A 127107-nucleotide genomic window follows, 5' to 3' on the forward strand; every position below is an offset into this window, starting at 1 on the left:
TCCGTTACTTGATGAAGCCTAGCTGGCATTTCAGATCGACGATTGACTCTACGAGGCCTTCGAGTGTTCACTCCGCTATACGAATACATTTACTTCTAGCACGGCATTTATAGCGGTGCTTGTAGCTGGCAGCTTGAAAATTCGTCACCGTTGACTCGTTCCTCTTTTTTTCGTATTGCTTGTTACCTGCACGCTATAGTTTTGGTACCATTACATGGAGTTTTCCGGATATTAGTAGCTCTGGCTTATTCTTTACGTGCTCAGGTATTTAGGGTCTCGACGGGTAATGCCATCCGCCGCGAAATAAAAGAAAATAAAGCAGTTCCCTGAGAACTGCTATCACTTTCAAAATATGGGTCTGTTACCAAAATCATTAGGAATGAGTAAAATTCGTGCACTCCTTTGAGTAATACGAAATGATAGTTCTTTTTACTGGCATCAGTATGTGTAGAGTAAGGGAAGAGCGTTACGATTGCAGTGTTCTCACATATATAGAAGTGCTGTTTTTAGAGAAAATGTAACCTCCTGGACGGTCGGTGTGCTGAAACAGTTCAGATAAAGGCGCGTATTGATACACCGGAACCTGTTTAACCGGACGCTCTACACACTCCGACAATGTCTTGAAATGGAACAGGGCTGCAAATAAAGGTAGGACATTTAAGTCTGAGTGTGTGCAGGCTAAGCGCACGGCGGTCACAGCCGCAGGTTCTGCGCGGCGCAAATTTCAGAAGTAAATTTTCTTGATGCGAACATTAAGCGGCAGTAATATTAGTTTGAAAAGCATCCTCTTTTAACACACCTCCGAAAAGAAAAGCTATGGGATATCTGTTACGTCATCCTAATACTGTGCATTGAAGAAAATTTGAAGAGCGGGGTGACTGATCTGCCTCCGGGACTTGTCTTAGCACGAATCTGCAAAATTCGTAAAGCTGCATAACCACTCAATATCTGGTTAGTGTAGAAATCGCGTGCGGAGAATTCCGGCTGCCATCCTAGCTGCACATCTCCAAGACAGTGTGCAGCTCCTGAGCGAAGTAGATAAACGCTGAGTGGAGAACGCCCTCCATTGCAATTGCGGTTTCCCAGCGAAGTCAGTTGAGCCACGCAGCATTAGACCAAATGGGCGTATTCACGCACGGCCGAACAAGTGCCGTTCACTGGATGTGAGGGAGCGAGCGGTCCTTCGTTTATTCGCAAAAGCGTTATAGATCTCTTCACCGGTGTTAGTTGAGCGCGCTTCCAAACTACTAGTCCTTTCAGCAATGGAGTGTTGTCAGGACAGTCTAGAGTTTTTCAAAATGATTCATAGCTTATACACGACCTCGCCAATTCGAGCGCAGTGCGCGGACGAGAACGCAGTTTCGCAGTTTAGGCTCTAACGTCTAGCTGGCACAGGAAGTCTTTAACAGGAGAGTCAGTGCACTAGGTGTGTATTTGGGTGATGATGACAATGATGATGAAACTGAAAGATCCGTATTCTATAACCAATACATTCTCCATTGTGCATTTCGTGTCCATTTCGTCCTCTGTAATGGTGCCTCAGATACACCCGCGGCTTTCAAGCGTGTGTGAAAAGTGACCCGACCATTGGGTTGTTGGCGAACGGACCTCTCCATTGGCTGCGATGTGCAGACATCTAGCCGAAATGGAGAAGAAATGGGCATGTAATACAAATGCAAGATAACCCCTGGTTCTTAAGGGTAATGGAGTGGATTGCAAGCGAAGGCAAGTGTAGCAGGGGGTGGCAGAAAGTTAGGTGGGCGGATAAGATTAACAAGTTTGCGGGGATAGGGTGAAAAACGACACTGACAAAGGACAGGGTTAATAGTAGAGACATGGGAGAGACCTTTGCCCTGCAGAGGACGTATTTACGCTGATGATGATTACAAGGGCGTGCGCATTACTGGTTGGCCATCGGTGGTGACCACATAGTCGGCGAAACGCCATACCATGTTAGGCACGCTAACCAGCTTCGCAGCAGTCATGGTTGGCGGCTGAAGCCCGGTTGAGTAGGTCCTCCGTATAACAGCTCCCGATAAAATAAGTTCATCTGCTTTAAAGATGAAAAGAAATAGTATTAATATCCAGCGGAAAGGACGATCCGGAATAAGAGGGAGAAATTGCGGAACTATTGTAAGCACCTTGGATCGATATATGCGGCTGCATTGATTACGCTCAAGCGAGTATGGCCAGTTTAAGCTACGTAATGCCCAGAACCAGCGCTTGCCACACTCTCAGGAGAGATCGCGAGCGTAAACACGACCTATCCGCCGCACGTGCCGAGCTAGACACATCCATCCCTCTGGTAACATGAACAAAGAGGTAACGTGCTTATGACGGCTGCCGCGAGCGAATATAAAAAGCAGCATATTAAGCTGGCGTTTATCAAGCAGACATGCCTGAAATTTATGTTTTAGGCACGTGCTTAAAAGAGGAATGCGGCACGGAAGAAAGGAACGGGAATAACAGAAATCCTAAAATGTCTGCCCTCAGCTGTGGAGCTTATACTTTGAGCACATGGTTCTCTATTTAGACTCAGGTACTAAATCGTATATCATTAGGCGCGTGATGGCCGTCTTCCCTGGATGAAAACTAATGCATGGAACGTGGATCAATGTTCCAATTTTCTGAAAATATGACTGAGTTGTTACAACTGTTTTACATTATGGCCATCTGAAATAGTGAGCAAACACAGCCTCTTCATTAGCTGAAGGCATTTATGTAGTGTCCTTCAAGATTATAATCACAAGTCGACAATTTCAAAGGTTAACGGTAATCATGCGTTTGAATAATTGTTGCGGGCAACCACAAGATGCCTGTTGCTGTCGTTTAGCAGGGGATGACAACAATTATTCTTGTACACAGCAAATCCGCAGAAAACGAAGAACTTTGTTTTAGCACTTCATCAAAAAAAAATTGGTTGTGGCTTAGCTAAAGTTAAGCCTGGATATCTCGAAGTGAAAAGCTCTCGCTACTTTTCAGCCAACTCCCAAGCTACCACTTCTGGATCGGGGTTTCTGCGCCGTCCGACTGTTGCTTCTTCTCCTTCCATGGCGAGTGTCTGCGCCTGTTCTATGGGCAAGCGGGCCTTTTTACCTCTACTTTCAAAAGCGCACTCCGCACGGCTTCGGTGAAAAGGTCAAACGGTCAACAGAGGGTCTTTCTCTTTGACTAAAAATGCCCTACATGAAGCACACACCCTAGCCACGGTTTCCCTCAACTGAACATATGCTAAGTTCAATGTCTGCCGCATGGTATCACTTAACGGCTTAAGATCCCGCTAATGCCCCAGTCTTTCACAAACGTCACACACGTGTGCCGTGAAGACCTTGGTCGCACTGGCACTTCTACCTGTTTCTGCGCCGTCCGACTGTTCCTTCTTCTTCTGCTTCCATGGCGAGCGTCTGCGCCGTGCGTGACGTCACTCGGTTTCGCGCATGCGCAGAAGTGTCAAATTTGTAGTGTGGCTCAAGCGAAGCGCGGTGTTGACTAGCCTAGTGAAGTTTTTCGCTTCAAAATACGCTTAGGCACCACCCATTTTGGCTGAGGATGCTTACCTAACACTGGAATATCTGGAAACTGAGACAGGTGTGCGTGGGAGCCCAATAACTGTCACTGAGAAATTTGCTACTGCCTCGAACTGCACCACTCGATGTTTGTCGGTTTCTTCAAGGTGAATAATGAATGGGGGCTTAAAAAATGGCCACAAGAACGAAATTCAGTCTGCCTTCCAACAATTATGATTGATAATAAAAAGTCCACAAACATCTAATCCCCCTCCGAAATGTTCTCTAAACATAAAGTGAAGAGAAATCAGGTATCGCTCGCAAGAGCGAGCTAAATTGGGCTTCCTGTCTACTAAATCTAAATGTAAAAACTTCTAAATTATCGCTTCAGGATGCTGGCGCAGCGTAACGTAGTAAATACTATCATGGGGAGAAATAACAGACCCATATTTTGAAAGTCGCAGTACTGGTTAAACAGTTGTTTTATTTTCTTTCATTTCGTGGTGGATGACATTACCCGTCGAGACCCCAAATACCTGAGCACGTAAAGAATGAGCCAGAGCTACTAATAGCCGGAAAGCTGCATGTAGTGGTACCAAAACTATAGCGTGCAGGTAACAAGCAATACGAAAAAAAGAGGAGCGAGTCAACAGTGACGAATTTTCCAGCTGCCAGCTACAAGCACCGCTATAAATGCCGTGCTAGAAGTAAATGTATTCGTATAGCGGAGTGAACACTCGAAGGCCACGTAGAGTTAATCGTCGATCTGAATCAGCCAGCTAGGCTTCATCAAGTAACGGACACCTGCCCGATTTTCACGAATTTAGCAGTAACATTCGCTTCTGGCAGTTTAGAGGATAAATACTTTAAAGGGCGGCTGTGAAGAGCTTTTTTCTAAGAGCGGTGAAAATGTTTTCTTTCAGTAAGACCCCTTTCTTAGCTCTGGGTGCCTTACATCTGTGCCTTGCTGCTCATTCGGCATTCGACTCTCGGAGCGATGACGAGCAGGAGTTGGCGGCCCTTGTAAGTGGCTGTCGGTCTTTCTAATGCTTCTCGTACAGGTCGCAGGTAGAATTGTACGAAAGCAACGAATTGGGAAGAAGACATTAGGTTGAGCGGCTTAAGCCATGATGCTTGAATAACTGAGAGCCGTGGCACCCCTCACGGTGAACAACAACGCAAATTTGGGTGGTGTCCGAGAAAAAAAAAACAATTCGGGTGCTTCTCTGTGTCAACACTGGAGGAGTGCGTAATTACTGTTGAAAGTGCAGCGCAGCGCAAACATGGTTTATGAGGGTTTAACGTCCCAAAGCAAGTGAAGCTACCAAGGACGCTGTAGTTCAAGGCCCCCGAAATTTCGACCACCTAGAGTTGTTTAACGTGCACTGACATCGCACAGTACACGGCCCTCTAGAATTTCGCCTCCATCTAAATTCTGCTGCCGCGACTGGGATCGAATCCGCGTCTTTCGGGTCAGCCGCCGAGCGCCGTAAACACTGAGCGACCGTGGAGGCCTGGAGCGCAGCTATTTATACAGTATTATTACACGGTCATATAATATATTCAATTTAATCAGTAATAATTAGGAAAGTGACGCCTTCATTGAATTAATATGATGCTCACTTTGGAAACACTGGACATTAAAGGTACCTGGAGTCGAGAATAATGCAGCTTTTCTGCTCGGATTTCTAAATGCAGGCTCTGTTGAATTGTTATGGAATTTGGGGGCCTTTTGCAGTTGGCCGCTGTGTTCAAGGACACTGTGGCTGTGCGGGACATCAACCCCGATCCCAAATTCAAGTGCTTAACAGCGAAGCGCATTGCATTCTATGCGGAGAATTCGTCATTCACATACCGGTGGTCGCTCAGTGTCAATGGCGACGAAGAGACGTAAGTTTTACCACAGAAAACTGCACACCTCCTCATTATGCCTTCCATCGATGCAGGAAGCACCCTGTTTTTCAGTACAGCCCAGGCGAGGCCTTTGGTACATTTAACGCAGTTGTAAACTCAGGTAAGGTGGAACTCATTTTCTTCTCTTTCTTGCAAGGTCGACTCAAGTTTGTAGCAGCCTGCGGCGGCTGAATTTCGATGGAGTCGAAATTCTAGAGGCCCGTGTACTGTGCGATGTCGATGCACGTTAAGGAACCGCAGGTGGTCGAAATTTCTGGAGCCCTTCACTACGGCGTTCCTCATAGCCTGAGTCGCTTTGGGATGTTAAACCCCATAAATCAAATCAAATCGAACCTAGTTTGCCGCGAACGCGAGGTATTCAGAAAACCCCGTGTCGGGGTGTTGCCTTCTGAACGCCACGCACATTAAACTGTACCGATAACTTGTGAACAGACCGCATGGTTAGGGAGGCGTTTATGCCAACAGGCTCACTATATGAGAGAGACAACCCCACGCAGTTTACGAAGCACTCGCAGCACTTACGTGGTAGAGATTCGTCTCCAGCCTTTCTTTTTATTTTCCCTAGCGTTGTATCGAAATGTGACAATAACACATCTTTTTCCGCGTCCCCTTAACAGCTACTGCGAATGTTGGATGTTGTACGCCGGTTATGTGTTGCTATTGTCACAGCCTCCCGGCCCCTCTCTGCTGCGAGCAATGATGGGTCTTTCATTCTTCCGTACACCGTCGACTGAATTACGATTGCTGTCAATGTGCGTCGTCACCGGCATGAGCAGATGAGCAGATTGAAGTGAAAATGAAACGAACCATTCATTCTGCTGATTTCAGCACACAAAGAATTGAGCAACTTGGTAATGCCCCTAGCAACGAGTGTGCCCGGCGGTCGTCAAATAAGACATTCTCCGTGGCTCTCGGTCACGCTCAGTTTAGAGCTGCAAGGAACTTTGAAGACAAGGTGAAGAAAAAAAACTACGATAATTTCGAACAACGATAACAGCTGCGCGTAACTCGGATCCTCCGAGATAAACCTGCTCACATTTCGCGCCTCAACAAACTGATAAAGCAATATGTGCTTTTAGTATAAGGATGGGTTATGGATTATGCGGGATTAACACCTTAAAGCGACTCAGGCTATGAGGGACGCCGTAATGAAGGGCTCTGGGAATTTCGATCAGCTGGGCTTCTTGAACGTGTGTTGACATCGCACAGTGCACGGGCCTCTACCGTTTCGTCTCCTTCGAAATGCGACCGCTGCGGCCACGATAGAACCCGCGTCTTTCGGGTCAACAGCCGAGCACCATAACCAATGAGCCACCACGGCGGCTCTTTAAGCACAAAGGAACGTTACAAAGCTTTGCTGCATTACCATCTCTTAAGGAAAAATCGCCCCCACGGTGTATACTGAAAACGACCTAGGTAAAGCAATATACTGCGTCTGTTAGCGTCTGTTATTGCATATAACAAATCTGTAGGCGGACAATATACATTTCTCGTGTCTAGCGCCGCTGGGAAGCGGTTGCTCCGTCGAGGACCGCTTAGCTGTCAGTTTCTCCGAGGTGACCAATGATATTGTACGGTCTGAAGTAGCCGCGCAAACATTTTTCACTCAGTTTGAAGAAAAGGCGTCCATCGCCGACTCTGTTACCAAATTTGTATTTTGCGTCGCGTCTTTGTAGGTTCTACAGCCTGGCGTCTGTGCGCTATTGGTATTTATTTCGTATGAGGAAGCTGTAGAGTACCATCAGTCGTAGGTACGTAGGTAAGCGGTGACGACTGCGTTCATCTTCTGTGACATTCGGTAGCACTGCGTCGAGCGTGGTTGAAACATGCTCATCCTTGGCGTATCCAGGATTGAACGGTGTTGCTTCCTGCGCCGCGGTGTTGTAAGCGAACACCATGTAGGGCAGGATGACTTCCCAAATCTCGGGCTCTGCGTCGATGCAATACATGGGAAGTATGTGGGCAGCAGTCTTGTTCAGCCGTTCCGTGAGGCTATCGATGTGCGAGTGTGCGCTGTCACTACGGACGGCTTGTCTGGCTGTAGTGGAAAGTAGTTTGCGCCAGATCAGCATTCAACGTTGTTCACTGTCGGTGATGAGCCCATCAAGGTCGCCATACCGCAGGAGGATTTGTTTGACAAAATATTTTGGAACTTCACCTGCAGTACCGCTGGGCAGGGCTGTTACTTCAGCGTAACAAGTCAGGTAGACAACAGTCGCTATTATTAACTTGTTTCCGAACATCGGCATCGGTAAGGGGTCGATGAGGTATCGGCTGGATTGTTCTTGCTGGACGTAGAAGTGACTTCAGAAGTACTGCTAGCTGGATCATTAGTGTCTTTCGTGAATGACTATCTCCGCAGGATTTTCCATCAGAGGGAGCTTCGTGTTAACCTTTACGATTGTGGCGCGAAGACATACCGAAACCAGTAAGTTTGACGGCTTGTTCAGCGGACACTGCAGATGTGAAAAAGTTGCAACCGCGAGAGGGAGATTAAAAATTTACTTAACATCGCGGTTACAAAGAGCGGTCCCAAGGATACGATAAGGGCAAACGGGATGGAGGAATGGGTGAAAGGTAGGGATTAGAGGCCGTACGCTAAAAGATACACAAAGAAAAACGTTACGGTGAAATAGGTGAAAGGAAGGGATTAGATGCCGTACGCTAGGCTCCGGTAAAATATTCACCACTGCGGCTCTTTAATGTGTAGTCTCCTTGCACAGCTTCAGGCGCTTTTTAATTTCAAGCACTACTTAAATGAGATGATCGCGGCTGTTAGCTCCACCGCGATCATGTGTTCGGCAGCCAAACGTCACAACCACTCAGCTACAGCAGTGTGCTGCGATAACGTTTCAGATAGGAAGAGGTCTACCATACGCGACCAAGGACGAGAGAAAATATTTCGAGCCAGTTCGTTAAAAAATCAAATAAATTAAAACGCGCTACTCATTTTAAAGAGAATTACAGCACAGGATGCGTTCGTGAGCCTCCGACGAATGTCGGGAAAACAGGCGCCCCACAAAGGTCGGCCGGTGGCGAGTATACATACATACCAATGACATGAATAAGATTGCAGGAAATGGCAGTGCTGGGCTGGCTGTGTGCACCATGGGTCGGCTTGATGACGGCAACCTGTTTTTCTTGCCACTTAGCTACCGCGGCCTGCAGCGATGACAGCACATATTGCCAGAGATCAAAGACGCGCACATACATTTTGCTTCAGCGTGAAATATATCAAGTTAAACAAAACCCGGTACCCATTCTTAATGAAATTGGCATGGAAGATGATTCCGGTAGAGCGTGTTCGTCTACTCAATAATGAACTTGGGCGTATTTGCAGAGCTAGATGGCGATTTAAAACAACTTGCGTCGCCTTCTTTCTACTTTGACTGTCCTCGTTGGCGCTCCCTTCTGAAGAAATTTTATGTGTAGGCATGCCCACTGAGAAATTGTAACATTAGTCTCTCAAAATTCTCTCTTAGTGAGTTATTCGTAACATATATAACCAAAGAAAATATACATTTAGATAATGCATCAATACAGCTTATCCCGGCTGTTGTCAGTACATTCCGTCAAAAATATGAGGAGAATCACCTACAGTTGTCTCAAAATCTTAAGAGTGTTTGCTCCTTACATTCTTCAACGGAATTTGAAAAGGTATTCCCATGTTTAAAGGAATGCATCGTGAAATTCAGCGACAGCCTGAACACATCTGAATGGCAGTGAGATCCTGATTCAGAAACGCCTCTTGCAGCGTAGAGGGGAGAGCGTATCGGAATGCCGCAAAATCGTTGCGGAGCTGCCTACTATCACACACAGAGCAACCGTAAGCGAACGGGTTGTACCTGAATATCCTGTTAAACGCCTTCGTCGCGCCCACGACTTTCCCTTGCCTTTGATGCCTCCTTGCTTCGGATTGCGTGACACGTACTACTGGGTCTTGACGCTGACGCCGCTTTGCCTCCCCTTACAAAGAAGGTTTTGAACAGTCTATAGAGTGTCTTTAGACTTCTGTCTATAAGGTCTATAGGCTCTCTATAGACAAATCCGAGAGAAGAGTCTATAGGCAATACAACAAATGTCATAGACAGTCTATAGACGATCTATAGATTTAGGGTTATACACTCTTAGCAGACTTTTGACTATAGATAGTCTGTAGGCTATGAATAGGCAGAAAGCAATATCTATAGGAAGTCAATAGAGTCAATCAGAGGTCTATTGACTGTCTATAGACCATTTTTATAAGGGGTCAGGTTCGGCGGCAGGCACCGTAAGGTCTCAACGCCGCATCCTTTTTGCAGCGATAGCGGCAGCACGCATCGCGAGGTCGAGCCGCCCGCATTATTTGGCCCCGCAATTCACAGCATGCAGCGCAGGGTTTTGAGAGCATCGCTGCGTTCTTTCTCATTTTTCAGCATGTCGTAACGCTTCGTGTAGCAGCAGGCTGTGTTATCGCCTCCTTTCCATCTCATCTGTGAGGTTCAACGCTACGGAGTCGGCCAGCCAAATAGTTCGCATATGCTAGCACTAGCCTCAAAGCCCCACGCCGAAGCAGGCGGGTGCACGGAGACCATCTTATGAATGTGCTTCCTCTCTCAACTGCACTTGATGCGAATATCACTGAGATCGAGATCTCGAAGTTTAAAGTCCTTACAGCAGAGGCTGGTAGCGCCTGATATAATTATAACATTAGACACCTGTAGCACACCTTGTACCGTGCTACCGTTACCGGTACCGGAGTACCGAGAGCTCGCGCGCCGCCAATGCGCATGCGCGGGCGCCTGCAGCATCGGGACCAATCAGCGCGTGTTCACCGGTGGTGGGCGCGCTCCCGGCACTGCGGTAACGGTAGCACAGTACACGGTATGCTAAAGGTCTCTATTGTGTGTCAATACACATAATATTTCTGATGAATTTTCACATAATATTGCGGATGAATTTTCACATAATATTGCCATTTAGATCAGATCGTACAGCAAGCGATGCTAGGCATCTCTTCTGGAAATGACGTCGCAGCTTCAGGGGTTTTAGTGCGAAAGTACTACTTCACGAGGTCTAACCGGCTTACCGACTCTGTGAAGCTTAACCTTAAAGGTCACCTTGGCAAAACCTAGCATAGCAACAACACCATACAGAAATAAAATAAACATTGCCGCGACTGGGTTTCGAACCCATGGCAGAACGAACACATTATATTCGCAGGCCACTGGCTGCCACGAGGGTATTATGGTATCGCCACAGTCGATCACGCCTCGTAAACTGCAACATAATTGATGATGATGATGATGCGGTCCTCAGGCAACACGTGCTGTGCATTGCACATTGTCGTCTTCATCAACTTCTTTCTGCTGCGCCAACAGATCAGATTAGCTTAACCTCAATCAGAGCTTAACATGGGTTTAATATAGTTGCCGTGCCGACGACGCAGCCAAGCAAAACCATGAGCAAACCAGGCTGAACACAAGCTTTCGCACGTCTTCTCAATTTAGCTAGGTTAAAGCACACTTTTTTTCTTCAGAGGTTTCAACCACCTGGGTGCCACCACCCAATCCTCATCAGGGGCGTTCCTGTAGTACAGAGCTTAGAAGATACCGCCAGGAAAGAAAACTGACAAGCTATTGGTAGACCAATCTGAAGGAAATGCATAGCATTAGACTTTCATTCCGCTTCGCATGAAAGGGCTCATCACACGCATTTCAAGATTCAGGATTTTATTTTCCTTCATCACTGATGCACGAGGAGAGGCTAGGACTAAAGGCATTTGAGTGCCTGACTGAAGTCCCATCCCCTTCGTGTACAGGATCGAGAGAAAATGAAGAAAACTACAGATGACCGCAAAGTTAAACAGCCCATTGCAGAAAATATGCACTTAGGTAGCACTCACACATAATGAGTAACCAGCTATACAAAGCAGAAATCTTATACAGAATAAACGGATACCACTAAAATTGCAAACGTCGCTCTGAGCATATGCAAAGCAGCTAGCATATTTGCGCTAAAATAAAACAAAGAAAACAACTGTCAGTCTGCAAAGCGCAAGGAAACAAAGGAGAGCAAGCACTAAGAAAACCAACTTCACAAGGAGGTGGAAGGTCTATTCCAGCGGGAGTGATTGCATCAACTTTCATCTTTATTGCACACTTAGTCATCTGGCCCCAGTATTCATCGACACTCGGTTCTGGAGTTGGCTTGCACATCCACTTCAACGGAAGATTGACGTCTTGCGCGCATAGACCGTTCTATCTCCACTGCTCTTTCCAGCTCACATTCCTTCGCACCCTGCACCTTCCAAGGTAGTCACAGTGGACTGGGTTGTTCCCATGGCAGCCACTATCAGGTTGCGCATTCCTGGGCACCCGTCAGACGCTCCTCTGTCCAAGGACACCACCCTCTGTAATGGGTTTGCCTCTGTCTACTTTGCCACCTGCTAACCGAGGCTGGTGGCAGGTTGGTTTTCAGAACCATCTTCCAGTTGGCAAGTGGAGGCTTCAGGGAACGATGTACACTTTTTTCCAACATGAGGTCTAGTGTTAACGCATTAAAAAATAAAAAAAACAGCAGACGGTTTAGCATGGCTAAGCGCGGAATATCGTGTGGTAGTACTAGTTAGGGTGGGCACTTAAGGTCCTAACGTTCTAAAGGCTTTTGTCCTACAGGCCTTCAACCAAAAGGCCTTTATCCTAAAGGAAATTTACCATGAAGTCATTCACCCTAAAGGGCATTACCATGAAGCTTTTACCGCAAAAATGACCTGAAGACCTGGGTAAAGGCCTAAACGCCTTCACGCAAGTGTGCACACCTGCCAAATTACCCGCAACCCGGTGGTCAGGGGGGGCCGCCTGCCACAAACCAGGGTTCAGGGACATTCATACGTACAGTCTTTGTCAAAAGTAACCAGTCTCCATGGCTTGCTTCTCATTCGTATAACAGAGCCCGCACGGCTTCACTAAAGACCAAAAAGTTATTTGAAGGTGAGAACAGGGGTTCTTCTTACCATACAGAGATTTAGAGCTTGAGGGCTGGCATAATAGCTTTAATATACGACTGAGAAGAAGAACGTGCGGCCTGGTTACTTTTGACAAACACTGTACGTACGCACGGACGTACGTCTGCCCAAATAATGAAAAGGGGACCAGCAGTGCTAGTGCACTAAATTGTCAGAACCAAAACAATTTTCAGCGACTCAGGCAACACCGGAAGTGTTCTGTTTGAATAAATTGGTGTTCTGCGGAGCGGGTCAACTGTGTTCCATCTCAGACGTCATAGAAACTCATTAGGGTTTAACTATTTTGATTATGAAACGAGAGAATGTTGAATTAATCGGTGATAGCTCACGGCTTGAAAGTGGGGTGAATAAGAACAACAGCTTAAGTCACCCTTGGCTTTGTGTGGCTTTCGGTCTTTTGTGTTGTGCCTAGTTTGTAATTAAGAGCCTCTTTCATGCCAACTTTCAACAGTTTGGAGCAATCATGCCTTCAGAAATTTATCTGCGAAAAATATTTTTTCAAAAAGCTCTGAGAGAAACCGGCTAAACATGAAATCTTAAAACAAACCTAAGATTCTCGTTGAAACGTTTAGGGCATTCAACTTGAAATGACCTGACTATGCTATCGCATAGCGTCTATTATTTTTTTTTCGTTTTTTTCGGCAATCAGCGAACTACAGCTTTTTAAATAGAATCTTGGGAGAATTCGCTTCGACATTTTATGATTTTGAATGCACATGAAGATAACGAACCACTTTCGTTTTTTTGCAGACATCCTTCATCCTGATATCGCTGTTTCCCTGTACAGCAACTACAAGGCTTGTATTGTGTGGGAAATACACTATTTCGGATACCGTAAGGATAATTTAATTTACATTCACTAAAAAAAAATCTCTGTATGGCCCATGATTTAATTCGGCCTACACGGATGATACATGACTCAAGCCGATTTGATGTTTTGATGTATGTCCTCTAGACTGCAAACTTTGGTAAGGAAAGTTTAGTCACGGTTTCCATGGTGTTCTCTAACTTCCCTGGCTCAGACAAGTTAATACTCAGGAAGCTAGAATTAAGAAGTGACATTGAAGATTTGCGAGACAGTATATTTATTTTTGAAGCCGTCGCATTTCCGTCAGCACGCGCCAAGAACAACGATTAGCTGTTTTGTCGGCGAGAATCAGCTAAAATGTCTTTACGAGCAAATTTGAGCGGCTGGGCTGACTGCCGTCTTTTGAAGCCCGGATGGGCTCGCGTAAGTGTGCGGCGATTAAGAAAAAAAAAATTGCAGGGAACAGTTAAGCTCCGCCTGAAGGGTATTCCGCGATAGCATTAATGTTTTAATGCTCGTATATGCAGAATTGGTCATGCTCTATTATCATGGTAAATAAAAGGGAGTACTGGGCACAAAAAGACACAGACAAGAAGGTAGAACAACAAGCGCTTGTTGTGTTACTTTATTGTGTTACCTGCGCTTGTTGTGTTACCTTCTTGTCCTTTTTGTCCGTGTCTTTTTGTGCGCAGTACCCCCTTTTATTTACCATGAGTGACCGACTCGGCCAACAACTCACGCTCTTAAACTCTATTAACATTCATAGATCCTTGACAGTCATCATACCAAAGCTGACGAGATGGCGCAATGGTTAAGTGATGCGCCACTGCCCTGCGATGACGTAGTAAAACGTTATTTCGGGCTAGTTGGTTCATTGCAGAAAAGATTAGTACTGCGCGAATAGGACAGGACAGGAGAACGAGGAACACAGCCGTATCACATCCTAAAAAATGGTGAAAAATGTGTTAGCACTCCGTCTATTTCGCTTTCACTGAGCAAAATCATGTTTTTAGAAGGCCACCAATAATTGTTTCACTTGTGTCCCTAAGATGTACTTCAAGGCCGGAAATACAGTTTTCTCTGGTTTTATGTTCACATTTACACTTGTTCTTTTTTGCCTTCTATGTCATGGTTGTTTTTCCATACCCCATTGTTTTACCTGTTTCCAATTTTGACCTTTACTCTAGTTGTTTGTTCCTTCCATGCTCTCTTGCCGGTTTTCCTATATGTCACACCATGTATATATCGCGTTTTCATACTTTTTTACTCTTGTTGTTTGTAGGGACAACTGCATTGTCACTTCGAGTATTTCTCATGCTCTTTACTCTGGATTATTGTTAGGTTTCTTACTAGTTTCTATTCGTTTTCTTGACAAAGAGTTTCTGGACACATGCTGACTGAATGCTCTCTGATTTATCGGCCTTTCTGCAATGCAAATTTTGATCAATGTGGTCTAGATTTTAATTAGGCCTTGTGTGAATGACAGTGATGGTTATGCGCATAGGTTCACCCCATATATAGCGTTTGCTTTTCGGTCTCGAGTAAACAGTTGGAAACTGCGCCTGTGTTGTCGTCTGTGTTCCTCGTACTCCAGTCCTGTCCCATTCGCGCAGTACTAATATCTTTCCTGCGATGACAGCTGCGGCCATTGGTTTGATTTGTGCGACCCGGAATACTCTCTCCGGGCAATCTCTCGCGGCCAATAATTAATTTGACTGTCACTTGCTACTGTGAGCAAGGTGGCCCACCTTCTTCCTAGGTAGCTTCTCTGGGAGATTTTTCGTGGATCTTTTGCTCACGGTTTTCACTCACGACGCCGGATTTTCTGCGACAGCAACTCTTAAACGCTGTCGCGTTAAAAAGGCATAGGAGGACAAACAAACGAAATAAAATCCACCGCTTGTGCCTCGGAAAAAATAGTGCACAGATTGCTTTAGTAAAGCGCGTTCGCTCACAAATTGTGTAACGTAAGCTTAAACACACACAAGTCGTGGCCCATGGTACGTACCCTAGACCTTTATACGAGGGCAAAGTACGGGAAATTTTTACCTTAAGCGTTAGCAACGAGCCTCATTTATGTACTGCTTTGTCTTATACGGAATGACAGTTTTCTGTAACGGCAGCAACATACACACAGTACGGGGACAGCACTTGGTGTTTAGTGTTGTTCTATCTAGAAGCGACGTCTTTATCAAAGCTGCAAACTTTTGGGCGGTCGGTGCGTTGAAACAGCTTTGATAAAACGGTGTGTTTGTGCAACAGAGCCTCTTTAGTCGCAACCACACGCACCCCGAAGAATGTCTCCAAATTGAGCAGTACTTACAGTAATGCCCGTAAATTCAAGATTCGGAGTTGTACTCGCTTACGGCACACCGGTGCGGCCGCAGGTTTCCCACGACACGAATTTTATAACTAGGTATTGTCCATGTGACCGTCCAGCGGGAGCCATACCTGTTTAGAAAACGGCTTTTTTAACATGTGTAAGAAAAAAAAAGTGTATGCGAACACGGTTGCGTGAACATAATACTGTTCTTCGTAGAAAATTTGAGAAATGATCGCTGGTCGGCCTCCGGCATTTTTGTTCGCACGGCTCTGCGAACTTCGCACAGCTGCATATGCAATCAAATTTTGATTACAGTTCAAATCGCATGCGGAGTGTTCCGGCTGTCTTCGTAGCCGCATGTCATTTAGGCACTGCATAAAGCCGCCGCGAAAGTACGTGCACGCCTGGCGAGACACGCCCACTATCGCACGTGCAGTCCCCCAGAGCGAACCGATTAACCGAGCGTGCACTTTACATAAATATAGACTTGCTTGCGACACATCGGATGAGATGGGCATATTCACGCACTAGTCGGCGTTCCTTCGCAAGAGCGTCACGGGGCTCTTCGTCGGTGTTAACTGACCATGCTTCCAAATTACAGGAGCTCGGGAACTAAGTGTTGCCAAGACAGCTTGTGGCTTTTTGAATAACCCCCCCCCCCTCCCCCTTATGCCTGATCCCACCAGGTGGAGCTCAGTCCAAGGACGAGGAGGCATCCTCGCAGTCCTGGGTCTCTGTTAGGACATTTACGACTATCGGGTCCAACCTGGTTTCGTACCACTATGCGATAAATAAATACCGCTGCGCGCACCGAAAAACGCCGTTCAGGTGGCAGTCAGCGAAAACATGCTCCGTGGTCTTCCGCTTTCGCTTAGGATGAATTGTTGTTGTTGTTGTTGTTGTTGTTGTTGTTGGTGTTGTTGTTGTTGTTGTTGTTGTTGTTGTTGTTGTTGTTGTTGTTGTTGTTGTTGTTGTTGTTGTTGTTGTTGTTGTTGTTGTTGTTGTTGTTGTTGTTGTTGTTGTTGCCTTGGTGGCATGGCACATACCCACGACGGGAGATTGGCCAGGGTTCAGTGAGGAGAGCCCAAAGCCCATGTATGCGGCCGCAGCCTACCGCGTTGCGTGCTTCAAATCGTCGTCTTCGCCATATTTAATACGCTGATACGACGTTCGTAGTAGCTTGGAGCCAATAGAACAGCCCTTGCCGGGAAGTTGAGGAACCGCGCCACTGAATAAATACAGGCCCGCTCGTCTACGTCGCCAACGTCAGCTTTGTGTTAGCATCGCCGTATGGTAATAAGGTGGCCGAATTCGTATCTAAGGGCTGTGAATAGCGATTCAGGGGTATTGAAAGCAACTAAAGCACAGAGGTACGCTGAGCGCACCGCCCAAAAAAAAAGGGAAGCTCAATAACGGAGCGAGCGCAGCCGATTGTGCTGTCCAGTTAAGAAAAGCGGCTCGTAGCAATGGCTCCTCACTCCACGAAACCAGCCATGGAGACCATGAGCGCAGTGATAGGATGTAAGGAGGGAAGTAGAAAAAAAAAGGGGAGAGGGGGGGCGCGCTCAACAGCAATAGGCCTTGAGCAATATTCTTGTGCGGTCTAAGGTCCAAACAAAGTCGAGCAGGGCGTTTCCTGCAATAGCTCCAATGGTTGTACCCACTCTCGATGACGAATAGGCTGAAAATATCTTATGTAGCGATCGCAGTGCGGCCTTAAGATATCCGATGCTACGGTTTGGTAATGGAGGAGATTCTAAGGGAAGGTAAACATAGCAATGGGCGGTAGACAATAAGGGAGGCAAACGAGATTAGGGAGTGCGCGGGGTGCACGATGACTGCATCTGTCAAAGGACATGCTTAATAGGTCCTCAATGGGAGAGTTCTTTGTACCGCAGTGGCTGATGGGGCTAACCATGATATAAGGAAAATATTCTCAACCGGTGGTGTTCCCTCTTGTTGTTTTGATGACAGTAATCAGGAGGAGATATGCACCTCTATTATCACTGCAGTCTATCACATTGCCGTTCAATGTATGCACTTTTTCAGTGAATTGAGTAGGATCAACGCTGCACATAACGAAGCTTTGTGATCATAGGCACCGGCTTTAGTTTAGGGTGGAAGGAAATGCCACAAAATGTGTGTGTGCGAAGGAAAAATGTAGCCTATCAGTAATAGAAGGCGCCGGTGAGTTGAATAATTTCTATTGATTTTGTTTCCCCCTGTGGGTGATATCGGAAAAGAAGGACTCGGTTCCGCAGGAGTGCTTGGATAAACATGCTGAACTCTGCGGAAAAGGCGTTGCACTGTACGACAAAGACGTCTGCAAGGAAATACAAGCGTGATTCTCTAGACCCAACATCAGCGAGAAAATATATCACGCGGAAAAGCGTAAACAGTCTGCAGAAATAAACTCAGCCTAATCGAAACTACATGTCGGGATCTGGTGAAAAAGTGAAGTTGCATCCCTTTTGCAAAGGAAATCCCCCTTTCTCTACAGCTGCTCAACATACATTTACCACTCCAGAGTTCTTCCGAAAATGATAGCATTCTGCACGTACTCTTCAGGTCCACTGTTTCAGTGGATAGGTACATGACGTAGTGAGGGGGATTGGTGAGGTGTAGAATGTGTTGTAAAGCGAGAATTTTTATGTTGTGGTTGACCCTTATCGGAGAGGCAGGGATGTCGGGCAGGATCTTTAGTAAGTATAGGCCTAGATTTCAGAATAAGTTTTGAGGGATAAGTCTTGAGGAGTAGGAAACCATTTTTCATAAAAGTGACTAATCAGTAAGTCCACATTTAACTCTCGCTTTTTTTTCTAACAGAACGAGTACATATTTTATGTTGTAAACATCTCTAAACACTGTGAAATATGTTAAAAATTATATCCGTGCCTCACTTCATTTAGAAGTTGCAGCCAGTGTTAGAACCCTTACGCCTGTATTTTGAATACAAAACTAAGCTCTTTTTTGTCTGTAATGTTTAGAGTTTATTGTTGCTATGTTAAATACTGCTCCTAATATTGCATTTTAACGTTTTTTTATGTTATATGCTATCCTTACGCTTGGCGAAAAACATGTATTACCTAATAACAGCCACAAAAGGAATGCGTGAAGTCGGAAGACGGCATGTGAAGTCAGCTGGAAAGAAAAGTCGAGTGATGCCATGGTTGGTCAGCTACAGATATGCTGCTGGATCGCCATACGAGCCAGCGTGGGAGACTCTTGAAGAAATAAATCAGTTAAACCAACCGGTCGCATCCATTCTACCTCTACATACGTGCACCAAATGCGCTTCTTGCACCGTCTGGTCCAAGCGGCCCATGTGAACTAGAGACATCTGAAACATTGGTTTAAGGGAGCTATCCGCAGAAAAGAGGCCTTCTAAAACGAGATGAATAACAACGCTAAAGCTCTAGTCAGTGTCCCGAGCGCAGATGAACTCCTAAGTGTTTGTACCCTGCTCGTAACATTGCTTGTTGGCATACTACTGAAGACCTCCTCTCAAGCAGTATCGCGGAAGTTGGTCTTCCTTCTCTCTTTCTGCTCACCTGCCTCATCTATAGACATTGCGCTGTACGCTCAGTGGGGACACATCTTTTATGTGCGTGGGAGCTGCACGCCAGTTTTCTCATTGCAAAACAATCCTCTTTGTTGTCCTCACTGAAGTGCGCTGTTTCACGTTTGGCAATTTTTGCTGGCGACCAGGTAGCATTCTCGGCATCGAAATGGGTTAGTATAGTTTTATTCTGGTGACTGTGACGAACCCCGTATTGTCGACTAGTACTGAATTTCGAATAATTGCACAACCTTCTAAATTACAACAGTTTTGGTTCTTTATTAGTGAATTTTGGAATAGGGTTACGATATCGATTAGCGGGATAGGTGAATAGCGGGGCGGCAACGCGCATGCGGAGGACAATTACCCTAAAGGCTTAAATTTCCTGCGCCTCTCTGCGCACTGGGGCGATGCTGTTCTCTTATCTCCCTAATCGATAGTGCACCGCTATTATAAAAGCCCCTGTTATTGACCGACATTGCCAAACGCCAATACGCCTCCACTCGATGGTAGATAACCGTATGGGAATAGCTCCAACATTGTATGCCATCCTTGAGCAGCTGGAATACTATAACTTTAGAGTGCTTTTCAAGGACTACGACTTGTAACAGCTATCCATCGTTCTCACCACCTGGTAAGTCCGCGTCAGCATCCCGCAAGGCTTTCTTGGAATGGCAACAACTAGGAGCAAATGACGAAAATCGGAAGTGCCCCATACCTCTCGTACAAAACTAATATTTTCAGTAGGAGATTTTTGTTCTTGTCGCTAATCTTTACTGAGGTTTTCATTTATTCCTAAGGCGCTCGTAATAGAGCTATTGCAGTGATTACAGAAAAAAAAATTTGCCTTTTCAAATCCACACTAATTGCAGAGATTGAGATAGAAAAGTAACAGTTCTGAGCAGAAAGTTACCTACCATCATTGAGACAAGAGAGAGTGCTCAGGATCCACTCGACAGCCTGGAACAAATTCACGAATATTAATAACTTTTCATTCTGTTGCTTCTTACGCTAGCAATGCTTTTATTTTTTTGTGCAATTGTTAATCATTCACTAAAGCCTTTTACGCTACCGCTAGGATTGTGCCCCTATAAATGGAACACTTTGCTTGGATACAGTGCCCACAAGGCCCGAACACAAACACAACAGCTCCAAAATGCAATTGAATTTCAGTACGTAAGCAAGCTGCTTCGATGCTACTGAGCAGTTTTTCCTATAGCGCACGCTCTACAACAAGAACACCGGCAGTGACGATAGGCCAACTGCGCGGCGATGCTTGCTTTCTTCCAAGCATGCTACACCATTTTTAGGACAAACGGTGACGTCAGTGGTTTAAAACCTCCTGGGTACTTCAAAAGAAACTAGAAATTTACACACAGGTATATGTTGCCAGCTGGGATGAAAGAAAGCCCAATAGGCCTGTCCATGACATTTGTATCTTTTTTTCCAGAACAGGAGGAAGCAGAAGTGGAATTCTTGTGTAGTCGAAAACTTGGAGAGTGACTGCAGCTGAAAGTGATTACATGCCCTGCCCAAGCCAACTTCTTCCTCTTGATTTCAAAAAGGATGTCATTAACCCGCGTTTGTTCTCTCACCCACTAACAGATCATAGTCCTCCCGAAGACCTAAGGAGAAAATATGAAAGAGGTCCAGGAAATGAATTGATCCAGGTGACTTGTGGTTGCCAAAATGTAACCCTCTGCGACACCAGAAGCAGGTAGCTCACCCAAGAAGCAGGTAGCTTGAAAACCGTACCACAACACGCACTCCAACGCAAAACCACAAACTCACAATGGACAAAGCCACAGCGGATTTCCAAGTTCCTACATTTTTCAAGAAACCTTACACTGTGTGTCTGGCTCGTTCCTATAAGCGATGACAGTGAATCTGATGTGTTGCTGGGAGGCTGTCAGGAAGCTTCTGATGATTAGAAGCTGCATACCAGTTTATCCGGTGACCTCTCTGAGTTATTAGTTTAAACAAAGTTAAAAAGCTGAGAAACACGGTTGTACAATGCAAGTTTCAATGAAGTGTTAGGCGAATGGAACCTACTGCAAGAGCACACGTGCTGGCTCTGTACAACTGGAGAAATGTAAGGAAACGATACGGCCGCCATTAATGCAATGACAGGAAACAGCGCCGTACTACCTACATACTTCTCTGTGCGATAGAAACTGGCCTTGCAGGAGGATTATGTACCTAGAGTGTACAAAAATGTCACGCAGCTGAAGTCACTCTCCAAGTTTTCCATTTTACAGGAATACCGCTTTTGCTTCCCCCTGTTCTGAAAAAAAAAAAAGAACATTTCAGCATGTCATGGACACGCCTATTTTGTGTCCTCTTCCATCCCAGCTGGCAACACTCATCTGTGTGTAAATTTCGAGTTTATTTTGAAGTACCTAGGGGGTTTGAAAGCACTTGCGCCACCGGTTGTCTTAAAGATGGTATAGCACGCTCGACAGACAGTGAGCATCACCACGCAGTTTCTGTATCATGAGTGCCTGTGTTCTTGATATAGGGCGTGCGTTATAGGAAAAAGTATTCAGTAGCATCGAAGCAGCTTGCTTTCACAGTAAAATAAAATTGCATGCTGGAGCTGCAGTACTTGTGTTCGGGCCTTCTGCGCATTCTGTCCAATTAGACTGTTCCATTTATAAAGGAAGCATTAATCATTGCACAAAAAAGTTAAAGAATTGCGAGCGTAATGAGCAGGAGACTTAAAAGTTCTTAATATTTGAGTATTTGTTGGTGTCGTTCGTGTTGATCCGGAGCCCTCTCTCTTTTCTCAATGTTGGTAGGTAAACTTGGTGCTCAGAACGGTGACTGTTGCACCTCAATTTCTGCAATTATTGTGGATTTAAAACAGCGAATTTTTTTCCTGTAATCACTGCAATAACGCAATTGCGAGCGGCTTGCGGATAAGTGAAAACCCCAGTAATGATTAGTGACAAGAAGATAAAAATACCCGCCTTAAACTGCACATTTTATACCAAGGTCATAGAGCAGTCCTGCATCCGACTCCTGATTAGCTTTATTGACTCGTAGATATTCCCACTCCGTGAAAGCCTCGCCGGATGCTGCCGCGTGCTCATCGGATGGTAATAGCGATGGCTAGCTGCTACAAGCCGCAGTCCTTCAAAGGCACAAGTACTGTGAAGTTATAGTATCCCACCTGTTGAACAATGGCGCACGTTGTTCAAGTTATTCCCACTGGGTTACCTCTCACAGAGTACAGCCATTTTCGCGTTTGGCAGTAGTCGGTCAGTAATGAAGCCCCATATCTGTGATAATCTAGAAAGCTGCATAACTCACTCAACTGAGTACTAATTAAGAGCAAGGGGTTCATAACAGTCAGCCCACTAAACAATTTGAACTCATTTCGATACACTGGTTTCCTCTTTTGTTGCCCCACTACCTGACTGTTTAGTCTCGAGTAGAACCGAACCGAACTTAAATATAGCAGGGAATGAACCTTGGTTCGCAGCAAAATTTATCAAATGGGAAAAAGCGCACTCCAACGACGACATCAAGATGGCTTATTTTGCCAGTTGAAAACTGGTGCGTATCTCCCACATATCTAAAAAGTTTGAAGTGACAATGTGCAGAGCGAACTACCTTTAGATGAGGCAGCTGTGCCGAAGCAAACAAAGGAGAGACTAGCATCGGTGATTCTGCTAGGAGAAGGTGGCTGGAGTAGTAAGCCAATAATCAAAGATACGAGGAGACTTCGATTTGGCAGGAGAGGCTTATAACCTCCTGCTCATTTGCCCTGGTCTGCAGTATGCACAGCGTCCTTGGGATTAAAATTTGGCGCTGCCAGCAGCAGTGCACCTTCTTGTGCTCCAAACGACGAATGTTCTACTTTATGTTCATACAACGAGGAAGAAAGCACTCAGATTCCCGAAGTTAATACCACGAGGAATATCCTCTTGTTCTGCTGAAAATGCGAGCCTTTCATCAGTCCGAATAGGTGTGGGTAAGGCAAATGTTAATCCTTTGTCTGACATGCTGCTTCAGCTTGCGCAGATAAAATGCTTACGGTGTACTTGTAGTCGTCAGGCCAAAATGAAAGCATGATAACCATAAATTACCTCAGCTGGACTTTATTTCTTCGATAATTAAGTGTATCTATATAGAGAGAGAAAGATGAACGGCAAGGCAGGGATGTTAACCAGGTGACGCCAAGAATGCTACTCTACAGGCTGGAAGGGGAACAGAAGGAGAGGTAGAAAGGGGAGAGAGGAAAGGGAAATTGCTTTTCACATGTCCGTAAGCCATTGCCAGCAGGGTACACAAAGCACAGACTGAAAGTTCATAACCTTGAACTCAATCCTGTGTGCTTCAAGAACTTGAGAAGCACATTCACAGCTGTCGTCTGCGATGAGGGTTTAGCCAAAGAACCCGGAATTTTGGCGTCTGTGCGCGTACGAGGATCTAACCGCGAGCAGTCAAAAAGTAGGTGCTGCATTTCTTCGTATCCGCAGTTCTCACAAGCAAGAGAGTCTGCCATTTTAATTAAGTGGCAGTAGGTATTTGTGAATGCTACTCCCAACTACAGGCAGCTCAACAGAATAGCATCGCAGCGGGAGAGGCCGGACGGACGATTGAGTTCAAGTAAGGGGTTGAGGCGCTGAAAACGGCATGTTGGGATTCCTGGTGATGACCAATACGCTAAAATCACATTTCGACCAAGCACTTTCGGATGTCTTGGTGTCGGCTTTTGTCAGTGGTATCCGCACAATGCTGGTACTGCCGGAGGCCGATCGAGCTGCTGCACGAGTCGCGTCGTTTCCGACAATGCCACAACGTCCTGGTAGCCACTAGAAGATAACGGCACGACCCTTTTCATGTGCCTGGTGTTGTAGATGTCTAATTTCAGCTACGAGTTGCTCGTGATCGCCGTCAGTAAACAAGAATTGACGTTGTCGGACAGCTTTTGAATCGGAGAACACAGCTCATTTGTGGGGTGCTTCTATAATGGCTGCGTTTGGGCGAGTTGGTTAGACATGTTAAACCTGGAAAGCGCAATAAAAACAACGGACAACAGAAAGAGACAGACACACGAGCGCTTACTTCCAACTGATTTTTTGGAACAGTTGGAAGTAAGCGCTCGTGTGTCTGTCTCTTTCTGTTGTCCGTTGTTTTTATTGCGCTTTCCAGGTTTAACAGGGGTGCTTCTGCACCGATGTACTGCGCAGCCGCACGAAGAGCGGCCAATTCTGACCATGTGGAGGTTCTCCGATGCGACATTTGCTATCTAATACTGGCCTGTCTAGCAGGAATGACTACGGCGCAAGCTGGACTTGTAGATGTGACCAAGCCATCTGTATATACGTGAGTGCGGTCACTGTATTTGGCGTGGAGAAGGCGAGGACAAAAGAGGCGAGGAGTAGTTTGAATCACCAGCACTAAGCAACTGGGTACCCTCTCCCGTTCTTTCTAACTTCGGGTTTCTGCTCCTTATTATCAATGATGCGCGTTTGTTCTTCCCCGCTGTTGGCTCTCACTGTGACCTCCTTTTGGGGATTCACCTTGTTCCCCTCCTCTCCATCGCCTCCAGACTTTTAGCTGTCACTTGTAAATAGCTATCTCTGTCCAAACCTGCTTGATCTAATACTACTTTCTGTTCGCTTTCAACAAAAAGATTTTCATCATAACAGAAGTGCACTTTGCATTGCAAACTCTTTCGACGATTGCACGCTGCAATCTCAACGTTTAGCACTGTGTTGAGGCTCTTTCACTCGAATGTGGTTCACACAAACCTACCTTCTTGCATCGCGAATGTTCAGCGCTCTGTTGGGCTCAGTAGTGACGGAAATTCACCTTACCTCTTCTCCATCATCTGCAGCGTTTTCTCCCCTCATGAGACCAAGGATGACCGGTAGCTTATACTCCGTAAGCTGATTTCCGTGCCCTTCGCTAATTAACCACTTTCCAATGTGGGATAGAGCAGTAATCTCACAGCCCTCACGGTGACGCACGTGGCCACCCTGATAACTACTCCCCTAAGTAAACTTTCGCTACAGATGATGCAAAAAAGTGAGAGCATCTATTGATTTTGTTAAAAAAGAGAAAAAAATTAACGAATCGACAACAGAGTAGCAAACATTCCCTAAAAATGTACGCACTACCTCTGGAGACAAATTCTGGAAAACTGTATTTTTATGCCGTTTTCGCAGTTGTCGTAGCATATCCTTAAACATAAGGCGACTTCTATTGGAAGTCCGCGTGGTGCTACTGTTTGATTGTGGCTTGGGGCTTTCAGTGAGACACAAGATTTGGTAACTCGCATTACATTTTGGCCTCATGTATGGCCGCTGGGATACGAAGAGTTAAGAGCAACAAAAGTAAGAGGCCGAATATAAGGTCATGAAATTCGAGCTGGCACAGGAAATAGGCAATGCCCACTTCTCTAGGAAGCCTGTTGTGATCTACTTTGCGCAGTAATCCGCACCTTATGTGGCTGCCGGTTTTCTGGGTAGCTGTGAGGCCTGTGAGAGCACCGCGCCCTGTGACGTGCAATGGCCATACGAAGCCGTTGAAGTGGTATTGTATAAGAAGCAGCAGTAGTAGTACACTCTCTCCGCGCCACTCATAACTCTGCTCAAAACTGCGCTCATATACAAACGCACAACCATTCACAGCCTGGTTGTGAAAGCTGAGTTTCAGGTCTAATGCAAGGAAAGTATGAGCTGTACTTATTTTAACATCAGGTCATTGCCAGAGGACCTAACGTAGCATCGTGGTCATATTCACATCGTTTATATCACATCGTAGAGATGCGGCTGTGATTGACGTGATCAGCACTTGTCTGTACCCCATATCACCAGTCATACCCCTTCTCCTTTTCCACGCCTCTTCAACCTGCGTACTGATTACATGGCCTCCTAAGCAGCAGGCCACTTTACCACTTCCAAAAATGAGGCCCCTTCCTTTATTTACACATAAAACCCTCTCGCTGTTCATTCAACATCATTGCACTGCAATTGACCTTCACGGCTTTTTCACTCTATTATTTCCTGTTCAAGGTTTTCATAGAAACTTTCAACCACCTTCATCAGAATAGGATCTTGGTGGGTATAGCCGGTACTATTTTGGGTTTCATATCAAAATGACTCCGCTTCGCTAAACCTTTTTTGTATATTGCAGAAATTCATTACTGCTGCCATCTCGCCTTCACTAATCAGAGATCCTCCGGGACATTCCCGACTTTCCGATAAGCGTCAACCACAACATAGACCACCGCCCTGTCACACCTTCTTCGCCTTGCACACACCCCTCACTGCGTTTTCTACCTATCCGCTGCTACAGTGCACTGAAGAGTACGTTCAAGACCTTATCTTGTTCTGCACAACTCTCGTAGTGTCAATGTAGATGTTGAGCAGTTGACGACGAAGGCGAGATTTTCCCTTCGCGAAACGAATGCAACTTTTCATTTTTACCAGACCGTGACAAGTACTTTACCGTTGGCTGAATTTATTTCGGCTGCCGGTTAACGCTTTGCTGCGATATTTCTTTTTCTTGCAGTTAGTGGATCTATTGATTTATACGTGTAGTTCCCTGCAATGCTCTTTGTTGTACAGTGCAACACCTTTTCCGCAGATTTCGGCATGTTCATCCAGGCACTTCTGCGGAACCGAATCCTTCTTTTCCGCCAGCACCCACAGCGTGCACTCTGCAGAGAAAAAAAAAAGATAAAAATTATAGATCTCACCGGCGCGTTAACACTGATCGCTAACCTTCGCCCTTCACAAAACATATTCTCTGAAACTTCTTGTAAACCTAAACTAAAGCGGGCGTTCCTGCTCACAGAGCTTCCTTATCCATGCATCGCGTTAAACCTACCTCATTTTCTCATACGCGTACCCATCAAACGGCAATGTGTTTACCTCTAATAAGACGAGTGAATGTCTGGTCCTATCTAATCCCATCGAAGAAGAAAGGTTTGAACAGAGCAACACTCCTTGGCGATGAGTCAGTTTCATGTTATTTAGTACCGTCAGCCCACCTATGCGCAGTGTAGGGCAAAGGCATCCCCCACTCAGGTCCTAATAAGAACGCTCTGTGGCATCTGCACCAATCCTCTCCCCGCAAACTGCCTAATATTTTTTTCCTCCCTCTTTGCCACCCCGTGCTATGCCTACACCTTCGTTAGGAAACAGTAACATCAGATATCCTGTGTCCGCGTTACGATTCGTTACATGAAATACCTTCAGCCTATATCTTCGTCGAGAGTGGGTACAACCATTAGCCCTAATGTAGGAAAACAACCACGCGAGTATTGGCCGAGGGCTTTTGATGTTAACCGTGCCCCCTCCCCCCCCCCCTCTTCTTTGTCCGCTTCTGTCCTTAAACGCTATTACTGCGCTCATGGTCTCCGCGGCTGATTTCGTAGATTGAGATGCTATTGCCCTCAGCCGCTTCTCTTCATTAGACAGGACTCTCGATTTCTTTCGCCCCGTTATTGTGCTTCTCTTTCGTTCTGGTCATTGCGCTCAGCGTACCTAACTGCTTCAGCAGCATTCCATGCCCATTAATCGCTACTCACAGCCCTTAGATACGGGTTCGGCCGCCTTATTACCATAGGGCGTGGCACAGTCGACCGGGTCTGTATCTTCACTCACGCGTTTCGGCGGCTTCGCCACAAAGGCTGCACTATTGGCTCCAATCTATCGGAAGTGGGAGAGCCGAACAAACGGATCAAATATGGCAAAGACAGCGAATGATAACGTGCAACGCGATAGGCTGCGACGACGCCTGCATCCTATGCGAAAGCGGAAGTCCGTCCAGCAGGCCTTCATAGACTACTACCCGCCAGGCGTTTTCAAGCCCGCGCCAAGGAGTTTCTTTAGCACATGATGGCACAAAACCAAATTGGACCTTTAATTAAAAACGTCCCGGCAGAGAGCCTCAATTGTGAGGCAGCTTCCTAGTCTTCTCACTGCGCTCCACATGATGGGCGCAGGGCCAAGCGCATTTTGTTAGTGAATGTGGATGAAATGATCCTTACGGTATCCAAAATAGTGCATTTCCCACACGTTACATGTATTGTTATCGCTGTACAGCACAACAGTGTAATCAGGATGCAGGACGTCTGCAAAGAAACGAAAGTATTTCGTTATCTCCATGCATGCTCAAAATCACTGAATGTCGGAACAAGGCCTCCCTTATTTTTTATTTTTTTTTTTGAAATAGTTATAATCCTTTGATTATACCTTCATATGCCGCCTGGTCTGCGTCTGCCAAGTCTACCAGAAGCCGTACCTTTAATTTTAGGAGAGACAGCCAGCATTCTGTAGAGTCAGAGCCGAAATAATCGCAAATTTGTTCTCTTGTAGAAAGCCTTGAATGAGCCTTGAGATAACTTGAATGAGAAGCCCGAATATATATTTTGCATTTTTTCTAGCCAAATAAATGAAACATTGTAATGACGGCCTATATTACTCCGTGCTTTAGTTCAATGCGCTGACCATTCCTTATTTACAATTATAACATAGTAGTCATTCTCGATGGGCAAAGGCTTGTTAGGTACGCAACGGCAGTCAGGTGGCTAGTAAACGCTGACGTCATTCGCCCTGTATTGGTTTGCCATCAGAAAAGTTTCGCGGAAGTTTTAGCTGCTAATAAAGGCGTACCTTGATTTAAAATAATGTTACTGTAACTATCACATTTTATAATTATTTTTTTCAATTTACGTCACAGACGCAAGTAGGGGCTGCAGGCCTGAGCTCACTTGAGCAACTGACCAAAATATTCGGTGTGCCTTCGCATTATGCATTTTTGCACTCAGCTTAAACGAACTCTTTCTCAGCTAGGCAGGCTGCATTCCTCCATATCTTTCTTGTCGCCACTTCTTGCGCCAAAATAGAATAAAGGGTAACTACATTTAAGTTAATGATCACAATTAATCCACGGAGCACCTAGTTACCTTTGTTTTCGCCCCTACTTCACCCAACAGAGAAATGCAACATAGAAGGATATTGTCTCGCTGCACCTCAGATAGGAACGTGAGGTTGGGCTGCTTCTAAAAAAATTCTAGAAAAAAACATTTTTTTTACTAGGAAACCTTTCCTGAACACAATTTTTTTTTTCAAATATATGATTTAAGTGTAGCAATAAGTATATCTGCAGATCACCCACCGGCAGCCTTGAAGCGTTTTTTTTTAATGTTTTTGCTATCGTATAAAGAGTCCCCATTGGTTTTCCATGGCATTCTTAACTATTCGATGCGATCGATGGGAACACACTAAAGGAAAGATATTGATACATATCTGAAAAACGGACCATTACCTTCAATATATCAATAACAGTATCCAACAATTTTTCAGTTTTAAAAATTTTTGTCCGAGAATGTTCGACAAGTAACAGTATTTAGTGTCATATTTGTGGTACAGCCGTTTTTCACGTAGAATAGCTAGGGCGTCCATCCTGGCAGCATAAACCCATCCTTCCTAGCAGCATAAACCGGCCGCAAGGCTGCAATGACAGGCAGAGATGATCCACCTGAGACAGCTAGGAGTTGTCTTAGCAGTTGAGGTGGCGCGGAGAAACATACGTGTTCTTCTTACAGTTCACTAGAGCACAAGGAGGAAACTGTAAGGGCTGCAAGTGCTCTGTTAACAATGTGGTGTTTCGTTCTTCTTAACTGAACAGGGGGAGAATGAACAGAACTGTGCAAATGTATCCCAAACAAGCTGTTCGGTTCTAAGCTTTTCATTACTTTCTTCCGTCACCGGCAATCGGGCAACAACACATAAAAAGGCGCTCGCTGTATTTCCCGTATTTTCAAGAAACCTCCGTCTTCAATTCCCGAGAAAAGAGGAAAAGAATGCGTTCCACCTTACCTGAGTTTACAATCGCGGTAAATGTGTCAGGGGTGGCGCCTTGACTCCAGTACACCACAGGGTTTTTCCTGCGGGGAAAGAATGAAGTGAACGCAGAAGTTCTGTGCTGTCTCCAGAATGAAGAACTTACGTTTTCTCGTCTCCGTCGATATTCAGTGACCAGCGGTATGCGGCCGATAAATTCTTTGGATCAAATTGGACGCGTGTCGCCGAAAGGCACTTGAACATCGGATCAGGGTTGACATCCCGCACGGCCACAGCGTCCGTAAAACGATCGAATATCTGGAAAGCGCCCAAAATTCATAATTACTCACTAGAGGTCGCAGTTAAAAATCTGCACTGCAAAATTGAATTTGTTTTTTTTTTTACTCTAAGCACCATACACGTGAGTGTTTCAGCGAGCAAAACGCCCCATCTCAAGTGGTTTTAATGTACTTCTCATATTGAGGTTGCTAAATCAGCAATAGCTGTATCACGTTTATGATGAAACCTGCAAAAAAGTTGTAGCAACAAGATTACATGTGTAAAGCTCTCTTTCTTAAATCATGTATCCTTTAAGAGAAGCCAAATACTAATTAAATGCATTCGGTATAATTATTTTAAACTTATTTTGAGTGGGCATGGTGCAACGTTCAACGGCTTTCATTTCTTTAATGCCCAAATTTCCAATCCTAGCATCAGCTAAACTATACCCATTGTGTTTCGTTCTTACAGATCTCTCAGTGCCATACATAAGAAGAATTACGAAAATAGAGGGGCCACTTACATCATTGGCGAACGATGGCTCCGACTCTGGCTGGTTGTCAGTTCGGGATCCCAATTCCAGGCCAGCAGAAAAGCACAGCTGCAATGCACCCAGTGCTAGGAGAGGAAGCCCATGGAAAAAAATCATTTTCGCTACTCCTCGAAAATGACCACGAGAGTTATTTATCCTGTTCGCCAGCACCGGCGAATGTTAACCCTGAATTTGTGAAGATCCGATAGTTGTCCGTTACTTCAGAATGACTAGCTGGCAGACTGCGGCTACCGAACACCGTGTGCGAAATCTTCACCCCTCAATACTGCTCTCTGAAAACGTACACTACTAACACGGCCCACATATGCCTGTAGATGGCTGCATAGAACTTCTACTGAGTTTCCCTGCTTTTAATTTCACATTATTTTTGCGTTAATTTAGAAAGGTTTTTGCCACTACATACCTCTGTCCGGCTATCAGTGGCTTCGCTTGATACTTGACAAGCTGACATATGGCAATCTCATCTCGTCAGGCATTCCACCATAAAAAAAATGAAAGAGAAAAAACACCTGTCTGATATTAGTTTGACGTTCAAAACGGGGTCTGCTTTTCGGCCTGGCGAAACAAATTACTTTGCGCTCATAAATGTTATCTCCAATTTGACTCGATCCGTAGACCGATTTAGTTCACACTCGCGAGCTTTAGAAATTTCGTCTTACTTTAAACTTGAGAAGCATTTAAGAATCAGTATAGAATTCATGAACGCGCTTTAAAGTGCATTTCTTCTTTGAGATAAGATTAAATTTACTTTTTCCTACCAATATCGTAGGGGTCTCTAAGATCGTAGCCGTCTTTAAGATTAATGTTGAATCTTGGGCTATATCTATGAGACATATGTATTGTGGGGGCGTAAATTGGGGAAGATAAACACGTTCTCACCGTTTTACCGCGGCTGACACAGTTCACAGCCGCGCAGACCCCACCCCGTGGTCGCGAGCGCTACGAGCGCACGCCGACCACGGCGGGCCTCGCTCTACGGGGACAAAGGAACGACACACTGGCTGACACAAACAAGGCATTTATTGCTGCAACAACAATAACGCCAGCTAGCAACAAAATACACTGAGGAATCGAGGATGTCCGAATCACCAGCACGGTTACGAGCGAATGTTCGCCCACGGTAGGGCAGAGAGAATATCTCCGAGGCCGGACGGGATGAGCTGAGGGGAACATGTTTCCACACGAGGTCGCCGCCGGCGAAGAGCGGAGCGGCTCGCGAAACTTCCGCGAGCTATCCCGGTGCCGAGCAGAAGAGAGCCCATCGGTCCCCGCGAGCGCGCAGCAAAACGCCATCCGTGGCGCTGGTGTCGCTGCGACACGAGCGCCCTCCCCTGTTAGTTAATGTAACCAAACTGAGAAGAGCGCGTTTCGGGGGAGCTAACTACAGGGAACTAGCAGGGAACTACAGGGAACTAACAGGGAAAGCGTTCGCTTTCCCTCAACGAACTGCTAACTACAGGGAACTAACAGCTAGCAGGGAACTAGTTCGTTGAGGGAAAGCGAACGCAGGGGACGAAGGCGTCCCCACAGTATACAACCACGTTTCAAAATTCAAATAGAGCAGTTGGGTTCATATCATCTGCTAGTTACCATGATCATACGTCGCCTCTCTTCAAATCCTTAAGAGACTTCCCCTTCATCTAATAATTCAACATTAAACTGCGATAATGGTGCGTCGTTCGATCACCAGCCACTATCCTTTAGCCTCATCACACTTTGCCTCCTCATAATATAGATCACGAAGCGTTGCGATAAATAACTTTCTGGCTCCAATTAGCAAAAATGTGCATTGCAAAAGAACTCTTCTGTTTGTAGGGACTATAATCTGAAATGAAATCAAAATATAAATAAAGCAAAATACTAACTTCTGTGCACGGCTAATGTCGCACTATTGCAACAGGTTGTGACTGCTTTGCCTCTTTGAAAGTGTGTCCCTTGTCTGTGCTGTCTGCTGATTTAGTTTTCTGAGCATTATGTTCAAGGATCCCAACAAGCCCGCGAGCTAAGAATCCAGATGCTTGTAGCAATGTTGCTTGTGTAAATTTTTGTTGTGACTAAAAAAAAGTGAAATGAAATTATTCATCTTGGAGCACCGGACGAACCTCGCATGCCGCCAATTCAGTACACCACTAAATATCTCGCTAGCAGTTATTGATTTAGGGGCAATCTCTAAGGCTATCGCATAAAGGTTTTTTTTATTGATGAAATGTCAAAAATGAAGTTCTGAAATCGCACCAGATTTTTTTACAAGATAATTATTGCAGCCGTCTTCATATCCGGATTATTTTGGGACAGAAGTTTAGCAAAGATGTCAAACGCGAGACGCATACTCAGTTATCAAATCCGTGAATTGTGTTTACGTGTCAGTCGAGGTTATCTGATTATAATCCCATACAAAACGCTGAAAACTCCGCCAACTGTAAAAAGCCTGAGTATGTCCACACTTTCGAATGGAGAAAAATAAAACGCTACTGAAAAATCTTCATTTTTTTTAACTTACAGCATTGGGTCAGGGTTGCATGGATTAAGTTTACTTCAGAAAAAGTCATCTTCCTTTATCAATTATCTCGGTTTTAGCCTGTTTTTTGTGTCTCAGGTATGAACTTGGGCTTTAGAAATTTCTATTTTTGCTATATTTTTTTTCATATGCCATTCCGGCATGATACATTCCTCTGCAACTTGTATTTCAGACGTGCCTACTTGACAACTGCCAGCTCAGAAATTCTGCTTTTTTTGTCCAATCGCGACTGGTGTCATGAGGACAATAGCGAAGGCTGTCCTAGCACGTGTGCCAGATAGGACCGCTGTTCAAGATGGTGCCCTCATTACAGCGTTATTTTTGAAGCTACATTTATGCTTTCAAGGCGCATAACTTTGTTCGGCTATTTCGCCACTCATTTCAAAGCACGCTGGTCCCTTGGAATTCCATTTCTCACCTTTAAACACAATTTTTTTTCGCACTGGGAAAGAATTCCAGTATAGTCCTCGCCAAAACGATTCCTTGCAGCGGTGCTTTTTCGTGTAGACCAAATCGCAGTTTTTCGCGTCGCGAAAACAACTTTCTACTTCAGAGCAAAGGTCTCATGCTGTCTTTAAAGTTGCATTTACAGAGGTCACAACGTTAAGTTGACTGTACATTACAGAAAAAAAAATTGTGTGTTCAGCTTTGACATTGCATGGTTCGTTTATTCAAAGGTCCACACTAGATAATGACACTTCGCCAAGAATGTCTGAGAAATTTATTTTGGCATTTTGTTTTTTCAATTACCTTTTGAGTAGAAACATCCTTGGTAGCGGAGCCTGCTGTAGGGTCGGTAGCTCCAAATCGGCTGCGTAAACACTGCACTGGAGATGGAAATTTCAGCATTCATTATGCAGCCTCACCTAAGACAGTGCATGGTTATCTCCGCTTATCGGGAGCTAAGTCTGACGAAAGCAAGCTCTTCTCTCAAGCGACCTCGCAGCCGCACCTCGAAGATAAATGGTTGCTGTTTTAAAAGTACAATATGCTTAGTGGATGATCCGCTTTGCCTACAAAGCAACAGCAGCCTCAAGACCATCCTGGTGGTATGCTAATGTGAACTGGAGGTCATCTACCAAATCTGCACTGTGAACTTTGCCTGGCAAACTTGTCAATTGCGTTGATCGCGCTTTCCAACTCACTTGAAGAAAATTAAAAATGGATTCGGAAATCATACTCAAGTGCTCAGCCTGCATGCTGCTTTTGAATGATTGGGCTGAAAGAAAGAAATTCGCGGAATAATGAGCATACTCATAATAGAGAACAATGAAGCGAAAACCATAACGCGCGCTTCTGACGCGAAACCATAAGGAAACTAAAAATGGGCAAAGGCACAGCGGCTCTCCAATTTCCCACATTTTTCAAGAAACCTTACACTGTGTGTCTGGCTCGTTCCTATAAGTGATGACAGTGCATCTCATGTATTGCCGGGAGGCTGTCAGGAAGCTTCTGACGATTAGGAGGTGCATAAAAGTTCATTTAGTGACCTCTCGGAGTTCTTAGTTTAAACAAAGTTAAAAGCCGAGAAACAGCTGTATAAATGGAAAGAAATTTCAGTGCAGTGTTTGCCGATTGAAACCTACTGCTAGAGCACATCTGCTCGCTCTGTCCAACTTACGTTAGGGAACGATACGGCTGCCGCTATTGCAACGACAGGAAACAACGACGTACTACCCTCATTCTTCTCTGTGCAATAGAAACTGCCCTTGCTGGAAAGTTATGTATCTAGAGCGTGCGAAAACGTCACTCCCAGCTGCAGTCACTCTCTAAGTTTTCGACTATTCAAGGATTCCGCTTTTCCTTCCTCCTGTTCTGGAAAAAAATACAGATATCATGGGCACGCCTATTTTGTGCCCTCTTTCATCATAGCTGGCATCATACATCTGCGTGTAAATTTCGAGTTTATTTTGAAGTACCCAGGAGGTTTGAAACAACTTACGCCGCCGGTTGTCTTAAAGACTGTATAGCATGCTTGGAAGACAGCGAGCATCATCGGGCAGTTAGCGTATCATCAGTGCCGGTGTTCTTGTTGTAGAGCGTACGCTATGGCACAAACTGCTCAGTAGCATCGAAGCAGCTTGCTTACGTACTAAAATAAAATTGCATCTTAGGGCTGTAGTAAACTGTTCCATTTATAGGGACACAATTCTCGCGGTAGCACAAAAGACGTTAGCGAATTATTATTCATTGCACAAAAATAACTGCGTTGCAAGCAGGAGACTTGAAAGTTCTTAATATTCGAGGACTTTTTCATGGCTTTCGAGTTGATCCTGAGCACTCTCTCTTTTCTCAGTGACGGTAGGTAAACTTGGTGCGCCGAACGGTGACTTTTGCACCTCAATCTCTGCAATTAGTGCGGATTTCAAAGAGCAAATTTCCTTGCTGTAATCACTGCAATAGCTCAATTACGAGCGGTTTAGGGATAAATGAGGCCCGTGTACTGTGCGATGTCAGTGCAGGTGAAAGAACCCCAGGTGGTCGAAATTTCCGGAGCCCTCCACTACGGCGTCCCTCATAGCCTTAGACGCTTTGGGAAGTTAAACCCCATAAACCAAACCAAACCAAACCGAAATCCTCAGTAAAGATTAGCGACAAGAACATAAGAATCTCCACCTGAAAATATTAGTTTTGTCCGAGAGGTATGGGGCACTTCCGATTAACTTCATTTGCTCCTTGTTGTTGAAATTCAGAGAAAGCCTTGCGGTATGCTGACGCGTACTTACCAGATGGTGCGAGCGATGGCTAGCTGTTACAAGTCCTAGCCCTTGATAAGCACTCTGAAGTCATAGTATCCCATCTGCTCAAGGGTGGCATACATTGTTGTTGTTGAAGTTTGAAGTTTGAAGTTTGAAGTTTGTTTATTTTACATCATAGATGTGGGTAGGTCCGGGTAAAAAGTGATCGCAGATCACTTGAGGGACCCCCGGACCCCCCTTTACATGGCATACAGCAACAAACATCGGAAGATGGTCAAACGCTAGAGACAAACTTTTTACACAGACACAGTTATACATACAACACATTTTATACATCATAAAAAAAAGAATATACTTAACAACGTTTTGTAGCTTATTTAAAGGCAGCTTTAATTTCGCGCAAGCTGCTTTTCGAAATATCGATATTCATGGACTGTAATTTGTTTAATAAGTGTGGCATATTGTAACGTAGCATCTGATTGCCGTAGTTGGTGCGACAAAACTCTCATGTGGTTACCTACCATCGAGTGGAGACGTTTTGGCCTTTGGTTTTGTTTGGTTTTATGGGGTTTAACGTCCCCAAGCAACTCAGGCTATGAGGGACGACGTAGTGAAGGGCTCCGGAAATTTCGACCACCTGGGGTTCTTTAACGTGCACTGACATCGCACAGTACACGGGCTTCTGCAATTGTCGGTCAGTAACAGGGGCTTTTATAATAGGAGGACACTACCGATTAGGGAGATAGAAGAATAGCGGCGCCCCCGTGCGCATAAAGGAGCAAAACAATTACGCTCTTCGGGTAACTGCTGTCCGCATGAGCTTTGCCGCCCCGCTATTCCCCTACCCCGCAAATCGGTAGGGTCACCTTATTCCAAAAGTCTCTAATATAGATCCAAAACTGCTGTAATCTTGAAGGCTGTGTAATTAGCGCAAGTCAGTACTAATCGACAATACGAGGCCCGTCACAGTCAACAGAATAAAACTAGTTTAGCCCATTTCGATGTACAGGCTGCCCCCTTTGGTGTACCACTACACGAGTGTTGTGTCTGGAATAGAATGGAATGGAATTTGAAAATAGCCGAGAATGCTACCTGGTCCGCTGCGAACATTAGCAACCGTGAAATAAAGCAGTTCAGTGATGACAACAAAAAGGATTGCTTTGAGATTGGAAAACTTGCACGCAGCTCCCATGTACGTAAAACGTAAGAACCCACTAAGCGCACAGCGCAATGTCTATAGATGAGGCAGGTGAGCAGCAAGAGAGAAGGAAGACCAACTTGAGCGATACTGCTCGAGAGGAGGTCTTCTGTAGTATGCCGACAAGCAATGATACGAGCAGGGTACAAACACTTAGGAGTTCATCTGAGTTCGCAGCATTGACTAGGGCTTTAACGTTGTTATTCATCTCGTTTTGGAAGGCCATCTTTTCTGCGCATAGCTCCCTTAAACCAGTGTTTCAGATGTCTGTAATTCGCATGGGCCGCTTGGACCAGGCGGTTCAAGAAGCGCATTTGGTGCACGTATATAGAGGTAGAATGGAAGCGACCGGTTGGTTTGACTTGTTTATTTCTTTATGGGCCTCCCACGCTAGTTCGTATGGCGATCCAGCAGCATATCTGTAGCTGACCAACCATGGCATCACTCGACTTTTCTTTCCAACTAACTTCACATGCCGTCTTCCGGCTTCACACATTCCTTTTGTGTCTGTTATTAGGTGATATATGTTTTTAACCAAGCGTAAGGATAGCATATAAAATAAAAAATTTTAATATGTAATATGAGGAGCAATAGTTAACATAGCAAAAATAAACTGCAAACATTACAGAAAAAAACAACTCGGCTTTGTATTCAAAGTACAGGCGTAAGGGTTCTACAGCTGGCTGCAACTTATAAGTGAAGCGAGGTATGGATAGAATATTTAACATATTTCCCAGTTTTTAGAGATGTTTACAACATAAAAAATCGACTCGTTCTGTTGGAAAAAAAAAATCGCGATGTAAATGTGGACTCCTAGCTCAGTCACTTTTGCTACAAATTGTTTTCTACCTCTCAAGATTTACCCCTCAATACTTATTCTGAAATTTATGGCTATACTTATCAAAGATCTTTCTGGGATCCTCCGATAAGCGTCAACTACAACATAAACATTCTCGCTTTACAACGCCTTCTACGCCTCACTAATCCTCCTCCCTCACTACCTATCCACACAAACAGCCGACCTCAAGAGTACGTGCGGAATGTTATTTTCGACACAACTCTCAAGTGGTAAATGTGGATGTTAAGCAGCTGTAGTGGACAGGGGGACTTTCTTTGCAAAACATATGCAACTTTAATTTTTCACCAGATCCCGACATGTAGTTTCGATTAAGCTCTTTATTTCTGCAGACTGTTTACACTTTCCCCGGTGATATATTTTTCTCGCTCATGTTGGGTCTAGAGAATCAGACTTGTATTTCCTTGCAGACATCTTTGTCGTACAGCGCAACGCCTTTTCCGCAGAGTTCAGCATGTTTATCCAGGCACTCCTGCGGAACCGAGTTCTTCTTTTCCGACAGCACCCACAGCGTGCACTCTGACGGAAAAAAATAAATAGAAATCATTCAACTCAACGGCGCTTTCCAACACTCATAGCCAACATTTGTCCTTTGCACACACACATTTTATGGCATTTCCTTTCAGCCTAAACTAAAGCAGGTGCCTATGATCACAAAGCTTCCTTATGCGCAGCGTGGATCCTAGGCAATTCTCTGAAAAGCGCATACATTGACCGGCAAGGTGACAGAGCAGTGATATCACAAGTGCATATCTTGACCTGGCTACTATCATAACAAAACAAGAGGGAGCAACACCGGGTGAGAATGTTTTGTGATTAGCACCATCAGCCTGTGCAGTACGAAGAACTCTCCCATTGAGGTCCTATTAAGCATGTTCTTTGGCAGCTGCAGTCGTCGTGTACCCGCAAACTCCCTGATGTCGTTTGCCTCCCTCACTGTCTGCCATCCTTTTCTATGTTTATCTTTCCTTAGAATCTCCTCCATTACCAAACCATAGCATCGGATGTATTCAGTCCTATTGCGATCCCTACATAAGATATTTTCAGCCTGTTCTGTCGTCGAGAGTGGGTACAACCATAGAAGCCATTGCCATATTGGATGGATCGTAGATGGCGGTGGCCGCACAAGACTATTGATCAAGGTATTTTTGCTGTTTAGCATTCTCCCTTACCGTCCACTTCTCTTCTTGTAGCCTATCAGTGCGCTGATGGTCTCCATGGCTGGTTTCGCAGATTGAAGAGCCATTGCTATCAGTCACTTTTGTTTACAGGACAGCACAGTCGGTTTCCCTCGCACCTTGTTTGAGCTTCTCTTTCGTTCTGGGCAGTGCGCTCAGCGTACGTCGCTGCTTTATCGGCTTTCAATAGCCCTGAATCGCTATCCACAGGCCTCACCGAAGAGTTCAGCCGCTTCACTACTTTCGTGTGCGGCTACACAAAGCTGTCGTTGGCGACGTAGACAAGCGAGTCTGGTTTTTTTTCCCTCACGCGATTACGCAACTTCCCCACGAGGGTTGCGCTATTGGCGCCAAGCTACTCGGAACGCCGAATCAGCGGATCAAGTATGGCGAAGACGACTATTTGAAACACGCAGCGCGATAGGCTGCGGCGACGTATTCATCCTAAGCGAAAACGGAAGACACGGAGCAAGTCTTGCTGCCAGATGTTTTCTGGTACTATCTGAGGAGTTTATCGCAACTAAATATAAAATAAAGTTTATACAAAACCAGCTCGGACCCGATAGTCCTAAATGTCCTGACAGAGACCCAGGACTGCGAGGATGCCTCCTCGTTCTCGGACTGAGCTCTGCCTGGTGGGATCGGGTATAAGCGGGGGGAATATTGAAAAAGCCCCAAGCTGTCTTGGCAGCAATTGGTTCCCGAGCTCCTGTAATTGGGAAGCACGGTCAGCTAACACCGACCCAGAGCCCCGTGACGCTCTTGCGAAAGAACGCCGACCCGTGCGTGAATATGTCCATCTCATCCGATGTGTCGCAAGAAAGTCTGATTTATGTGAAGTGCGAGCTCGGCTAATCGCTTCGCGCTGGGGGACTGCACGCGCGATAGTGGGCGTGTCTCGCCAGGCGTACTTTCGCTCTGGCTTTATGCAGTTCCTAAATTTTATGCTGCTATGAAGACAGCCGGAATTCTCCGCATGCGATTTGTGCTGTACTCAAAATTTGATTGCATATGCAGCTGTGGAAAAGTTCGCAGAGCCGTGCGAACAAAAGTGCCGGAAGCAGACCAGCGACCATGGTACTCAAATTTCCTACGAACAACACTATTATTTTGACGCAACTGTGTTGACATACACTTTCTTTTCTTAGGCATGTTAAAAGAGCCGTTTTCTAAACAGATATGGCTGCCGCTGGACAGCCACATGGACAAACCCTAATTATGCGATTCGTGTCATAGGGAACCTGCGCCAGCACAGGTGTACCACAAGCCAGCATACAATCTCTGAAACTTTAATTTGCTATCTTTACTTAAGTCCTGCACAATTTGGAGACATTCTCGGGGTGGGTGGAGCGTGCGACTAAAGAGGCTGTGTTGTACAAGCACGCCGTTTTATTAAAGCTATTTAGTTGCACCGACCATTCAAAAGTTTGAAGTTTCGATAAAAACGTCACATCTAGATAGAACAACACTAAACACCGAGTGCTGTCCCCGCACTGTGCGTATGTTGCTACCTTTACAGAAAACTGTGATTCCGTATAAGACAAAGCAGTACATAAATGGGACTCGTTGCTAACGCTTACGGTAACTATTGCCCGTACGTTGCTCTCGTATAAAGGTCTAGGACACACACCGACGGGCCACGGCTCGTGTGTGTTTAAGCTTACGTTACTCAATTTGTGAGCGAATGCACTTTACTAAGGCAATTCGTGCACCATTTTTCTCAGGCACTAGCGGTTGATTTTATTTCATTTGTTGGTCCTTCTATGTCTTTTTAACGCGACAGCGTTTAGGAGCTCCTGTCGCAGAAAATTCGGCGTCGTGAATGAAAAGTGAGAGAAAACATTCCACGAAAAATCCCCCAGAGAAGCAGCCTAGGAGGAAAGTAGGCCACCTTAGTCAGGTAACCTTGTGACGTCATCACAACCTGCCCGGTGGATTGCGAGCAAACTGCGCACCATGGCAAGTGGCAGTTAACTTGATTATTGGCCGCGAGAGGTTGCCCAGGAAGAATGATTTTGGTCGCACAAGCCCCTCCGATGGCAGCACCTTCCACCCCAGGGCAGTGGCGCATCGCTTAACCCTCGGCACCACCTCGCTACGTGTGGTATGAGGACTCCCAGGGATCTATGAATGTTAGGTAAAGAATGACCAATTCTGCATATATGGGCATTAATCCTTTAATGCTATCGCGGCATACTCTTAAGGCGGCGCTTAACTGTTACCGACAATTTTGTTACTTATTCGCCGCACCCTTACACGAGCCCATCCAGGCTTCAAAAAGCAACAATAAGTGCATCCGTTCAATTGACTAGTAAAGGCATTTCTGACTCTCGCGGGCAAAACAGCTAATCGTTGTTCTTTTTACGTGCTGACGGAAATGCGACAGTTAAAAAATCAGTGTACTGTCTCGGAAATCTTCAATGTCACTTCGTAAACCTAGCTTCGTGAGCATTAACATGTCTGAGCCAAGGAAGTTAAGAGCACTATGAAATCCATGACTAAATTTTCCTGACAAAGTTGGCAGGATATACCTCAAAAGATTAAAACGGCTCGAGTATTTTACCAGCCGTGCAGGACGAATCGAATCATGGGCTATACAGAGATATTTTTTCACTGAATGTAAATGAAAAGATCCTTACGGTATCCGAAATAGTGTATTTCCCACACAATACATGTCTTGTAGTCACTGTACAGGGAAACAGAGTAATCAGGATGAAGGATATCTGCAATGAAACGAAAGCGGTTCGTTATCTCCATGTGCATTCAAGATTGCGAAATGTCGAAACAAGTTCTCCCAAGATTCTATTTAAAAAGTTGTAGTTCGCTGATTGCCGAAAAAAATGATAGACGCTATGCGACAGCAAACCCAAGCCACTTCAAGTGAAATTTCTTAAGCGTTTCAACGAATATCCTAGTTTTGATTTAATAATTTGTAGTTAGCCTGTTTCTCTCAGAACTTTTTGAAAAAATATTTTGCGCAGGAAAATTTTTGAAGGCATGATGGCTCCAAACTTTTCGAAGCTAGCATAAAAGAGGCTCTTACTTGCAAACTAGGCACAAAAGAAAAATCCGAAAGGCACACAAAGCCATGGATGACCGAAGCTGTTGCTGTATTCACGTGTGTACGTACGTGCGTACGTACGCACGTATGTATGCCTGAAATAGAAAAAGGCGACGTACGTACGTACGTCTGTCCCTGAAGCCTGGTTTGTGGGAGGCGGCTGCCTGCCCACCACGTTGGGGGTAATTTTCCAGGTGTGTACAGTTGAGTGAAGGCGTTTAGCCCTTTACCCAGGTCTTTTGGCCTTTACGCTAAAAGCTTCATGGTAAAGGCCTTTAGGGTGAAGAACTTCTTGGTAAATTGCATTTCGGATAAAGGCCTTTTGGTTGAAGACCTTTTGCCCGAAAGCCGTTAGAACGTAAAGACCTTACTAGTGCTACTGCCCGATATTCCGCGCTTAACCATGCTAAACTATCTGCTATATTTTTTTTTCTAATGCAATGGCATTAAACCTCATGTCCGAAAAAAGTGTACGCCGTTCTCTGACGCCTCCATTTGCCAGCTGACACCTGGTTCTGAAAACCAACCTGCCACCAGCCACGGTTAGCACGTGGCAAAGTAGACTGAAGCAAAACCATTACAAGAGAAGAACCTAAAGGGTGGTGACCTTGGACAGACGAGGGTATGAAGCGAGCCCAGGAATGCGCAACCTGATAGTGGTCGCCATGGGAACAACTCGGTCCACTGTGACTACCTTGGAAAGTGCAGGGTGAGAAGGAATGTGAGCTGGAAAGAGCAATGGATATGGCAGTACGGCGAACACGCGAAGGATGTCACTCTTCCGTTGAAGTGGATGGATGCCAGCCACCTCCAGAACCGAGCGAGGGTCGGCGAATACTGGAGGCAGGCTACTAAGTGAACAATAAAGTTTGTTTTCTTAGCGCTTGTTCTTCGTTGTTTCATTGTGCTTTACCCACGGACAATTATTTTCTTTGTTCTATTTTATTATAACTGGTTAAGTTTGGTTCATTGGGGTTTAACATCCCAAAGCGACTCAGACTAAGAGAGACGCCGTAGTGAAGGGCTCCGGAAATTTCGACCACCTGAGGTTCTTTAACGTGCACTGACGCGGGCCTCTAGAATTGCGCCTCCATCGAAATTCGGCCGCTGCTGCAGGGATCGAACTCGCGTCTTTGGCGCCAACAGCCGAGCGGCGGGTCCTATTTTATTATAACTGCTTCGCATACACCAAGAGTACACTTTTCCAGCTTTAGTTATGTCCACTTATTCTGTATAATATTTCTGGTTTGTATAGATGATTACTCGTTACGTCAGAGTGCTAGCTCAGTGCATTTCTTGAAAAATAGATTCTCTTACTTTGAATGTGATCATTTTTCTACTTTGCTTTGTTTGCTTTCGATCCTGTACACGAGGGGGCTGGGACCTCAGTCAGACACTCAAATGCCTTTAGTCCTAGCCTCTCCTCGCCCATCAGTGATAAAGGAAAATAAAATCCTGAATCCTGAAATGTGTGTGATTTACCCTTTCATGCAAACCGGAACGAAAAAAAGTCTAATGCTATGCATTTCCTTCAGATTGGTCCACCAATCGCTTGTAAGTTTTCTTTCCTGTCGGCATCTTTTGATCTCTGTCCTACAAGAACGCCCCTGATGATGATTGCGCGGCGGGGCCCGGGTGGTTGAAATCTCTGATGAAAAAAAAGTAGATTTTAACGCAGGCAAATTGGGCAGACGTGCGAAAGCATGTGTTTTGCCTGGTTAGCTCACGGTTTTGCTTTGCTACGTCGTCTGCACGGCGACGATATTAAAGTCAGATTAAGCTCCTATTGAGGTTAAGCTACACTGATCTGTCGACGCCGCCGAAAGAAGTTGATGAAGACGACGATGTGCAGTGCACAGATCGCGAGTGCGTTGCTGTTAACACGAGGCGTAATTGGCTGCGGCGATAGCATAGTGAGTGTGTGTATACACAAACACATCTGTATATATATATCCTTTCTGTACAAAATCATGCAAATAAATACCATGAAAGAAAAAAAAAAGCTTCGATAGCATAGTGCCCTCGTGCCAGCCAGTGGCCAGCTGAGATAATGTGTTCGCGCTACCGCGCGTTCGAAACCCAGTCACAGCTATATTTATTTTCTTTCTGCACGGTTTTGTTGCTACGCTAGGTTTTGCCAAGGTGACCTTCAAGGTAAAGCTTTATACGTATCTTCCAGTATTTTCACATAATACTCTTCTACACCCTGATTCCGCAATTCCTTTATGACTACTGAGGTTTCCACTGAGTGAAATGCTTTCTCGCAGTCATTATTTCGCCCTTTATCTTTTAGGGTTGCGAACGTTGGCGTCATTAGTGACAGCGGACGACGGCATCAAACTCGGTGGCTTCAGTATGCCTTGCGCGTACCACCATTCGAAGGTTTCATACACCGCCTGGCCTGAATGTGCCGCGTCTGTCAGAAACCACAGTCCCTATTTTAGGATGGACTATCGTCATTCTATGCACCTATAGCCGTAATAATCGCCAATTTCGTCTCGGGTAGAGCGCACGCTGAAGTGCGAATAGTGTACAAAACTTGGGTCTTAATGTTGTCCCTTTTACGTGGAAATTATGAAACACTGTAATGCCTACCTACGTTACTCCGCGCTTAACTGTATGAAACAGGCGATTCTATCAAGACAATGTTAACACTTCAGTCCCTCTGCAAGTTGTGGTACTGCGCTCTGGTGCCTTTGCTTTGCTTGCCTGGTGCCTTGCTGGTGCCTTGCTGACGTACCTTATTGTGGAATCGTCTGTCCTCAAAAGAAGCTTCGCGGGAGCTTTAATGGCCAGAAAAGCCGTAACGGGATCCTGAATATAAATATAACGATACTATTTTGATTGCCCTTTATTTTGACTTCTCTCGTCGCTGGCTCAATCCACGTCCGGCCCTGAGGTGTCGCCGGCGGAGCTGCCTTTGAGCAATTATCTAAAACTGCGAAAAAGGAAATATGCAGTATGGGTTCTTCGCAGTTTCTCTGTTTTCAGAGTGCTCTCTTGCGTGCGTCGTCGAACTGGGCATAAATGCGACGCTTCGGCGGTTATTGGTTTGGGAACCTCATTTTATGTAAAACCAGGTATTTCTCCAGATTTGGCATCGTAATTTTATACTTTGGACCCAAACCCTAACGTCGTCTTTTTCATATCAGCTTGCTGCATGCCTCGGCGTCCTCGTGGTCGCCGCTGTTTTTATCACCATCGAAGTATTGATTGGTAACCATATTTGATTTCGTTAGACCTAACAGGGAATAGGGATACCGATCACGTTTGCCTTTTTCCACCTCAGATGTGGATGTCACTTTGGCCTGCTAAATATTTTTATTCAAATGAGTGCTTTATATTTGAATACTAACGCAGAATGCCAGCAAATTATCACAGTTGTGTTTCAGCCATTCTTGCATGACGAACAAGTAAGGTTTCAAGCACCATCATGCCAGACCATATAAACCGGCCGCAAGGCTGGCATGACATCCATAGATAACCAACGTACGGCAAAAAAAAAAGGGTCATAATAGCTGTTGAGGAGACGCTAAAAAAAACAAAACTGTTTTTCTTATATTTCAGTGCAGCACCGCTTAAAAGGATAAGAGCTCGAAAGTAAGGTGCAGACAGTAATGTCTGCGAGTGCTGCGTAAACTACGTGATGTCTGGTTTCTCTTTTAAGCACCTGCGGGCAATGAATATCTTGGCGCAAACATTTTCAGAATCAGCTTTTGGGTTCTGCTTTTTCTTTTTTTCGTAGCGTTTCCCGACCACGGCACTCAGGGGGCAATACCTCAATATGGGATTTCCTGCATTTCCTGTGATTTCAAGAAAGTGTTGTTGCCGCTTCCCGAGAAAAGATGAAAAGAGTGCGTTCCACCTTACCTGAGTTTACAATCGCGGTAAATGTACCAGGTCTGGTGCCTGGACCGAAGAGCACCACAGGGTGTTTCCTGCATTGTAAGACAGCGTGAAAGAAGAAGTTCGGCGATCTTTGTCTGTGCCAGCCGCACATCAAGCACGGAGTCCTGCTGTTCCCTCTCCTCCCCGTTGGAGCTGCTTCTACCACGGACTGCCTCTGCGTCTTCTGGCCGTCTTCAAATTTTGGTGAGGCCGTTCCGCGAGTGGGGGATTTGGCCAGGTCTTTCCCCCTTTGGATGTAGGTTTTCCGCCATGGCTATGTCTTCCCCGGGCTCAGGTCCGGTAACCTGGTTCGCCAGTTTACCGGCTGAAAATCTGCCGTTACCATCTTTTAGTCGAAACGGTGTAAAGCTAATCCCTGTGGCGCTGGTCCCTGTAGGAGATGGAGTAATTAAAATAAAAAACTCTCGATTGATCCAGGAGCAGCTGAAGGCAGCCACCAGCCACTATCTTGAGATTTCGGAGGTGCGACCATTTGGCAACAGAGGAATTCTATGCAAATCGGTTCACTTGGATTGCGTTGCTGATTTGCTGCAGTGCACCTCTTTCGCCTCACTACCGGTGAAGGTATTCATTCCAGAGCAGCTAGCCTGCGTAAAAGGAATTATACGCGGTGTGGATCCTTCCGCTACACCAGGGGAAATTCTTGCAGACTTTCATGACGCCGGTGTTGGCATCCTTTCAGTTTACCGCTGCAGCAGAGAGGCTGGAGGCTCTCGAACACCAACGGAGTCGGTTATTGCAACATTCGCAGGGTACTCTTGTCCGTCCGAGATCAAAGTTTGGCCTATTGTGTACCGTGTAGACCCACTGCAGCCCCGTCCTTTACAATGTAAGAATTGCTGGCGTTTCGGTCACAGTGCCAAATCTTGCAAGTCCGCAACGCGCTGTCGCGTTTGTGGCGGTGATCATGCACACGATATTTGCACTTCTGAGTCGCTTAGCTGCTGTCTTTGCCACTCTGATCACACAGCTGACGACCCCACCTGCCCCAAGCGTGCCGATGAGCAGAACGTCTTGGACATTATTCAGCGTGACAGGTGCTCGCGCGCTGATGCATACGCCCGCCTTGACAGACGGCAGTGCTCATACGCAAGTATTGCCCGCACGTCCACTGCTGATGTGGAGGCAGCCTTAACTAAGTCCGTTGTTGCTGCGGTGGAGAAGGCTGTTGCTGGCGTACTTGACCGCATGATCAGTACGTTCAGCGACGCCTTGTCCCAGGTCATTTCCGCGCAGGCTGCTTCATCGGCTTTAAGTAACCTCAACTCGTCTACCTGTCCTTCCTCCTCTGCCACTGCTGCTATTCAGCCCACCACCCCTTCTACCTCCACGTCCGTGGATGTAAATGACTCTGACCAAGTCCCCCTCTCTAACGCTTGTGAGTCAGATGTTGAAATGACTACTCCATCTCAGAAGCGTCGTGCTTCCTCTTCTCCATCGAAATCTGACCATCATCATGGTAAGACTAAGAAAAGTTCGCCTGGAATTTCAAAGAAAACAGATGTGTTGAAAGAGGCTGTTGCGGCTACGTTTTTAAAGCAATAATCATGGCGGGAATATCTGTTCTACAGTGGAATTGTCGCTCTATATCATCTTCTTTCCCCGATTTACAGCAGCTTATACTAAAACATAGTCCAGACATTATTTTAATACAGGAGTCGTGGCTCAATCCTAATCGCCCATTTGCAATTAAAAATTTCTCCGTTTTTAGAAATGATCGCCCAAACGGCAGGGGTTGGGGCTTACTAACATTGATTTCAACGAAACTGTATCATCGTGCTAAAGTGTCTCACAAAATTATGAGACCTGATTGTGAGATACTTGCCGTTGAAATCATTATTCCGCAGTGCGCCCCTGTTACGGTGGCAAATATCTACTTCCCCGCAGGAGTCCGTAGGACGGATGAGCTCGATGCGTTACTGCGCATCAGCAGACGAGTAGTTCTAGCTGGGGACTTCAATTCTCATCATGTAATTTGGGGTTTCAGATCAGACTTTAGCGGGAAATTACTTTGGTCTTGGATGTCAGCAAACGGCGTGTGCTGTTACAATAGTCGCGCCATAACTTACATGAGGGCTAATTCTCGATCAGCAATTGATTTAACGCTAACAGTTAATGGTACAGCGGTATCTTCGTGGTGTACAGTTGACTGCGGTACGTCCAGTGACCACTCCCCAATCACTTTCACTATTGCGTGCAGTCCAGTCAGGGCGACTGGTTCGCCACAAAAATTTATAAATACTACACTGTTCAAGAACCTCCTAGGTGAGGCCCTCTCGTCTGTTTCCCCCTCCGATAAATCTGACGGGGGCCCTCTGGTATTAAATTCAGTGTTAGACGCCTCTCGGCGAGCAGTCTTTACAGTCCGGTCAGGCGTTGTAAATAAGACTCATTCCAGTTGGTGGAATGACGACTGCGAAAAAGCCTATCGTCGAAGGAAAGCTGCATGGAAGAGTCTAACGCACAACCAGTGCCCAAAGAACTGGATAAATTACAAATTCTTTGCAGCCTCTTTTAAAAGAACAATATCTAAGGCTAAGGATGATTACAATGCCAGCCTGAACACCTATCTGTCTAATCCTGTCAACCGGAAGTCTCTTTATAGATTCATGGAACATACTCATGTGCTGCCCTCTTCTCACATCTCTCAGTCCACAGTATTGCCACCTCGGGACGAAAAAGATATACTAGAGTCCATAGCTCAAGGCCTTGCTGTGCGTTTTCAAGCTCGCACTACCTTTCCATCAACCCCGTTTCATTTGGGTGGAGACTTCACTAAGGTATCTGCCTCTGATTTAGCGTCCGTAGTTAATTGCCTGCAATCTGCTGCCCCTGGGATTGACGGAGTAACAGTTGGCATGCTTAAAATCCTAATGCAAGATTTTTCCCCGTACCTCTTGCAGATTGTGAACTGGTCTTTGGAAAAAGCCTGGATTCCACAAAATTGGAAAACAGCGAAAATTATTTTACTGCTGAAAGAGCAGGGGAAGGGTTTTGATCTCGACAATATTCGGCCGATTGCTCTCACATCAAATTTGGTTAAGCTTGTAGAGCGGGTAGTCTTCAGCCGCCTCACGAGTCATATTCTGAGTATTCAAGGTTTTAGCGAGGCTCAGATTGGCTTTCGCCGGGGGTGTTCGATTTGGACCGCGCACATAGACTTGGAGAGCCGTATTAAGGTTGCTATGAGGCAAAATGAGGTATCAGCTCTGGTTACTTTAGATATTGCAAAGGCTTACGACAGCGTTGAACACAGCATTTTGCTTCATAAACTGGCTAATGTACAACCTCCTTTGTACCTATTTGCGTAGATAGGAGAGTTCTTGAAGAATAGAGCGTTCTTTTGTTCTAAGGGTACGTTAACTTCTACAACATACGCCCAGTCTAGAGGTGTCCCACAAGGCTCCGTTCTTTCACCGTTATTGTTTAACATACTAATGCGTGATATCCCTATTCACCCTGCCGTCAAAGTTTATGTGTATGCGGATGATATTGCTTTTTTCGCTTCTGCCAAAGACATTCATATCCTGTACCAATTACTGCAAGAGTATTTAAATGCTCTGGAAGTTTGGCTAGACAGCATAAAGTTAACTTTAAATGTGAACAAGTGTGCCGTCCTTGTTTTCCCACAAGCAACCCCTCTTTACATCTCTCTGTCGTATCACTCTATCCTCATCCCGCAAGTTGATTCAACAAAATACTTGGGTATAATATATGACCCGCATTTAGACTGGCGGCCACACATTAGAAGCATTGCGCTTAAGGGTGAGCGTGCCCTCGGCCGGTTGGTGAGGATCAGCAACAAAAAATTCGGTATGCGACGAGACACTCTACTACTTCTTTATAAGACCTATGTACGGCCAATCCTTGAATTCGGCTCCGTTCTCTTTTCTGGGTGCCCAAAGTACAAGCGTGAACCCCTGTTTGTTATGGAGCGACGCGCTCTGCGCCTTTGCTTAGGTCTGCCTAAATCAGTAGCTAATGCTGTGCTGTACTTGGAGGCGCGGATACCTGATCTCAATTCCCGGTTTGAGCTTATCACTGTGCGGACATTTTTAAGGTCTTTGGAGCCTGTTCCTGGATTGGCTAACCCTATATTTACAACGAACCCAACTCTCTTCTTTGGTACTCCCTGGCCTCGGTATAAGCTCCCTCAGGTGGTGTTCACTAACTCCCTGCTGTCAAATATTTCTGTATCAGTGAGATCTTTAGTACTGGTCAACCACAGGCGGGCTGACACGGCGGTCTTCTTTGACAACACCCTCCCAAGGAATGCTAAGAACCTGCCCGCCAATATGTTAAATGGGCTCATAGAGGAGTACCTAGACAATTTTCCTAACCATATTGCCGTCTATACAGATGCCTCCCAGCAAAATGAAAAGGCCGCTATTGGTATTTACTCAAGGGCTCTTGATTGGAGTTACTCATTTCGGGCCCCTGACTATACCCCTATTTTTGTAGCTGAGTTCCTGGCCATTGAGTTGGCCTTAATAAGGATTCCCTGCAGTGTCACTCGGGTTATTATACTCTCAGACAACCTTTCTGTTTTGGCAGCGCTCGAAACCTCGAGTGATACTCCTATGAGCCGTTCCCTTCAATTTTTTATTCCTCCACATGTTTCAGAAGTTCGCTTTCACTGGGTCCCTGGGCACTGTGGCATTGTTTCTAATGAGAGGGCTGATTTTTTAGCGAAGTCTGCCCTTGATGGTCCTATTGTCCCTTTCGTCCCAAATACTATTTACTTGACTTTAGCACGCTTTCAGCGATTCCAGCGTTTCCACACCTTGAGCCATGAGCCTCTCCTCGCTGCAGCGGATTTTCAACACCTGGCATTTCCTTGGAGTGTGCGGATGTGCAGTTCGAGGCAATGTGAGGTGTCCATGACCCTTTTGCGCTGCAGGATACCGCGGCTAAATCTTTATTTATGCCGATCGGGGCTTTCGATATCCAACCTTTGTGAGTCTTGTGGCGAAATTGAGTCTATAGAAAATTTTTTCCTCTCCTGCAGGCGGCTCGCTGCTCTCCGTAGAATTTGCTTGGAGATCCCCCTCGCTCGGCTTGGGCTTCCTCTATCTATTCCAATTCTCTTATCCTTCGGGGCAAGCGCCAAGGGATATGCCCTGAAACCAGTGTTCGATTCTATTCACAATTATATAATTTCATCTGGTAGATTCCTCTGCTAGAATGTGAATTCACAACTTTTCTTTCTCCGTATTTTTTGTATTGTACAAATTCTAGCTCTGTGTCCCAAATTTTAAATTTAATTATACTCCATTCCCTGTACTTGAGTGCGTTTGTATCCGCTATGCACCCTGGCCAATCCCCCGCCGTGGGTATGTGCCATTCAGCCCGAGGACATCATCATCATCATCATTTGGGAGAACTTACGTTTCCTCATCTCCGTCGATATTCAGCGACCAGCGGTATGCGGCAGATGAATTCTTGGGATCAAAAAGGATGCGTGTCCCGGACAGGCATTTGAACTTGGGATCAGGGTTGACATCTCGCACAGCAACGGTGTCCTTAAACAGATTGAACACCTGCGAGGAACCCGCAAATTCCATAATGGGTAATGACTGGCCAGATATGAGAACCCGCGCTGCCATTCTGGGAATGTTTTACTGCACGGACTAAAAACATGAGTGCCTCAGCGATCAAATGTCTAATGTCCAGCGTTTTCTTCATGTAATCCCCATTTGGGCTAACTAGGTCCGCTAAATGTCATGACATTTATAAGAACTGGGCAAAAAGGAAACAACAACCAGGTAAAAAATGTGTGCAGCGTACTTTTTTGCAATTATGTCCTTCAACAGAAGCCCAATATTCCTTAAACGAATTTAATATAATATTTCTAAAAGATACGCGGTGCAGTTATACAGTTCTCGTGCAGCGCTCAGTAAAGCGCCTTAATTGTATTTTGCTGGGACATTACCAAAAGAATGCGCGACCATAGCGGAAGGGGCAATGGCTTTCACTTATCTGAACTCAAATTTCCTATTCCTCCTTTATAGCCATTGTGTCGGTTTCTAACGTATTTCCCTGCTACTTGCTTGGGAAGCATTACGAAGACAGACGCATGCTTACATCAGAGGCAGCCGATGTCTCCGATTCAGGCTGGTTATCACTTCCAGAGCCGACTGCCTGGTCAAGAACAAGGCACAGCTGCAATGCACCCAGAGCTAGGAAAAGAGGTACATAGAAAGAAAACATTTTCGCTACTCTTCGGAAAAAAGCCCTTCACTGCCACGCCTTTTACTTGACAGAGCTCAGGCTACGTTCAGGGGCAGTGAATATTACTCCCGAGTTCAATGTGGTGGTGGCGAACGAATCTTTTGGCGTAGGTCTAACTGGCAGATTCTGGCCGGTTAAGTAGGAACGGCTCACGGGGTCTTCACCCGTCGATCCCTCTCTGTAGAAACGACCTACTCCAACACAGCATACAGAATGTCGCTTACGGCAGGCAGCCTCGGCCTTCGGCATCACTGTCTTCCTCTTTTTTTTTCTGTATTGCTTGTTGCCTTCATATCTTGAGTATTCCATCACTGCATACCCCTGTCTAGCTATCACTGGCTCTGGCTCATTCGTTAGATGCTCACGTATTTGCAATCTCGACTGGCGAAGCGTTCAACCGAGAAATGAAAGAAAAGAAACAGAGCAGTCTGACCAGTGATAGGAGTTTCAAAACATTGTCCTTCATTTGTCGGGTTGATAAAATAATTACGTTGCGCTCTGTAATTACCTTCATGCCAGAATATAGAGCAAAGTTTCTATATTCGAGATTAGTAGAGCGGCAGCCAGATTCAGCTCGCGCTTGCCAGCAGTAACAAACCGGTTCTCACTTTACATTTGAGAAACATTTCGGAATGCGATTCTAGTTCCTGTACTCGCTTTAATATAAATCACATTATTTTCCAAAGAAGATAGAATCTACATTTACACGCTCCAGCCACTTTCTAAGTGACGTTTCATTATTCACCTCTGAGCAATTTGCAAACCTAGCGGGGCTACTAACTAGACGGAGCACTAATATCTCACTGGCACTTATAGACTACCTGCGAACAATTTTATCAGTTCCAAGATTTTCCACTGCAGGGTGGAGTATGCTTTCTTTAGCCGTGACACGAAAAGATATTTCTTCAAGAAATGCATAAACAAACAGCTGCAATCTCGGCGCTTTCACTGTAGAAAAAAATCAGTGCTGGCGTCTCCTTACTCATATCATCTGAAGTGACGGTAACAAAGATACCATAGAACTAATTTTCCAATGCGTTGTTAGTGTTTATGTGTAATTCGCTGGCCACATATCTCTCTTTCCGGCCGACCTGTTGGCCTTTCTAATATTAAATTTATCTCTCTTTTGTATGCCTTTTCACGTCCACCGTTTAAGACGGCAATGATCTTAAGCACGTGAAGACAACTTTGAGAAATTTTACTGCATCGGCTTGGCCGAGAACAAGGCACAGCCGCAGTGCACCTAGAGCTAGGAGAGGACAGTGCATAGAAAGAAAACGTTTTTGCGACTCTTCGGAAAAAGCCGTTAACTGCCACGCCTTTTAACTTGACGGCGCTCAGATTGAGTGTCAGCGGCAGCGAATATTACTCCCGAGTTCAATGTGGTGGTGGCGAACGAATCTTTCGGCGTAGGTGTAACTGGCAGATTCTCGCCGGTTAAGTAGGAACGGCTTACGAGGTCTTCACACGTCGATCCCTCTGTGCAGAAACGACCTACTCCAGCACAGCATGCAGAACGTCGCTTACGGAAGGCCGCTTCAGCCTTCGGCATCACGGTCTTCCTGTTTTTTTTTTCTGTATTGCTTGTTGCCTTCATGTTTTTGAGTATTCCATCACTGCATACCCCTGTCTAGCTATCAATGGCTCTGGTTCATTCGTTAGATGCTCATGTATTTGCAGTCTCGACCGGCAAAGCGTTCAACCGAGAAATGAAAGAAAAGCAACAGAGCGGTCTGAACACTGAAATGAGTTTTAAAACATTGTCCTTCATATGTCGGGTTGATAGAATAATTACTTCGCGCTCGGTAATGACCCTGATGCCAGAACGCACAGAAAAGTTTTTATATTCGAGTTTAGTAGAGTGGCAGCCACATTTATCTCGTGCTTTCCAGCAATAACAAATCGATTCTCACTTTATATTTGAGAAACATTTCGGAATGTGATTCAAGTTCATGAACGCGCTTTAATGCAAATCACCACTGCAGGGTGAAGTATCCTTTCTTCACCCGTGGCATGAAAACATATTTCTTGAAGAAATGCAAAATCAAAGAGCTGAAATATCTGTGCTTTTGTTGTAGAAAATAATGATTACTGCCGTCTCCTTATCCGTATTATCTGGTAAAGCGACGTTAAAAAAAGATACCATGGAAGGTGCGCAGCTAATTTTCCAATTAGTTGTTAATGTTTACGTGTAAGTCGCAGGCCAGATATCCCTTTTTCCGGCCTACCTCCTCGCCCTTCAAATCATTAAATTCATCTCTCCTTTGCATGCCTTTGTAGGTACACCGTTTAAGACGGCCGTTCTCTTAAACACATGAACACAACTTTGAGACATTTTTCTGCAATTTAGTGCATCTGCTTGACTTTCCACGGATTACGTTTCAGTTCAGAAGTCTTCTTAATTTACTGATAATGTACGTTTTACAGTGTTTCTATGTCTGAAATGTGAATCATAGTGTGAGGAATTTCTATTCTTTCCGTGCGTTGCGTTCATATGTCACTCTATCTTCATGCATGATTCTGTAACAAATATTTCAGGCGTGTTTACTTTGCTCACGAACTGCCAGCCTAAATTTCTGCTTTTTTTTTCGTTCGTAACAGACGCCATGAGGACGTCATCGTTAAGGGATGGCGACGTCTGGCTCGGCACGAGCTGTAGATAGGTCTGGTTCACGCTGTCCTGTTTGGAGATTTCACAGAAAACAAAGGCTGGGGCGCACGCTGGTCAAGCGGTTTCTGTTTTTTAAACTGGCGACGCTGTCATCTGTTCAGCTACATTTACAAATGAAGGTGGTTACATTTTTTTGGTGATTTTCCACTGATTCCGGACTGCTTTATTCTGTTTGAAGTACATTATCAAAGATAATGTGTTTTTATTCTCCTTAGGAACTAAATTTTCTTGGTGTCCTGATCAATAGGATTCTTTGTAGCTATGCTTTTTCGTGTAAAATTAATCATAACTTCTACGTCTCGATGACAAATTCCTATTTTACAGCCAGCATTTCATGCTAACTTTAGCGCTGCAGTTACAGAGACCATTAACAGGCTTTTGTCCGAACCCATTACAGTTGACTGACATTGCAAAAAAAAAAAAGTCTACTCAGCTCTGACCATGGTACCCTTTGAAGAAGCACCTATTCTCGCCGTATTGACGTCACCAAAAATTTCCACGAAATTTTTTTGCGCATTTCGGTTTTCAGTAACCTTTCTGGAGGAAGCTCTCTTGCAGAGCGAAGCCTAAACTTGTGTGGGTCTTTCCAAATGGCCTGCGTAAACACTAAAGCCGAAGTGGGAATAGCAGCATTCATTATTGGGCCTCAAGCACGACTTCTGACAGAGAACGTTTCTTTCTGCCGACCTCAAGCAACACTACGTGAATCTCCCCTAATCGTGTGGCGAACGTTGCAGTCTCCCAGCGCTCTCTAGCGTTCTGCGAGATAACCGGCTACTGTTAACGCTTACAGGTGCTCTCTTGATTATCCGCTTCGTTGCGAAAGCAACCCGCGTTGTCGCATTTGTCTATCGCTTACGGCAGCGGCGGGTACATGCCACTTCTTCGTGATAGTGGGTGGTATTGAAATAATTGTGCCCGCTGATATGAACTCCTGATCCTCTACCAACTCTGCATTAACAACTTAATCAAACCCGCAAGCTGCACTGGTTGAGTTTGACAACACTTCTGAAGAAAATCTAAAAATTCTCTTGGAAATTATCAGCAAATACTCTGCCTGCTGCCTTTCTCCGAAAGGTTAGGCTGAAAGAAACCAATTTAGGGGATAACTAAAATGCACTTCGTAGGGAGAAGATTGAGATAACATTAATATGTTTCATCTTCTACACAGTAACCAGCTTATACCACGACCGCTGAAAAAATGTCCTCAGAAGGGCTATATCTTTCTGCTACACCTGCAGTGCCAAATAAACGGCTAAGAAACTGATATACAAGGCATTTTGCCAGTTTTGGAGAGCTTCACGGTTGTTTAGTGCCTTCCACCTAAATGAGTTGGTCACCAGATTTTCATTTAATGCTGGTCAGCGACTTGACGGCCTCATGGTTGATCACTGGAAGAAAAGACATGCTTATGCTCTTTGAAGCAGCCTTACCTTACCAAGTAGTGACTGCAGCCTGCAGCATTTACGAAAAAGGTTTAGGCCTTGCTGCTTAACTCTACTACTGTGAACGTGAGCCGTGAGAAAGCGATATGTCGGTGCTGTAGAATTCTCCACTTGAAAGAAAATCATCTTTTCTATGTTTCAGCAAGTCGCAAAAAAAAAATGCATTCCCTTCGCTGCTCAATTTATTCCAACATGTACGTTTCGTATTCTTGCATGATTCCTTCGTTTTCTGCATCCCGATTATTCAGGCCTGTCTTGCATTGCAAAGTTTTTGTGAATTAGTAGAAACGCCTCCATCAGAGACTTCGGCGTGCTTTTTCAAGTATTTTTGGAGGGTGGATTTGTTAAACGACGACAGTACCCTAAGTGAGCAATCTGCAGACGAAAAGCCAAATCGGCCATGGTAAAAAAACAGCGCGAGCTGCATGGGACAAACAACAGATGAAAACACCACATGCACTGACTGGCAGCTGCAGGCTTAATGAGGCGCAGGATTATGCTCAGAAAAACTACCGCAATACTGCGCACGTCATAAACGCGTGGACACAGAAAAACCACTTACAGCGCTCCGTATAACGCTGCATATTGATAAAACTGTCGCACTCATCTCACACCAAGTTTAGTGCATTTCTAACAACCGCAAACTTGATCCCGGTGTGGTTGTTAAAGGTGTTGGGCAATATTAAGCGACGATCTGTTCCTGCCATTTATGAAGTGCATAATTTGAATAGTAATGGGATAAGCTTTTGATAAGAAATATACATGTGTTCAGGCTGTAACTAAAACTTTCATGTTGTTCCTGTATTTGGGAGATGTGAAGTTGAAGCATAATTGGAGAAATCGGGTGCAGTTACAATGTCCCATCAACGACCGGAGATTTCTTCACGAAAAAACGTGTCTCAGAATATCAATGCAGCTGAAACTTTTGTATTCAATTCATCAGTCTTACTGCCGTCATTAGCCACTCGCATTGTACGTGTATCGGTGTGAGCAGGTATACATAGAGGAGTCCAGAGGCCTTTTCTTTCTAGGAAGCCATGGTTGAGTGCGGCCCGTCGGCCACTCACGAAACATCAAAAATGTAGTCGTTCGCTCAGAAATAGCCGGAATGATGAATGTCTACTTCGGTAATTAAAATTATGACAGTCTCGTACTTTCTCAATATCCCCATATTTTTATTAGGTATCCCTTTAAAGTATCCTTTATTGCCGCTGGTGTGATTGGAACGAAATTACTGCTAAGCACTTTTACTGACTTGCAGCTTCTACAGATGCTGAAATGTGTGGATACACTGCTGTTTGTGGGTGAGTGGAACGCGTGAGCCACGCTCGGCAGAATTCATTGTTCATTTAACGATGCACAGAGGTGAGAGACCCGTTTTCTGTGCGATGTGAGTGAAGGTAAAAGATCTCCAGGTGATAGAAATTATTATCGTGCCCTCCACTACAGCACCTATTTATCTCTTTCTACTTTCTCTCGCAACTTCTACCTCACGCTGCGATTCAGGTTTCCACTGAGAAGTGAGACTTACTGCGCCTTTCATTTTCTCAGACTCAGCTATTATTGTTATCATGTTGCGCGTCGCCACCTGCCTTTTACCTGGCACAGTCAGCGCTGTGTGTGTCTTGTCTCCTTCTTGGTCTGTGTGTGTTTGCGCTGTTGAACCATCACTATGAATCTACACCAACTAGCCCAATCTGCAGTTCTTCTACAGTCATGAACCCGTAGGACAACTCATCGGCCGTCCAGATCGCGTCAGCCTCTATATCCAGCTTACGCTTCCTGCAAAGGTGTCACCTTTTATGCCGTAACATATCGCCATATGTTCAACAATACGTAAAGTAAAATATTAGCTAGAGTCCATGTTTGTTGCTGAACTGTTGTATAATAAATATGAGTGCCGAGAAGTTGAGGACAGTACGAGAAATTTTCGACCGGGAAACCAAAGTACATTTTATTTCTTGATTACAGGCGGCAAGACTCTTTCATTGTTGCTCGAGTTACCTCCGTGCATATACTACGTTTTGTTGCGTGTTTTCCCGCTGCTCCTTTTTTTTTTCATTGCATTCACTCAGTCTGTGTTCCGCTGCAAAGATCCTTGTCGTACAAATTGACGCCTTCTCCGCACAGTTTAGCGTGTGTTTCCAGGCAACTGGAGGGGACGGAGTCCTTGCTTTCAGGCACCACGAAAAGCGTGCACTCTGATGACAAAGATAAAGAAAACTTATTAGCCTCACATGCAGCCACATAAACTCATAATCCAACTTCAATCGTCTAATGCATATTTTGTTAATGTTTATTGGATCCGTAAACTGTATTTCGTCCCTAAAATAAATGCACTCGGTCATGCGCAAGCGTTGACCTCAATTAAATTACATGGTAGACGCAAGTAAAAACCGAATGTTATCAGTCATCGATGAAGCAAGCTCATATGTAGCCCAAAGCGCTGATGTGAAACATGCTCCGATTCCATAAATACTGCGTTCACATTTATTTATTTATTTATTTATTTATTTATTTATTTATTTATTTATTTATTTATTTATTTATTTGTTTATTTATTTATTTATTTATTTATTTATTTATTTATTTATTTATTTATTTATTTATTTATTTATTTATTTATTTATTGAACCCTCAGTGCCACAGGCATTAAAGAGAGGAGTGGTTGCAAACAGTATATACATAAACATGAGCAATGAGTGTTACAATAATTTTTTGTAATTTATACAATTTTAGCTAATGCGTTGCGAAAATGCTGGTTATCACTAATGTCGACGATTTCAGCGGGAAAGTGTTTCCATTCACGTGAAGCACGAGGCAAGATGAACTGAAATGCTGGCAAGGTGTTAAATGATGAAATTCCAATCATGTGGCGATGATCGATGCTGTTTGAAACGTAGAGGGTTGGAACAATGAGTGCGTACCGTACGGTAGAATGACGATACAATTTACGAAAAAGACTGAGACTAATTGTTTTTCTGCGGCATGCGTCTTTTCCTGTAAAAAGAGGCAAGTTTTCATTCTGGTTCCTCTTGCGCCGCGATTAAAGTTAGATACAATAAATGCGCGGCATTATTTTGGACTATCTCCAGTGAAGTAATCAGTTTTTCATCAGTAGTTCGCAAACAGCAGCTGCATATTCTAGTTTTCAACGGATTGGTGTTTTGTACAGCAATAATTTAAGTACCGGAAGGAAAACATAAAGGAATACGCGATTACTACATTAGTCAGAAAAGTTCATGTTGCTCGGGAAGGCGAAACGAAGAAGAGATTAAGTGAGCAAGTCAGATGCAACTAAAACGGGGCGCCATTATCTTGGGGACAACAACAACAACGACGGGGGCGCGCCTAAGTTGGTCCAGCTCGTGTCCGCTGGGGCACCTCCTACCGTACCACGTCAACCTCCGCGCACTGCAGACAATCTCAACTTCTTTTTGCTTTGAGGCACGGTCCCATCAGCTGAAGCAAACGCATGCCAAATCCGTAGCGCTATGCCCTCCAGACCCTGAGAGAATCTTTTCACCGAATCCTCAAAAACATACTGCTTTTAAGACGTTTTCCCATGACTAGGTTTCTGCGTGCTCATATTAAGAATGCAAGGACATTTTTTTTTTCCACAAGCTTCCTTGGTAGCCGTGAGACTGAGCCCAATTACCCCTTTGGCTGCTGTGCTATGATATTTGCTCACTCGTCCTGAGTTTTCTCGTCGCAGAGCATGTGATGCGGTGTTTTAGTTCATCTCCTGGTATTTTATTCGATTTTATATTTATTTTTGTACATTTTCTATTTTCTGAGGATACCCAGCGGCGAGGGTGCTTATAAAGGTCTATGAACAGAAGCATCTCCCTCTACACATAGTTGAGAATCTTTGCCTTTAGGCGGGCATTCAGAATAAAAGCAGTAAATCGAATTCATCTATAAATCGCAGTTACGCTTATTCTTACGTTACCTTGCCCCACACCAGAGCGGCTGGAACGCGTTATACATACTCTAACACAATTGGCCTGCATTAGCTTTACAATGCATGAGTACCCAAAACGAGCCTTACGATATCCGAAAAAGTGCGTTTCCAGGATACCACATGTTGCGTAGTCGCTGTAGAGGAAGCGAGATATTTCTGGGTGGCTGTAGTCTGCGAAGAAAGTAGAGGCCATTAGACATCTCACTTCAAAGAAGATTAAATAAATGCACGCAAATGTACCCAGAACCTCACTTAAAGTAGCATGAAAACAGTACGCTGCTTTCAGATGAAATCCCAGCATTAAACCATATAGCCAATAGAGCTGGCTTATACCATGCTAAATGCCCCAGACGTGTGAAAAAGCGTCTGCTATCTCCTGCTATCCTGCTATCTTCCTGTTATGCCTGCTATCTCTTTTGCGGTACTTCAGAAGAAAAATTAACAAACCAACACCTTTAAAGACATCACCGACTCCGAATTTTTCCGGCATTTTTTTTTCTTTGTATAGAAGAAGGCCGCCGAGACAAAAGGCTGAAAAGCCTGAAGTGGCCTCGGCACCCTAACAGTTTGACAGAGAAGACGACTGAAATGCTTGTAGGAAAACGTACATCACAGCATTATTAGTGCATGCATGTGTAGAAATGTACACACGCAAGAGCGGCCGGCACACAAACTATACAGCGAGAGTCAAATGACCAACATAATTCCAACATAATTGCATGCATGCAATAATAAACTGCATACGTGTGTGGATCGGTGCCCTACTGTCACTCACGAACAAAGTCGTGCGAAGGAAGTTCTACAGTGAACAAAATTCAATATTGTTGGCAATTAGGTATTTTTTAATTTTTCGTTTATATATAACCTTGCTGGCAGAAAAGTCAAAGTTCCGATTGAACCTATTGAGAACAGAGGGAGCTTGGTAAATCAGTATTTGTTTGCCATAGTTCGTTCGAACTTTAGGAATAAACTTTCTGTAGATTCGAAGGTCGTATCCTGAGGAGTTGTTATCAGGAATTTCTAGATGTAATTTCTGCTCCTGGATGTACTGTAACAAACGAAAGTGATAAGTCTGATTGGCTTTAAGCATACTGTGGTTTTGGAATAGCGGTGCATTATGCAGATATTGTGGGTTTCTGTAGTATCCTTCCATTGCTCTTAGCGCCCTTTTTTGTACCACAATGAGCCGGTTGAGGTTTTTGTGTGTTGTTGTACCCCAATTAAGAATGAAGTATGGGAGTCGCGAATATAAGTGCGCAGCATAATAATGCGTAGTATAATAGACGCTTGACAGATACAGGTACTAAACCAGCGACTTTATACACGCATCCGGCTACTTTACTTAGATCATTAACTACATTGGCAATATGAGTGTTCCAAGAAAGAGTTTCATTAAACCAAACACTGAGAAATTTTTGGTCAGCCACTTGTTTTAGTTGTGTATTTTCATTTCTGACATTTAAAACGTACCGTTCAAGAGTATCATTTAGTCGGAATATAATGTAATTTGTTTTAGAAAGATTTAAAGTGAGCTTCTAAATCTGTAGCCAAATATGCAACTTTCCAAGATAACAATTTACCAATTGTTCTACAGCTTGGAGCGAACGGTCGGTGAATAATACATTGGTGTCAACTGCATGCATTATGAGGTCAGGGGATTCTGGTATCAGAGAGATAGCATTAACATATATAGTAAACAAGAGGGATCCTAATATCGATCCGTGAGGAACACCCAGCATGAGAACTGATTCGTCAGGACAGATACTATTCATCGCGACATACTGTAATCTATTACTTAAATAACTCATCAGCAGATAGAAACTATTCCTTTCACACCATAGGCAGATAGCTTTCGCAGGAGGATGTCATGTTGAACGCAGTCTGTTGAACGCTTTCCGAAAGTCTAAAAATCGTCCCAATGTGTATCGATGGTGTTCGATATTTTCAATTATTCTGTCTTTCACGGTTAATAATGCTTGTTCTGCAGATTTGCCTTTCATGAATCCATACTGAGACGTACTTATGACATTATAGTTTGAATAAAATGCTTTTAGCCTAGATTTTATAACACTTTCAAATACTTTAGATACTACCGGCTAAACAGAGATTGGGCGGTAAATGAAAATTTCATTTCTATCTCCATTTATAAACAGGGCGTACACGGGCTATCTTCAGGTCATTTGGGAATACACCACTTTCAAACATTATATTGATGATACACGCCAAAATTTCACACACTGCGCTTGACACATATTTTTATGAAATATCTTTTATATCGTCATATTCTGCGAATACGTTGTTCTTTATGCTCTTAAGGTGTCAATTTCATGTGCGGTTACAGGTGCTAACACAATCGAGTTAGGTAAGCGGCTACCGAGATCACAGTGAACCGCATTTGATCCCGATACATTGTTACATAGATTTCCAACATCAACATTAACAAAGAAACTATTCAGGGCATTTACCATTTCAAGGCCAGAAAGTCTACCATTGGCAGTTGAAATTTCATTGGCTTCACCAACATTTTTCCTTTTCATAATGTGGTTGATCTCTCGCCAAATTTTTCTACCATCACCGTATACCTGAGGAAATCTCTTCGTATAATAATCCGTTTTTGCACGTCTAAGCTCGGTATTTCGGCTATTTCTACTAAGCGCGCGTCTTTGGTGAAGCTGGGTGATGCTGAAAACATTTCTTAGGAAGGCACGTGAGGGATGCTTGGATCAGCCAGTAAAGGGCCGATCCTTACAAGCACTAGGTGGAGGTCCCTAGTTTGGGATCCGAGTGGCGGAGGCTCGTTGTTCCTGTAAATCGATCGGGAACCAGATTTTAATCCAGTCTACACCTTCAAATATATTACAAAATACTATCTCCTGCCCATGTAAAGGGCATATAAAGCCAATACATTGCTGTGCCCGGCAGCCCTAAACATTTTGACCTCTCCTTTAGCGGCAGCTTCCCGCACTGTAGAGCAGTGTCTTCGGACACCTATCACATAGTGTGGGCCTGTCCCTCCAACCCGGCTGTTCCCCCCATCCCCAACCCAACCCCGGAGGACTGGGAAGCGATCCTGGTGGAGCTGAGGCCGCTCATGCGGGAAAACCAAGATGAGCGCTGCGTGTTCGCCGACCCAGTCGCGCAAATGAATGCCTGAGATACCCTTTATGCTGCCTTCCTCTGCCGCCTTTCCACCTCTATCGCCGCTACAGTCATAACTTCGTCACCGACGCCGCCGCTTGGCATTCTCGTGAAAACTTTGCGGTGCGCCGAGAGGAATTCCAGGTCTATCTGAAGCCCGACGTTGCAGGTCAACACAAAATTCTACGCAAAATTAAGTAACGCATTCTGGAATAGAAAATAAGCACTTGCAGCCGCACTCTCGAATATGCTCTAGGCAGGGTCATATACAAGGTTAGGACGCTGCCTTGAATCGAAACTAAATATTGTGCCCACCGCGGTGGTTCAGTGGTTAAGGCGCTGGGCTATTGAGTCGGAGTTCCCGGGTTTCAAAGCAGCCACGGCGGAAACGTTTTGATGGAGGCGAAACACAAAAGGCCTCCGTGTGCTGTGCGATGTCAGCGCACGATAGAGATTCCCGGTTGGTCGAAATTATTCCGGAGCCCTCCTCTGCGGCATCTATTTCTTTTTTCACTCCCACCTTCCTCTCTTCACTTACGGCGCCGTCCGGGTGTCCACCGAGGTGGTGGTGGTGGTGAAAATATTTTAATTAAATTGTTTAGGAGGTTGTAGCGGCGGGTGAAGCTCTCATTCCGGAACCCCACTGGCGTAGGCTGCTGTCCGGGCTCTTTCGATGAGTTCTTTTTGACTCGTTTTGTCTGACCTGCTCAGAGCTGCCTCCCACCCCTCCTTCATTGGCTGGTTATTGACAGTGACCGCCTGATTTCGTTGGCAGTCCCATACCATATGGTACAGGTCCGCCTTCTCCCCGCAGAATTTGCATTGTGAGTCAAATGACTCCGTGTCAATTGCGTGTAGTCTTCGTGGGTTGTTGTAAGTGTTGGTATGTAGCTTTCGGATATGTAGTTCCTCTCCTCTGTGCACTGTCTTAGCCGGCGGAGGGTAGACCCGACATGTGAGACAATTACTGCGCCATTTCCTCTCCTCAAAAACCAGTTTTCGTTTGCTTGAAGCGTTCTTCCTCCTCTATGAATACCTTGCTGATAAATTTCAGTGACTAGCTTGGCACTTGTTTCAGTTTCGGTGTTGGTGTTCAGGTCAAATTCCCCGCGATTTCAGGACAATGTTTGGTTGAGATTGCCGACTATGTGAGCTGAAGCATATTGTTACGCCCAGGGTTTATTGAGACCGGGACGGAGGACTGAAAGCAGCTGGGTCCGCTTGCCGAGCACGAGACACCACCAACCTCGTTCTCCTCATCTTCGGCTTAGTCAGCAGCGCCGACCATGTAGAATAATAATAGGTAGAATTGGCCTTTTCATGGGCGTCACACTTCCCCCTACGCAGCCGAAGCCCGCTGGGCGAGTTAAGAAGCGCCGCGCGAATGGTAGGGCTTCAGCCGGGCAACGTGAGTGACTTCAGTTCGCGCTGAACGACGTCCGCTTGCCGTGAGACGAGCTACGCGGTAATTGAGCTCGCCAAATTGCTCAATAATGACATAGGGTCCATCGTAATGGCACAGCAGCTTCTGAGACAATCCTCGCTTTCTGATAGGCCGCCACAACAAGACCAAATCACCAGGCCTGTAAGTGACATGACGGCGGCGGGCATCGTAGCGCGCTTTAGACCGATCTTGGGAAGCAAGAACACGAAGACGAGCAAGGCGTCGGGCTTCTTCGGCGAGACAGAGTGTCTCAGCGATGCAGGGATCTTCAGGAAGCTGGTCAGAAAATGGTAGGATGGTGTCCAGGGTGTAGCGTGGGGGTCGAGCATAGAGTAAAAAGAAGGGGCTGTAGCCAGTAGTCTCATGGCGCGCGGTATTGAACGCGTACGTGATGAACGGCAGGACACTGTCCCAATTCCTGTGCCTTGAATCAACATACATTGACAGCATGTTGGTGATCGTGCGGTTCGTGCGCTCAGTGAGTCCATTCGCCTGGGGATGGTAAGGCGAGGAATGGCGAAAATGCGATGCGCAGGAACGGAGAAGTTGCTCCACGACGTCAGCGGTGAACTGCCGACCACGGTCACTGATGATAACTTTTGGAGGTCCATGACGTAGAACTATGAATCGTAGCAGAAAAGAGGACACATGATGCGCTGTAGCTGCGGGTAGGGCTGCCGTTTCACAATAACGAGTAAGGTAATCGACACAAACCACTATCCAGCGGTTCCCATGATAGGATTTCGGAAACGGGCCAAGGAGATCTATGTCCACTTGCTCAAACGGTGCTGCAAACGGTGTCACAGGGTGAAGCTGACCAGATGCAAGGCTAGTAGGTCGCTTGTACCGTTGACACTGAGTGCAGCTGGCGACGTACCGCTCAGTCGTGGCCCGCATTTTCGGCCAATAGAAGCGTGCCTGAGTACGGTGCAGCGTCCGTGCTGAACCAAGACGTCCAGATGTAGGGTCATCGTGCATGGCTTGCAAAACAGAGTTGTACAGGCTCTTCGGGACTACCAGCAGGAAGCGGTGGCCCGTAGAAGAATAGTTTTTCTTCCACAGAAGACCATCCCGCACACAAAAGTGGCTGACATTGGAAGGATCTTCAGCTGCCGCAAGAGACCGTAGGGTTAAATCTTCTTGCTGTTCCGCTTTGAACGTTGCGACATCAGGAAAAGCAGATGACACTGACACGACGCAGTGGTCCAAAGTAGCGATGGTAGGCTCAGACTCAGGAAGGGGCAGCCTCGAAAGACAGTCCGCGTCAGCGTGACGGCGACCATTCTTGTAGACGACTGTGTAATCGAACTCTTGTAGCCGGAGAGCCCACCGTGCAAGGCGCCCGCACGGGTCACGAAGGTTAACGAGCCAGCAGAGGGCATGATGGTCGGTGACGACGATGAACGGTCGTCCGTACAGATAGGAACGGAAACGCTGCGTGGCGAAGACGACAGCCAAGCATTCTTGCTCGGTGACTGTATAATTGCGCTCCGGCTTGCTGAGCGAGCGACTCGCATACGCAACAACGTGCTCTTTGTTGTCGCATCGCTGGACGAGAACAGCGCCGAGGCCAACACCGCTGGCGTCAGTATGAATCTCTGTGGGAGCGGAGGAATCGAAGTGGCGAAGTACAGGGTGGCATGTCAGGAGGAATTTTAGTTGGCGAAAGGCGGAGTCGCACTCAGGTGTCCACTCGAAAGCCACATCTTTGTGAAGTAGACCAGTCAGGGGGTAAGCTACGTCCGCAAAACGATGAATAAAGCGGCGGAAGTAAGAGCATAAGCCCAAGAAGCTCCGCAGCTCTTTGACAGACCGCGGTGGCTTGAACGACTCGACAGCTGCAGTCTTGGCTGGATCAGGTCTGACGCCGTCTTTGTCAACGAGGTGTCCAAGCACTAACGCTTGACGCGCACCAAAGTGGCACTTTTTAGAGTTAAGCACAAGGCCAGCTTGGCGCAAACAGTCCAGGACGAGAGCTAAACGGTCGTTGTGCTCACTGAACGTCTTTCCGAAAATTACAACGTCGTCGAGGTAGCACATGCATATTTCCCATTTCAAACCGCGGAGTATAGTGTCCATAAATCTCTCGAAGGTGGCGGGCGCATTGCAAAGGCCAAATGGCATCACATTAAATTCATAAAGGCCATCAGGCGTTATAAACGCTGTTTTTTCTTTGTCCGCGGGATGCATAGGGATTTGCCAATACCCCGACCGAAGATCAATAGAAGAGAAGTAGGAGGCTGAAAATAGGCAGTCGATGGCATCGTCGATTCGTGGTAGGGGGTATACGTCTTTTCTCGTGAGGGCATTCAGACGACGGTAATCCACGCAAAAACGCCACGACCCATCCTTCTTCCGAACACGAATTACTGGAGCAGCCCAGGGACTCGACGACTCTTGTATAACACCTTTAGTTCACATCTCCTTCACTTGCTCATTGATCAGCTTACGTTCAGACGGGGCCACTCGGTAGGGCTTTTACCGGATCGGATGTGAGGCGCCAGTGTCAATCCTGTGAAGGGTCCGAGATGAGGGGATGGAAGGTGGGCCACCGGGCTATGAAAAGTCAAACATGGTGGAGTGTCGCAGAAGAATGGCCAAGAGATCACGGCGCTCGTGCGTCGAGAGCGAGTTGTCAATCATGCTGAGTAGCTTGGGCTCGTCACAAAACTCTGGCGCTTCCGCGTGCAAGGCGTCGGTAACCAAGGCAACGGACACTTGTGAGGCGTGGCTGCACGACGCAAGCTTCTGGCCTTCAGGCAAAACTACCGCCTCTGTAGAACAATTCACTGCCCATAATTCAGTGTGACCGTTGGTGACGGAAACCATGGCATGAGGAACCAAAATATTCTTCTTCATGCAGGTAAGATGGTTCGGTTCCACAGTCGCATCAAACACGTCGACAGTGGTATCGGGGCAGGAAACCGGTACGCATACGGCCGAAGAAGGAGGCACGACAGTATCTCGGGTAACAACCAGCACACTCTCTCCACTGCAAGAGCCTTCCACAAGGCCAGTGGTAAAACATTTGCCGACGCTGAGCTCACCGGTGCGACAATCGACGTTGGCGCCACACATCTGCAATAAGTCGAGCCCAAGAATGACGTCGTGCGTCGATCGGGCGAGCACCGCCATTTCCGTGCTGAACACTTCACCACTCAAAGAAACCTTAACAGTACACACTCCGATTGCAGGCAACGGTTCGCCACTCACACCACAAAACTGGACATTTTTGTCCCACCGAAACAAAACTTTGCGTCCAAGGAGAGACTTAAATGCAGCGCTCATAACGGAAACAGTAGCACCGGTATCCACTAAAGCCATTACAGGTACACCATCCACTAGCACATTAACTTTGTTCCGCAACATAACTACAGGCAGGGGTATCACTTCCGGCGGCAGACTTCCAGCGACCTCACCCCCATCGGTCGCGCCGACTAGTTTTCCGGCGGAGGCGAAGAGGAGCGGCGTCGGGGTGATGGAGATCGACGAATGCGGGAAGCTGGAGGTGGAGTCACGCTTCTATCCGATGCCGGTGAACTATTCCGCATTTGTGCAGGCCATCGGTTGTCGACATCAGGCGGGTAAGACGGGCGCCGAGAAGGTACAGGTTGGTAATCTTGCCGCGGAGGATAGCCTGAGGAGCCGTAACGCGATGGTTGGCGGCGGGGACAAAATCCTGAGATGTGACCGGGCTGACCGCAGCGGTAACACACAAGAGAGGGACCAGGAGCACGTTGAGCCGGCAAGTAGTCTTCGTGCCTAGTATTGGGCCAAATGTTCTCGTCGTATGTGGCCGGCGGGTGTTGGTAAAAGCGGGGCCGGTGTTCTGGAGGCGATCGCGGTCGCAGCTGTCGGGGCACCCGGTGGTCCTCAAAGTCCGCTGCGTTAACTGCGGCTGGCGGAGGAGGGCGCGTGGGATACTCAGGGGAAAGCTCTGAAGAATTCTGAGTGAGTTCCAGCGACCTGGCCAACTCTTCGCGCACGATCTGGCGGATCGTGGAAGCCAGATCACACGATGATGTTGTGTCTACGGCTGCCACCGTTGTCACTCCGGCTAAACGTCCGAATTTCGGTATGATGCGACGCATCTTCAATGTCTCAAATGTGCGGCAGTGCTGGATGACGTCAGACACAGAATCTAGACTTGCTTTGCCGATAAGAAAATTGTAAATGTCTTCTGCAAACCCTTTAAGTAGGTGACCAACTTTATCTTCTTCTGTCATGCCAGGAGAGACGACCTTGCATAACTTTATAATTTCTTCAATGTACTTTGTACAGGTCTCTCCGGGAAGCTGAGCCCTTTGCGCAAGCGGTTGTTCAGCCCGCTTCTTCTTCGTGACAGAGTCGCCGAAACACTTCTTTAGCTCCTCTACAAAGCGGTCCCATGTCGTAAATGAATCCTCGTGGTTGTCGTACCACGTTAGGGCCGTGTCGGTCAGGGAAAAGACGACGTTGGCAAGTCGGGCAGAAGAGTTCCATTTATTGTAGCGGCTCACCCGTTGGTAGTGGGTAAGCCATTCATCCACGTCCTCGCTGGTTGAGCCTGCGAACGGCCGTGGCTCCCGGAAATGCTGCCATGAACTGCTGGGCACAGACCTCGGAGCGTCGCCGTCCAGGGACATCATGAGCACAGAAGGCGGCAGACCAACAATGCGACGACTCCGGCGAGGTTGCAGCAGAGGATCCGTCTTCGGGGAACCAGTCAACCCAGCACCTCCACCAAGATGTTACGCCCAGGGTTTATTGAGACCGGGACGGAGGACTGAAAGCAGCTGGGTCCGCTTGCCGAGCACGAGACACCACCAACCTCGTTCTCCTCATCTTCGGCTTAGTCAGCAGCGCCGACCATGTAGAACAATAATAGGTAGAATTGGCCTTTTCATGGGCGTCACAATATTCTTGCTTAATGCACATAGGAAAAAAACAGGAAACGCGCCCTCGTTCGATATATATCTCGGAAGCAGTGCCCCAAGAACCATTGCTGGAACTCGTTAAAATGCTCGCAGGACCAGGCAGAAGAGTCACAAACAGCTTTTCCTTCATTGTCTTCCTACTGTCCACACCGCCTCAGCTTCCGGTATAGCAATGCCGAATTCATTTAAAAACTGCATAAAGTGCTCAGGCAAGAGAATACTGTCGTCGATAAGACGTCTTGTTCTTAGCCATGTGTGGCCTCTCCCTACTAAATTACGCCTTTCCAGCTCATCCTCAAGCTCATCCACCTCAATCCCTTGTTGACCGAAGACACTCCCCCGCAATAAGCACTAGATATCTGCAAATTATCTTGCAGTGTCTTCAACTTTGTGAATTGGAAAAGCAATATCGTCTGGACGGCCCATTTACGAGGAGAAATCGGGTTTAGCCTCTTTTCAAAGAAATATATTCGGGTTGCAAGAATCAGGTAAAATAGGGTTTTACCCGAATGCGAGGAGCACAAGACTGACATTTGAGCTAGTTGGTACAGCAGCGGACCTGATCTAGTTGGTACAGGTCTGCGTTTTGTGAATAAATGATCATTTGTGAGCCAGCGCTTACGGTGTCTGTTCGTTTTACGTCCGTCGTTTTTTTCGCTTTTTTTTCCAAGACATACGACCCTACGTATCGCCTCATCCGCAGCCGGCGCAAACAAAAGGTATAGCGAGAGTGAAAGTTCCCATAAAATAAAAAGAGCGTGCATAATCAGAAAGAATAGCAAAGAAACATCACAGATCACAACTATGCACAGCCAACTTGAGCACATCACTGGTTCGGAATGCAAAGGCGTTTTACTTACCAGAGTTTACAATGCTGTACACCCTGTCAGGGGTGCTGCCTTTTGTGAACTTCACCAGAGGGTGTTTTCTGCGCACGAAAGAATCATAACTAAGAAGCGACTTTTGCTCTCTCATCATCATCATCATCATCATCAGCCTGACTACGCCCACTGCAGGGCAAAGGCCTCTCCTATATCTCTTCAGTTAACCCTGTTTCACTCTCTGGAGTGGGACAACTTACGATTCCTCGTCTCCGTCGACATTCAACGACCAGCGGTATGTGGCCGATGGCGTCACCGAGTCGTATTCTGTGCGCGCCAGAGAAACGCACTTGAACTTGGGATCTGGGTTTACGTCCCGAACACCTACGGCGTCTGGAAACCCTGCGAATAGCTGCGAAGCCCGACATACGCAATTAGACATGTCGCTCAGGAAGTAGGGTTGAATTTCTGTTGCTTGATAAGCGGTGTACTTCCTCTAACTGTGCCAATGAAAAAGTAGGAAGTGCTTCTGCTTAACTCAAATAGCGCTGAAGGACTAACATTTCGACGTCCACTACATGGCTAATAAAACATCGAAGCCGAGACGACCGGGCTGAGCGCCCTGCAGTTCATCAAGAATAACGGATGCAGCGACTTCCTTGTTCCTTCGCTGCGCCTAAATAGGTAGCAAGAGAACACGAAGAGAACGCGAGCTCCAAAACAGTCGCACTTGGTCACTCGACTCCAGCATGTACAGAGAGCAACCATAGAGGACTCTGAGCTGTCGCATTACGTTCAGTTGCCGTACAGCTACGGGAAAGCTACATGCGGTGCTTTGTGCGTAAGGTTTCTGCGCATTCATGTGTAGCAAGGAAACGAGCCAATCATGAAAGCGGCAAAATACTTGCGTTTGATCACGTGGATAAAATAGTATAAAACCACCCCGATGTCTATGAATAGGCGCTGATTTGTGAAATCAGCTTGTCTTTCCCTCCTTAGTGTCTTGTAGCGTCTCTGTAGTAGCCTGTCGACTGAACAAAATGTACAACCAACACGCCCAAACTGGTGCTTTGCTAGAACTTTTGCCGTCGATCTTCGTACCAATTTAATAACGCAAGCCTCTCCTGCGCACAGCGTCACTATTAAACATGACGCGCGAAGCACACGATTCTTGTCATTGCTGACGCAGAACGTACAACTTCACTTGCTATTGTCCCAACACGTGACAGAAACAGCCAAACGCGGTTGCGCGCGTATAAGCCGCGGTACCAGAATGAGATGGGACCATTGCACTGATCAACTTACATTAAATGTTTTAACGGAGAAGCAAGTTGTAGAGTGCTTTCTTCATTTTTACGCCACGTCTAAATATCAAAAGCAGGATTCTATTCTTTATCCTAAGCTGCAATATTTTGCGCTCTTTTCTTCGATATTCGCCCCGTTCTGCGAGTAATAATTATATCGAGTCAAAAAAATATTGACGGGAGACCACCGCGGTGGTGACTTAGTGTATAACACAAAGTTCAACAGAAGACGGGCAGTAGTTCGCATGATCTCTTAAGCTTTCTCTTCACAACCCACAATCTCTCCATGCCTGTTGTGGCCCTGAGCAGGGTACCTGACTCAAAAGTGGAGCTTGAGTCATGGTGCGGGAAAATGTCCTTTGTTCTGGCACCCAATGGGCTGTACTGCAAAGAATGTTCCTGCGTATGCAATACATGCGAGAAGTACATGCGACATTCAGTTCCGGCAATCAGCAGTCTCTCAGCGTTCCGAATTTGTGGACGAAGCCGTGTGGAATGCTAGAAAGCACTGGAACACTTGAATAAAAAGGCACACTAAAGCAACCACAAAGCCAAAACGTTTTAGAACTCGTGCCGGGTCCCTATCACGTACGTATCATTAGATGACTTCAGCATGCACAACAATGTGACATTTGGGTGCAGCAGAATTCATCCGCAGCAACGGACCACTCGTCAGCCCGCGTCGCTTCTTCCCCTCTCTGGAATAAGCTACGAGAATGAAAGGTTTCTTTCGGTATATAGAAGTGCTAGTTGCCTCTGCTGCTTAGCATTGAAGCGTAAAAACCAGCTTCGAATCACAGTTCTGTGTTCAGAATTCTTAGGCTACCACACTTTCTTGCGGATGATTATTGTTCTCTTAACTGGAAAGGCAATAGTTCAATTAGTTTTTCAGGATCTTTGAGCTGGGATACAAGGACAACACAAGCGAAGGAGAAAAAACTAAGTCCCGGTAACAAGTACCGTATAATCCCTTTACTGGCAGATCAGTAAAATCATATAATACATAATGAAAGAACTCCTAGAATATATACTAAAACACGGCCAGAGATGATAGTATTGCCACAACCTGCGCAGGCAGTAGCGTATGGTTATCTTGCTACCATATACTAGAGATTAAAACTCTTTAAGGCTTAATTTTTGCGCCTAATCTAAAAAATTAATGCGGACTATATTACCAAAGTGAATTGCGCAGTGCTCGAAGGAATTCGTTAAAACGTTGTTAACGTTCTTCATTAACACATTACAAAAAATTGAACTCCTCAGGAAGTGTGCAGGCAGAGTATGACTTCGGTCATTGAGTGCCTATATCTTTGAGTTGAGTTTAAATGAAATCCTTTTTATTCTCAGACAATTTCCTGTGGAAGCAGAGACTAAAGGATAACGCAGCCTGACGAGGCCCCTGGATCCGCTTATTTTACAGAGCATATTTCGTAAAATACAATCGAATGAACATTGCTTAAAAATTGCGGTCTTCACTCCATATACAAGCGAGAAAAAGTAACCTACAGTGCATGAAATAACATAAAAAAGAGAATAATCAGTAGCACACATACACGCAGCTCACGGAGAAGTCGCATGCACAGCTAAACTTAAACGCGTTACGAGTATTCATTAAAAGGTAGGGCAGCAGGAGTCAGTGTATACGGAACAGTACAACAGTATAGCGTAAAAATTATTAATTGCAATAAAAACAATATGGAGCAGTCGACTTCGCAGTTGTTGTCACAAAAAAAGTTTAGTACATGCTCTGGATCTTCCTTAAAAGGCCAGACTTTTTTTTCAGTTCTACCGGCTGCTTTCTAATTATCTCGTGATTTTTTAGCAACAAGTGGATGAGCTCACCACAAATGCGTCTGGGACCCCTGGCTGCAGTTCGTTTCCAGCCTCGGACCCGAATACCGGGGCAGCAGAAAGGCACAGATGGAAGGCAACCAGCGTGAGGATTGGATGTTGCCGGGAAGACAGCATTTTTTCCAGTTAGGCACTGTTCCCTAAAAACTATTACCCCGCTCGCCTTGTGGATACCCTCCTTTGAGCTAAGCGCGCCGGTAGCAGCGAGCTCTACCTTTGAGTCCCTGGCTAGTTCGGGCCGGTAAACGACGCCCACGTAGTCTTCGCTCTGTAGGTAAAGTTATATTAAAAAGGTACAGTCGCAAACACGGGATATATAGTGGCGCTGGAGACCGAGAGCTCCGACCTTGGTCTGTGTTTTCGCGGTCATTTTAGTCACACGTGTTATCTCTCACACGTTTGTGATCCCAAACGGCGCGCCATCGAGCAGGAATGAGAAAAAAAAAAAAAAAACGTCCGGCTGCAGGCCTGTTTGATGGGAATTGTTGCACTGCCCTCGGGAATGTTCCTGCATAACAAGTGCAGCAAATAGACACCTTTTTACATACCAGTTTTATATTATGAATAAACATTGTTGTTAAAGGAAAATGCCGAAGTTAGGCCTTAGGCGGTACCGTTATACAGGTGATGCCCCAAAAGTAAGCACCCACCTAATACATGCGTGCTGTAAGCCACGTGCCGACCGACCCACTGGAACTCGTGGCGTCCCATCTACGTCTATCTGTGTAGGGTAGGGTTAGGGTCGGCAGTCAGGCAGTGACTGGCCTAGCACGGCTATCATAAATCACAAAGAGACAGCATGATTAAACTCGCGCATGCCGCTTCTTCATACTTTTTATTTTATGTGATTGTTTTTTAAGTCCGAACCTTGTGGTACGCGGTTTAAAGGTCTTGACGTGTGTTATATGACTTCTCATTTAAATTGATTCATTTCTTGCTTTTGACGATTTGTTATTTTCTTTTATTATTCAAGTTCGGAACGCAGCAACTACTTCGTGCAGCAGATCAGAGCGGTAGTAAGGCATTCTGTTAGTCCGTTTTCATTTGGTGATGCCTTTATTTCGATTTACACTTCTTCGTATGCTTGGTGGAGTCCTGTCTTTTTCGAAACTGTTCGGCGCGCGTCCAGAAAGTGTTTCCGCGCCTTCGCTTCGCCTACCATCCCCCCCCCCCCCCCCTCCGTCCCGTCTAAATACGTCAAGCTTTGAAATATTTCATCAGGCACATGTTCCGCAGCCAGTAATCATGCTGCCTGCCCCAATGAGAGTAAGAAAGATGCCAAGTGTTTCAAGCGGCAACGCAAGAAATACAGACAAGCGCTAATAAGGAACTCAAACTCATTCTCAATATCCAGCTACGGTCCTATATAAAAAATAAATTATCTAGTTTTTACTGCGTTGCTCGTGATTTTTATCTTTTAGCGGTCATAATAAGAATTGGTAGAAGCGATTCCTAAGCTCATTCTCCTAATTTAGAATTCACGGCACAAGCTCGACGTTCTGCCAGTGATGACTAGTCCCGTTTCGCCCCAAGGAGGCACTTTTCTATTGAAATAAGACGCAATTTTTAGGCTTCTTTCACTATATATGTAAGATTTAATATTTGTTCATAGTAATAATAGTGCGATATGAAGGGTGCGTTACCTCCTTCAGGCATTCATGCTTGATGCGCTCCAATACTGCATTTCACTTTCCTGCACACGTCTACAAAACAACTTCAGCAAAACGTTGAAAAATTCTGGCTCGAAAGAATCTTCATGTCCAAGATTCTTCGGCAAAAATTTTGAATATTGGAAAATTGTAAGGTACTGTTATGTAAATAGTGAAGGTAATGGTCCGTTCCTCCGATATGTAGCAAAATCCTTCTTTTATAAAGTTTCCATCGCACGCATCGATCAGTTAAGACTGCCATTTATTTATTTATTACAGATACCTGCAGCGCCCGAGGGCATTATTGCAGGGGGGGGGGGGGGAACACAATAACTTCTGCTCATTTGGCCGAAAGTACACATGATAACAGAAATACAATCACACATCTAATAGATGAAAAAAAGCATGCACTGAAGGAAGACAACCACGCTCCACAAATAAAATGACACTAATGAAATGAAAAGACATGCGCAAGACAACTGCGCGCCACGTCACACATCAGATAAGAATGCGCGGAATTGACCTTCCGTGCAGCACTCCGTGAAGCCGGCTGGTAGCCTGTTCCACTCATTAATCGTCCGTGGAAAGAACGAGGTTTTGTAAACATCTGTGCGATATTTAATCTCTCGGATCTTCCACTTATGATCAACTCGTCTATAAAAAAAGGGAGGTTGAAGCAGATACCGGTCTTTGTCAATGCTCAGCTTTCCAAAATAGATGCGATGCATGATTTGTAATCTCAAATGTTTCCTACGGTTAGTTAAAGATCCCAAGCCAAGGTGGTTTTTAAGAGACGTTACACTAGTCGAGAAGCTGTAAATATTGGACACAAATCTCGCAGCATTATTTTGGACGCGCTCGAGCATATCACATAAGTAAGCATACTGGGGGTCCCATACAGGGCAAGAATTGGTCGGATGTAAGTGAAATACAGGAGCTGTTTGACATTAGACGGTGCTTTGTTGAAATTTCGTTTTAAGAAATTAAGCATTCTGCAGGCTTTGGATGTAGTGTACTCAACTTGCCTCGTCCATGTTAGGTTAGATGAAAAATAAACGCCGATGTACTTATATTCAAGTACTTTTTGCAAGGGAACATTACGTAATGAGTAATTTGTTTATAATGGGGAACGCTTTCGAGTGAAAGAGACAAATTGGCATTTTGTGGCTTTCAAAGGCATTTGCCATTTTGAGCACCAGGACTGGATGGAATCCAAGTTTCGCTGTAGTTATAACGCATCAGAGGAACTTTCCACAACATGGTAAACGACACAATCGTCAGCATAGAGCCGAACTTTGCATGTAAGATCCAAAACAATAGAAAATCAATGGGGTACGCTTTTCACGATAGCAAAACATTAATAGGAAAAACATTCAAGCTTGCGGAAAGAAGATCTCTGGATATATTGATTCGTATAATCAAATATTGCAATAAATAAAAAAATTGCGCTCAAACTGTTTTGTTTAAAACTGCTTTTGTCCAGAATTGTTGGGCATGGATGCTCGACACGCACAGCTGTGTGGTTTCAGTGTGTAATTTCGTGTAATTCTCAAACTGCCTCTGCGCACGAAATTTCGCTTTTATTTCTTCCCCGCTCGGCAAGTTCGTCACTCAGCATGAGATCTGCGACGAGGCTCGAGGGGACGCTGACCTCCGACTCGGCACGTGCGGCCATCAGTCGTCTTTGCAGCTGGTTTACACAACTTCTCAGTGGAAATGGCTAGGGACATCGCTATACTACTCGCCATTGCACTGTTCAAAACACAGACACTTGGTTGAGCGTGGCTCTGCTTTTCTGCGCTTCAAAGAATGATTTTGAAATGCGGGTTGCTGACCGGACAGAAAATTTCAACTGGCAATAGCGTCGGTACGTGACGCGTTTAAACATTAATTCAATTACACTGACAAAAATATCATAAAAGCAGTGCTAAATCAGGAACTCATATGGGTGAACAGTTTTTTCTGCCATAAAGGTAAGCTCAGCGTCAACTCTTTCATGCAGATGGAGGAAATATTTTTTACTTCTAATAAGAGCGCAAGGCAAAACAATAGTCAACGTGCACAGCAACAACGGATTTAGGAGCTGGAGTATCTGTTATTTTAGAACCACAAAGTCGGCTTCTTTTTTTTTCATCTAGGAATAGGTGCAAAAACCGAATCACATGTGATCATGAACTGAAACAAAAATTGAAACTTCAGAAACCACTTGTTGCTCCCCATTAGTAGCATCTGAAACTCTCTCTGGCCATTCGTCTCTCAAAAAGCAAGTGTATTTACTCTGTGGGAATCCCCCCGAAATAAGGAACACAGCAAGGGCTTGGCATTTTTTTCCTAATCGCTTCGTCATGGCCACAGTGGTGTCCCAGAGGTTCGAACTTCCGTCTCATGCAGGATGTGCGAATTTGTACCCCCGTGCTACCCCGTACCCGCCGGTGATACGAGGGGTCACAAGATCACCGCCGGCTTAGTGCTTGGCTTCTATGAGATGAAATTCTTGGAAAAAGGGTGATTCATCCCACTTTGTATTAAAAAAATTTGCTTATGCGGTGGCGTTCTTTGGCCAAAGGTGCCATTGCGCTATTAAAACGCAATATCATGATCATGACGGGTTCCTCACATCTGGCATGGCATAAAAGCATGAAGGTCGGAGAATTTTTTTTTATTGAAGAGAAACAGCATCTGCGTTCTTGTTCCGCATCTCGAGCATCTCATCTTGGAAATGCGAGAAGCATTCGTGACAGCAAGCTTTTTAGTTACCGTTTTCGAATTACAATAAAACACGGGCCGCAGCACTTCTTTTGTTAAACAATAAACGTCCGGAGAAGCCACAACCAGACGAAAAGAAAAACATGTAAACACAATCACCAACCGAGACTTTAACATACACGCTCTTCCTTGAACACTACAAGCATCACAGACTCTCTCACACACACACACGCACGCACGCACGCACACGCACACACACACACACACACACACACACACACACACACACACAGATCCCTCAACACAGCTGACGCCATACCCTGGCGCCAGCTCAGACGCACACATTCCCAGTCCTCTATCACAGCCAACTCTTCTTCCCCACACAATATCGTGGATGGAGCCCAACATGCAGCAACCCTACGCCCACACTCTTCCACTCCCCATAGGCGGGACCCAGCCCACCGTGCCAGCAGCCATCCATCCTCCACCCCACTTTTTTCTCTTGGGCGGCTGTTCAGTCCAGCACAGACCCTCAGGACCCTCAACGGCTGATCAAGCAGGCGCACAGGATAGCGGCAGCCAACGGAGTCCTGGTTTAAGGACACCGCTCGAAGACAATGGCAACAAACCACCATTGGTTAAATAAAAGTTTTTCCTCCTCCTCCTTCGAAGAAGCCATCTCCTGCAAGTTTGGCCTACATGCGAGAAGCGTTTGCGCACATCATTTCAGTTAACCGCTGAAGGCATCGTCCGTACCCGTATCCGTCACACCAGTGAAGTGGAAAGAAGCTCTCGCGGGCTTTATTTATCTATTTGGAACAGAACAAATTCTATCATCCGACTTTCCTTAAAGCGCACCGACACATAGGCATTCTTTACATTTCGCCTTTATGTAAATCGGGCCACCGAAGTCGCGGTCCACTACCGGTGACGAAGCGTTGAAGGCATTTTCCTCAAATTGGGCACAGTCGCAATTTGACAGCATGCCTGTCACACTGGGCCGTAGAATAGGCGACTAGCGAGTGTGCAGGGGTTATTGACGCTTTTCATTGACTTGCTTCTTCTTTGCGGTGTACAGGGTTGGTCAAAAGTCAACCGTTCACACGGTGCGCTTTTCATCTGTAAAGACGGAAGAATTGCAGCGCGTGGGATATGCGGCACTTGTGGACGTGCCCAGGGACCGGTCCTGTTAGGAAACCGCTCGTCAGGGTGGTGGCCCTGCGGTTTAACCGCGAATGTGACGATGTAAAGTGGACTTTGAACAATCACTTGACCGGCAACCTCTGCAAACTACCTCCGCTAAACTGGTCCTCACTCCTTCTTTTAACTTTATGTCTTCTGCATTCCATTCCCCATTTCAGAACTTATGCTCCATAGCACACTTCTCGAATTACAAAAAAAAGTCGGGCACTTACAGCGCCTGTAAAGCTACGAACTTCCTGAAGGTTCATAGCGAGGCCTCTCTTTACTCTCCTGAAAATCTGAGGTTCAGGACTATTGTAGATGGCGTATTACACGCCTCACAAGCACACACTGTAGCCTGGGCACTCTTTAATAAGCCTGTAGAATGCGCTGTACGGTACCTTTTACGGCCTTCGCGGGATGAATGACGCGCTCAAGGTTTGCCGCTCGACCTGCTCGAGGAATGCCGCTCAAGGTTTTTATCTTTTTTATTTATTTATTCACGGCAGTAACACCCAACTATTGTCATAGGGGAGGTGACAAAAGGCAGGAAACTACATGACGAGGTCACGCCACTTTCGGACCTGCAGCAGGTTATCCCTCTTTCCAACCGAGTCGTGGTTATCGTGGTGCCAGCTGCTCCCCCGTGTATTCTTACTACACCTCTCCGCCTCTCCTCCTCCTCCCGCTTACTCCGCCCACCAAGCGGCACTTTGTAAGCGTGCCGACCTATATAGTTTGTAAGCCTTTAAGACGCTGTTCCCTGCATCACTGCGGCCTGACTGCTCCCTCCCAGACAGAAAAGGAGTCCCGCCTGTCAAAGATGGCTGGCGATTCTACGAGCAGTCAGCTCGAGAGCAGGCGCTGTAAAGTACCATTTCGGATTCTCATAGTGGTCTCCTGACGTCGAGGATTTTTTGCTGACGCTATTAACTTTAACGACGCGAAAGCTGCACTAAACGAGGCTTCGTTTCACAAAACTGCATACATGAGCAAAGTATGGCATTTGGTCCCAAACCTTTCTTGAACGTTTTATTATGACTGATGTTTATAGCGGGTCCCGTTAGGGGGCAGTTCACCTTGAGATGTGCATGCAGTGTTGGTTTTCAGATGAAAGGGAACGAGAGAGTAATGACCCAGCGCAGCAGCAGCAGCCAATGGACTACCGGACTAGGCGGCCCACCCACACGTTCTGAGAATACTGAACAAATAAAGATGTTTTTAATCAATCAATCAATCCACGCTATCAACATGACAGCTCATGCCAGAGCGCAGATTCGATCTTCTCGCTTGCTTATTTTTTACCGCTCGGTAGGATGACCACGTCACGAGTGAAGAGCAGCTGGAGCGAGGCAATTTTGCGCAGCGGACTGTAATGGATTTTGTGAGAAGTGGCCGCTAAAACGAAAACAACCGCAATATTTTTGGCTCCAGGAGCGATGCTAATAAACCGTATTTCAGGTTAACTGCTTCCTAGCCAATTGGCTGCGTGAACGCCCAGTGAGACGTGGCACATTTACATTGCCAGCCATCCCTACGGTCGCAGGGATCAGAGGGCTTGTATTTACTAATTCCAGTGCAGAATTCACTGCTGCTGGAACATAGCCTAAGATTGTGAGCTTAGCCTGCAGCTTAGAAAATTACGCTTACTTTTCCCCAGTGGTAAAAATGTCTTACATCAAGCCACTTCCTCTGCTGGCACTCGGAGCATTCCAGTTGTTTATTATTGCGCCAGCATTCGGCTCCCAGGGCGACGTCCACCCAGAGTCAGAGGTCCCGGACGGCTTTTGGGTAAATTTCCGCGTTTTTATGCACTGTTTGAACCGGTCGTGTGATGATTATTACGGTCGCCTTGTAATAACGTTGAAGTTCCTGGTACAATATTGAGGTGAGGCACTTGAGCTACTGACCGCAACTGTGGCCTCTACCAAAGCCTAAAAACGAGAGTACACTGCTGGTTGCAACCGAGTGAAGCGCGTATGAAGCGCTGGGCAAAATGAAATAGTAAATTAACAGCGCACCAGAGACTAAAAGAGTCATTTTTTTCAGAGCAGGAATCACTGTCTTTCTTCGTTGCTCATCTTTTTTTTCCGCTGTTAAATTCTAACATGAAGCAAGTAACATGAAGTCGAACAACGAGCGAAATTTCATTACAGTAGTGCGTAATTTGAGCTAACTGTTTACAGCTAACCGTGTACAGTTGTGTATAACTGACAAATATCTTTTTTTTTTTTACAAATTTCTTGTCGAAGTGAAGGACACCGTAAGACTGAGGTATTAGCGTTCACAACCATATCATGTATGATGTGTCCATATGCAAATTCATTCTCGGTAGAGCACCGCTTCGGCAACACAGCCGTGTTTAGTGTGTCCTTTGTCGTCTTGTGTTAGATGTGACCCACCGCCCTGCTAAGGGCAGCGCAGCCATAGGACCACTCTTAGAATTGTACTTGTGATGATTCTTGGCGACCCGACGCCCTCTCCTAAAAAAGAAAGAGGACAAATAGGTACAAAATTGCACGCTCATCTTCATGGAAATGTACCTCATGCGTGCATCAAGAGTGAAAGCACTGGTTCGCCGAAATCTACACTGGATTGTCATGCGATCATCAATAGCTTCGTCAAACTGGCACCGCCAGCTGAGTTCCAGTCGAATTATGTGTTGTATTAGGCTTAAGCTTTGAGGAAAATTGAAATAATAGAGAAACTGTAGCGGTGCTATTTGTTGCTCTAGCGGTGCACGTCTGTGATGTGTCCACACATCGGTAAACCAGTTTGAGCTTGCCTTTACTCGGTGCCATTCCTAACTATAACTGTTGAACTTCGCAGCTGCTCGAACACTTTGACGACGCTATCGCTGTGCGGGACACGAACCCTGATCATATGTTCAAGTGCCTTGCAGCGAAGCGGGTGGACTTGGACCCGGATGTTCCATCGGCCACATACCGCTGGTCGCTGAATGTTGACGGAGATGAAGAGAAGTAAGCCGTTCCTTATTACAGGGTGCTAAGGACGAGCATCCAGCGAAATCGCAGATCGTGAAGTAGCCGCGATAACCTCTTTTATTGGTTCTTACGAACTGTGGCAACTGTAACGTCTTCAGAGAAGAAAACATGTCACTGTGCTCATATTCTACTGAAAGACGAGACAAAATAATGCTCTGGATTTCATTTCTTACTCCTAGTCGTCATAGAGGCACCGTGCATCCGACCGATGCCTCCACCATATTGCTTCTGGCAGAGATATCGTGCGATCGCTCTTAGAATCGTGCTTGTAAAAATATTTAGCGATCCGATGCCCGCCAGGACACGGTGCCGCTACTGTCTGTCATCATGCCGTGAGGTGACATTAATACTTTTTATTACCGCTCTCAAAATGTGGGTAAAAAAACTACCTTCAGCCTAAATATTACACGCAAGCCAATTATTTTCTTTAAAATGTGAAGCACTCCAGTCAAGTATGTACAAGAACATATAAAATTAATTTAAAAGGAACAATAAAGTTGCAAACTGTAACATGGTTATGAAGAGGGAAATAAATAGGCGCCTAGAAGAGAGTGCAATCATTTCTTGGTTTTCTGGTAGAACATTTCGTTGTGATGTCTAAAATCTAGGATCCCTTTAGTACTAACTATGTATCACGGACTTTGCTGCTCGCAGATAAAAATGGTCTCTTCAGCCAACAACTTTATAAATAATGAGGTGCCAAGCATTACTGTTTTTATTGTATTTTTTGTGCTGGTTATCTAGCAAACAAAATACCTCTTATGAAATGAATAACAGTGGTTTCGCCTGACACAAACCAATCACTCCTAGGCGTAGCGCACTCACGGAAAAACTTTGCGCTCACTATGTACGCAGTTGCCTACATAGTGTTTGAAAGGGTCAAGATGGGAAAGATGGTCTTGGAAGCCCAGTAAATCCATGACGAAGCACAAGTTTTACCAGACCTGGGAGCTGAATAGTGTGTCAGCTACATTTCTTAGACACGGAGACACGTGCGATCGTCCTCTACGAGCAGCTTAGTTGCACGCGAAGTGAGCGGGGCAGCGAAAAAATACTGCAAAGTAGCTGCAATACTGCAAAAAATACTGCAATACTGCAAATACTGCAAAAAAGTAGCATGCAGCATGAATCACTCTTTGATTACCAAATAAATCTAGCCAGAATCACTTCCTTTTCCAAATGTGGCGCCCCTGAGTTTAATTTGACAGTGCGCCAATATGGCCCATCCTATTTTTTTCGCAGCTATTGCTAAGATGGAATCGACTGATACCAGATCAATATAAACTTAAAAAAGAAAGGTCAACAAATGTCCTTGATTAGCTCAGAAAGTAAACCCTGATATCACAGACGAGCTTTGCTAGTGGTGGAATTAATATGCGTTGTAAAAGCGATCGCATCATTTAAACACACTATTACTGCACGATACATTGTCCTGTCATCTAAAAGAGGCGCTGTACCAAAACTCTGACGAAATTATTGGCCGAATTACGCAGAGCGTGAGCAGTAAAACGCAGCATCAGGCACAAAATAGCATATAAAAGTATTGGTCCTCAAGATAAGAAAGGTGTAGTGACAATCTTCCTCGTAATGACGATTTCGTTTCACTTCCGCAATAAAACAAATGTTGTGCCTTCGCTGACGAGGTGACTATTTTGTTTTCGTCAAACATGTTTAGTATTTAGGCTAATTTACAAATTTATTAGTTTCTGTTTAAAGCCGCCATTGCTTAACACCAGTCGCATCTGGGTAATCATAAACTAAATAAAGCACAGTGTACGGTTTGGAGCTTTATTGAGTAACCGTTCGCTCCTAACTTGCAAGCATTTGATACCCGACCAGGGAGGCGGATTTTTGAATTGATTGCGAGGTGCGTGGTTGGCAATGAGAATCGGCTTTATGCTTGTCACCCCAATTTCACAAAACGCAGGATTGCACAGTTTTGTGGAGTAGCAGGCCAGGGCCATGTACCCCCGGCCGACCTCTTCACCTTTTCCTCTCATTAAAATTCCTTTCTCTCTGCACAGCCTTTTTAAAGGCGAAAAAGAATCCAACCCTACACGCAACATATACCTCGTGAACCAAAATATGTTGCGTGTAGGGTTGGATTGTTTTTTGGTTTTAAAAAGGCTGTGCAGAGAGAAAGGAATTTTAATGAGAGGAAAAGGTAGAGAGGTCGACCGGTGCTAACATGGCCCTGACCTGCTACTCCACAAAGACTGTGCAATCCTGCTTTTTGTGAAATTGGGGCGACGAGCATAAAGGCGATTCTCATTCCGAACCACGCACATCCGGGCGCCTCCTGCTAGGCCGCTTGCACACTGAACACGAGTGCACTACAGAGGAGACGTGTCGGATTCCGGAGCTATGGCGTCACAAGCTCTGGGTCCCTCCACTCTCGTGCAACATGCACACGCATACACACGAAGGCAGACGAGAGGCGCGCGCTCGGGCCCTCGAACACCAACACGGTTCCAAGCACGGTGTATACTACGTTGACGTGCCAGGGCCGCCGCCCAATGGATTCTACACGGGCGCCGTAGTTCACCAGGACCAATGCGTTAACGGCTTCTCATTTGGAGCTCGAAATTCAGCGCAGGCCGAGGAGGTAGCCATTGCGCTTGCCGCCTCGGACTAGAATTCGAAGGTAATGGTGACAGATTCGCGTCGAGCCTGCGAACGCTACCTGGCTGGCGAGGTTTCACCTTTAGCCTACTGTATATTAAAGCACGAGTGAGGGAATCGGACCCTTCGCCCAAACGCATAGTTTGGACTCCAGGCCATCAGGGCGTTAGAGGTAATGAGGCTGCGGACGCGGCTACCCGAGCGCTTACCTACCAGGAACCTCTTCCAGGCTCTTCCAGCTCAGAGATTGTGCAACCGCTTCTGCTGTTCAAGGAAATTCTGGACGCCTATTGCGAACGCCATCGTCTTTACCCGGTCCCTTCTGAGGGCCTGAGTAAAGCCGATGAGCGAACACTGAGGCGCCTGCAGACCGACACTCTGTTGTGTCCTGCAATAGCGAAACATTTCGACCCCAAAATTGATGGGCGCTGCCCTCACTGTGGGGAAGTATCCGATACCTTCCACATGGTTTGGGCCTGTCAGGGGAATCCTTCCCTTCCCCCCAATCCTTCCCCTTCCCGAGAGGCATGGGAGGCAGCCCTGCTCAACTGCTCGGGGCTGGAGTCTCAACGGGCTCTAGTACAACGGGCGCGATTAGCGGCCTCGTCCAGCGGGGTCCCGGACTAAGGACTCCACCTGTGTAAAGGGCCATTTTTGGCCTGAAAACTGTCCTTTGGTTCATTAAAAAGTTGTCACCACCACCACAGTGAAGTTCGCGGTGCTGTATTTTGTTTACCGCATCCGGTCGCGTTAGTGGAATGCCCATTACGTCCTTTTTCTTGGGCCCTCCACACAACCGCACAGAAAGGGGTCAGTCAACCAAGCGGGAGAAAGGGGGCGCCGAATGGCGGGGGATTACGGGAGACGTCAAACTCCCCTTATGGACAGAGTCGTTAGGCCGCATCACAGTGCGTGGGCTTTTGTGCCATGTCTGCAGCGGGGTGCTTTGACATATTGTCACGCTAGCTGCAGGCATGAGGAGCGACGATGCTTAACAGATGAGTTGAAGTGGCTTTCCTGGAACCTGGGTCAACCGGAAGTTGAAGTAATCTGCATCATGGGAAAGTGAGAAGGTTCGCGAAGCTCGCAGCAGGAAAGCAAAATCGTGATGGTAGAAAGTGTACATACGATATGTGTACGGTGTCGCGATGAGCTACCTTCTTTCCCAAATCATTGATTGGTGGTGTTTTCCTTTCCCCAATACGTTATTGGGTGGATGTTTGTACAGTACCTGATTGGTTATTCCTCCCACCGAGGGCGGGGACATAGGATTTAAAACCCGCTGCTTCGGCAGGACCGAGGGCTGGTTTCGTCACGTAGAACTACTCGTGAGCTAGTCAAGTGTAAATATGTTTTCTCCTTGCTTGTATCTTCCTTTGTGCTTTTAATTGTTATAAAAAGTTAACCTCTCCAGAAGTGTCCTCTAGCAATGTGATTGAGCAATTCGAATCTGCAAGACGTCAAGAATCCTACAACAACCATCTTCAACAGCAATTCCCCTCTACGAGATCTTAAGAGAGGATTTCAAAGCGGCGCAGCCGTAGAGGGGACATTTTAACTACCACCTACACGCAGCAAAAATTAAATGCAAACTTTCCTTCGCATTCTTTATTCGCAGCTGAGTTATTTTTTTGTAACTCTTCTCCAGAAACGTGGAAATAAGGGTTAAAGAAATCCTCATGAATTACTCGTAAGGTTTCAATTCATGGTCCTTTCCGCAGTCAGAAGCAATTTGTAGTCTTCAAGTTCTCGTATTAAATCTTAAAAATTTATCAACTTGACAGTCTTGAAAATGGTGGTCTTTAAGAGATTGTGCATTTGTCGCTGATAATTCTGATTTACACAAGGGCATAAGAAACAAAAAAATTGTCCAACGTTATACGCTAACAAACAACACAACGTCGAGTCAAACTAATTCCATTGCGAGCGGTTTTCTTGGGAAACTGATTTGTAATATCTCGGCACTTGAGGTCAATAAAGGGTCCTCAGAGTTTTCCCTGGCTTGATGCGAAATTCTAGTCAGTTGTACGGACTACGACTTCGCTCTCTACTTTATTTAGCAGGTAACTGTGAACCAAAAAATTAATGAGCAAGCAAGTCGTGATCTTTAGAACGCTGGTTGTGCCAACTATAGTGTCTGATTGGCATTATTTTTTCTTTTGATGTCCCCTCGTTCGAGTCGCAGTAAAAATCCAGCCAGCAGCATAGTAGAAGTGAAAGGTTTGGACTTTGGAAGCTATTTTAGACACTCAGTCTAGTCGTTTTATTCCTGTACCGTACGCGAGCGTCATTCATGTCTGTATGTAAGAACGCAATTCAACCCTCATTCCTTGTTTTTTTTTTCTGACAGAAAGCACCCACTAATACACTACACGGCAAGCTCCACACCTGACGCGGTTTACGCCGTCGTAAACTCTGGTAAGAATGAGCAATTTCTGTTCCAGAACTGCATTGTCTACCGATCTCATAGGAGAAGAAAGGAATAGGTGATCCTTCGACGTCTATCTAATGTGTTTGATATGTAATGGTCATTTTTGGGCAAGTGATGCGAGTGTCAGATGGAATTGCAGTGGGGAACAATAAAGTTTAGTTCAAGTGAAAGGCGATCGCAGCGGCGGAGTCTTCCCATGCGAAGCTGTGGGATAAAAGAAGGGAGAAAAGAATTATTAGCACGCTATGAGTATCTGCTCAACTCTCCTTAGACTGAAAAGTGGGAATAGCCAAGGCACTCTAATTACCGGTGTGTTCGGGGGCCGCAGCGCGGAGCGTTGTCATTCGCGACTGCTGGCATCATTCAGTTCTGTTAATTAATCTCACTAGGCACTGTATCACTGTATAGTGGTGCGCGATTTGGAGGTTATCACGTTCGTTCCGGCTGAAACGGACCAAAAATATGGGGGGGTAAAGGGGGGGGGAGGGGGGAAGGGGGGGGGGGGGGGGAGTGTTACAGCACTTTAATCCTTGCAGGTTAAGTCTGCAGTGACCTGCTTAAAATTTAGTTCAAGTATACGGTGGCCTCTGGTGGCTGGCTCGCTGATTCTGATTCAGCGATCCGTTGCCGCGCGTGTCCTTTCTGAAGATCTTGCTCGCAGTCATTATCTCGGTTCTGGGGCTCCAGCACCTCCTTCGCCGTCCTGGTGATCTCGATGTCAACGGTGGTGCGGTGTTGGCCGGATATCTACGCAGAAATAAAGACGGGAAACAAAAGTTCGGCAATGCTTTGGGCACCATGCATTAATGGAGGCCAGGAATTTTTTTTTTTTATGGCGTCGGTTATGTGCCTCGACAGACGTTGAATAATGCTGCTTTCATTGCCGAAGTATGGGAATTAGCACCGGAGAACAGAAATGAGATGCGATGATAAACAGAAATTTCATTATGTTTGCACGTTTACACCATCGTTGCGTGAATAGTGAAACTCAGCGAAAGCTTGGTGCGCATCTGCTGTCTACGATTCCCCAAACCGCTCCTGATAAGCTTGTCGTGATAGCACTACTTTGTCATATCCGCACCTCTTTCCATTGGTACATGCAACATACACCAGCGCCTGTGCACGAAACTTGTTCGTGCACAGGTATGACGTAAGTATGACGTAGAGACCTGTGTACGCCTATTGGTCTACAGAGCAATAGCGCATACAATCTCTCCCCACGACCTCTCTTTCTCCACCAGTCTTCGCAGTGCGAGCGCATAACCCTCTCGCTTGCGCGAATCTTCTCCTCACCCTGTCGCTTGACGTCATCCGCCACGCTGTACACAAGGTATAGCTGCCAAAATCGTTAAACTTAGTAAGAGGTCGGCCATAGCCCCTCTTCTCTCTCGTGCGTTAATCGCCTCCGAGGCGAGCTCCAAAGGCGCCATCCTGTGTTGGTGCAGCTAACTTGCGCACGGCGCGGAGCATCCCTGGTGTAAAGCGTGCGAACTGGTGCCTGCGGCTGCAACGCTGGTTGCCTGCTGCCTCGCGGAAATCATCCCATTAGCAGCTTTCGGTGTAAACTGACAAACACCAGCGAGCAAGGACCATGCTGCTGGTTTCCATGCAGGGCCCTGCTAGAAGGTTTCTTCACTGCGAGATTGATGCTGGCAGAACCATCTCAGGGTTTTTATTATAAAAGGTTTAGTGGTGCGGGCCATCAAATCGAATATCTATCAATGCGTTAGCTTTAAAAGGGTCTGTTCAAACGGAAATGGTGACCGCCGGCATACCTGAAGCGCGATGGGTGATGCGTCACGCGTGCGAACCTTGTGATGTCACCACAACCTGCCCGCCATTGCAGATGGTAGTTAAATTAATGACTGGTAGCGAGAGACTGCTCACTAAGAACAACATGGGTTTCACAATCCGCACCGATGGTTGTGTTCAAAATAGCCACCTGCAGCACCACTACGCCAGGGGTGATATGAGGACTGCCGGCGATCTCTAAATTCAAAGTGCAAAATTAGTAATTCCGCTCTTATGGGCGTTAACGCATTTACGCTGTCGCGTCATACTCTTAAGTCGGAGCTACAACGGAATCAGCAGCCACAGAAAATGCTAACGTATATTAGCGATCCACCGAGCATCGCCTAAATGTTCTCCTCCTTTCAATAAGAAAGGGGCAGTCGTAGAAAGCTGTTGTAAGTGACAGCTTGACGAGGCGGCTGCACTTCAATCCTTAATAACAACTGGCATTACACTAAACGCAACATCAGTACACTTGACGACAAACTCACAAACGCACTTAGTTAAGAAGAAAACACTGATCTCAGAATAAAGACACACATAACTGTCCTCTCTAGTGTGAAACCGCACATAAATATCATCATACAGCAAAACAGTAACAACGAAGAAACTATAATAACGCACACACAAGCAAAAGCAAGAACAGAAAAGAAAGCAGTACAAAAGTAGGAACTCACGGTAGTTTCCTGCGTATTTCGCTCCTGAGGAAAGAGATCGATTTTCACATTATGAGAAACTGATACACCTTTCTGAACTTCCACGTCGAACTTGCCAAGTTGTTGTCGACCACTTTAAATGGTCACGTGAGCACGTAAATAGCCACATGTAGTCATTCAGACGTCGGGCCAGCGAAATTTTGTATTATCGCAATCATTAAAAATGCCTAGTAAATTTAGGTCACATCACACACAAATCATGTCGTCTGCTTTTTGTGCTTCATTCTCCGCGGTTTCTTAACGCGCAATTCTTGTAATCATTTTTTTCTAGTTTTCCTGCTGCTAATCTGCCTTTCGTGGCCAGAAAAAAAAACTTCCGACCCTCTACGAGGATCCTACAAGTTGAACAGGAAAGGAGTAAAAACAAAGTAAGCTATCCTGTAGCACACTCCCTTTACGCTGCAGGGTACGCTGCCCAAGCCCTGGGGTAGATTCCAGTCACTAAATATAAGCAGTACTTAACGCTTTGCAACGGATACGATTCCCTTTTAAAAATATGCGTTATAGCAGTTATGAACATTTTACCCGCGGTTTCATTCTCTTTTATTTGCTAATCTCAGTGTTGCGTTTAAAGGTCTGCTTCCATTGCTAAATGCACCAAATTACTATGCTTTGCAGTGTAAATATACCTCCTTTGCCAATAGTAAGCATTCCGCACATTCAGAAATCTAAATCTGCTCCAAAACTTGCGCAGCACACCCTACACCTAAAAGGGTGTACGCTAGAGGACAGCTTATTCCTTTTTTACTTCTTGACAGGCAGATTCGTGTTCAGAGTGCAGGATGTTCAATACCCGCTCTTCCGAAGTGGCACGCGCATACGTGGCCTCACCATTAGTGCGAGATCAGCGACTTTCACATTTCGCCGCCGAGCATTAATATCGTATTACATGGGGAACTCCATTTCAAAGAGTGACTAGTCTTTGTGTCCACTTTCCAGATGCTTATGATTACAGCCGCCTTCTGGGAACGGTCATTATAAGCTGTTCGCTTATGTCGCTTTCGTGTTCATAAAACTTTTTTTTCTTCTTTTACCAATTAATTCATCTCTCGGACTGTTGCATATATATATTTTCGTTAATGCATCTGGTTCACTGATTTCGTTCCCAGGCGGTTGTGCGTTTATCAACAATCTCGAACTTGACAACTTGAACACGATTACGTTACTGACCGCAAGCGTCGTCGACAACTTTTTTTCGACCCGTAGAGCCACACCTAGAGCCGAAACACGCCCTTTCGTTTCGTGCAACAGAAGGTAGTCTCCAGCTGGAGCCAATAGTTACCCTTCATAAACAGTCGGCTGGCAATACTCGTTATTTAAGGCATATTTCTGCCTCACCGCACATTTTAAATGCTAGAGAGTCACAGAAAAATAGATTTCTTTTTCACAACAAATTTTTGGGTCCGTCCTGTTACACAGATTCCATAAATGACTCCAGTTACAACATGCACGACGCGAAGCATCTAAAGTGGCCGCGCCCCGAACAACGCGCTGGTCGTTCGTGCTTCAGCTAAACTCTTAGCGGAGTAACCGTTTCAGACGCGGCGCCCCTGTGTCGTTCTTCTCATTGCCAAAAGAAATCGTTCCGGAGTACAGAGATTGTTTTCATGTTGAAGGCACTCGGAATACGGAAGTGCACTCCCCAAAGACACGTCCAGACCACAAGTCTGTCCGCATTGGATAGCGTCCTTAGTGACATTCGTGAATCACTGACGGTAACATATTCTACTGGTGATATCTCGCGGGCTACCTATAAACGATCTCAAAAAGCTCCTGCTTTTTGCTTTATGTTCTGCCCAAACCCGTACACGCCCTGCGCTGCCTAGAGCCCTTGTCTTCCCGTTGCCTTAACCTACATTCCGCTTCGCGACGTTCTCTCCTAGCTTTGTTACCACAGCTAGCATGACGTGCAGAACCTGCGACGCCTTTTTATTGGACTTCACTCTCTTCAGCGCCCACGTGCGGATATCTGATCAAGTGCAGTTGCCATTATGCGCTGCGCCTCCTTTCTTGCCCTTGATAGCCAGCTCTTGCGGCTGGTCTGTACTTGAAGCGAGCTTAACATGGCACGGCGTCCATTTGTAGCGCATTGCAGACCTTCATGTTATTGATGGCGGCGGCTGGCGGCCGGCTTCTTCTTACATGGCACACAGGTATGACGGCGGAAAGGCTGGTTTATAGTTTATGGTTTATGGGGTTTAACGTCCCAAAGCGACTAAGGCGATGAGGGACGCCGTAGTGAAGAGCTCCACAAATTTCGACCACCTGGGGTACTTTAATGTGCACTGACGTCGCACAGCACACGGGCTGAAAGGCATCTGCTCACTTGGTCACTGCATCCACCTCTGTCGGTCGCCATTTCTTCTCCTGCCCTGGTTCGCGCTGCGACCGCTATGATAATTGGCGGCATATGGCCGACGCGTACACTTATTAGTTCGGGCCATTTCAGTTCATGTTCGCTGCTTCGTTACGCGACAGCTATGAGGCTGTTTGGCGTTCAGACGAACGAGGCGCCCGCCCAAGAGTGCAAAGCAACAGCTATCGCTAAAAAAAAAGTTTGCTTATGTACTCGAGCGGCAAGCTAGTTATGCTTTCAGTTGGATTCGCCAGTTTACTGTAGCTACACTGCCATGCAGATTTAGGACCATAATACCGATGCAGGCAGAACGCCCTTACTACGTTACTGCGAAGCAATGATCAACACTAAAAATACAGAGATGCAGTGTCTGTTATTGTGTGTTTAAACAAAAGATGACTACGGCTTTCTTGCTTTCTGCAGACACCGATCACCCTGACACCCACCGCTTCCTCTACACCGACTACGAAACGTGCGCCATCTTGGAGACACATTATTTCGGGAACCGTAAGTATGGTATTTTCTGCCTTTGCCTGGAAAAATGCATCTTCACTTCTCATGGCAAAAACTTGTTAGCACGGCTCGTAGATTGTTCAACAAAGCATCACTCTTCTTCAGTAGGATTATACGTGGTTCTTTCTATGCACCAACGCTGCCCAGTCTGTTGCAGAATTCAGCTTAGTCCGCATCCTAAACAGCCATTCTACAACCTTGTTTAAATTGCTCATCTTTGATGATAACAACCAGACGTTTAGTTATCCAGCGATCTTTTTTTTTTCGGCAAATCCATGCAGAAGACCACTGTTATCTCCTCAAGAGCATAAACCTAAGAAAAAATAACTTTTCCATTATGTCCCGAACGCTTCCCGCATGGCATGAGACTGAAATTGACATCATAACATGCTTTAGCACTTTGGTGTTGTCCGTAGTTGCACGTTAAGAAAGGGTCTGTATTCATTACGTGAGGTACCGACCTTCAAAATGTTAGGCTTCAAACTACGACAAAAACGCCGACGTAAATAGAAATAGACGCCATTTAGATGTTTTAACGCGATAGCCTTAACGGCACCATTTCTCAGATAATCCGGTGTCGTTGTTATCGGTGTCGGCGTTGTTGCCGAAACATTACGGGCATTGCTGTGGCAGGTGGTCCCCGCTGGGAGCACCTTCCATCGAAGGGGAGTGGCACATCGCTTAACCAATGCATTACTTCACTAGGATTGGTATGAGTATTCCCAGGAATCTACCAATGCAACGTAGAGAATCAACTCTTGCATATATGGGAATTAACTCATTACGCTATCGTGTCATACCCTTAAGGCGGAGCTTTATCGCCCATTTTTTTCTTTCCTGTATTATAAACACACGACAGTATGTATGCTTACTGATTGGGTGAAGTAGCAGCGCTTTTCTTGTATCGCGTTCTAATTATGTAGTTAACGAGAAAAATGCTCACATGATCATAGTGGATCGAAGTAGCAAAAGTGATAGCAGTGTGGCATCAAATATCACGTTTTATAGAGCACAGAAAAGCATTAAGTCAACCACCACGTTTTCTTTGTTGCTTGAGGGGACTGGTACTCTACATAGTCTAGTACGGCCGTCCTGAGTATGCTTTAAGATCGTGTCTGTGCATTTGGCGGGAGCTTAATACTCTCTGTTGTTGCACGCGTTGTCGTGTCATCAGGCGTCTGTTGTTGAGGAACTATGTAAGAATATTCTCGCAAGATTTGTAGCTTACAAAAGACTGCCTGGGCTTCCTGAAACCTTCGAAAGCAACTTATAGGTTCATTACATGGCAGGTTAGACATCGACGCCTTGAACTGCCAAGTATACTAATCTCAAGGACAAATTCAATGAAGCGTTTGCAACAATTGGGGAAAAACAAACATTTGCAGACGAAAGAGAGCCAGCTTTTAAAGTTCGGAAGTTACTGTTACCCAGGCACCTAATGGTGCGCGGGTGAGGTATCAATTTCTTTTTTCTTGATGCTTTCAGAATGCATTCTGTGGGTGCCTACAGTTTTGAAAGACTCGTTCCCAGAAGAGTGCTTGAAAAAGCATACCGAAATCTGTGGAGAGGGCATCTCCCTGTACGACAAGGACCTGTGCGGGGCCACTCAAGCTTGAAAGCTCAAAAGTAAAGGAAATCATGCTCAAATGCAGTAAACGAGTGTAGGAATAAATTGGAATGAAAACCTCCTCTAAGCCTTTGTTTTATTGCTCGTCATGTAGAAGCTAGCGTGAGCGTGCGTATAATAAATATTACAACGCTCACTAATGAAATTGCCGCGGTGGCTGAGTGGTTATGGCGCTCAACTTTTGGCCCAAAAGACGCGGGTTCAATCCCGGCCTCGGCGCTCGCATTTCGATCGAGGTGAAAGAAATGCCACAGGCCCGTGTACTATGCTATGTCAGTGCACGTTACAGAATCCCCAGGTGGTCGGAATTATCCGCAGCCCTCTACTACGCTGTCTATCATAGCCTCAGTCTCTTTGGAACGTTAAACATCATAAAATCATAAAAGCAAGCTCGCTATTGAAAACTGGCCGAAAATTTGCACTGTAGGCTATTTCCATTCATGCTAGTGGGAAACAAAAGGCCGGAAGACAGTCACACCGCTGGCATGCCTTGAAAGATTGAAGACGATCTATTTTTCGATGAAAAGCTGTGCGTCGCCGCTGAGAATACAACGCTGAATATACCACATACCGTGAGGATGGAAATGCTGGAATGGTTCTACAGAACAGCTCCGATATTAGCCCTGTTCTGCATTTAACAATTTGTCAGCCTATTTTTGTTTTTCTTCTTTTTGTTTCTTACTTGATAGTACCATTTTTTAGTGTCAATAACCCGCTTATAATGTCCTGGGAAAAAATTTTTGTGCAAAAAAAAAGTACAATTATGCGTTCTAATGCATGCTACGCCCAAATACACACTTTTAGGCGAACGTGCGCAGTGATCTTGTCTACGCAACGTTCATTGCGCTGCGGGCTCGTCACTCGTCGCTGGTTGTCGCCCCCATCCCAGTCCATATGCACCCCGTCGTTATTGTGGGCAACCGCACGGCCTGTGTTTTTATTTACAACGTTCTTATGCCTCCCTCGACGCGGTCGCATACGTCGACGCTGTCTCCTACCCCGCTCTTCCTGCTTTTACCTCGGTCGTGGTCGATCGCCACGGTCGCCTACTCAAGCTGCCTCCTTTCGCTCCTCGAACCCTCATGCGGCCGAGTAGCTCGCAGTGGCCCCCGCCATGACCCTCCCTCGCTCTGCCTGAGTGACTACATCTTGTTCGACTCCGCTTCTGCTTGCCGCAACTTCCGCGATCGCACCGTCGACTGCTGTGCGTACTGCTGTGCGAGTGTTCAGTCACGCACCTCCTCGAGATCACCTCGCATCCTCCTGCGGACCCCAGACGACATGGTCATGCAGGTAAATCAACAGGCGCGTGCCTGGCCCCACGCTCTTTCTTACAGTGCTGACTCACCTGCGGCCGCCTCCTCCGACCAGGAACTCCGTTTCGACCCTCGGTCTTCTCCGAGATTCGAGAGCATTTTCGCTTCCAACGCCCCGAATATTTCTTTGCTCACCCTCGCCTCTGCCGCATGGAGTCCATTTCCTTTGGCCAACTTCACACAGGCACCTACCCGAAACTCGCGCACTACCACCGCCTTTACCCTACCCGCTGCCGTGCCAATTGGCAGAGCGTTGGTGAGCGTGGTTGCGTGCCGCTGCAGACAGACCTCCCCTCCCATAGCCATCCTATACCTCCGCTCATGCAGTGGTGATGAACAACGGCGCGCACGCCGTACACCACTCTGACGCCATCTATGATCGACCGGCGATAATCTCGTTCGCACGCTTACACCGTCTTGAAACTTGGAAAAAACCCACCTAGCCGCAAATAATTTCACAAGGACACAAAAAAAGAGACGAGGAGACAACGGACAGGCGCCAAGATCCAAAACCAACTAGCCCGTCAACATGCCTTACTGCGCTTGATGAGCAACCCAGAGCTTATGTTAATGAAAAAAAACTAATGAGAAAAACTAACGAGCTCGAATCAGAAAAACTATACATCGAAAATAAATGTTTTGTAGGCGTCTCTAAAAGCTGACTTTTTTATCGAGTGCCCCTGGAAACTTCAGCAACCTTAATGGCCCATTAAGAGGTTCTAGAAGTGTTTCGAAAACGCATGCATTTCCTTGCTGAAGACCTTGTGTCTACATCTGTAAATTTGGACAAATTCAGCAATGTCTTCTGCGAGTTAGGAACTCAGGCATAACAGTACAGTACCAGCTAGCCCCTCACCGCACCTTTCTAGAAGCCTACAATATCAAAACATTTTTTAAAGTTTTTATTGAACGCATCAAAGGGAAAGTGAGTGCCTCAGCAATTACATTTTACGCGCAAATAAAATTGTGATTTTGCACCTAATCATCCACTCCTTGTCTGCTAACAAATCGAGAGTTTAAAAAAGAAAATGTACGGGATGCAATTTAGTTGCACAGTGTTATAAATTAAACCACGCAATCATGCGCAGAAGCTACCTGTGCTGTCTCTCCCACGCATCTTTCTGTTGAAGTGGACACCAGCATGCGTACATGCGCTCCGTCACTTAGAAATCAAAATAACTTAATTCACGCGCCCAAAAGGCGAACAAAACAACGCGGTAAGGCAACGTTTCACGAAAACAACCCTAACTGTTCCCTCACACCAAACCTGATTAAATATCCTCCACTTAGAAAAAAAATAAGGGAATAGTGGCGTTTTTTTCTTTCGTACTGCGAAGGCAGACCAAATGTTACGCTGTTTGCACAGCGTTTGAGAAAAACCTGACACATGCACAGTGTGTCAGGCTAGTTGCCGGTCCATTGCGAAAACTGCTAATAGGTTCCGCCGCAGAGTGGAGGGCTGAAGCAACAAATGATATTGTACATGTAACAGTACTACATTGATCGTACACTTTTAGAAAATACACAGGAAAATTCCAAACACAGGCGACTCCAAAATAAAAAAAAATGATGTCAACACATAGTATAACACTGTAATAAAAATTACACAACAAAAATATAAAATAGAACTAAAAAGCAAGGTATCAAGCAGAATCCACAAAACGAGAGTTTGAGGCAGCATTTGATTAGACTTGTAATGCAATTTACAGGTCAATTTAAAGCCCCAGGCTACTTATACTTCTATCGGCAATTCGCTTCATATTTTAGCTCCACTGAACTCCATCAGGCGTTCATCATAAATTCTGCTACATTTGGAAAGGTTAAAATTACACTTTGGTGCTTTCCTTGTTAAGCGAGAAGGTAGAACCAAGAGGCTTAATGGAACTTCGTCACGAGACAAAAGTCGTGGCGAAGTGAGGACAGAACTGCACAGAGACGGGACAGAGAGAGCGGACGCAACGCAGTGCTTCGTTTGTGTCAGCTCTCTCTCTCTTTCTCTCTCTCCTTCTCTATCTCTCTCTCCCTCTCTCTCTCCCGTACCTGCGCTGTTTGTTCTCACTTCATCTCTAAGCGCTGACCGTCCCCAACTTCCACTTTGTACAACGGTCATCTTTTACTTGCAGCTAAGTTTTTTTCTTCTTGTTTCAAAGAGCTTTCCATACCTCGGTTGGATTTATTTTACCTAAAACCAACTTTCAAAGTAGTGCAGGAAAGCAAGAGCTTGATGACACCTCAATAGCGGAAAGCCGCTTTTCTTCTGCCGCTGATACAGATGGGCTCAGGGCCGTGCAAAATCCCGTTATGCGACAAAGTGAAAATAACAGTGTAAAGATCACGGCATCGCTAGGCTCCTAGACGCAGCGCTGGTGCGTTGCTTTGCTTTCCTCTAAGAAAAAGCCCTGCTTGGCAAAACTATTGGTTGTCTACAGCTGATTCTACCTCACAGTAGCAGCACGTTCTATCTTTAAAATCTTAAAAAATGCTACGCAGGTCTGAACGATATGATACGACAAATACTTCACGATATAACCAAAACGAATCCACTCATCACCATCATCGTCGTCATAGTTCACGTCAAGCCTGCCACTAGTTAAAGGCCTCTCTACGAAGATATTCAATTAGCCCTTTCTTGGGATGCTGAGACTGAAATCACCTTCAAATGCTTCGCCAATCTTTAGTGCTGCAACTCAAGCAAAAGTACTCGCAGCCCCATGAGAAGTGCGCCACTGCGGCCATCATGCCGCATAAAGCTCTCAAGAATAACAGGGAATCTGTGCGCCAAAGTGACGCAGGATCACCGGCATTGCACACATCCGCGAGGTTTGCAGAACAAAGATAGACGACAAAGTACGTATCCGCTAGCGCGTACTCCCCGGAAAACCGTTTGCGCAACTGTCCGGTGTCTCCGCCTGATGCAGCATTTCTTTTTCACCCACACGTATTGATATATCTTGCTATTTTCCAACCGCCTGCCCACATTCGCACCATCAGAGGCAGAGTGACACATGCAGACTGGCGTTACACTCAAAACATAAAGGAGTAAAAACTTAGTAAACTGTCCTCTAGCGCACTGAGTACGCTAAAAGACGGCTCACTCACTTATTGCTCCCAAATAGTGGTATCCGTGTTTAGAGTGCACGGTGGTCTCAGATTAGCGTGCGCATTTTCTTCTCTCATCATTCTTCTGTTCTTCGTGCGCCTACTTTACCGTGTGCTCTTTTTATGTCATTCACTTAAGGCAGGCAGTCGTAGCGCCTATATTGAAAACTCGCGAGCATTTCACCTGACGCTTTTTCATCTTGTGAGGTTGTCAGCTAATAAGGTCGCAGTATAGTAATAGTATTTTGTTGTACAGGGATACAAGCCTGGTTTTTTTCTTCTTTTCTTTTCGTGCAACAAAAAAGGAACTGGTTCGTAACTCTCAAATTGCATACCGGCCAAACAAAGCTTGATGAAACGGAAACGCTGCAATGAATCCGCGAGTGCCGCAGGGACCATTAAGCACGAAGTTCTCACATTTTCGAAGGTTGAAGTTGTCATCCGAACTTTACTTCTGCATGTCTAACAACACTGCGCTTTGTGCTAATGAAGGTTAATAATATCAACTCTGTGTGTGCGTGCGTGTGTGTGTGTGTGTGTGTGCGTGCGTGTGCGTGTGCGTGTGTGTGTGTGTGCGTGTGCGTGTGTGTGCGTGTGCGTGTGCGTGTGTGTGTGTGTGTGCGCGCGCGTGTGTGCGTGCGTGTGCGTGTGTGTGTGTGTGTGTGTGTGTGTGTGTGTGTGTGCGTGTGCGTGTGCGCGCGCGTGTGTGTGTGTGTGTGTGTGTGTGTGTGTGTGTGTGTGTGTGTGTGTGTGTGTGTGTGTGTGTGTGTGTGTGTGTGTGTGTGTGTGTGTGTGTGTGCGCGCGTGCGCGCGCGTGTGCGCGTGCGTGCGTGCTCGCGCGTGTGTGTGTGTGTGTACAGAAAAAACTATTTACAGAGCACCTAGGTAGGCGCTGCGTGGCACAAACGTGATAGAAAGCATAACAGATCTAAAAGGCCAGCAAGCCTAAGCCACGTAGGCTCTTTTGCTCTTTCTTTTTACGTGTGTTTCATTAGAGGGCACTAATTGAGGGAATAATGATTAAACGAGTATCGAACTGCATGTCGATTATGGTTGATTGAACGTGAACGACTGTAGGCTTTTCTCGCGTGACATTGCTGTGCGATGTGATCTGGTAACACTATAGAGCACTTGATTAGATAATATGCGAATGCTATCAAGTGGGGTTGCTGACGGGAGCCATTAGAACCCTCGCGTCATTCCATAAAAGCCGGGGCTAAAGCGTTTCCCAAGTTACTTTTAGAGCGCAGCTCTTAGGCGCCCGTTGCTGCAATCCACGTCGTCGTCGGCGTCGGCGTATTCAGTGTAACCGGTTGTGGATCCAGTATGTGGTTGTGGCGGAAGATCCCGGAGGGTGGCTAGCAGCGTAACTCGTCACCTGCCAGCGGTGGCAGGTGGCGGGTGAAGAACTGCGCTCAAATTTCGCATTAGCGACTCTCGTAATCGTCTCTCAATTGTTTTTGCTTCTTAACTGGTCCGTTCGGATAAGCGCACTGCCAGCTCCTCAATCGAGTCACCACGCAGTCTCAAATGCTACTAGTCAAATGTCACTCGTTGCTCATCGCTTTCAAGGAAGTCCACAGCGAGAAAAATACATACTTAAGACCGCACTTATGTCATCAGAAATATACAGAAATTAGACGCTCAAGCTTCATCCAAAGCTCCGAAGCATGCTTTTTTTTCCTTTACAAGATACCAGACGGTTCGCTGATGCACATATTTATTAACGCGAAAGCATTATGTGGCTCTGTCGCGTCGGCAAAAACTGTCCGCAAATTTTCTGCACACTATTACGCCGTTCTCTGAAAATAAATGTGCGAAAATGGGATTGTGGCAGATAGTATGTGATAAAATGTTGCCGTTGGAAAAATTTGGTTGATGATGTGTATTAAGGTAATTAATTAAACGCGAAAAAACGCGAAGAAATAGACTGAGACGTCAAAATAGCCCTGGACGTCGATATAGCACAAGGACATCAGAACAGCCACGGACCTCGATATAGTATGTGGACGTTTTGCTTTCGCATTGCTCAAAGTGGGGTCGCCGCAGTGATCTCGGAGTTTTTTTTTTTTCTTGCTTATAAGAAAGCCTCACCATTTTAACATATTACAATGAAGGAATTTTGTTTTCCATATTTTTGGTCCCAGCGGGCGCTGGCGGATATTTAATAAACAGTAAACGCACCGTCGCCAACGAGTGCATGTCAAATGTCTTTGGAATGTGCGTACCTTGCCGAACAGTACTTTGAGAAACCCTCAATTATGCATATTTGAGATGTCTGGCGTGAACAGCACTGGCGCACACATAGTAGTTGCGTGCTAAAAAAGGCTCTGCTTTATTTTCAATCATAAGCCGCCGTTCCCTTATGCGGTTGTTAATACAATGACCTGTGCGGTCGACTAGTCAAGACCGAACCATCACATCAGTTAAGACCGAATCATCAGCGCAGTAATTCATCAACAGCATCATCAGCCTGACTAAGCCAACTACAGGGCAAAGGCATCTCCCACATCTCTACAGTTAGCCCTGTCCCGTGCCTGCTGCGGCCACCGTATCCCCGCAAACTTCTTAACCTCATCCGCCCACCTAACTTTCTGACACCCCTGCTACGCTTACCTTCTCTTAGAATCCAGTCTGTGACCCTTAAGGACTATCATCATCTTGCCTTCGCATTACGTGCCCAGTCCAAGTCAATTTTTTCCCCTTGAGTTTGACAAAACAGGCGGTTGTTATTGACGACTGTGGTGTCGACAAGTCCACTGAAGTGCACCATTTTTAACCTCGTGAGCGGCAGAACTGATCATTGCATCGAATAATAAGTGTAGTGTTAGAGCCCCCTGACGGCAAGTCCAACTTCAGCGGCGCCGGAAATTTGTTCCAGTAGTGCAGAGTTCGAAATAAAGAGAACCTTTTAAAACACTTCATGTCGACGGGACCTCAGCGGCAGTCGGAATGAAGCGTGTTGAGAGTAACGAAACTACCACGTTCGTTTCCGCGCTAGAGGACTTCGCAAGAATAATGAGATCTCGTCTCCTTCAGCTATCAACCATCACCACCTCTACTGCTAAAATTCAGTTGATTTATTATGGGAGAAAAATGAAATCTTCCACGCAGTAGTGTGGCAGTGGCGGAATAGTAGGCGTCCAAATTATCTGGCCTCCGCTTTCCTCGTGACAATTATCGTTTCGCTACTTGGTAAAGATTTGTTGTTGGCGCTTTTAAATAGACTTATTTCGCTTCGTCTTGGTCGCTTCGTCTTTTAGTACTGGAACTCGTGGTAACTGCGCAGCCACCAGGGTATAATTTTAGAAGCTCGTACTGTTTCTGCTGCCGTTCGGAAGCAAAATAGCTCTGAGATTTGATTCTTGGCAGTCGGAATATGTTGCGGTTTCCAGGTTAAACTTAGTAGCGCCTAGATTATTTTAGAAGGCCGTCAGACTGAACGATAAAACTTGTAGTTAGGCTAGACGAGAGTCCCTGACTGCATTCCCTCCAAATGACTGCCTCAGCTTGCATAGTAACTGACTTCTAGCATTTTTTTTTTCTTAAGAATGAGTGGCTGCTTCGATTATTCCCCAGCCGGACTGGCTTCTCTGAGCGACTATATTGCCATGTTGAGCGGCTACTACTGCTTCACTGGTGAGGAGGCTACTCAAGCTATTCTTTCTAACAATAACCATTCGGTCTACAGTGCTAAATAACTCAACATCTGTAATGCAGTGGAGAAGTTTACATTGGACATGAACTATCGTAGACATAAGACAGAAAAAAAAGGAGGTGGTGTTAACGAAGTCTATGCCCCGCAGTGCAGCATAGCTCCGCTAACGAGTGAGAGCCGTAAAGGAAAACAACATTTTAATGTCTCCCTCTGAAACACTTCACACCCATCAAAGCTCCTGTAAAATTTCCTCTCATAAATGCTTCCTGTGATAAGCTCTTTGCTTAAGTGACAACAAAAAAATGAGAGCGCCATTTAAGCTCCGCCTTAAAGGGGTAACGCGATAAAGATAATAGGCTAGTGTCCATATATGCGCAATCGGTCATTCTCTGCTTTACTTGCATAGATCCCTGGGAATTCTCGTACCACAACCGGCGCAGTGGTGCAGCGTTTAAGCGATCCGCCACAACCCTTCGATGGAAGGTGCCCCATCGGTTGTACTTGAGCAACCCAGGTTGCACTTCCAGAGCAACCTCTCGCGGGCAATCATTAGTTAAACTGCCACCTGCCACAGTAGTCAGTTTGCTCACAATTCGGTGGGCAGGTGATGACGTCACAAGGTCACGTGACCTAGGTGGCTCACCAAGGTTGCTTCTCCAGGGATTTTTCGCTCACAACGCCGACGACGCCGCATTTTTCACAGCGGAAGCCTGAAAGCTATCGCGTTAAAAGTTCAGCACCGGAGTATTTGCTTATCGCCTAGGAACACAGGCTGGTGGCCTTGGGTGTGGGCGAAGCTTCGCCGTAGACTTCAAATGCATCACTACGACTGCAAGGGACCTTTCTTCTGGCCGAAAGGCATTTAAAAGGTCTTACTAATTAAATCACAAGATGTTCCGCTTTCTGCGTTCAACTTCAGCGCTAAATTTAAAGCCGAAGGTAACGCCAGGTTCTTCTTTTTTTTTTCACCTCGGCCGTAATCAGCCTGCACCACATTTTCTTGCGGACGGACTCACGTTCGTACACCGCCCGGCCGCGATAAGTTTAACCCATTTCCCGGAACTGGTGGCTACACCGTCAAGCAAGCGCATCCTGAGTGAAACACTGAACGCAGCGCGACGGATTGATATGGAGCATCCTGAGAAGCTAGCGGAGTTTTAAATAGACGCCTTCAAGGAGTTTTACTGCAGTCTGCTCTCCCGGCAGCGTCTCAGCCGACACAATGTCTCAGCTTGCACAGCTTCTTGTTGTGGCTCTGGGCGCGTTTCTGATTCGTTCGGCGCCGGCTAACGCCTCTCCCGCAGCCAGCGATGACCAAGCAGGCACTCCGGACGCTTTGGAGGTAAGGGCTACCTTGCACTGCCAACTCTACTCTTTTGTTTCAGTCTTCTGAAGCCGTGAGCTGAGAAACACTCAAGCAATGTAAGTCTAGAGGAGTCTCACTCTATATTTCGATGGTTTGAGACACCATGCAGCAAAAGGCAAGAAAAAACATTAAATTTTATCAGGTGGTGCGCTCATGTACAAGATCCCCCACGTTTTTCAGAACTTTAAAAGCACATGTACCATCGGGCAACCACTAATTCCATACCGCGGGCGCTCGCAGTCTGAAAATGCAAAGTAGTAAGCTTACTCCGGAAGGGCGCTTTTACGGGGGGATCTTTTTATTCATTGTAGCGGAAGGTGCTGCACTTCTTAGCAGAGGTGGAAGTAGGCCACAGGAAAGCTTTCCTCCCACTCTAGCTTTTCGTGTTGCATCGTTAATCCCAAAGGACGGCACTTGTGAAAGCATCAGCGCCGGATTATTAACGTTCTTTCGATATAAAACGTTTTGTCTCTCTCTTCTTGCAGCGTGCGCCAAGGTTTCCTTTCCAGCTCCGCTACGATCTGGCCCGTTCAAAACTGAAAATTTGTTTTTGATGAAAAAACATGGCGTAGTAACTGTTTCATATCTCGATGGACATGCGATCCGCGCCGTAAAGAAAGGGGGCTCCGGAATACTTTCCACTACCTACGGTTCTTTAACGTGCACTGACATCGCGCAGCACACAAGTGGTGGTGGTGAAAACATTTATTAGGAAGGAACAGGACGTATGTTTGGATCAGCCCGTAAGGGGCCGGTCCTTACAAGCACTAGGTGGAGTCCCTAGTCCCTAGGTGGAGTCCCTAGGGGCCCCAGTAGCGGTGGCCGCCACCCGGGTGCGCCCCACTAAGGCTTGTTGGGTCTCTAAGTCGTGGCAGCCGAGCAGGATCGCCTGCCAGCACATATGCGCCTCCTGCGTTTCGCCTACATCAAAACGCGTCCGCCGTGGCCGGGCTCGAACTCGGGAACTCCGACTCAGTAGCCGAGCGCCCTAACCACTGAGCCGCCGCGGTGGATCCGTGTGGACTGATACTCAACAAAAAAAGCAAGGAAAGAAAAACTGAAACTCATAAATGAGGCCAGAAACGACTGCACAACTTTATTGTTTTCTTACGGAATCTCTCTTTCTATCTTCCTTATCTGCTTTCTCAGATGATGGCGGCGGTCGAATATGCTGTGGCCATCAGGGACACCAATACAGACCCTGTGTTCAAATGCTTGACTGGATGGCGCCTCACTTTCGACCCGAAGGCCCAGTCGGCCACCTACGTTTGGTCGCTGAACGCTGGAGAAGGCCAGAAGAGGTAAAGCATTTCGCATCGTTCAGTTGCTTTTCAGCACTGCCTAAATACACTAGTGTGGAAACAACCAGGGCGAGCGCTGCAGTTTCAACACTACTTAACCAGGGAGACTCACATTTGATGTTGCACCCGGGGAAAACCTGCCTGAAATTCAAGACTTAAGCTCTGTAAGGGGCCAGCTTGACGCAAATAATAGCAGCATAGTGTTCACTTTATAACGGAACGCGAATAAGGGCCCTGTAAAGTTATATAAAGAGAGAAATCAACAAGGACATCCAGACGGTCCGCCTCCCGGCACAGGGAAGAAGGGGGTACGGAAATAAAGAAGTCTAAATGATGGAGAGCAGAATACACATATGGAGCCCGAAAAGGCAGGTGCACACGTATTCTGTAGCCACTCCATCCCACCCGTCGACTTCACGAACGCAGAAGCCTTCGAGTACCTCAATAGCGGTCGCCAAGATGAAAAAAGTTTTTGTGAAGCAGCGTATTATGAATATTTTCAGCCTCAAAGATGAGGTAAGGATAGCCTCAAAGATGAGGTAGAGATAGCAGGGCCATGAAAATTAATAGGTGAAGAAGGAGCGACACCGAGAAGTATATAAAAATGTGGTGTAGGTGCCCGCGAGCAACACGAAAGAGTCCGGACAACCGCAAAAAGTGATTTGTGAGGTTGTAAACGGCAATCGTTCCAGAATGTAAGTTGTAGACGATGCCTTCAATCCAAGTTCCAGGCTATATATAACACTACTACTGCGCCATTGTTGCCGTCTAGTTGCCGTCTGATCTAAATGCAATGTAAAAAGCATCGCCATCATAGAGGCACAGCGAATCTACGCACATAAGGTCTATGGACGATCGTGAGTTGCGAATATGAGATCTGTTTTACTACATGACATGCTGCTGCAGACATGATCATCCTTCTATTTAACCTCTATTCGCTGTTTTGAAAGGAAAAGCTTAACTAGACTAGTCAACACCGCGCTTCGCGTGAGCCGAAGGCCAGATTTGCCACTTCTGCGCATGCGCGAAACCAAGCGACGTCACGCGCGGCGCAGGTGGCCGCCGTCGCCGCCGCCACCGCTGACTTCGTCGCCTGACCTTTCGCCGCCGTCGCCCGCTACTGCGTATGTGCGCCGCCGCTTCTCCTCCTCGCCACCGTTTGACCTTTCGCCGCAGCCGTGCGCAGTGCGCATTTGAAAGGACGGATACATAAGGCGCGCGTGCCCATAGAACAGGCGCAGACACTCGCCATGGAAGGAGAAGAAGAAGCAACAGTCGGACGGCGCAGAAACACCGATCCATTCAGCCCGAGGACATCATCATCATTATCATCAACACCGATCCAGAAGTGGTAGCTTGCGAGTTGGCTGAAAAGCAGCGAGAGCTTTTCGCTTATCCAGGCTTAACCTTAGCTAAACCACAGCCAATTTTTTTCTTCTGACACTGTGTAGCAAAGAATTTTTTGCTTTGAACTCATCCAAGAGGACTGAAGCTTCCCTGAATTTTAAAAACTGATTTGGGTCGGTTGCACTTGAATCTGCATATACCACCGCGATCTAAAATTTCGATTGACTTGTGTTGTTGAGAAAGCGTTTTTTTTTTTTTTTTGAAGCGCCGCCTCGGACCCGGTCCAGTGTTATTCGTCCCAGTTTTTTTTTTTTTTCATTTAATGCTTGTTATTTTTTTTCACCTTATTCGAAAGTACAGACGAAACCAGTATAGAAGACAACAGGCCAACCTGTGCCGCCATGAGCAATCATGTACTTTGGCAGTTTTGAAAATCGAAGACCCGTCCGGTCATAAGAGCGATGGTGTGGAACTTAATTGTTTTAGAAACGCCACAAGTACGCGTTTCATGCGTGCCAGCAGGAGTTCGCGTGTTCCCTTTAGTATTTCTTGCACCTGTACCCGGAAAATAGGAACGCGCCTCCAACTGCATTGCTCACCAATGCATGCAACTACTGCTCACCTGTGCATTGCGGAGCACTATTGAGGGAATGGGCTTTGCTCGAATACAATGATGCTTAGTGGGGAGGAAAGCAAGCAGCATAGAATGGTGCTATTGATCGAACAGCTACAGCCTTAAGTATGCTTCTATGCATAGAGCCTTTCGTTGCACTGGTCTTCTACTTCCGGGCGCATCATCCTTGTCAGCGCTGAAATAAAAGGAAATTTTAGTTCTTCTTCATCAGGTCAGACATATACCCATGTTTTTCTTTAACCTTAAATAGAGGACGCGTTGCGAGCGTTTTACAATATCTGTTGATATTATGCATGGCAGGGTCTTAGACAGCGTGGGTCACACCACCAAAACCCCGATGGCCCATCACGCATAATGCGCGCTCCTTTCCGGTCTAACGCAGTTTGCTAGAACGATTTCTAGCTCATGTTACTTTTGTTTTAGCAGCACAGGGTTCAGCGCAGCGCAGCTGAAAATCAATTACACTTGCCCGCTTTTTCGTTTTGCAGAACGAATGCTACGTTCCAGTATGTGCCAGGTGACACTCCAAACACTGCTCGCGTCGTTGTGAACTCAGGTAAGACAGCCGACCTCTGTGTTGCCCTGCCTATTGTTCTTGTCAGTGTTGCAGTTTCTATTAAAGGAAGAAATTGTTGCACAAAATAAGCCCATCGCTGTTCTTGTTTTATAGTGCTACACAAATTAAGAGCTCATTTCCCGGTTTAGCTGCGTTGTCGGCGTTGGCGGCTTTGAGGTAGGAAAATGAAGAGAAGGAAAGGGGGAAAGCTGAGCGCCACTGCGCTGCCGCGCTGGCTCGCGTTAGAGCTGGCCCAACGTATATGTCCGTATATGTAACGCAATCTGCGCCCAGCAGAGCAATGTAGCTCATGCGCCGACTCCACTTCGCATAATCGTGGCGCCCTCTATGGAGAAGAAAAGCTAAGGACGACAGGTTTTTTTTTGCAATGAAGTCAAATATTCGGCCGCTTCTTTTTGGAATGAAATTCATAACAGATATTATACGAGGTCTGTTAGAAAAGTATCCGACCTTTGGCCGAAGAAAAAAAACTGGCATAACTGGAGCGTTAGAAACCTAATCACCTTCAAAGTAGTCTCCTTGTGACTCCTTGTGACTCCAGCGGTGCTGCCATTGTTGGAAGTATTCCGAAAAGGCCCTTTTCGGAATGGAATTTAGCTCTTCTGTCGTTGCAGCCATAATGTCGTTTCTTTTCTGAAATCGCGCTCCTTTCAATGGCCTCTTGATTTTAGGAAACAGCCAGAAGTCGTAGGGGGACATATCAGGAGAGTAAGGAGCCTGTTGAACTACAGGAGTCTGGTTTTTTGCCAGAAAAGTATGAATCAAATGCGAGGAATGTGCAGGAGCAATGCCGCAAGGGATGCGCCAATTTCTTGTTGACCTCAATTCCGGTCTCTTGCGCCGCACAGCCCCACATAGGCGATGGAGGACATCCCTGTAGTACTCTTTAGTCATTCTTTGATCCTGTGGGGTGCGTACTCGTGGTGTGCCACACGGAGGGAGTCAAAAAAGCAGTCAGCATCACTTTGACATTGCTGCGCACTTGGCGGGCCTTCTTTGGTCTTGGTGACGTGGAATGCGTCCTCTGTGACGACTGGGAATTGGTTTCCGGGTCGTACCCGTACACCCAAGACTCGTCACTAGTGATTACGGCGTCGGTGAAGTCAGGGTAACTGTTTGTGGAATCCAGCATCTCCTGTGAGACTTCAACATGAAGCTGCTTTTTCTCCACCGTCAGCAGCTTCGGAACGAATTTCGCCCCAACTCTCTCCATGGCCAAATCTTCGGTGATAATGGAATGTGCAGAAAAATTGCTGATGTCCACCTCTTCCGCAATTTCTCGGATAGTCACACAACAGTCCCGCATCACCACAGCGTTCACTTCGGCAATTACCTGGTCATTTTGGCATGTTGATGGCCGACCGGAGCGTGGCTCTCTCTCCACAGATGTGCGGCCGTCTTTAAACCTGTTGCACCACTGCTTAATCTGTGTGCTGCTCATAGCATCATCACCGAAAGCCGTGTGAACATTTCTAATGGTTTCCACTTGGCTATCGCCAAGTTTCTGGCAACATTTGAGGTAGTAGCGCTGCTTCTCTCGCTCCGCCATATTCCTTGCCACAAAAAACCGACGAGAGCACTGCGCACTGCCTCACTCAAACGCTACTTCCCAGCGACTGACGCTATCGGCAGGCGGGAAAAAATCCGTGCATGCGCACGAGGGTTCAAGGTCGGCTGCTATAAGCGCGCTTGTTTGATATCCAACAGGTGTGCGCAAAAAAAAAAAACAAAGTCGGATACTTTTCTAACAGACCTCGTATTGATACAAATGGCAAGCCATTAATAAATACGGTGGTTTACTCTAGAACGGCTCATTCGAAGCCCGAAACTTAAACATGTCGATTAAAGAACGCAATCACCGTTCCAAAAGAACGCGTTTTCTCACGTGAGCCTGTCCCATTCCAGAAGTGTAGAAACGGCATTCACGTGGTGGCAAGGGCAAAAACGAGGTATTCTAATGCAGCGCTTCCACTGAAGAAAAAAATTGCTTTTGTGTGATCTTTGACCGCTTATTTATGGTCGCGAAATCATAATTGAGATGCGATTATTTTCGTCACTGCGCTGTTAATTACTAATTGCCGCAATAAAACCGCTTCACTCTATCGCACGCCTTTCTCTTAACATTCTGAGGGTCCGCTGAAACCACCCCTTAAATGTTTCACTAAAGAGGAATCTGAACTTGTCTTTTTACCGCGGGAACTCGATCTACACGTTCCGAGCATTCTTGTAAATTTCGAATAATTGTCCTGCGTGGACGATTTCCCTAACTTAAATAGGATTAAACGTCCCGGCTCCAGCCTTTTTCTCAACTCACCGCAGACGGTAGGAGGAGTCAACTAACGCGGGGAACGCCTTTCAGGCAGTCGCGTGGAGGCTTCGCTTACGTTTTTGTTTTGTTTTTTTAGGCTTCCGTGAATAAATAGTTCCAGTCAGACAACATAGCTGCCAATTAGGTTCACGGAAATAAAAATACGCGTGGGCTATTTGCTTTCGCCGATCCCTGCGTATCACTCCGCCGATGGCAGAGCGGAGAGCCGACACGGGACTGGCTGAAAGGTACACCACACGGTGGTTGACTCCTCCTACGGTCAGCAGTGAGCTCAAAAAAAGGCGGGAGCCAGGACGTCTAATCCGATTCAAATTAGGTAAATCGGCCGCACAGGATAATAATTCGAAATTTCTAAGAATACTGGGAACGTGTAGATCGTGTTCCCGCGGTAAAAAGACGAGTTCAGATTCCTCTTCAGTGCACCTTTATGCGACACTGCCAGAGCACAAAAATTTGCTGAATGAACTAGAATATAGACGTGTTTATGTGGTTAAATCTCGGCCAATATATATTTTTTAAACGACAGGTTACGCTTTTAAGCTAATAATGTCTTAGGTGTGTTGAAGTGTGTTAACAACCGATAAATTGCAGCAACTGCGTTTCAAACAAACCTGGTACAATCAGTCCCCACACATACCCATGGCAGGGGTTCATTTAGTTACAAAATGTACACTGTCTAACATGGAATAAACGACGGCTCGCGCATATAGTGGCTCGTTTTATGACAGTCAAAATTTAGTGGTAATTTCTGGCTGCGATAGTGATCTGCTTAGTACAGGAATTCTTGCTATATCTTGTGCAGTAATTGCCCGTCCAGTTAGGCTTGAATATTTGGCTTTTGAAGAATTAAAGTGCAAAATGCTTGACTTCGCAGTTACGGACTCCCAAAGAAAACCCCAGAGAGCGCAACTTCAGGAAGTGCAGTTCTTTTTATTTTACAACTTCGTTTTCTAGCACTGCCACCACGCTGTCTGTGCCCCGCAAACATCTGAGTTGCGACCCTTTGTGTGCGCTGATAGCGACTCTGGTTCCGACACTTAAGGCACAAAGCAGCATCAAATATTAACTGTGCGCTGACAGGTAAAGAGTTCGCATTGGATTATCTTTTACCACCGAGTATGTGTTTGTTTTTTATTTTCAAACGATATTCGTACCTTCCAACGTAGACATGTAGGCACACAACACGGTGCATATTTTCTGACTTTCAATATGACCTCTCTTGTTTTGCAGACAGCATTCACCATGAAGTTGCGAGCTTCCCCTACACTGATCTCAAGACGTGTGCCGTCATGGAAGTCAACTTTCGTGGACATCGTAAGATTCATTTTTATTACCGTAACTATCAGAAATCTGAATCAGCTATCATTATTCCTGTCAATGACCTTGAGAATTTGCTTGACAATGGCTTTTCAATGGCCGTGTGGTTTCTCAGTAGTCTAAGTGTCAGCCATAGGATGAAGAATAAGGTGTCGTTTAGACGGCAAAGAGCTTTCAGATCTTGCCCTCTTGTTACCTTCTCGTGGAAGTGCCTCGTTTGCTGCTTCAGTGATAGCCGTTAGGCATATAATTTACATGTTTTGTTCTTATTAGACTTGAAGCGCTTTGGCTCAGCTCTGAAGGTGTCAAGTAGTGCTTGAAATATGCGCAGTCTGGGACACGCTGGGGGAATTTTTGACAATCTGGGACAGGTCCCGTAAATGGTGCACACTCTTAATGCGTCCCCTCTGTGCACTCATGGATGCCCGTAGTCGACTCCACTTAACTGTTATTCTTCTATTCATACCAGCTTTGCCTCTTTTGGTACATGTTGTGATCGCTATCTAAAAGGTTGCGAATGAAATGGCAGACAGCGAAGCAAGCTATGGAAAAGAAAGAATGTATGTGCAGCGTTAAAAGGACACTCCGGGGTTTTTTGGAAGATTGTGTTCTGATCGTTTGGTTTGCTTTGCTTTATGGGGTTTAATGTCCCAAAGCGGCTCAAGCTATGAGGGACTCCGTCGTAGAGGGCTCCGGAAATTTCGACCACCTGGGGTTCTTTAGCGTGCACTGACACCGCACAGTACACGGGCCTCCAGCATTTCGCCTACATCGAATTGCTACCGCCGCGGCCGGTATCGAACCCACGTCTTTCGGGTAAGCAGCCGAGCACCATAACCACTGAGCCTCCGCGGTGGCTTATGCTGATAGTCACATCACATCCCTTAGACTCCCGTATCTTCGCCACAACAAGCCGTTTTTAAGAACCGTTAGTAACTATATTAACAAAAATTTAACCTAGAAACCTAAACGGAAGTTTATTCCGTGGCCTGGAATCATGCTTTCCGTGACGCAGAGAATACGTCGCAGACATTACTAGAAAAACACTCGTACGTGCGTTTAATGGCTGAAGTAGCGACAGATAATGATGGGTCCTTTAATAATTTGCCTGAAACGACCTAATACAAGCCTCCAAAGACTATAAATGAAGAGGCAGGCACGTACTAACGTGCGCGGGCTGTTTGCAACGTTGAAAATGCAGTGCCTGTCGAAATCATTTCAACTGAGGGAACAGAAACAACAAACTTAAAAATCAATTTTGCACCGGATGGAAATACCGCGTGGCTGCAAAACGTGATGGGCGTAATCAGGATTGAAAGAAAAACGTACAGCTTATGTTTCATTAAAATATGTCAACCTCAAAAAAAAGGCCAAGTGGAAGTTTAAGGGAGGGGCAAGAAAGAAGTGTGAATTAGGCAACCACATCCTAGCCGCAATTAAGAAAAGGATATTGTCATAGACGCGGCTTATTATGTAGAGTACATGAGTGGTGGTTGCTTGAGTTAAGGAAGTCTGGGGGTATGGGGTAGCTGCAGCTAACGCAGGACACTGTTAATCTTGCCTCAGTGGACGAGCTCCTTTTCTAGGAGTAGACGTAGGTAGGCGTACGATTATGATGACCGCTATACGCTCGCAAACGCACATTATACAGAGCGCATTATTTATATGGGTCAGAACTGACCCTGTATCACATTTCGTGCTGAGGAATGCGTTTATTGGTTTGGTCTTTTCTTTTCAGATTGCATGCTGTGGGCGAAGGATGAAGCGAAGGACTCTGTTAAGGAAGAGTGCTTGAGAAAGCATGCCGAGATTTGTGGTCAAGGCGTTGCGCTGTACGACAGAGACACGTGCGCTAACTCCACAGCATAAGCGAAGCAAGCTTCAAGACTGAAAACTGAAGAAAGACTGAAAATGATCGGGATAGCTATGCGCGAATTGGGGCCGTAGCAAAAATAAATATAAGCAAATACAATAAACATCGTTCTGCATCATTATGTAAGACTGTTCATGTTGCACTTTTACGGAAATGACCAGCTTTAGGAACGGGACGAAAAAGTCATGAATGTGGATAAATATATGCCTTCATAGACACCGGTCACTACTTTTAAGCAAGAAATACTATATTGTTAAGAAATGCCTATTTCAACCGATAGTAGTATCGCCGCTTCCGTGTTCGAGACAAGAATCGCATAGTAATGTTCGCACTAAAACTGGAAGGCATAACGGAAACCGACCGTCACCGAAAAAAATCGAGCATACGGATGTTTTTGTTATTTTTATTTTATGATCTTCGTGAGTGGAAGAATAATATGGTAATTATTTTTTAAACATAACAGATTATAAAGCAGAACAAAAACGACCACATCACGCAGGTGGGGTTAGAACCCACAATCTCCGAATTTCGTGTCCGATGCTCACTGAGCTACGGCGACGGCTGTCGAATCTACTGCGGAGGTATTTATGTGTGGTATAACCGAACCTTGAGTGTGTTCAGTAGCGCCACCTTCGTGCAATATGTCGGACGTAGCATACGTCTTATAATACCGCGAGTGCCTGGTAGGAACGTGATCGAACGGTGAGGGCGAAAGGTGTGCGGGAGCCCTCTTATGCCGCCTATGCCATCAAGCATTTCGCTAAAGAGCTGTGATACACTGGCTGTCGAAAAGTACAAAATAATGAGCCCGTGTAGGCTAATCACATAACACCGTGACAAGAGAAGCCCAACTGATGCCCAAGCATAGAGAAAGGTCTGCAGAGCCAGAATTGGCCCGCAAATCGAAAGCTATCCTGGAACCATACCACTAGCAAAAGAAATTACACCAAAAAACGCGGGTTCAACATCAGAACTGGCATTTTCCGTAAGAAAGCCCCGACAGCAGCTTCGAGAGTGCCGTCATTATACTTTTGGTTTTACTGAGGCGCTTACCAAAATTCCTGTTGAATACTTGACGCCAGCGTACGCTGAGTCTGCACATGTCAGCTTCACATGCAATGTGTACATGCAAATTCCTTGCAGCCTTTCTATCTTGCCTTCGGAAAAGTGATTTCACTGATAAGGAGCCTCGGAGAAAAGTTGCTGCTGAATTTTCAACAGAGTAGTTGAGAATGAGCATTGTATTGGTTTTTAAATTTTTTCAGTTGTAAATTGTGGAGTTACCGGAGCTACACATAGGCTATGAGGGACGCCGTAGTGGAAAACTCCGGATTAATTTAGAATCACTGAGATTCTTAAACATGTGCTCAGATTGCACAGGACAACGGCGTTTTCGTATTTCGTCTCCATCGAAATACGGTCGCCACAGCCAAAATCGGACCAGCTATCTTAGGATATGCAGCACAGCGAAAAAGCCATGAGGCACTGCAGCAAAGCTGCAGCTTTTAAGCTTATACATGGTCTGTTCTGAAAGTAGTAGGACTCATTTTTTTAAACAAAATTTATTCAAGATAATGGTACAAACGATTACAATTTTTCAAGGTAGCACCCTTCCGCACCTACACGCTACTGCCAATGAATTTTACAGTTGTCGTACGCCTCCAGGAACGCCTGGACCGGAATGCTGTTTAGCTCCCTCGTCACGGCCTGTTGAACCACCTCTACCGATCCGTGATGTTTCCCCTCGAGCGTCGATTTTATTCTCGGGAATAGAAAAAAGTCTGCCGGGGCCAAGTCGAGGCTGTAGGGGGGCTGGGGCAGCGTTGCCGCCTTGTGTTGGGCAAAAAATCGGGGTCCTCATTCACATGATGAAGAAGATCCTACCGGTTGGCCTTTTCCTCCTCTGACAACACTACCGGCACCAACTTCGCGCACGTTTTCCTCACGGATGAGTTTTCTGTCACGATCTCAAAAACTTGGGTTTGAGGAATGCTCAAGTCATCAGCAATCATTCTGATACTCATTCTACGATCCCTGTTAAGTACATGTTTCACTCGCTACACATTTTTGTTGGTCTAGCTGGTCGAAGGGCGTCTGGAGCGGTCGTCTTCCTCCACTCTTTCCTTACCTTCTCGGAAAAGCTTGTGCCACTCAAAAAACACCTGATCTACCCATGGAAGCGTCACCGTAGGCCTCCTTAATCATGTTGTGAGTCTCTTTGCCCGTTTTACCAAGATTTACTCAAAATTTGATCGCGTATCGCTGATCCAGTAAACGCTCGACGATTCTGCGTGACGAGACGTTTCGACAGGGGTTCACAGTACAAGCGACCTCCTCTCTTCAACGGCCGAGAGCCGACTGCCGATTTTCCCCAGCATTCCCAATATCCCCCTTCAACGATCCTGCACGCGCACACCACCTTTCGTCCGTCCGTTCGCCCAGGAAAAAACCAGTCCTACTGCTTTCAGAACAGACCCTGTATATGAGTGGGCAATAATGCGTATTTGAATATTTCCATAAGTTAAGTGACTCTCCACAGGACCGTTTATTACTGATGTTGTGTTCTCTCTCTTAGCCTTCCTTTCGTAAAGAATGTAAGGATGCTCTTTCAAGCCCAGGAATTATGGACAAATGCTTGTAGTCTGCATGGCTGCCACCATTTGCCGTGTAGCTGTCAACACTCAAATTTACCGCAGGAATTTCGAATGTTCGGAGCATCCTATTTATTTTCCATGCTCATCGGAAATAGGGGGTTTGAGCGCAGGAAGCACTTTATAGGCAATATTTGGCAGCGGCAACAAAAATTCGGCATTAATGATCCTTATATTCCCGCAAAATATCACGGGACTGTACAATGTTCTAAGAATTGCAAATTAAAAATATTTTCACAGAGTTATGGTGTAGTCGCTTTTGCCTGTCAACAGATGACAATAGCTGTTGAATGTTGAGGAAAACTGGGCATGTTATACTTTAATAGCTTGGTCAATGTGCACTACATTCTGTTACGCTAGTGCCGATGGGGAAGACTTGGTCTCAGAAGGCCAGACAACAGCATCCAACTGGCACTCATTTCGTGGGCCCAGGAAGTCGCCCCCACCTGCGGGCCACAGCAAGCCCACCTGCCCTAAATCCCGCCAATCGATGGCAATAAAGTTGTTTCTCTCTTTCACGCTAGTGCCGAGAACGCTGAATGGGTGACTGCTTTGTACGTAAGTAGCCTTTCTATACATCTGGCCTTGTTCCCGTTGCGCAGAAAACCTGGCGTCGTCGTCAGCACTGGTGCCGACGTTGGGAGCTAGAAATCCCCGAAGAAAACACCTGGGTGATATTGTGAGACATTCCAGCGGCCAAAAAGGCACGGGCGAAGGTAGACGAGACAGGACGAACGCCGGATTTTCGTCCGTGTCTTTTAGCCGCTGGAATGTCTCACAATAGTACCAGCAACCAACTAGCCCAGCTTTCTACGCTTAATGACACCTGGGAGGGCAGCCTAGGTCACGTGACCTCTTGGCGTCATCACAACCGGCCAACCAGACTGTGAGCAAATGGACCACCGTGGCAGGTGGCAGTTAAATTAATGATTTGTCGCGCGAAGTTTCCCAGGAGGAGCGCCCTGGGTTGCTTACAAGCCCAACCGATGGCAGCACTTGCCATCGCAAGGCCATCTCTTAACCGCTGAACCGCTGCGCCAGGATTGGTATGAGGGATCCCAGGGACGTATGAATGTAAAGCCGAGAATGACAAACTCCGCATTATGGGCAATAACCCACTAAAGCTATCGCGTCATATCCTGAAGGCGGAGCTAAAGTGTCCCTCCAATTTGCATAATAAAAATTCGCTGTGGCTTAGATTGGTTAAGCCCGGTAATTGCGAAAGCAATATCCGTACCTACGCCATGGTTATACAATCCAATGCAATCCAATCCAATTCAATCCACTCCGCTCCAATCCAATCCATTCCAACCCAATCCAATGTAATCTAATCTAATCTAATCTAATCTAATCCAATTCAATCCAGTCCAGTCCAGTCCAGTCCACCAGTCCAGTCCAATCCAATCCAATTTAATGCAATCAAGGTCAAATGAAGGTAAATGCTGGTCACCGCCGCGGCACGGCAAAGGCGTGAAAGTGCAAGTAGTATTGCTTTCGCAATAACACCGTGTCAGAAAAAAAAAAACAGCTGTGGTGTGGTCTCCGGTACCGGAAATTCGAGTCGCTTTATTTGCACCGGTGTTTTTTGAAACCACCCTCGAGGCGCTAAAGTGGGAAAGATATTCTACTTTAGATTATTCAGATTGAAAATTTCGGAAAGTTCCGCCGCCGGCTTTGTCGCAGTTTCGGTGCGATGTTCGCCTGAAAGTACCGGGAATCGAAGCTAAAAGCATTTCATCCTGAAAACTCTCTCCTCTAATAACTTGGGATCCGCTGCGCTGCCGGCGACTCCGAGATTCTTACTGAACTGAAGCGCTACTAAGATAGTGGCAACAAGGCCTGTGACAGCAATGGTCCTCTATTCGTTGAAGCAAAGCATTCGCGTACGCTAGTGTGTCTTTCGTAGCATTAAGGCACCTTGTAAAAAAAAAACAAGCATCATAAAATGTGAAAGCACTGGAGACAGCTTGCTCGAATTTTATTTATGGTTAGAGTTAACGCCACTGCAAGAGCGCTTGTCCAGCTGATCACAGAATAAGGTGGAGAAACTGGTCGAAGATTCCTGGGTGCAATCGTTCTCCTACTATCGCGCAGAAATGTATTCTGCGGGAGTGTGGATGCGTCCCGCAGTAACAGCCATTGTTGCAGCCAGTATGCGGAATATACGGAATACACTGAAAAAAAAAGAACCAAGTGTTTCGACAAGGCGAGGAGCGCACGGTTCGCGAAGCTTTCGAAGTTAACGGGGTCAAGCTTTCGCAACGAAGTAGAATAACCCTAGCAGGCCATGTATCAAGCTATACCCAAAGCGAGCGCCAGCAAACGATAGTTTGCTGGCCTCTCTAAATACGTTAGTGCCCGCGCATTCCGGAGTTACAGCTGGACAAGTTTTTCTCTTTTAACGCTATTAGACATGGTAAGATCGTCACAAGAGGAGTTCCGAAGACGTAGTATGCTTCGCCCCCTCCTTCTATGTGTATAAATTTCAAATCGAATCTCGGCAAAATTATACCTGCACCGTACTTTTGTACAAACAAGCTAAGCAAATCTGAACGAACGCTGGTAATTTGCTCAAGGGACACCACATGCAGAGTAGCACTGGGCACCGAAAACCAAGGCGGGAATTTCGAATGTTCGGTACATCGCAATTATATCCTATGGCCGTCTGAAATAATTGGCCTAGTTGAACACACAGAAAACAACTCAATTTATTGCCGTTGCAAAAAGCAATATCAAAAAAGCAACCATTGAAGAGATTTTATACCCATACCGGAATACAGTTAAATTAGACTGCAAGAATGACAATGCAGTATTATTTATTACTGCAAAACAAACACCTTCGGAACGTCTAGTAAGTCGTTTACACAGGTATGCTGAAACACTTTCAGACATGTACTCACTAACACTTCAGTTCTATCAAAGCACTGGAAGTGAGGGGAAACATTGGGGTTCCGAACCAAAGAAATTAGTGTGAAAATTTCACCAGGAGAGATTACGGCAACAACCTTTTAGAATGCAGGAGGCGTTTCATTACTCAAATGCGCGTCATAGAAGATGATGACGGGAAGTATGTATGCTTCAATAACGAAGGCATTATGGGAGTAGTCGAAGCTAAATTCGGAATGGAGTTGTCGACAGATGCGTTACGGCAAGTCTGCTCACGACAATACACCACTAAACAAGTCTCGCAAATGCAAGCTATCTGGGAACGCGGTTTCATGGAGCTCAAACATTGACCCTACTGTTCAGACCACGGCGCCGGTGATTACTTTCTTTTTCGTCACCCATATAAATTTCTGAGTGGACATAGATTTCGTGACTATAATTCAATCAAAGAAGCGGTAAGAAGGCTTCTGCAGAACTAAGAAGTTTCCTCTGTTGTGAGGGCAGCCATATGTACATGATGAAATGTAATTAGGGTGCTGATGTCAAGGGGTATTACACTGACAAGTAGTCATTCAATTTTCTCCCAAACTTTTGTTTGCATATGCAGCGATACAACTTTTAGGCGCTCAGTGAACGAATACACTCACTAAGCGCTTGATCTCTTGTTTAGGGGAATCCTCCAAGGTGAAGTAGATTTGTAATATGGGAGTTGTTACAGTTATATTGATCAATTCGGTCTTGCCTAACCATATGCTAGCCGTCCTGGTTACAGCAGTTGGTAGAGCGACAACTACGGTGAAACGGTGGTCACAGGTTCGAACCCTAGACCAGGACGACCTTTCCTTTAAAGAGTTTCTGTGGAAGCTGTATAGAAGAGTGCGGTGAGGGGCTAGTTGGTACGACATTATGAGAACAAAAAATAACTGCGCAAAAGGACGGGACAAGAGAACCACACGGGACAAACGTTTGTCCCGTGTGGTTCTCTTTCTCTTGTCCCGTCCTTTTGCGCAGTTATTTTTTGTTCTCATGAAGCTGTATAGGTTTCCTCTGTAGCCATATGGCTGCGCATTGGCGGATGCCAAGGAGTAGTTACTTGCATATTACTCAGAGTGTGTATGGAGAAAAAAAACGATCTCTAAATTTTATTTTCTGACCTTGAGGGCTGCAAAGCTGCTGATCTTTTCCTGAACTTCTATACTTTTTGCCAGTTTGGCTTCAAGAGATGATACTGCAAGGCCTGAGAACCTAAACGTTTCAATAGTATATGACAAGTAGTTTATGACAGGTTGCAAATGAGAACTCTGACCCTCTCATGATGCCCCAGGCAGGCACATACTGCGGAATATTTCAACCTGTAGTGAAAAGGTTGTGCAAGATGACAACATCCAACTGAGGGACGATTGTGTGTGGACGATTGTGATGCTTGGCCTTATCCAGTCAATGCATGCCGCTTCAAGATGTCTCCGTAGCCAAGGTATTTCGGCTTAAAGTGCCCTCTCACACAACTAGTCAGAGAAGACTGTGAGCTTCGGAATTGAAACACTGAGCTCATTCACATTTAAGAAAGACATTGCGTGCACCCCGCCTCCTTTCTATGCTGCAGCCGCACCCCCTTGCGCTCTGCACCCAGTGCGGACCGCAACCCCCGCACCCCCTTTCGTGACACCACTGCTCTCAACCATCGACTTGTCTTGCCTAGCGTTCAAACCCTGTTTTCGCCGTGCTTCCGCTCCGCGAGGGTTGCCAGCTTTAGCAAATCACCGCCATGGCACAAGGTATCTTTCACTGCACAAGATGTGGTCATAAATCTATTGTCCAAGCAACCAAGCATTTTACCCGAGAGAAGCCAAGCAGCAGGCAAAGGAAAAACTTGTACCGATCGGAAACCGTTGGCACCCGGTGGCACTGGGGAACGAACGCCGCATCTCCCGCATACGAGGCGGATGCTAAAACCACTCCCAAGAAGCACAGGTAATGGGCCTAATATTGGAAAGGGATAGTTTCACTTTGTTCCTTTGCTCGACAGGCCTTTGCCAATGCATTTCCAATATAGATCTGATTAGCTGTGCTGCTGGGGCTAAACCACTGCTGGGGTCAAGCTCTACAAAGAGGTAGAAAAACGGAATCTATGCTTGACTCACCCGTGATAGGCCGCACTTTACCAGTTGCTTCTGAATTTTTGGAGGGTAGTATTCGAGAGGCTTCCTGAAAATATTTAGAAATTAAATATGATCAATTAAGCTATTGTCGCTTGATCAGCCGCGTGTTTTTGAAAGCGATTCTTAAGCGAGAGCAACTTTTCAAGAAACAGATTAATGGCAACGTTTTAAGAGCAAATATTTTGCAGTTTAAATAAAGCAATCTGGCTCATTTGCAGACAGAGAAATTTCTTTAATAAGAGGCTTGCCACTACATTTATAGGCTACACGCTTGTATTCCTCACCATGGAACATAACACACTGAAGTCAGCCCAGAGCAGACATCGAAATCGCGCACTCTGGTGGCATAGAATCCTGGCTATACGGTAAAGTTGGGGCGTACTTAGTGCCACGTGCTTCAGCCGCGCCAAGAGCAAAACAGATGAGAATGATACATGAATGTGGTTTCATATTGAAAAACAGCTCGCAGCGTCCACAGAGCTTGGTCTATAAAAACTGTGTTGCTGACCGTACAGTGGTGCAACTTAAATACGCCGCCCTAATTGAAAATTCTAACAGTCGGGAAGCAGAATTCATGAAGCCTTAACATCACAAAATCCGTTTTTCTGGTGTTTCTAATGACGCGATGAATACGCTATTGCGTGCGCTCAAAGTCTTTTTAAAAACTTTTTACTTATAAAAAGGCAAAAAGGCAGAATTGTGTATTATGAGAGCATTATGTATGCCGAAAAACGGGCACTTCTTTGCTAGCATGTAATTGATATGCAGCAATGCAAAGAGCAGCCATGACCCTGTCATAACTTTGCCGCTTGCTTGCGGATAGCCTGCGTCATGTACTATCGAATGCAAAATTGGTATTAGCAATTACGATTGCATGACTCGATGCTGCTCGGCGTTTACGCAGAGCTGGAGCGCCACGCAACGAAACGAGGATGCCGCAGAATTAACTCACTTAATTCATTCGTAAAATAGTAAGCAAATGGCTCACTTTCAACAAGGAAAAAAAGCGTGAGAGTGCCAGAAAACTTTTATTTAGAATACATTAATTCGCATGAGCCGGGTGGCCGTGGCCCCTACTCCAGGGCTCCGCTGGCGGCAGCTTACTTGCGGACTAGCTGGATGATCCAGGCTTGATGGTCCAGGTTGTCGCTGGGCAGGGCCTCCTCCCACGGCTCGTGTATCGGCACTATTAACTTGGGGCTTGCTACGCACCAACGACACTACCTTTTATCTTGTGTGGGTCTCATCTTGTGTAAAATGTGTGTAAAATCTTGTACATGTGTTTGAATTCTCCTCCAATCAGTGGCATCCGAGGAGGACAGTTGTTTGTGTAGTGGTGAGAAATGCCTTCTTTCTAGCCTAAGTTGTTCTAGCCTGTCGTCATACGGTCCTAAGATGGGGGATGGGGCAGGGATAGAGATAGGGATCCGCACGGTTTGTGAGAGCTCGGGCTAGATTGTTCGCCACCTCGTTTCCGGCTAGGCCTTCGTGAACAAGTGTCCATGTTATTCTGTGTGAGTGTGAGAGCGTATTTAAAGTGTACTCGCCCTTCCGTGAGGTTTTCCAGCAAGGTAGTCCCTGAAAGCTTGTTGGGAGTCCGTCCCTATGTGCGATGACTTCTCCTGTTCATCTTGAGTCTTAATGGTGATGGCTACGGCCGGTGATTCCGCTTCCGCAGGATCCTTGGCATAGATTGAATCCATGATGATTGGCCTCTTCTAGTTGTCGACCGCAGCAATCGCGAAATGCGCGAAAAAGCGTGAAATGCTTTTAGCTCCCAATCTGGCCCAACTCACGAAAATTCCAAAACCGCCGCGAAGCATACGCCAAAACCGAAGCGGTACATAAAGCCGGACCTGAGATTGTGCCTGGCCTCAGATCTTTCCGCAATGTTCCATGCCAATGGTATCCAGCAGAAAAATTATTTACAATCACAGCTGCCCGAGTAAAAATCGCCTCAACGTCGGAGGAAAGAGCTTCGTTTCTATACGCCTTACACGTTCGGGCATCTTCACACTTTTTTTTATATATTTCCCTGCAGAGAAAAAGGATCATTGTTTCCTCTGGTAGCTGTCGTCCTGTGTGACGTACCGGAAACCGTTAAACACTGTTTTGTCAAGTGCAAAAATGCAGTTTTGTGAGGGCCCAGGTGAAAAATTTAATGGCTTTGAGGAAAGGAAAGACTTAGTAAAGTTATCACTGCTTGATGGAAACCTCATCCGCGCCAAGGGAGAAGGAAAGAAAGAAGGTGGAAGCGAAAGAAGGAAAATAAAATGTGGGCCGTAGTGCAGGGCTCAGGACAGATCTCGACCAGCTGGGGATCTTTAACGTGCACTCACATCGCACAGCACACGGTTGCCTTTTGCATTTGGCCAGCATCGAACCCTGGCTGCGACGCTGATCGTTGCGCTGTCGGCCTTAGTTGTCCGTAATCAAACCGCTGGTGCACTAATACGGAAAGGTATAGTAAAAGTACTATCGCAGTAAGCTGCCGCATGTGTTGCTGTCCGGATTCTATGAATTCTTGCTGTCCAGTCGGAGCCGCTCCACCTCTCTCTCCCCTTCACCTCCTTACAATGCTCTTTAATTTTCCTCCTCCCCCTCTTTCGGTTGCAACATCCTCATCACCGCCGCAAATCCCAGGAACAGCTGCGATCGAAAACAATCGACATAAAAAGAAAAAGGTCACTCCCCACACGCACGCATGAGCGGGGGCTCATTGCGAGAGGTCATATGACATCGGGGAAATTATTCTTTTCGAAAAGCTCAGCCAGCAAATACTTCATGCTGACTCTGCTTTTCTGCGTGTGATTTGTCGTGATGATGAATAACGGCAGTTTCCTTGGAAAGCTGTGCGCTCCCACACGCCTCCTAATGTATACTGTGATATGCGACACTATCTCATTTTTGCTGCGTTCCCATGCTCGCCAAGGATGGAGCCCATTTTTACGGCCTCTTTCGTTAATACTAACTACATAAATGACATCTGCGGCTCTTGCACTGCTGCCGTTCTGTTCTGCATGAACTGCGCTCGGTGCCTCAATCCGCACCTTTCAATTTTCCCAGTCCACTTCACCTTGAACTAACCAGCATATCACGATCATTTTTTTTTAGACACATAAAAGGCCACACAGACGCTTTACTTGTTAACCGCATTTTTCAAGCCGGGGCTGAATTGGGGCACGTACTTACCACCCTACTTAATTTTATGATCTTTACACATTGCAAATGACATACCCAGAAATTATGGACAAGCGCATTTCAACTTTTTTTATCATCCTAATAGTCCACTGCAGCAATCAAAATATCCGAAGACCTCACTTCGACATGCTTGCATTTTCTTGCTATTAGCGCTCTTACTGAAGTCAAAAACATTCCCCATTGAATTTCGATGACAGTATCAACCCAATGCAAGCGATGGACAATCTTAAAAAAACTGCTACGCATCCATAACAGTGCGTTACAATATTTCGCAGTTGCTTCGCAACTATAACTGATGTCCAAGAATACTGGACATCATGTGTTAATAACTGAAAAATGCCAATCTAAAATCCAGCTTCCTTTTATGTGGGCAGCCCATATAATCAGATGAATGAAGGATCATTTACATTCCAGGCTCTCAAACGACGCTAAAACTTGTAGGCTCACTCTGGTAAACCTGAAAGCTCCATAAAAATTATTGGCAGATCCCATCAATGCATTGCAAGTATCCTGGCAGCAAAATGCTGTTTGGGAGATCCACGGCAGTATTTCGGAAATAATGAAAATATGGTGTTGCCAAAACTCATCAAAAAATTTCCGTTCTGTTCCTAACGAAGACTCGCCATATACCGGTATCTGCTGTTGCCGCACAGATTTTACTTAATTTATCATTTTGTTCATTATGCGATTAGGTGCGTGATCGTCCTCATTTGAAAAAAATTGCTTGCAATATTTTCTCATGCTTCACTCACCGCTCCCTATTGATGAATGCCTGCATAATTTTTGCAACTGCTCAATGCATGCTTTTTTTTACATTGTCTTTAAAGGAGCTCACGTCCACAGTCTGAGACTTGCCGACTTCCTTCTATATTCCAGTTTTTTGTAACCTGTAACCTTCAACATGCAATAAACGAAACTTCAGCTGAAAACGGAATTCGGCATATGTACAGGCAGTACGATACATCGCATCTAGAGATTAAGAGGCTGAATAAAAGCATCGCTGACATCAAAGAGACACTGTCAAAGCTTCAGGGAAAAAAAAAACATCAAGCTAGGTGAAACAGCTGAAACTTGAGCTTTATAACGCAGGACAGTACGAACAGCGGAAAAATGTGGAAATACCGCCAATGAAAACCTTCTGAATTAGACATTGTGCTTCAAGTGTCAAGCGAAGCCGACGAAGAAGCTGCATATATTAATGGCTAAAGATTATTACGTTGCTGCGGTGATCGCTCTTGCTCCTCGTGCCGAGATGCGGAAGAATGGCTCACTGAAAAAAGTGCGCGTTGGGAACAAAATTTAAACGTCCACACCCGCCCTTAAATTTTATCGAAGGCGACTCTGTCAAAAAAGTTTAGTTTCCTCGAATCCCAGACGTATTTCTCGAGATATAATGGTGCACTGTACAATTCGCACATTAAAAATCTTCGCTTCACATATATTTTCAAGTATGTGTCATAAAAAAATGGCGCTAAAATAATTTTTTGTCGTCATCACTCTAACTTTTGACAGCGTGTGTGCAAGTAGCTCCAATATTCAAAGGGCAGTTACTTCGCACGAAAGAACGAATTATGTTGTCTCCGCAAGTTGAATATGAATATGAGTTGGATACGAAGTTAAATATGGCCCATGGTTGTTTTTCCTACAGAGGCAGCTCAACCATTAAGAGCAAATAAAAAAAATGTGATTCTCGCTGAAACATCTCGATTGAATCTCTAGAAACATCTAGAAACATCACTGGTTGAATGCAAATGACTTCTTCAATTTCATATCGAAATTACCTTTATATTCACTAGAGCATGGCTTTGGTGAATCGGAAACTACACTGGCAAACTAAATGTGTGCTTCAAGATCATTTCTTTCGTTAGATGCTGGGCAGCCGAGAAAGAAAAAATAAGAATAAAAATTGTCTTCCCCTCACCGTCTAAGTCCCATTGAGCTTAAATGACCATATCTACCGCTTCACATGGATCAAAGGCGAAAAGCTGTACGCAAAGATGCCAGTAATCAAAATGGCGTCCGAAGATGACGCGGTGAAAGTTGTCTTACATCCAACTAATCTGAATCACAGAGATGATGCCTACTACACACGCTGAACACAACTACATATTTTTCGCTTCTTGGAACAAATAAGTGTTGAAGTTATCCGCAACCGATTTTTTTTTTTCATGCAAATGTTCGACGCTAAAGAAATAAAGATGACGCTGCAAAAGACTTTAGTTTTTCGACTTCAGTAAAATTTTAGACATCACTACCTTCTCTGAAATGTAGTTTACAGCTGATATCGATTTAAGTTGCATAGTTGGTACCAGTTCCTCTAACTTAGTTGCGACAAAGGAAGGAGTAGTGGTGTGCCAAATTTTTTTTTTTGGTAGGGGAGGAGTCACATATGGTTTGTGCAGTATTTCACGACTTTACTATAATTCTACCTCAACTGCGCATCGCCCACCATTGGCATCTCTTGGGGACTTTTTTCATTTTCTTGACATTTTGTTAAACATTGCGAACAACACAGTTGTTACTGCAAGGTGATTTGATCGTCGACCTTCTCGCATCTAGTCAATGCAGTAGAGCTCTATGTGACTTGTTCTAGGTTCATTCTTTTCACAGCGTTATAACACTACGTACTCACTCCTCTTTAGCTTTCCGTGGCAACCATGAAATATAGTACGTTATTAGGAGTGTCTTTCGTCGTGGTTCTAGTGATAATCTATTTACAATGGCTTTTTTTTTACCCTCGGTGCTGTAGACCAACAAAGTTTGGGTATTTCGCCAAGTTATGAGCCTGGAGAGCTTCCTTTGCCTGCAAGCTTTACGAAAGCGCACAGATTTCTG

The 127107-nt window shown here is 45.8% G+C and overlaps 6 protein-coding genes and 1 long non-coding RNA gene across 7 annotated transcripts; 2 read left to right on the plus strand and 5 right to left on the minus strand.

The window, feature by feature from the left end:
• Positions 1-26660: 26660 nt before the first annotated feature.
• LOC149359295 (uncharacterized) lies at positions 26661-30980 on the minus strand. Its single transcript, XM_089569015.1, has 5 exons — positions 30727-30980; positions 30091-30242; positions 29961-30028; positions 28127-28210; positions 26661-26791 (listed from the first exon to the last, which is right to left on the minus strand). Exons 1-5 carry the CDS (start codon positions 30850-30852, stop codon positions 26661-26663), a joined length of 561 nt encoding a protein of 186 aa, XP_089425141.1. The 5' UTR covers positions 30853-30980.
• Positions 30981-38389: 7409 nt separating this feature from the next.
• LOC149359296 (uncharacterized) lies at positions 38390-53958 on the minus strand. Its single transcript, XM_089567632.1, has 6 exons — positions 53934-53958; positions 52260-52354; positions 51564-51715; positions 46137-46204; positions 41845-41928; positions 38390-38546 (listed from the first exon to the last, which is right to left on the minus strand). The coding sequence occupies exons 1-6, from the start codon at positions 53956-53958 to the stop codon at positions 38416-38418; spliced, it is 555 nt and encodes a 184-aa protein (XP_089423758.1). The 3' UTR covers positions 38390-38415.
• A 4505-nt stretch (positions 53959-58463) lies between these two features.
• LOC149359297 (uncharacterized) lies at positions 58464-70959 on the minus strand. Its single transcript, XM_089567633.1, has 3 exons — positions 70845-70959; positions 60574-60657; positions 58464-58723 (listed from the first exon to the last, which is right to left on the minus strand). The coding sequence occupies exons 1-3, from the start codon at positions 70957-70959 to the stop codon at positions 58590-58592; spliced, it is 333 nt and encodes a 110-aa protein (XP_089423759.1). The 3' UTR covers positions 58464-58589.
• Positions 67547-69947, minus strand: LOC149359298 (uncharacterized). The gene is made up of 2 exons (XM_089575286.1): positions 68932-69947; positions 67547-67624 (listed from the first exon to the last, which is right to left on the minus strand). The coding sequence occupies exons 1-2, from the start codon at positions 69694-69696 to the stop codon at positions 67547-67549; spliced, it is 843 nt and encodes a 280-aa protein (XP_089431412.1). The 5' UTR covers positions 69697-69947.
• Positions 70960-71067: 108 nt separating the features above from the next.
• LOC149359299 (uncharacterized) lies at positions 71068-74399 on the minus strand. The gene is made up of 2 exons (XR_016288266.1): positions 73952-74399; positions 71068-71217 (listed from the first exon to the last, which is right to left on the minus strand). It is a non-coding gene; the product is annotated as an uncharacterized LOC149359299 (long non-coding RNA).
• Positions 74400-81018: 6619 nt separating this feature from the next.
• LOC149359300 (uncharacterized) lies at positions 81019-94555 on the plus strand. Its single transcript, XM_089569016.1, has 5 exons — positions 81019-81288; positions 82327-82478; positions 87475-87542; positions 92842-92925; positions 94417-94555. The coding sequence occupies exons 1-5, from the start codon at positions 81166-81168 to the stop codon at positions 94545-94547; spliced, it is 558 nt and encodes a 185-aa protein (XP_089425142.1). The 5' UTR covers positions 81019-81165; the 3' UTR covers positions 94548-94555.
• Positions 94556-103767: 9212 nt separating this feature from the next.
• Positions 103768-113395, plus strand: LOC149359301 (uncharacterized). Its single transcript, XM_089569017.1, has 5 exons — positions 103768-103973; positions 105147-105298; positions 107768-107835; positions 111416-111499; positions 113241-113395. The coding sequence occupies exons 1-5, from the start codon at positions 103854-103856 to the stop codon at positions 113369-113371; spliced, it is 555 nt and encodes a 184-aa protein (XP_089425143.1). The 5' UTR covers positions 103768-103853; the 3' UTR covers positions 113372-113395.
• Positions 113396-127107: the final 13712 nt, after the last annotated feature.

The sequence above is a fragment of the Amblyomma mixtum genome, chromosome 2, assembly GCF_055824585.1.
Source record: "Amblyomma mixtum isolate Tamu chromosome 2, ASM5582458v1, whole genome shotgun sequence".
Classification (NCBI taxonomy): Eukaryota; Metazoa; Arthropoda; class Arachnida; order Ixodida; family Ixodidae; genus Amblyomma; species Amblyomma mixtum.

Coding starts and splice junctions, on each gene's coding strand:
- LOC149359300 (XM_089569016.1), top strand. CDS start 81,166: ATGTCTTACATCAAGCCACTTCCTCTGCTGGCACTCGGAGCATTCCAG. Junction 81,289..82,326: donor AGGTCCCGGACGGCTTTTGG/GTAAATTTCCGC, acceptor TGAACTTCGCAG/CTGCTCGAACACTTTGACGA. Junction 92,926..94,416: donor GACACATTATTTCGGGAACC/GTAAGTATGGTA, acceptor TGATGCTTTCAG/AATGCATTCTGTGGGTGCCT.
- LOC149359301 (XM_089569017.1), top strand. CDS start 103,854: ATGTCTCAGCTTGCACAGCTTCTTGTTGTGGCTCTGGGCGCGTTTCTG. Junction 107,836..111,415: donor TCGCGTCGTTGTGAACTCAG/GTAAGACAGCCG, acceptor CTTGTTTTGCAG/ACAGCATTCACCATGAAGTT. Junction 111,500..113,240: donor AGTCAACTTTCGTGGACATC/GTAAGATTCATT, acceptor TTTTCTTTTCAG/ATTGCATGCTGTGGGCGAAG.
- LOC149359295 (XM_089569015.1), bottom strand. CDS start 30,852: ATGATTTTTTTCCATGGGCTTCCTCTCCTAGCACTGGGTGCATTGCAG. Junction 30,243..30,726: donor AGCCATCGTTCGCCAATGAT/GTAAGTGGCCCC, acceptor GGCGCTTTCCAG/ATATTCGATCGTTTTACGGA. Junction 28,211..29,960: donor TACCGCGATTGTAAACTCAG/GTAAGGTGGAAC, acceptor GTTTCTTTGCAG/ACGTCCTGCATCCTGATTAC.
- LOC149359298 (XM_089575286.1), bottom strand. CDS start 69,696: ATGATGTCCCTGGACGGCGACGCTCCGAGGTCTGTGCCCAGCAGTTCA. Junction 67,625..68,931: donor CGGACTTTGAGGACCACCGG/GTGCCCCGACAG, acceptor GACTTTTCATAG/CCCGGTGGCCCACCTTCCAT.
- LOC149359297 (XM_089567633.1), bottom strand. CDS start 70,959: ATGAGAGAGCAAAAGTCGCTTCTTAGTTATGATTCTTTCGTGCGCAGA. Junction 60,658..70,844: donor GTACAGCATTGTAAACTCTG/GTAAGTAAAACG, acceptor CTTTCTTCGCAG/ACTACAGCCACCCAGAAATA. Junction 58,724..60,573: donor AACGCACTTTTTCGGATATC/GTAAGGCTCGTT, acceptor CTTTGTCATCAG/AGTGCACGCTTTTCGTGGTG.
- LOC149359296 (XM_089567632.1), bottom strand. CDS start 53,958: ATGCCGAAGGCTGAAGCGGCCTTCC. Junction 51,716..52,259: donor AGACATCGGCTGCCTCTGAT/GTAAGCATGCGT, acceptor GGTTCCTCGCAG/GTGTTCAATCTGTTTAAGGA. Junction 38,547..41,844: donor AATACACTATTTCGGATACC/GTAAGGATCTTT, acceptor TTTTTCCGTCAG/AGTGCACGCTGTGGGTGCTG.